Genomic DNA, 144,179 nt, shown 5'->3' with positions numbered 1-144,179 from the left:
TCTAGTTTTAGTTTTTTAAGGAACCTCCATACTGTTCTCCATAGTGGCTGTATCAATTTACATTCCCACCAACAGTGCAAGAGTGTTCCCTTTTCTCCACACCCTCTCCAGCATTTATTGTTTGTAGATTTTTTGATGATGGCCATTCTGACCGGTGTGAGATGATACCTCATTGTAGTTTTGATTTGCATTTCTCTAATGATTAAGGATGTTGAGCATTCTTTCATGTGTCTCTTGGCCATCTTTATATCTTCTTTGGAGAAATGTCTATTTAGGTCTTCTGCCCATTTTTGGATTGGGTTGTTTGTTTTTTTGTTATTGAGCTGCATGAGCTGCTTGTAAATCTTGGAGATTAATCCTTTGTCAGTTGCTTCATTTGCAAATATTTTCTCCCATTCTGAGGGTTGTCTTTTGGTCTTGTTTATGGTTTCCTTTGATATGCAAAACCTTTTAAGTTTCATTAGGTCCCATTTGTTTATTTGTATTTTTATTTCCATTTCTCTAGGAGCTGGGTCAAAAAGGATCTTGCTGCGATTTATGTCATAGAGTGTTCTGCCTATGTTTTCCTCTAAGAGTTTGATAGCGTCTGGCTTTACACTTAGGTCTTTAATCCATTTTGAGTTTATTTTTGTGTATGGTGTCAGGGAGTGTTCTAATTTCATACTTTTACATGTACCTGTCCAATTTTCCCAGCACCACTTATTGAAGAGACTGTCTTTTCTCCACTGTATATGCTTGCCTCCTTTATCAAAGGTAAGGTGACCATATGTGCGTGGGTTTATCTCTGGGCTTTCTATCCTGTTCCATTGATCTATATTTCTGTTTTTGTGCCAGTGCCAAACTGTCTTGATTACTGTAGTTTTGTAATATACTCTGAAGTCAGGGAGCCTGATTCTCCCAGCTCCATTTTTCGTTCTCAAGATTGCTTTGGCTATTCGGGGTCTGCTGTGTCTCCATACAAATTGTGAAATTTTTTGTTCTAGTTCTGTGAAAAATGCCTGTGGTAGTTTGATAGGGATTGCATTGAATCTGTAGATTGCTTTGGGTAGTAGAGTCATTTTCACAATGTTGATTCTTCCAATCCAAGAACATGGTATATCTCTCCATCTATTTGTATCATCTTTAATTTCTTTCATCAGTGTCCTATAATTTTCTGCATACAGTTCTTTTGTCTCCTTAGGTAGGTTTATTCCTAGATATTTTATTCTTTTGTTGCAATGGTAAACGGGAGTGTTTTCTTAATTTCACTTTCAGATTTTTCATCATTGGTGTATAGGAATGCAAGAGATTTCTGTGCATTAATTTTGTATCCTGCTACTTTACCAAATTCATTGATTAGCTCTAGTAGTTTTCTGGTGGCAGTTTTAGGATTCTCCATGTATAGTAGCATGTCATCTGCAAACAGTGACAGCTTTACTTCTTCTTTTCCGATTTGGATTCCTTTTACTTCTTTTTCTTCTCTGATTGCTGTGGCTAACACTTCCAAAACTATGTTGAATAATAGTGGGAGAGTGGGCAACTTTGTCTTGTTCCTGATCTTAGTGGAAATGGTTTCAGTTTTTCACCATTGAGGACGATGTTGGCTCTGGGTTTGTCATATATGGCCTTTATTATGTTGAGGACAGTTCCCTCTATGCCTACTTTCTGCAGGGCTTTTATCATAAATGGGTGTTGAATTTTGTCGAAAGCTTTCTCTGCATCTATTGAGATGATCATATGGTTTTTCTCCTTCAATTTGTTAATATGGTGTATCACGTTGATTGATTTGCGTATACTGAAGAATCCTTGCATTCCTGGAATAAACCCCACTTGATCATGGCGTATAATCCTTTTAATGTGCTGTTGGATTCTGTTTGCTAGTATTTTGTTGAGGATTTTTGCATCTATGTTCATCAGTGATATTGGCCTGTAGTTTTCTTTCTTTGTGACATCTTTGTCTGGTTTTGGTATCAGGGTGATGGTGGCCTCGTAGAATGAGTTAGGGAGTGTTCCTCCCTCTGCAATATTTTGGAAGAGTTTGAGAAGGATAGGTGTTAGCTCTTCTCTAAATGTTTGATAGAATTCGCCTGTGAAGCCATCTGGTCCTCGGCCTTTGTTTGTTGGAAGATTTTTAATCACAGTTTCAATTTCAGTGCTTGTGATTGGTCTGTTCATATTTTCTATTTCTTCCTGGTTCAGTCTCGGCAGGTTGTGCATTTCTAAGAATCTGTCCATTTCTTCCAAATTGTCCATTTTATTGGCAAAGAGTTGCTTGTAGTAATCTCTCATGATCGTTTGTATTTCTGCAGTGTCAGTGGTTACTTCTCCTTTTTCATTTGTAATTCTATTGATTTGAGTCTTCTACCTTTTTCTCTTGATGAGTCTGGCTAATGGCTTATCAATTTTGTTTATCTTCTCGAAGAACCAGCTTTTAGTTTCATTGATTTTTGCTATTGTTTCCTTCATTTCTTTTTCATTTATTTCTGATCTGATCTTTATGATTTCTTTCCTTCTGCTAGCTTTGGGTTTTTTTTGCTCTTCTTTTTCTATTTGCTTTAGGTGCAAGGTTAGGTTGTTTATTCGAGATGTTTCTTGTTTCTTGATGTAGGCTTGTATTGCTATAAACTTCCCTCTTAGAACTGCTTTTGCTGCATCCCATAGGTTTTGGGTCATCGTGTCTCCATTGTCATTTGTTTCTAGGTATTTTCTGATTTCCCCTTTGATTTCTTCAGTGGTCACTTCGTTATTAAGTAGTGTATTGTGTAGCCTCCATGTGTTTGTATTTTTTACAGATCTTTTCCTGTAATTGATATCTAGTCTCATAGCGTTGTGGTCGGAAAAGATACTTGATACGATTTCAATTTTCTTAAATTTACCAAGGCTTGATTTGTGACCCAAGATATGATCTATCCTGGAGAATGTTCCATGAGCACTTGAGAAAAATGTGTATTCTGTTGTTTTTGGGTGGAATGTCCTATAAATATCAATTAAGTCCATCTTGTTTAATGTATCATTTAAAGCTTGTGTTTCCTTATTTATTTTCATTTTGGATGATCTGTCCATTGGTGAAAGTGGGGTGTTAAATTCCCCTACTATGATTGTGTTGCTGTCGATTTCCCCTTTTATGGCTGTTAGCATTTGCCTTATGTATTGAGGTGCTCCTATGTTGGGTGCATAAATATTTACAATTGTTATACCTTCCTCTTGAATCGATCCCTTGATGATTATACAGTGTCCTTCTTTGTTTCTTGTAATAGTCTTTATTTTAAAGTCGATTTTGTCTGATATGAGAATTGCTACTCCAGCTTTCTTTTGATTTCCATTTGCATGGAATATCTTTTTCCATCCCCTCACTTTCAGTCTGTATGTGTCTCTAGGTCTGAAGTGGGTCTCTTGTAGACAGCATATATATGGGTCTTGTTTTTTATCCATTCAGCCAGTCTGTGTCTTTTGGTAGAAGCATTTAATCCATTTACATTTAAGGTAATTATTGATATGTATGTTCCTATTCCCATTTTCTTAAATGTTTTGGGTTTGTTATTGTAGGTGTTTTCCTTCTCTTATGTTTCCTACCTAGAAATGTTCCTTTAACGTTTGTTGTAAAGCTAGATTGGTGGTGCTGAATTCTCTTAACTTTTCCTTGTCTATAAAGCTTTTGATTTCTCCATCAAATCTGAATGAGATCCTTGTTGGGTAGAGTAATCTTGGTTGTAGGATTTTCCCTTTCATCACTTTAAATATGTCCTGCCACTCCCTTCTGGCTTGCAGTGTTTCTGCTGAAAAATCAGCTGTTAACCTTATGGGGATTCCCTTGTATGCTATTTGTTGCTTTTCCCTTGCTGCTCTTAATATTTTTTCTTTGTATTTAATTTTTGATAGTTTGATTAATATGTCTTGCCATGTTTCTCCTTGGATTTATCTGTATGGGACTCTCTGTGCTTCCTGGACTTGATTAACTATTTCCTTTCCCGTATTAGGGAAGTTTTCAACTATAATCTCTTCAAATATATTCTCAGTCCCTTTCTTTTTCTCGTCTTCTTCTGGTTCCCCTATAGTTCGAATGTTGGTGTGTTTAATGTTGTCCCAGAGGTCTCTGAGACTGTCCACAGTTCTTTTCATTCTTTTTTCTTTATTCTGCTCTGCAGTAGTTATTTGCACTATTTTATCTTCCAGGTCACTTATCCGTTCTTCTGCCTCAGTTATTCTGCTATTGATCCCATCTAGAGTATTTTTAATTTCATTTATTGTGTTTTTCATCATTGCTTGGTTCCTCTTTAGTTCTTCTACATCCTTGTTAATTGTTTCTTGCATTTTGTCTATTCTATTTCCAAGATTTTGGATCATCTTTACTACCATTATTCTGAATTCTTTTTCAGGTAGACTGCCTATTTCCTCTTCATTTGTTAGGTCTGGTGTGTTTTGATCCTGCTCCTTCACCTGCTGAGTGTTTTTTTGTCTTCTCCTTTTGCTTATCTTACTGTGTTTGGGGTCTCCTTTTCACAGGCTGCAGGTTCGTAGTTCCCGTTGTTTTTGGTATCTGTCCCCAGTGGCTAAGGTTGGTTCAGTGGGTTGTGTAGGCTTCCTGGTGGAGGGGACTAGTGCCTGTGTTCTGGTGGATGAGTTTGGACCTTGTCTTTCTGGTGGGCACGTCCACATCTGGTGGTGTGTTTTGGGGTGTCTGTGGCCTTATTATGATTTTAGGTAGCCTCTCTGCTAATGGATGGGGCTGTGTTCCTGTCTTGCTAGTTGTTTGGCATAGGGTGTCCAGCACTGTAGCTTGCTGGTCATTGAGTGAAGCTAGCTCTTGATGTTGAGATGGAGATCTCTGAGAGATTTTCGCCATTTGGTATTACGTGGAGCTGGGAGGTGTCTTGTGGACCAGTGTCCTGAAGTTGGCTCTCCCACCTCAGAGGCACAGCCCTGATGCCTGGCTGGAGCACCAAGAGCCTTTCATCCACACAGCTCAGAATATAAGGGAGAAAAAAATAGAAAGAAAGAAAGAAAGAGGATAAAATAAAATAAAATAAAGCTATTATAATAAAAAATAAGAAAAAAATTATTAAGAGTAAATGTATTCAGAAAATTTTTTTTAATTTTTAAAAAGAGATTTATTAATTTTTTATAATAAAAAATAAGAAAAAAATTTATTAAGAAAAAAATTTTTAATTTTTTAAAATAAGAAATATGGAAAAACTTATTAAAAATTTTTTAAAAATTCTAAGTATAGAAAATAAGGAAAAATTATTAAGAAAACATATATTAGGAAAAAAAAAATTTTTAAGTAAAAAAAAAAAAAAAAAGAAAATGGACATACCTAACCCTAGGACTAATGGTGAAAGCAAAGCTATACAGACAAAATCTCACCCAGAAGCATACACATATACACTCACAAAAAAAGGAAAAGGGGAAAAATTAATATATCTTGCTCCCAAAGTCCACCTCTTGAATTTGGGATGATTCGTTGTCTATTCAGGTATTCAACAGATGCAGGCACATCAAGTTGTTTGTGGAGCTTTAATCCGCTGCTTCTGAGGCTGCTGGGAGAGCTTTCCCTTTCTCTTCTTTGTTCGTACAGCTCCCAGGGTTCAGCTTTGGATTTGGACCCGCCTCTGCATGTAGGTCGCCTGAGGGCGTCCGTTCCCCGCCCAGATAGAACGGGGTTAAAGGAGCAGCTGCTTCGGGGGCTCTGGCTCACTCAGCCCGCGGGGAGGGAGGGGTACGGATGCGGGGCGAGCCTGCGGCGGCAGAGGCCGGCATGACGTTGCAGCAGCCTGAGGCGCGCCATGCGTCCTCCCGGCGAAGTTGTCCCCGGATCACGGGACCCTGGCAGTGGCGAGCTGCACGGGCTCCTGGGAGGGGCGGTGTGGAGAGTGACCTGTGCTCGCACACAGGCCTCTTGGTGGCAGCAGCAGCAGCCTTAGTGTCTCCTGTCCGTGTCTGGGGTCCGCGCTGATAACCGCGGCTCGAGCCTGTCTTTGTGGTCCGCGCTATTAGCCGCGGCTCGCGCCCGCCTCTGGGGTCCGCGCTGATAGCCGTGGCTCACGCGTGTCTCTGGAGTTTGTTTAGGCGGTGGTCTGAATCCCCTCTCCTTGCGCGCCGCGAATCAAAGAGGCAAGAAAAAGTCTCTTGCCTCTTCGGCGGCTGCAGACTTTTTCTCGGGCTCCCTCCCGGCTAGCTGTGGTGCGCCAACCCCTTCAGGCTGTGTTCACACCGCCAACCCCAGTCCTCTCCCTGCGATCCGACCGAAGCCCGAGCCTCGGCTCCCAGCCCCTGCCCGCCCCGGCGGGTGAGCAGACAAGCCTCTCGGGCTGGTGAGTGCTGCTCGGCACCGAGCCTCTGTGCGGGAATCTCTCCGTTTTTCCCTCTGCACCCCTGTTGCTGTGGGATCCGCGCTGATAGCTGCGGCTCGCGCCCGTCTCTGGAGTTTGTTTAGGCGGCGCTCTGAATCCCCTCTCCTTGTGCGCCGCGAATCAAAGAGGCAAGAAAAAGTCTCTTGCCTCTTCGGCAGCTGCAGACTTTTCCTGGACTCCCTCCCGGCTAGCACCGAAGCCCGAGCCTCAGCTCCCAGCCCCCGCCCGCCCCAGCGGCTGAGCAGACAAGCCTCTCGGGCTGGTGAGTGCTACTCAGCACCGATCCTCCATGCGGGAATCTCTCTGCTTTGCCCTCCGCACCCCTGTTGCTGCGCTCTCCTCTGTGGCTCCAAAGCTCCCCCCTCTGCCACCCTCAGTCTCTGCCCACGAAGGGGCTCCTAGTGTGTGGACACCTTTCCTCCTTCATGGCTCCCTCCCACTGGTGCAGGTCCCATCCCTATTCTTTTGTCTCTGTTATTTCTTTTTTCTTTTACCCTACCCAAGTACGTGGGGATTTTCTTGCCTTTTGGGAGGTCTGACGTCTTCTGCCAGCATTCAGTGGGTGTTCTGTAGGAGCAGTTCCACGTGTAGATATATTTCTACTGTATCTGTGGGAAGGAAGGTGATCTCCGCGTCTTACTCTTCCGCCATCTTGCCCCTCCACTATGTTATTTATGTTACTAAAAGACTGAAAACAAAGTAGGTGTCAATCACAGAGAATATAAATTATAGTGGGTTATTTTTTTCTCCACTTCTTCCTTGATAATGGAAACCTTAGTTTTCTGTTGGGTCTCAGTTGCCTGAATTGAAGGCTGCTTTGCTCAGATTCTCTTGTAAGTAGACATGGACATGTAACAAAGTTCTATGCTTTGGATATAAATAAGAATAGTAATGTGCAACATATGGGAAAGTTCTTCCCTTTGCTTAACTTTACTCCATCCTCCTGAAACTTGAGAAACAGATAGGGTCTGGGATTCTACATTATGTGGCTTCATCCCAGCTCAGAAGTTCTTTCATGCATGTAAGAAAAAAATTCTGCCATGTTTAATCTACTCTTAGGCATGGTTTTCTCTCATTTGCAGCCAAATCTAAAACTAACAAATACAGATTTTTACTTTGAGGAACTGGCTAAAAAAACTATTCAGACATTAAAATGATGCAAAAGAATAGAAAGTTGATCACAATATATTGAGTGATAAAATCAGATTACAAAATAGCATTTACAGTATTGTCTGAAAGCATAGCAAAGAATGTATTAACTATTGACAGCATTAAATGGAGGGGATAAAAAATTGTGACCAATAATTTAATCCTCTACAATTGCAAAATTACTTTTGACTGACTGGCTTATAGGTAGTTTTATTCCCTTCTATTTGAAATGAATTTTTTCTAATTTATATGAAATAAACAGTTTCAATATAGAATAAATTCATAAAGTTTATTTTAAAACATGATGTTCATGCATTAAGGCTCAACTTAAGGCCACATTCTCTTTGAAGACTTCTTGGAGACACCAACAAACACTTGTACTTTCCTCCTCTGAAGTACAAATTATTTATTTATATCTCTCATATCGACTTTCTCCTATATCTTTTTATTTTAATTATTGTTGTCTGTACTCATTTCCCATTAGACTGCAGAGCAGAGATTATACCTTGTTCATAAATGCATCTACTTAGCCCAAGTTTTGCACATAATAGGTGTTCAAGAAATATTTAACAAATGAGTTGGTGAAGTACAATTGAATAAAAAATATAAGATATCTTTTATAGGAAAATATTTACAAATATTCACAAAACAGATGTTAACAGGTCACACACAAAATATATGAAACAAACAAAAAAATAATATTCATTAGGACAGACTCCCATGAGAGATGCTGTTTACTGGTTTGCACACTCTAATGACCTGCATCTTGACTCTTGTGGAGAGATAGGGTGCATCCATTTTAGATAGCCAATTTGTTAACTTAGGACCTTACACACATCACAAAAAGATTCAGTGAAAATGACTGAGAAGAATGTGAGCTACCCTCTGGGACCACTCTAGGAACTCCCGGGAATAACTTAGAGAGACTTAAAAGGTGGAATTGAGACCCTGCTCTCACATAGCTGGAGGCTACACTATTTTGAAAGTAATATTAATGGGCCCTTGTTCATTTCCACTAGTTGGTAAGGAGAAGCTTATACACATATAGTAAATTCTACTGAATAAAGAATGGTTACATTTTCAATCTCTAGTGCTTCCTTATAGTAAAGCTTAAGAAAAGTCTCACCTAAAGTAATAGCCACATCCAACACAATTCCCTTTTCCAGACGTCTCATGTAATTCTTGTTCTATGCCACTTGGGCCTTTCAAGGTATGTCACCTCTGTCTTTTCAGACCTTTATGTCTAAATTATAAAACAGACTTAGTCAAAGTATTAGTGCTCATTAGCAGGTTTCTTCAGAAGTCTTTCCATCTCTCCAAAATCTGACACAGGCTGTGTGTTACTGCAGCTCTCCGTATCTCTGAGAAGAGGGCTCTTGAGTTGTATTCCACAATGTAGGATAAGGAGGATACAACACAAAAGAAACCCTAATCTCCCTTTGGCTGGGTGATTCACTTCCTGGTAGAGGTGTAATGGAGCAACCTTCCCATGAGACACCCCCATGCCCCATGTCCGCCACCTTCCTCTTGTATGTAGAAAAACTTTACCCAAAGAATAAATTTAATCAGAGAAGTGAGAAAGTTCAGAAACAGAGGAAAGTAGTCAAACAACACCAAATAATAATAGTTTAGTCATTAAGAAAAGTCAAGGACCTTTAGTTCCTCCTCAAGGGCTACAGCTAGTATTTTGAGCCATGTCTTTTGAGCCGTTTTGTAGACACTGAAGCCTCCACCAGGTGGAAGACGTTAACTACATGATGACCAGACTGTAGCCTTGACATAAGCTGCCACAATTCCAAGAACTGGCCTCAAAGAAATGGTAACAAACCAACCATGGAACTGAAGATTAACTGTACTTAAAACAATCAAGATGACAGTGGTCAGGCCACTGCATAACTAATTTCAAGATGATTGTCAGAACTGACTGTACTGTTTCTGCAAGTAGCCCTCTCCCTTCGCCTATACACCCCTGAACTCCCCTTTAAAAGTTCTTGCCCCTTGATTGGCAATGGGGAGTTTGTTCTTTGGGGCATGAGTCCACCTTCACCCCAGGATTGCTAGTTTTCTCAATAAACCTATTTTTCTTTTTATCCAACACTTGTCTCTCAGCATTGGATTCTTGAGCAATGAGCCTGCAAACCTGAGTTTGGTAACAGAAGTGGCACCTGAAAACAGGTGTGTCACTATGCGAGACCAGGACTCCACAGACACTGTATAAGACTATTAGAGCATGGTGATTCATTGTAGATTTAACATAGCAAGTTCATGTAATGAACCATTGAAAAATTAGCTTGGTTTTACTTTTCATTGCTATGTGCCCTTCAAGAAGGAATGACAGTTATTCTCCTTTACCTTCTCAAGAGGACAGACAGATCTTATTTGTAAAGTATAGATTCTCCTCCTTCACATGAAGATGTCAGGGAAAAAGAGACTTTTGTGTTTCATGACTGTGACGAAATTGCAAATGGGGATTGAAACCCTGATGGCAACTCTTTATGACCTTTGGAGCAGGTAGGCATCCCAGAAGGAGAAAGTTATGGTAGCTTTGCATTTAGAGATGAGGTGTGTATGTGGGAAAGATCATAAGAAGAGGGGATACCCATGCAGGGACAGGGGAGAGTGTCAGGACTGAAAGTTTTGTGAGAGGTACAGGGGCCTGAGAAATCTTATTTGAAGTCTCTTTCTTAGGAATCAAGACCTGAAAAAAAAACAAAAAAAACCCAAAAGCACAGCTTTCTGGGTAGCTGTGAGCACCAAGGATGTGGTGGAGAGGGGAGGAGGGGGACACTAAGTAAGCAGCACAGCCTGAGAGCCCAAGCAAGGGGCCCCCATGATAGAACTTGGACCTGAGGGAAAAGAGTCACAAGTGGAGCTGTCCAGCTGAACGGGTTCCTCTGTTTTGGAAAGGAAGCTGGGAAAGACCCCACATTGGATGATACTTCAGCATCAGACAGAGACAGCAGACCAGAGCCCACCAAGATATTCTACTTCCATTAGGAACTGAGGTTGCTGTGGAAACCGTGGAATTTTTTTCTGAACCAAATAAGCATATGAGCTTGCATAGGTGTTTGTATAAACTTAGGGATGGAGAAGGAGCTCCTGGAAAAATGTTGATAGAGGTAGTTGAAGCTGTATTAAACTTGATTTGGGCAATCCAAAAACTTGTGAACACCACTTTCATTATTATTATTATTATTATTATTATTATTATTATTATTATTATTATTATTATTATTAAGAGCACTTAACATGAGATCTACCTTCTTAAATTTTTAAGTGTCCAATGTAGTATTATTAACTGTAGACAACAAAGCAAAAGGTAATAGGAGCAGCATTTATGCAACAGCCAAAATTCTCTTAAATTAATTACATTACTTAAAAGGAGTTTCAATTGCTGTATATAATCCATGCATTGCCTGTTGTGAGAGCCCTCCACAATTTTAGCAAAGCTAATCTGACTGATGACACAAATATTAAAATCTCCTTTCTCTTTATGATACACTTAGGTCTGACAGCAATAATCCTGGAAATGTTACACAGATGAGTAGCCTTTCCACAGACTGTTAAACACAGGCTAGGCTCTCTTGAGCATTTTCTATATGTTTTAGGACTTGGGATAGTATTGATTCTATTAGTAATATATTATATATTACATTCATAAATAATATTATAATTTATTGATTATGTATCTATTGCCTAGTGGTATCAAATAGAGGTTAAAATGCTGGTTAGCAGATAGAAGTATAGCAAGTACAGCCCCTGAGGGTCTCCCATCATTGGGTAATTTATGGCTTTCTCTAGTTTAGTTCATCCCTTCTGCCTTTTTTCCCCTTGTAAATTTGAGATAATAATATTCATTAATGTCTATAGACTGTGCTTTGGGATCCTCAGTTGAAAGATGTTATTAGATGTATATTTTACAGACATAATTTAATTAACCATCACTTCACTTCTTGGGTTAAGTGTCTCTAATTATTTCTTTGTGAATGTGGAATCTAAGATATGATGAGGGCAAGTGATGTGCTGAAAGTAATATTGTAAATTAGGGACAGTGTTAGAAATATAGACTAATGATTATAAAACTAACTAGTATAAATCTGAATAGAATCAAATTCAAATCAGGGAAGTTCCCCAACTATATGTTTTATGTAGAATTTAATGACAGGTTTGGTAAATTTTAAAAAGAATGCCACTCATGTGTTAAAGAAGAGTATTATGAAACTTTTTTTAATCTAAAGTTTTTGTATTTGATGTTCACTACTATAGGTGTGCCAAAATCTGTGAAAATTCTATAGATAGAATCAGACAGTGATCAGAGAATAAAGTTAAAATGAAAATGCTATAGATGCTAAATTGAGACTTGAGTATAAAATCTAACTTTACTTCCTTTGGTGAAAGATATTATGAGTTTTATAAATCCTGAATTAAAACATTTGTCTCCATTATTCTCATCTCCTGAACTTCCTGAAAGTCCAAAACTTTTTCTCAAACTTTATTCTGTACACATTTTGCAATATCTCTTTTAGGTGTTACATTAGTTTTCTATTGCTATTGTAACAAATTACCACAAGCTCAGTGGTTTAAAATAACACAGCTTTACTGTCTTGCAGTTCTGGAGCTCAGGAGTCCAAAATGGGTCTCTTTGGCCTAAAATCAAGATGTCAACAGGCCTGTGTTCGCTCTGGAGTTTCGAGGCAGAGAATCCTGTTTTCTTGCCTTTTCCAGCTTCTAGAAACTACCCACTTTCCTTGGTCCATGGTCTACTCCCATCTTCCAGTCCAGCAATGGCCGGTCTAGTCTTTCTCACATTGCCATCTCTCTGTTTCTCCCTCTTTTCTCTCCCCCTTACATCTATCATAACCCTTGTGATTACATCCCCACTCACACACACAATAATCTAGGATAATCTCCCCATCTCAAGGGGAGATTATCACCCTCGATCACATCTGCTACCTTAATACTTCTTTGTCATGTAATGTAGCATATTTTCAGGTTTGGGCGATTAGAACATGGACATCTTTGGGAGGTCATTATTATTCTGCCTACCACAGATGCTAAGAATTAAAGGCCCTCAAATGAGTAGTAGGTATAGGAATAGTTTTCATAAATAACCATATTAAACTCAGAAGTTCAGACCTCTTTTCAGTATGCTTAAATGTCACCTTAATTACTTAGACAACTTTTTTTTGAAAATCAAAGCTTTTGCGTCTTCAATATTTTTCTTATCATTAAAGAAGATGAAAATATTCCTGGCTGATAGGTATTTGAAAACACACAACAAATTAAAACATGTAGTCATATATGATCAGTAACAACATCACCCAGTCAACATAAACACACACAATTTGTAAATCTGCATGGTAATAGAATAGAAACTCAATCCAGGAGAAATGCATTTGACCATTTTAAAATAGAAACACAACCTTATAATAATAGTGAATAGTTCCTGTCTCATAAATTTATATTTGGAAGTGATCACACATAGTTCATTCTCCTTGAGAATTTTGTTCTTCTTTTTTCCCCTAATCAATAAATCTCTGCATTACAGCTAGAGAGAAACTTTGTGACAGGCAATTAGAGAATCATTTTTTGTTGTAAGTATAATTTGCATCATATGGTTATCCAAAAATATTGATTTAAATAAATACATTTCCAAAAGAATTTGCCAACTTCCCCTTTTGAAATATGGGTTCTTTCCTCATTACTTGTTTAGGACACCACTCTTCCCCAGTCACTCAGCGTCATCATTTACACTTTTATTTCCTTTATCGAGATATCAAATTCTGCTATTCTTCTCTTGAAATAATACTCTCAGTCTTGTCTACTGGAAATCCTAATCAATCCATACCAAGATTACTATAAGAACATATCCTAAGGATTAGTCCACATTGATTTTTTTGAAAGGTAAAGAGAAAAATCAGCTCACATTTACTGTCCAAATGCTTTAAAATGTAAGGCTCATTTGGTTCCCACCTTGACCCTCTGGTTGAGTACTATTTTAACCTTATTTCCCAATTAAGAAAACTGAGATGTGGGGAAGTTAAATAATTTGCCCAAAGTTAGGTAAATGGAAGTAGTAAAGCCAGAATGCAAAATCAGATAGTCTGGGCTGAGTTTCCGCAAACTTGCTCAGTGCACTGCCTGGAACGTTTTATGGGAGGCATGTGAACTCCCTTTGTGCCTGGGGGCTGTGTGACCCACCATACTAATTCTAACATATTCTCACTCTGACAGATTCCACTGGGAACTGGAGGGCATATCTGATAGACAGATAGACAAGGAACCACTGGGCGTGAGAGCCTCCATTCCCAAAGGGAGAAGAGAAGGAACAAGTCTTACCAGCCTCAGACAGAAACTGGCACAGTCCTGTTTCCTTAGTCCTGCCTTCGTCAGCCTAGCTAGACAATGCTGCCAGTGCTCCAACAGCACCTCTTACATCACACTGCTCTCCTTCCCAAGGTCTTAAAGCAACTTTGTAATGCTTACAGGAGCAAGCCCAGACGACTCCATCTGGCACTGAAATGTTCTTTTATCCTACTTCATTGTGTCTATCTAATCTTCCACTTGTTCCAAATATAGATTCTCCTAATTCCAAAATCTCAGACTCATCCTTGACTCCTCTCTTTCTCTAACAAGTTACAGCCAATCTATGAGCAAATCCCACTGACTCCAACTTCGAAACATACACCAAATCCAACCATTTCTCAACAACTTTCGGGCCACCACCCTAGACTGTGTAACCCTCATGCCTCATTTGGACCATTGACATAGCTGCATGACTGATCCAGCTGCTTCCGCCCTTACCTTTCTACAGAATCTTCCAAACACTGCAGTCCAACCTTGGCTTTCGTATAAACTACTCCTCTGCTAAAATCCCTCTAGTGTCTCCCTGTATCACACTGGATAAAAATCCACAGGCTTCACCAGAATGTGCAGGGCCTTACATAACCTGGCCCCAGAAATCTCTCTGACTTTATCACTTTCCTCTCTCACACGTGATCACTTTGCACCAGCCACATGGGACATAGTACTGTTAGTAGGGGTGTATTTAGAGTAACTTCTAAAATTTTAGTATCACTCCCTGAGTGTTAAGTTAAAATAAGATGGAACCCTTGGATTTTATATAAAAATATTGGTTGAAATTCCTGGGGGAAAACAATCATCATTATAGTGGAAGTTGTAGTCTTTGAAGAAATACAGTTTATTTATTTGAAAAAAATAAGCATTAAAGGTCACCCTTAAATTCTCATATGAGTTTTGAAAAAAATTCATTTTAACTAGATGTTAATGTACCACTAATAAAACCATAACACCAGAGATGTTATTAAATTGACATTTTCTAAAGGGGGAGAACTTATGAAGATAAAAATCTGACCCTGACTTATCTTTTAGTATGATTATCCAATTTTAATTTTTGATAATACCTAGCAAAAAAATGAGCCTGCAAAGTAGCCCCTCCTTTTCCTTTCTTGAAGTAGAGCTAATAAAAGCAAGTTTTACTTTATCTTCTATTTAAGTATACATTTCAGGAAAGTCTCCATAATGTGGTTTTTATGAGCATTTAAAAAATAAATTCCATTTTAATAATAAACAAACTAGTATAAAACTGAATAAGTAAATGGCTTCCTATAAACTTTTCTTATTTAAAATTGACCTGGTTCTTGCAACCGGCGTCCAACATGAAGTGAAACTACAAAAGTATTGAATAACATAATGGGATAATTTTTTTTAAATTATGGTACAATATACATAACAAAAATTTTACCATTTTAACCATTTTTAAGTGTACAATTTAGTGGAATTAAGTGCATTCACATTATTGTGAAGTCAACGTCACTATCCATGTCCAGAATTTTTTTTATCATCCCAAACTGAAAATCTGTATCCACTAAACAATAACTCCCTATTCCTCCCATCCCCAGACACTAGTAACCACTATTGTACTTTCTGTCTCTATGAATTTGGCTAATCTAGGTACCACAAACAAGTAGAATCATATAATATTTGTCCTTTTGTGCTTGGCTTATTTAACTTAGCACAATGTTTTCAAGTTTCATCCATGTTGTAACATGTATCAGAATTTCACTCAATTTTTATGCTGGATAATATTCCATTGTATGTATATACCACATTTTGTTTACTCATTCTTCTGTTGAAAGACATTTGAGTTTTCTCCACTTTTTGACTCTTGTGACTAATACTACTTGAATTTTGTTCAAATCCCTGCTTTCAGTTCCTTTGTGTATACACCTAGAAGTGAGATTGCTGGATCTTATGGTAATTCTCTGTTTAATTTTTTGAGGAACTGCCATACTGTTTTCTATAGCAGCTGCATCATTTTGTATTCTTATCAGCTATGCACTGTAGTTTCAGTTTCTTCACATCCTAACAGTTGTTATTTTCTGTTTTTTTTTTTTTTTTTTTAATAGTCCTTTTAGTTGATGTGGGGACAATTCTTTTTTAATCTCAGAATGAGGAAGGCTTTTTCCAAATATGATACAAAAACACAACAAAACAGAAAGAGAAACCATGAAATAATATATTGACAAATCTGACTACTCAGAAGTGAAAATTTTTAAAGTTTCTGCATGGCTGAAATCCCCTTAAGAAAAATCAGTATAAAGACAAACTAGAACGTAATTGTAACTTTCAGACAAAGATTTAATTTCCCTAGCTTAGAAAAAAGCTCCTTCAAATAGTTAAGAAAATAGTCATCAACCAATGAAAAGTGGACAAAATGTATAATTAAAAATTATCAGAATAAGAAAAGGCAAATAGATCTTAAGTATATGAAAAGATAGTATGAATCTTAGGTTATCCATCTTCAAAATAGGCTAATTATGTCTACTTCATTAAACTGGTATAAAGATTCAATAGTAAGTACTCAATGAATAAATTTCATATATTTTCATTAACTATCCAAAAGCTCTAGGAAGGAGAGCAACACAATCCACATACAACTAAGACAAAAGGAAAAATTGTTCTTAAATTTGAATTCAGCTTAAAAAAACTAATTTCTTTAAGACCAACCAGGCTAAGGCATTAAAGTATAAATGAAGTTATTGAATTAGATTGTCAGGTTAGTTCAGTACAATAGTAACTTACAGAATGGAGACTCGAAAAAATATAGGGAAAATTTTTAACCAAACATCTGTTTCTAAGGAGAAACCTTGGAATATTTTGGATACTAACAATAGAAAATTATCAGAGGATCTCTTTCAACACCCTCATCATCAGAGGTTGAAATAGCTAATCACTTTATTCATGCACATGAAAATCTCTAGAACTCTTCACTTACTGTGAAAAATTTGGCTTCAATGAGTCTTGTAACTATTTAAGTGTAATTCTAAGATGCCTCATTAACTTTGATTCTTCCTTGAGCAAAACTCCTTGGTAAGGAAAGTCTATTTAAATTTCATGAACATTTTATATGGGACGTATTTAATTGTCATGTTTCACACCAGGGGATCAGAATGATCAAGAGCATTTATGTAGCAGCACTTCTAATGTTCCCTATGAAGCTGTCAGGGAGAAAGACATTTTCCTCTCCCCTTCTAAGTTCTCCTGGCTGGTCTAAGAATTAAATTGCCATGAGACAGATTAGCTACAGAAAATCAAATAAAAGTTTAATAACATATATATATATATATATATATATATATATATATATATATATATATATATATATATACACACATATATATATGAGAGAGACTCAGGAAAACTGAGTTACTCTCCAAAATGAACTAAAACCTTTACCTGAAAATATCACCTTCAGCTAAAGACAAACGAGGATGTTGTGGCAAATTGTTGGGATTTCAAAGGGGAGGAAGGCAATTCACATGGAGATGGAAAGGCAAACGTTTGCTGGGCTAGGCAGGGCTCACAGGGTGCAAAGTGAACTCTGATTTCTAGGCTTTGCCAAGTTCCCCCACCAAACCCAGCCCATATTCTTTCCAGATATCTCTGGTAATAGCTCTATCCTAGGAACAGGTCCTTTGTCTAAATCCTTTTAGGCAGTTAAGGGTGAGGTAATGAGAAGAACTTCCTGAGTCTTGTTTTTAAAAACAGCCTAAATTAATTCTCATGCCAAAGAGACATATTTTGGGGTGGCAAAACTGCTCCCTTATAAAACCATTATTAAATGAATATTCATATAAAGGGATACAGAAAGCTAAAGTTAATGAACTCAAAAAGTTATTTTCTACTCTAGATATTAACTTTTTCCCAACTCGTATTAATAAATATAATTTACTCCTTATTATGTATTGAATGCCTTCTGTGTGCCAAATGCTATTCTTGATGCTTTTAGATACAGTTGTGAACAAATATGATGAAATCTCCACCCTTGAAAAGACTACATGGTGATAGGAAGAGACCACAAAAATCATAAAAACAAACAAACAAAAATGTATAGAGTAAGTGTTGCAGGAAGGGGGACACCTTCCAAGGTCCAAGACTGGGCTCTTGTCTAACACTTGGAAATGAGTTGTCTGAGAAGTCACACCTGCTGGCAAAGCAAAAGACTTTATTGGGAAGGGGCGCCCAGGTGGAGAACGGCAGGGTAAGGGAAACCAGGAGAACTGCTCTGCCACGTGGCTCACAGTCTCAAGTTTTATGATAATGGAGTTAGTTTCTGGGTTGTCTCTGGCCAATCATCTTGCTTGGCTCATATTTGGTCTGAAGCAGGGTCCTTCCTGGTGGTGCATGTATCTCTCAGCCAAGATGGATTCCAGCGAAAGGATTCTGGGAGGCTGGTAGGACATATTACAGGCTGGCATCTCCTCCTTCCTTTCAGCCCCTCCTGAATTCTCCTGGTTAGTTTTCCATGCCAGCACCATGTTCCTTATCAGGACCTCCTGTTGTGAGACAACTCATGCAAGTGGTTATCATCGTGCCTGGCCAAGGCAGGTGGTTTCAGTAGATGAATAAAAATTAAAAGGGTAAAAGGGGCTAGACAATGACTGGGGGAGTTTCTCTTGTGTAGAGCAGTTGGGGAAGGTCATGTCTGATAAACCATAAGAAAGCTGAGGAAAGGATATCTTGGAGCCAGAAGGAATAGTGAGTGAAAAGACACTGCAGCAGGACTATGTGTGAAATACATAAGTAACAGCAGCAAGGACCACATGTTCAGAACAGTGAGCATGAGGGAAATTCAAAGTCAATGAAATCAGAGATGTAGCCAGAGCGAAATTTGTACAGGACTTTGTAGGCTATTGTAAGGATGTTGGATGAGTGGGATGATATGCCATTGGACAGTTTTATAATGAAGAATGATAATGTTAGATATATTTTTAAAATTTCACTCTGGCTGCTCTGTAAGAATAGACATTATGGGGCAAAGGTAAAGAAAACAGCTAAGATGCTCTTCCAAGAACTAAGATAAGAGTCTCTTTCTAGTCACACAGCAACTAGGGGCCTGGATGGTTCTTCTTGTTGAAAATAACTGCAGGTGCTGAAGAATACACAATGGTAAAGTGTGGCAGAAACTGCTGGATCCTTCCCAGTATTTACTTTCTTCTTATTCTCTGGTAACAGAACACTGATGATTAACTCAACACATTGATGAGAACATCTCCATACTTCCCCACTTCTCGTGGTTAGGCATGGCCAAGTGACAAAGCTCTGGCTAATAATAAGTAGAAATTTTATGTGAAGACTCCCACTGAGACTCCTTAAAGGATGAAAGAGACCTCTTCCTTGTGTTTTTCTCTCCCTTCACTTCTCAGAATGCAGACAGATGCCCGAGCTGGAGCAGACCTCTTAGATTAGTGCAGTGGGACAGTTAGATAGAAGGATGCCAGGTCCCTAATGACAGTGGATCCTCCTGGAAATTTCTATCTTGTTCATCCTACTGCTTGTGTACTCCTATTAAATAAAGAAGAATCTAAGCTTAGCAAATGTGGGAGCAAAGGTGAAAGCAGGTTAACAAGTTTAGAGGTTTCTGCAATAGTCCAAGGAAGAAATGACCAGGATTAAGCAGGGGTGGAATAATAATAAATGGTGAGATTTGGGATGTATTTTGAAGGACAATTTAATAGAATTTGTTGGTAGGTTGAATGCAGATTATGTTATAAAAAGAGAAATCAAGCATGCATCCATATTTTTTGCTGAAATAAAAAGGAATAGAATTACTATTTACTGATTTGGGGAAGATTGCAGGTGGTGCAGAATTGTTTTGTTTTGTTTCATTTTTGAAGGGCAAGCCTCACCAAGACTTAACTTTGGATATGTTAGTTTTAGATGTTATTATACTTCCAAGTTAAAATATGGTGGGAGCATCTGATGAATGTTTCTGCAGATCAAGAGAGAGGACTGGGTTGGAGACTCATCAGGGATCACCTAAGGAATACATATGGATAAAGAAGAGGTAAAAGGACAAGCTAAGGGACACCAGTGTTTATAATCCAAGAGATGACAGTGAATAAGCAAAGAAAACTCAGAAGGAGCAGTCAGTGAGGTGTCTTGGAGGCCAAAGGGCATGGAGTAGGGAGTTGTATTTCAAGAAGACCAGAGTGATCAACTGTGACATACGCTGCCCATAGATCCTGTTAAGTTCAAATCAAGAACTGACCATTGGATTTGGTGATATGAATGACACACATATTTTTGAAAAAAGCTGTTCATATCAAGTGGGTGGGGGGATGGGAAGACCTCATTGGAATGGACTCAAAGAAGAATGAGAGCACAAGTATTAGAGATTCCTGAAACAAACAATTCTTCTTTAGAAACTTTGTTGTAAAGAGGAACAGATAATTGAGGAACTAGATTTTATATTTTTTTCATTTTCTTTTAGATGAGAAATACTATAACATGTTCGTATGTTCATGGAAAAGATTCAATAGAGACAATTAGTATGTGAAGCAGGAGAGAGGAAGCCACGTCCTGTCTTCCAGTGGGTGACAGGGGACAGAATCTAGTGCACGTGTGGTGGGGATTGGCCTTTCCCAGGAGTTAGGATAGTTCACCCAAAGGTGGAAGCAAAATTTCATTTTTAGGTTTTAATATTTGGTGGCTGGAATGTCAGGACATTTTCTTCTGATTTCTTCAGTTTTCTCAGTAAAATAAGGGACAAAATCATCAGCTGTGAGTGGGAGGGTGGAGGAGACATTAGAGGTTTGGGGACAGAGGAGAAGCTGGGAAATAGTCATGAGGAACAGTGGGAGAGTAAAATGAACAAGGGAGGTGCCGTGGGGTGGGCTGCTGGAAGTTAGTGATCATAGATGTGAACTGGGACCAGGCAGCATGGTGGTGAGTTTTCCTCCAGTTCTAGTCTCTCCTTGGGTGTATGTGCAGAAGAGATAGAGAGTTATATTCACCCAGAACTGGGAACCTGGCTAGGAGAATACAATGGAGGGAAAGAAGGTTATGGGAATCGAGGGTATAGATAAGGGAATGATCTTAGTAATGAACCTTGAATCTAAGTCAGGTAGAAGAGGAATGAGGAATGAGGGAGGCAAAGAGGAGTAAAAAGATGTCAGAGTTGAGGAATTGAAGATCCATGGAGTTAAGGTTTCAGATATTAGAGGTCTAGTGGGAGCAATGAGAAGAATGAAGGTGGTGGTCAGAGAGGGATATTTGAAATGAACATCACAGAGAGGGTGTCATTATTGGTAATGGCCAAGTCCAGGGTATGAGCGTGGGCATGGCTCCTGAGGTAGGTTGTAGGCTAAGATTATTGAAGGAGAGATTAACAAAAGGAACAATAAAAAACTAGTAACCAGGGTATGTTGGAAAGATGACCTATGTGGATTCTGCACTCACCAGAAATCAGAGAGCTAACCAGATGTTAGAGTCTTCAAGGAATCTTGGGTGTCTAAGAAGTCTGTAGATGACACCAACAAGGAGACATACCAGATGGCCAGACTACTTGTGTACTCCTTTTGTTGAGTGCCCTGGAACCTTGGGATAATCATATGTTGGATATATTTTACCTATTTTTACTGAGTGCTCACAATGTACTAGGCACTAAAGAAACAAGGTGAATAAGGATGGCACAGTCTCTGATATTAAGAAAATCCATCTAATAGGGGAGCCAGACATGAAAACAAATGGTAACGCAGTGAAAATGCATTCCAGTAATCTGTGGAATATTAACAACAGGAAATTATGATAGTGGCAGGTTTTTGAAATGAAATCATTCTGGGTCATATACAAGTCACCCCTGGATACATTTCAAAATTGGATCCACCTCACATTGATTTTCTCAAAAATATGTAGTGAGTGCTACATAAGAGTGTACGCAGTATGGTAGAAGATACACTGATAGATTGAAACTCTGTCTTTATATTAAATTATATTATGATAGGTCATGCCATAGGCAAGATTTCCCATGGTTAATTTTTTTTCAGACATTTGATTTAGGCAGCCACGGAGTTTCTGTTTAGTTAGGGGCAAAGTTGCTCTTTCATGTTACATCAAATAGTCTGAGTCATGTAAGCATTTGTTTAAAATTTAAAACCATAGCTTCAACTGAGAAAAATATCAGGGGAAAACAAAGCCAGATCCTGAAGACACAGTGCACTATGTGTTATCTCTCTGAACATAATCACAAGATTTTCTATGAGAACTTTAAATAGGGTCAGTATCAGGGGGGTATCATTTTTGTTTGTTTGTTTTGGGGGACTTTTGGATTAAATTATAGTATCTGTCAAAATGACTCATAATGCCACCTGATGGTCGTTATTTACTTCTTAATAACTATCATAACATGCTAGTGAATAACCACTATCAAAAAAAGAACTGAAAAAAAAAAGAACTACTCTCTACCTGGGATAATTCCTCATCACCTTTTCTGTTGGAGGTTTAATATAATATCACAGTTTATTTAGAGGAACCCAATATTTATTAATTCTTTAATTTTTACTAATAACTTGCCTGAATATTTTTCAATTAAAGATGTAACAATATATGCTAACATTCATTTTATCATATTTAAATTGGGGAAAATAATAACATCTATCTCATAAGGTTATAGTGAAGATTAAATAATATGTCATATAAAGTTATGAAAAATGCTTGATTAATGTTAGTTAACATTATATTACCGTTGCCGTCAAAGTTATTGTTATAATGGCACAGCTGTTTTGTTTTGAAACATACAGTTGCAAGTGAACAGAACCCAGCTAATGGTTGGGCAAGCACACAATGAAGCTTAATTGAATTTGCAGAGATGGAGAAGCGACATAAGGGGACTAGAATGGCGTTGAGCCTCAGAAGACAATGGGATTAGGCCCAGGAGAGCCATGAAAAGTCTCTTTCCATTTCTCTTGTTTATCTCTGCACATCTGCATCGGTTTTTCCATTTCTGCATAATGGCTTTCTCTGCTTCTCATCTTTAAGAAGAAATGGCATTGCCACGGCCACCGAGTTTACATGTTGTGGTTCCAGTCACATGCCATGAGTAACTAGCTCATTCTCAAGACCATTTCTAAATAGAGAGAAAGTGGGATCGGTCCAGCTTTGTTCAGTAAGCTCTTCCTGACATTGGTAGGATCTAGGAGTTGATGCAATTTAAGGATGGCTGCCCTCTCACCCTCCTGATGCTTGGGAAGTTCCCAGAGGAAGGACGATTATTGTCAGCACTGCAATTGTGTACACTGCAAAAAAGACATGCCATGCCCTACTCTTGACTTCTCAGCTCATCTATGTCTTTCTTTCCATATATCCAAAGATATCCTATCCACGATTCAACCAACGAGTGCCTAACAACAAACACTTAACAACTCTATAATTGGAGTAATCCTGAAGTAATAGTCTTTACACAGAGCTATACCATAGGGAATAGATCAGGACTTTTAAGACAGGAACAACTCAAACTAACTTAAAACTAAAAAGGAAACTTATTAGATCATTAATTTGGAAGTTCTTGACTCTAGATTAGATTCAACTAGATTTCAGAGTTCAAAAAATTTTCCAATATGTGTACCTCTACCTCCACTGCTTCCCTCTGTATGTAACCTTAACATTCCCAACTACTGAGGGATTTTCTCCATGTGTCTGGGGAAGGTGGGTCACTATTAGATTCACGGTGTGCTATCCCAGTTTTTTCTCCAGTATCCAAATATATAATCCAGTGGAAGACTCATGAGTGATCTTGTTTTGGTCATGGGCCCACCCATGGCCAATTGGTCTATTAAAGAAAAATGCAGTTCAATCTATTTGCATCATACGTTTTGTTACCTGCAGTATTCTTTTTTAAGATACCAATTTATATGTGAGTACTCCTTGGGTTGCAAGGGACAAAATCCAACTCAAATTCTGTTTAAAACAGGAGCAGGATTGATGGTTTTGTAGTTAGCTATATCCAGCACTCGATCATCTTACTAAAATGTCCTCTCCCTCCACTTCCCACCTGTTTAAACTTTTTTTCCCCTCATAAACTGGCTTAATTTCCTTTTTCTTCATCATTCATCCATACAGTTAGGAAAGGAAGAGGCCATCCTTCCCCACCTCAGCTTAACAATCTCAGCAGAAAGACAGCTTCTAACTTCTCTAATTGCATTATGATATATGGATATCATTTTAAATTTTACAAAATAATCCTATATATCATTTAGGGGTACATACATAAGTAAAGAATCAAGTATCAGGACAGACATGGGAATGAAAACTGGAGAGACTGATTAACTTTCCAAGATCATAGAATGGCCTGTGGTGGGGTATGTAGGGGCTGTATTGGTTACATGGATCCTTGTTATATTATTCCTTATACATTTTAGTATGGCCAAGATATTTTATGATTAAAAAAATTTAAATGTTGGGATTTTGATTCTAGAGACAACCTCTGGTTGGCCCTATGTAGATGATTCGAGCAGCCTGGCTCTCTCTCTCTCTCTCTCTTTTTTTTTTTTTTTAATAGTAAACATGGAAGGCTAGGTCATTCGCTTACCACTGTGGTTGTGAGGAGAGTGAGGAGGTACTCAGGTTCTCAGACCCATTAGATCCAAAAGGAACAGGGAAAATATGGTTTTTCCCAAGAGGCGGATGTTGTTGGACAAAAATATCTGAGGGGCATTTTAATAGGTTAGTTTTCTCTAAGTGAAACTCATTCTTTCTCGAGTTCATTTTCAATTTGTTCTTATATACTGTTACCTGAAATTATAACCTTAACCATGGCCAACACACTTAAAATAGATAACTAAAAAGGACCTGCTGTGTAGCACAGGGAACTCTCCTCAATATTCTGTAATAAACTATATGGGAAAAGAGTCTGAAAAAGAATGGGTATATGTATACGTATAACTGATTCACTTTGCTGTACACCTGAAACTAACACAACATTGTAAATCAACTGTACTCCAATAAAATTTTTTTTCAAATGGTGGGGGAAAAAACGGAATGAATCTTTAATGAAACAAATCTTGATCTTTTCCTTGTGCAGTGCTCTTCAAGGCCTCCCCTGGGAGGAGTATGAGGAAGGCTCCTCTTTGTGGATGTGGGTATGCACATACACATAAGTATTCGGGCACCCCTTACTTCCTAGTGCTGTTTGATCTTGGATGTGAGGGTGACCCACGGGGATAATACTTCTTACACTATTTGTTATCATGGGTGACTGTTCCTCAGAGTTTTACACTGCCTCTGCCCTGAAACTTCCTGGGCTGTCTTTTGACTTTATCTGGGGGAACTGAGATTGCTAAAAAACATTTCCACAAGACACTGTCTATCAGGACACTCTCCAAACCCTATTTTACCATGAAAGTTCCCTTCCTGTGATTATGAGTTGTGACCAGTGCTCACCATCCTCTGCTGATTGACCTCGGCCACAGACCATGGATGGGTAACAGTAGAATGAGGAAGGAGCCTTTCTTAACCGTGACTGGGTCCTGTATCTTCCTCCTGACAATGTAGTGATGAAATGAGCCTTACAATGAAATGTAAAGATTATTACTTCTGGGAACAAATGTTAGAAGACTGCTTTAAAGACATGGAAAGGGAGGCAGGTGGCCAGGTTTAACATACATATACCTCAAATTTCAATTCTGTACTTTGAAACAATCGGATCAATCTTATCCATAGAACTTGGTGTATGCACCAACTGCAGTTCATGTGATTTATGGTAAATTGTTTTGTCTAGATCTCAAATATTTTTAATCATCGACCCAGATTTTCTTTATCTGCTTACAGACGAATGCAGGATTGAAGTATATCCTGGGCTAAAACTAAACATCTCAGAGTGCAAACAGCACACTTTCACATATATCTTTGTTTGCTACTATTTCCACTAATGTTTCATTTTTGGTAAGCACTCAGCCTAAATCTCAAGAGCCAACGCATATTACTTAATCAAATACTTCACTGTGGCATGATACAGATTATCAATTTCTCTCTCTGGGTTGAGAAATCAACCTGACCCTCTCCTGAAAGCCAGTTCCACATTCTCTGAGGGTCTGTTTTTCTCAGCCCTCCACCTGATACTAAAATAGGTGATTAGTTAGAATTCTTTAGACCGTGAGTAACAGAAACCAGCTTGTATTTACAAATGTAGGAGTGAAGATACAGTAAGAGGATCTATGCATCTCTCCCAAGCCCAAGGACAGGATTCCACTCAAGCCCACAACAGAATCTGAGCCTAGAAAGTGGAAAGCAATTAAGACTCAGTTTCATCTTCCCTCTCTACTCTGCTGTGGGCTTTTGTGTCCTCATTCTCTTTGCAGACCTGTTCTCTTTGCTTTTCTGTCTCCATGACTAAATATGGCTACTCGCGGACTGATTTTATAGCTCCAGACAGATGCTGATGCTAAATTCCAAGAAAAACTCTGATTGGCTTCCCCTAGTCTGTAGGTTGTGCTAGCTGAAAACCTAATGAGGGGGGTGGTTATTTTGAAATATCAGTTTGTCTTTTTAGAACATGATTATACAAGGTGAAGCATCAGAATGGAATTTTGCCATGCAGAGAATGAGGCTCTGTTTCTGTCCTAATTCATCTTAGAGCTTGTCTCGGCTTTGCTGTTTGAAATAGGTGTGGAATGTCTGCAGTAATGATACCCATAGTCATATTGGACTTTTGTATGGTAATTGTAGGTTTTCTAATCTACCTAACATCTCTTTGAGGTTGGTCAGTATTATTATAATTATACCAGATTTAGGGGTATGGATTTGGAGACACAGGCATAAAAGATGCCATGCTAAGGGGCATGACAAATCCAGGATTTGAATGAAAATCAGCTGGTTCTACAACTTGGGCTTATAAACTTTGGTAATGTTATTGGATTTCAATTTCTGTTCCATCCGGATTTCTATTTTCTTCTCACCATTTCTCATTCCAGATGCCCTAATGTCCCAACTGAATTTCATAATAGATTTTTTAAATTAAAAAAAAAAAGCTATGTTCTTTATATAATAACAAAGAGCAATGTAATCTGACTCTCTACAGCAGTAGTATCCTATAGGTTTTTATAAATTTTTTTTCTTTGTTAAACATTCTCTCTTAACTCTTTTTGTTCAACTAATAATCATAATGATGGTGGGGTTTATTTTGCTTATGTTTGTAAGCAGAATTGGAACCTTAGGGAACATCTGCTTAAATGAAGTCTAGTGTATTTAAAATAATCCCCACTGGGGAAATATACTTTGGGTTGGAATACTGTTGGTGGTAAAGGCAGAACATGGCACTGTTCAAAAGTGTGTCTGTTTGTGTTTATATATGAATAATTCCAGTCTCATAATTAGAGGAGAGATTAAGAGATACATTTTGATATTTGAAGTCTGATATTGAGCAATATAGGTCAGGTCTTTGAAGCTCACAATCCCTTACATTTGCTCTTTTCAACACCATATCAACTCAATTTTCAGAAGAAGAGGAAATGTCGGCTACAGAAGTTGCTAAGAGACAAAAACGTGAGTATACAGGCACCACTTGGAAGAGTTAAAGAGAAGGTGCTCTTGGGTATAATAGTTCATTCACTCTCTCATTCATTCTTCATATATTTTTAAGCCCCTGCTATGCACTAGGGGTTCAGAGGTGGACAGAAAGAGATGGATGTTTATTCCCTGTGAACTAGAGGAGCTGAGCATTTGCATAAACTTAAAATTATAATTACTATAGTTTTAAGGAAGAAAAACCACATGAAAATGTATAAACCTGGAAATGACCCAGTCTGAGAAGCCAGGAAGGCTTTCCAGTGGAAGGAAGGGTAACGTTTAACTCTGAAGGAGGAGTTCATATTAGACTCTTTTCTTAAATGCACAAGGATGTTTATTGCAACGTTGTGAATCATGGAAAAATAGAGTAATCCGGATATAAAATTGTAATCCATAGAGAAATGCCACATATATAATATAGAACATCCTTTCAAAAGGTAGCATGTCTCAGTTAAAAGAATCAATTAGAGCTTTGCCTTTTGACACAGAAGGATTTCCATGAAGTAATATTGAGCCAGAAAAACAAACTAACAAACATGCATTAAAAAAACATGGGAATAATTCTAGAGAGTGGTTTCCTCAGGGAAAAAGAAGGAAAGCCTGGGGAAGACAGTGAGCTTTCCAGGCAGAAGGAACAGCATTTGCAAATGCCCTAAGGAAGAAGAACGTCCAGGAAAACAGATGAACTGGGAGGAGGTTGATGGGGCTGGAACTCAGAAGGTGAGAGCAGCGGGTACAGCATGAAGGGAGGTGGAGATGCCAGGTGAGTAGCAAAGTAAGCAGGCCAGTGCACGCAACAGGCCATGGTAAGGACTTTGTTGTTATCATTCAGTGTATGTTTTATGCCTTTGAACTATTTGCTCTTTCATCACTTAGTGGTTGCAGCCATCACTGGGTTGGTCCTGCAGTGTTGTGTGTATATTAGAATCTAAGACACTATGCCCGATACAAAGAAATTACTCAATAAATCCTAGTTTTCTACTTTACTTTACTTTACTTTACTCCTCCTTTCCATCCTGCTTTTCCCACAAAACGGTATAATCGGTTCTGTAGGTCTCAACTCTCAGACTCAATGTCCCTCTATGTTTCTGAACCAATAAAGTTAATGTCCCCTCATTATACTGAAACAAACTGAAAATTGTTGATAAAATAACAACCTACACACATATTTTTAAAAAGGAATGTCATGCCCTCACTTGTAATATAAATACAAGCAATTTGTAAAAAAAAAAATATACTGTTTTTTTAATATATAAATATTCACACAGAATTCTACCAGAAAACACGAAGAGGCCATCAGATGCTTGACCTACAGTTGCCTAGGAAGACAGATATGTTTTATTGGTAACTGATGCAGTTCTGCTAGTGCTGTGATTTACAGAATAAAGAATAATTCTTAACAAGTTTCTAAATTAAGCAAAATATATTGTAACTAGATTCCTGGAATTCAATGTATGTTAAAACTGTTTTTACTTGTAGAAGATTACAAGTAAAAAAGAATTACTTACTTGCAAAAATTAACTTAGTTGCAAACAATTCTTGTATGTAAAAGGAAGAAATTCTAGTCTTAGGTAATAATTAATGGATTTTTCACCCTCATTATGCGGCACGACTGCAGTTACTTGCACAGTACAGGGGGGAATTTTCCATTGTGCTGGACCCATTGCAGGACATATTCCTTTCCAGTTTCTTGCCCACCAAATGCCAGGAGAGCCCTCAATCATTGTTAACACTTCCCAATGTCCTCTATGGATTCGTATTCCTTCTGCTGAGAACCACTGATCTGATTGGAAGACAGGATGCTGGGAAGGTTAAATTATACCAGAAGACTTCAGTAACAGCCCTGGAAAACAATGATAGGTATGTTATAAGGTCTCATATTTTTGACAGAGAAGTAGTAAAGGGATTAAGTCTTTTGCATTTTAAAGAGCCTACACTAGTCAAAGCTAGAATTAGACAAAGTAGGAATAGAGATGGGTCTTGAGCAATGGTTATCCTGCAGAGAGGCAGAAAGGAACAAGGAGGGCATCACAGGCTGGGGATCCACTGAGCAGACGTGGGCAAAGGCATGAAGTGCAAATAAACATGATCTGTGAGACAGTGATATAGGATTGCAGACATCCCCAAATTAGATCTTCCAGAAAAGGCAGTTGGAGTTGGCAATTAGCTGCTGCTCCTCTCTCCTCTCTCTCTCTCTGTCTCTCTCCTCTCATTGTTTTAATCACAAAAGCACAAGTTATATCCCAGACCTCAGCCGACCTCTGTGAAATCCAATCCAGGTAGTGAGTGACACTGAGGACAACTAAACTGATCGCTACTGTCGTATCTCTAAATAATTCATACAACGTAGGATAACGATGGATGTCTGTGATTATGTTAATAACATTGGTGATCATGGCTGTTGCATACTGCCACTCTAAAATGCCTTTGAAGACAGCTATTCATATTCATCCATAACAATGATAAACAGCTAATGACTTTTCAGAAGTTAGGTGAAGCCTTTTAAAAGATATTTAAACTGGACAATTTTCATATACCTTAGCAAACACTGGTAACAAAACACTAATGGAAATTTATTAAAAATTAGTAACTCTAATAATCAGTAGATTCTATCAAATATCTTCTATCAGCATCACTACATGTTCTGTCCTTCTACTTCATTGATGATTATGTGTTTTACTAGTAAATACTGGCAAGATTTTTTAAGTTATTTGTGTGTGTCATGAAAAACGTAAGCAACCTAATATTTTCCCATATTTGATCTGCCCAAGAGGAAGAGAAAATGCACTCATGAGACGGTAGGATCTAATGAGTTTAGCGATTTAAAAATAAAAGATGATGGTTTTCTGTGTTTTAATTACCATTTAATTTCTCTTTACCTCATTTACTAAAATAATTTGTTACAATTATCTAAACTTGGACTTCCCTGGTGGTACAGTGGTTAAGAATCTTCCTGTCAATGCAGGGGACATCGGTTCCATCCCTGGTCGGGGAAGATTCCCACATGCCACGGAGCAACTAAGCCCATGAGCCACAACTACTGAGCTGGCGCTCTAGAGCCCGCGTGCGGCAACTACTGAAGCCCTTGCTCCGCAACAAGAGAAGCCACCAAAATGAGAAGCCCGCGCACCTCACCACAAAGAGTAGCCCCCACTCACCTCAACTAGAGAAAGCCCGCATGCAGCAATGAAGACCCAACGCAGCCAAAAACCAAAAAAATTATCTAACCTTTTATAGATACTTCTAGATTAAAAAAAAAAATTACACAGTAATAAACATTAATTTTGAAGAATGAAGGAAGCAAAGTATAATAATGTGTTTCCCATCCTTTTGAAAGAATTTAGCAGTGGAAAAAAAACCCAGAAAAAAACTATTATTAATCTACATATGTACCTAATAATATTTAATTATATTTGTTTCGTACCTCTTTTCACAAAGAATCATACCATCTTTTTGGACTTTAAATTGTATTTAAGTTTTTCCACCTTTACACACACATGAACACACACACACAAACATACACACAAATGTCAAAGATTCAGATAAACATAGATAATTCCTAGGCATATCTACTATGCTTTATTAACTTTCCACCCTCTGCCCTAATTAGTGCCTGATATGATGCCTTTCCTACAGAAAACTCTTGATAAGTATGTGTTGAATTAATGACACTTACATAATACTTTATATAGCAATTTAAATGTGGCACATAAATAAAATGAAGTTCATTTCAATGATTTCCACAGTAGTCATACATGAAATGTGTCTTAAGACAGTTAAACTGATGTGATGATTCATCCAGCTGTAGGTTTTGTCAACACTGATAAGGAATTTTGCTTCTTAACATTCCCTAAGGTACTTAGGGAAAATGTTATTGATAAGCACAACTTGTTTTTTTATTGTTAAATGTGACATTCCTTCTGTATCAATGGCTTTATCTGCCTGGAAGCCATTGCCTTGAAGTGCACTAAAATGTTTATTTTAAAGCTCTTGAAAGGACCAGAAGCTTAGTGCTCCTTTGGTCTACAAATAATGACTGAAATCTGGTAACCCACTGAAATGGCTTCTTATCATTTTTCTAAGAAGTTTTGAAGTTACACGTGTTTGTTAAAAGCAAAATAAACAGTCAGAAAAAAAAAAATGTCACCAAGAATATAATTCTCTTTTCCAATAAACTTTATTTGCTTTTTCTCTTCTATGATTTCTATATCTTTTATTTTTATGAATGTTTTTGTGCATCTGTATATTACTCTGTGTTATTCTATTTCATATATGTATAGTTTGTCTTCTCAATTAAATTATAAATATGTTGAGGATCAGAAAAAAAACTGATACTGCTTTTGAATCTCCTTGTGCATGTGAACTCAATGTGGGAGATAGATCAAGATCTGTTGAGTGTAATTTAACATTACCACTATTTTGTTCTTGGACTTCAGTCTAAATTTTGTCAAATGGGGTAAAGAAGCAATGAAGATGGACTTGCTGTCTGATCAATAAATATTGTCTTGGGAGCCTCTTAGTCAAGCATGCCATCTTCTCACTCATCTTTTTAGTAAAAGTATTATTTGTAAAATTCTACTTTTAGTTCCTGTTTTCAATCGAACCTATCTGTTTAAAAAAATCATAGAGGTGAGAATGTATTAGGCACAGTTTTCATATGGAAAGACTGAGGGTTATGTGTGCTTTCCCACACTATCTGGCTCTTGTTCCTTACCACTATTCTTTCTATCCTTTGCTATTTCCTTTCCACAATCTTTCCCTGAGTGCCTATAGACTTAGAGAGGTCCCCAACATCTCAGAAATAAATTCCACGTGACCCTGTTCCTGCCTCTTCCTACTTTTCACATACATGGCTAGTTTATTTCTTTCCTTCCCTCCACTGATAACTTTTAGCAGCTCCAGTTATTTCTTATTTCAAACGCTTGAACTTCCACATCCACTCTGACCCCAAATTATATTGATTTTCAGTCTCATTGGCTGTCAAACTGGTCTCTCTGTTGTCACTGCTGCTACCCTTGTCACCCTTTTCACACTACAGCTGGCCTAGCCTCTCTTCCTCACACCCTAGAATTTATCCTAAAGGGCATCAACTGTTAGATTCGTCCTTATTTCACCATCAGTCAATACCAAGTTTGTGCTTTGCAGCTTTGCAATCAGGGCTCTTCACAATCTGAGCCCAAGTATAATAATAGTGGCCACTTAGTATCACATATCAGTGCTATGGTAAGGGTTTTACACGTACTATTTCTAATTCATAATTCTCACACCAATCCTAGGCAGTAAATAACACTGACATCATTCTGTGGCTGAGGAAATATCTCTAAACTTTATTCCTAAACTTACCTTCCAGTGCAGCCCTGCCACACCCATGGCCACATGTGGCTATTGTTGTGTAGGGTCCCAGAACTCGCTTTTACTTTCTCACCTCTAACCTTTCGTCTGCGATTGCAACATCTAGTTATATGTCAACTTCCATCTTCTGCCAAGTCTGCTCGTCAGTCAGGACCCAATTCAAACTCCAACATTTCTATTCTGTCAGCATTCCCCAGTAATCTAAGCAGGTAATCATTTCTTCCTCTTACCTGTAAAGCACACAGAGCCTTTCCACTTAAAGTTCTACTGCCTTGTGCTAGTAGCTCCCTTTCCTGTACATGCATCCTCTCTCCTCACCTAGCTTGCAGGATACTTAAGGTGTCAGGTCAATTTTATACATTCTCTCATCCCACTAAGGATGGAAAGCCCTTAGCATAGCGCCCTTAATGGATTCTTCCTCTCTACTGATACTTTCCTCTCTTTTGCTTTGAATAATTAACATTTTAGTAGATATAGATTGCACTTGATTTATGTACGAATGCATATGTTAATAAAATTCAACTTCCCACGGGCCCCTTTTAATTTTAGTCTAAATGTTCTTGTTGTTTTTTAAATAGGATAAGCATATATTTATGAACATAGTTTCGAAATGCTCATAAATATTGTTCTTTTAATGCAGCATTATTTTTGAACACCAGCAAATGAAGATCCACACAGAGAACATGGATTGAGTGAGTCAGAAGATTTCATGCCAAAAATGAAGACCAGAATTGCAAAAATATTAAAAGGTGAGACATGGAAATTAGCAGAAACAGAAGAAAGAAGTTAAATGTGTAAAACAAGAATATTCTGCACATGCTGTTGAAGAAACTTCAGATCGCAGATACCACAATCTGGAAATTTAGCTTTGTGATGTGCTGGAACTTACTTTTACTTTCCACCTTTGTCCTTTGCTCTGTTTCAACATCTAGAATATGTACATTTCATTCTCCTGTGTCTACTCATCAGTCAGGACTTAATTCAAATCTCAACAGTTTAGCATTTTCCTCAAGTGTTTTAGTCAGGGCAGAATAGCCATAAAAGTCATTTAAAAAGTCAATTCCAGCTTATGATAATTGACACATCATGCCAGAAGTTTAAAATACGCCTATTTTTCCGAAGTTTCATTCTTTCCCTACTAGGCTGCATTTTTAACATTTGCTGCAAATGGCTAGATCTTGAAGACGACGTGATTATACAATTATTAAAAACACTCGAGACAGATTTACTGAGATGTAGAAGAAAAAATATAAAATTAATTTCATTAATTGCTGCAGTTATTTTGTATTAAAACCAAATGATAGTGTCTCTATGTCCATAACATTGCTCCATAGCACCCGCCTAGTGACCTGCTTTTCGTGCAGGTATTCCTTTCATCCAAATCAGTAATCAAGACAATGCAAAGTCAGTCCCACATCTTTGATGACACTTAAAATTCTTTCTTACAAAAAGATAAATTCACACGCAGTGCGTCTTCCACCTTTCCACTTCCTGCTCTCCTCCAAGCCCGGACACACTCGGGCGGTGGGGTAGGGTCTGCATTGCGGGTCGCGGATGGGAATTATCTCCCTGAAGCTGAGTCCATCCGCTCCCTGGGGGTGGTACCACCCCGGCTCTCACCCAGGCGCCCTCCCGCCCCCGCGCATTCCTGAGCCCGGGACGCACGGGGGATGGGAGCTGAATGCCGCTCCGTGAGCCCACCCCCTGCCCAGGTGAGCGCTGCCGCCCTCCGGGTTCTGCTCGCCCGGCCGGGATGTCGCGACTTGTAGTTGCTGGTAGCCCCGAGGGCGGACAGGAAAGAAAGGCTTTCTATTTTGAGGGCCGAGGGTTGGAGGTCTGAGTTAGACAGGTTCCGGGGCGCTGGCTGGCTGCGCGGGCTTCGGTGCGACCCGGCTTGGGACCTGTTGCAGCCCGTCCCCACCCCGCCCTCGCTGGCTCGGCACCTGGGCCCGGGAGGCGCGGCCCGGGCAGGACCCAGCTGCCCTACGCGCCTGACGCGCAGGTGACTCCGCACCTCCGCTTCCTGGGACGCAAACCTTTGGCGCGGGCGCGGGCGCGGCTGCGCGCGGCTCGGGACGCTCCCGGCGGTAAGCGGGGTCCTGGCTCCCCTCCCCTCCCCTCCCCGGCGGGCGGGGGGCCACAGGGGCGGGGACCGCGGCCAGCCCGGGGCCGGCCAGGAGGAGGGCGCGAACCTCCCCGGGGAGCGCGCGCGGGATCGGACAGTCGCCGGCGTGCAGAGTTCAGTCTCCTGCTTTTATCTGCTTTTCTTTCGTTAGCGTGTGGGTAAGAGTGAGTTGGGAAGTTTGAAAAGTTCAGTCTTGTGGAAGTTTGAAAAGTTCAGTCTCAGGCGAGCTGGGTTCCGGTGCCCGAGGGACAGGCCCCGCTCGCGGTGTACTTTGGATCATTTTCCTCTTGGCTCTGGGGTCGGCGGTGGGGAGAGTCCTGGAGGCCTCCTTGGGAGGAAGGCGGCTGGATGGAGGAGGGGAGCTTGGGAAAAGGTGGGAACCGCGGCTGCACAGGGCGTGGGCGTCCTTTAGACCCAGCGTGGGGAACAGAACTCAAAAGGGAAAATAAAAGTTTGTACCTTGACACACTCTCCTATTTGTGTCCTATCCCACTTCTGCTCTCAGATTAATCCAGACTTGTGCTTTTCAAACTTTAGTTCCCCTGAGCCTGGGTCTGTGACCTTGATTAGCTCGCCCGGTCATTCTGGTTCCTATCAGATTTTAAGAACCACTGCTCCGGGGTGGTGGTGGCCTTAAAAGGAGAGGGGATTGCTCTTGGAAAGTCACATGGAGACTTTAGGTCTGTTCTTTGTGTCGTGTTGGGAGAATTATTACCTATATGGCCGGGGGGGGGGGCGGGTGAAGAGGAAGATAAGGTATGTATGTTAGTAGTTGGAATCACGGGTATGTGAAGAGACAGTGGTGCTTTATAGGGAAGAGACTGGAAATTTGGGAACACAGGACCGCATGGAGACTGTGCCCGGAGGGATGTGCTTATAAATTATAGCGTCTCAGCCCTAGCAGTGGAGATTAGAGCTAAGGAGGCCAGAACACTAGGAAAGAGTGGGGCTGGTAGCCAGCAGTCAAGGTCAGACGCTGATATCCAGCAGCTCCTTTCCAGATTCCCACTTGATAGACATAATGCTAGGTTACCAGCAGGCACCTCCCCTCTTTCCCTTTCTCATCCCAAACACAGGCAGGAGCCCCAGGGAAATCCATGACTGAGGCTGAATCAGTCCTGACAAGAAATACGAAAGGGAACAGGGATGAAAGGGGCTCAGAAGAGGAAGCTGGTGTTTTCGGTTTTCCAAAATAACAAAAGAACAAGAGTGGCGTGGATCCGGATGGGGTGGGGGTGAGGCGGGTCTTGGTTCTGTTTGATTTCTTCCTGTCTTCCTGCAGTTCCTAGCATGATAGAGGCCCCCACGCCATCCAGTCCAAATTTCACCCCTTGCTTTTGAGCTTACGGCACACGTGGTGTACATGCCTGTGAAGGATGCTGGCGGCACCCTGCAGAGCCTGCCTGAGGGGCTGGGTGGATCCTGCCTTTCAAGCTGGCACGTTTTAGACCCCAGACGCTCAGAATGTATTGTGGGAAGTATCACCCATTGAACAACTGCTGAAAGGGGTTGCGTACATGGAGACAAACCACACCTCTTGCTGCTGACTCAGTGATGTTTTTTGTGGTTACTCTCTGGAGATTGTTACTTTAACTGTAACTGACTAAACTTTTGGGGGATGGTTATTCTTTCTAGTACATCCCCTCCTGCTAGCAGACCCCTTACAGTTTAGGGTGGAGCTTTTCTTGACCATGACTTACTGAACAGAAACAACTCACCTTCTTGCTTCCGGTTCCATTACATTATACACCTGTGAGTTTCCAGGATGTAACAGGGCCCTGTGAATCTTGCAGTGAAAATGTGATTCCAGTAAATCAGGCCTCTTCTGTAATGTAAATCTGGTTGGAGGAGACCTTTTGAACAGGCCCCACACTTAGCTTAATTTAACTAATTATTTGTAAAGTTACAAGTTGCCCTTGTTTAGCTAGTTAGGTAAGTTCATGTGTCTCCTGTAACTTGCCGAGTATGTGTGTCCCAGGGATGTTTCACAATTTCACAGCGTCTGTTAAACACAGTGTTAAAAATGTCCTTTTGATTACTTAATTATATCTAATTTGAAAGTGAAGTGTATTTTAGAACTTTGTTGGTGAATTTATCATTTGAAAATCAGAATACACTCCGCAACCCCCAACACCATGGAAACAGAATTCTAAATGATGGATTTTAGGGGTTCCATGGGTTAACTTTTATACAAATAGCACCTAAGCTCCATCAAGAATTAAATCCACTGACCACCAATTTCTCTGAGAAAATTTTCTGGAGCCTTCAGATGACTCTTCCTTCCTCCTGAGGTGGGCCAGTGGGCTTTGGCACTGTTTGCGGTACCTATCCCAGCCCACAAGGTAGAGTCGGGAACCCATGGGGATTGGCATTGCCAATCATGGGAGATGAGTACTGTGGGCAGCTGACACAGGATGGGGTTGGGGGGGGTATGGTGGGCTCCAGTAGAAAGGGTATGTGTGGAGGTGAACTTGAATGGGAGCAAGTTGGCTTCCATTTGGGAAGGAGGGTTTTTAAGGAGTCAGGATGCTAGCATGCGTAGGAGGTAGGGGCGGGGGATCAGGGAGGTAAAAGATGTTTTGAGTAGCTGTGATGCTTTGAGGAAGATGAGCCTGGGTTGGAGAGATGATACCAATATAAGGGATATTCACCCATTGGACACATCTACATTGCAAAGTGCTTGAGTCACATGATCATGGCTTAATATGCAGAACTTTTCCTCAGGGGACATCTAATTACTACCCAGTTTGTATTTTGTTTTATTTTTACACTGTCCTTTGGAGTGAGCCAGATGTTCCCCAAAAGGCACGTGCCATTTATCTTTTGAGCTATGTGTCAAATAATTTGTAGACTCTGCCCATCCTTGGGGAAGGTAAGGTGGTGGTAGTGGTCAGCCTCTGGCATAGGTACTGGCATAGGATCTGGTGTAACCTCCATGTGCATGTATATAAATGACAGCCAGTAGGCAGTGGCCTATTTTAAAGAGTTTATACAGAAGCTGTGCAGTCATGTTGTGTAAAGGTTATAACTTTGTGCTGTTGTGCCCTATCCATTCATTCAACATATATATATTGACAATTATGCACCAAGCAGTGTGTTCTACTCCGGGAATGTAAGGGTAACAAGATCCTGTTCTTGGATCTCAGGAAGCTCACAGTTAGGAACCTAATAAGTACAAACAGATATTAATGGATCAGGCCCCTTTACTTAGTATTTCCTTCATACTGTGAAGATCTCAGCAGATATTGTATATGTTCATTAATCATTTGTGAAATTGAACATTAGCAGACCTGAGTTACTGGTGATTTTGGACGGAGTATTTAAATTCTCTCAACCTCTCAAGTTTTTCACTGGTGTGAAAGGGCTTGGATACATGATCACTGGTGTATCCCATTGTGCTCTGAAATTCTCTGTGATTGCTTTTAATTGAGGGTACCATAAAATAGTGTTAACTAAGGTCTCCCCAAGGTATCACTGGAATCTTGTTATTTCCACTTCTATTGTCCAACTTTCATTTCAAAGGGTTTTAGTTCTCTATTTATTATCACGTTGCTTCTCAGATTGTATAAGCATTACTCACTTGGGGAAGAATAGGCAGTTTTCAGAGCACTAAAAAGCGGCATCTTCCACCTCAATGGCTGTAATAGAGTCGCTCACCATGGGATGTCTGTCTGGGCTGTCTTTTATATACATGCACAAACAATGATGGCTTCACTTCAAAACAGCGCGTTGCTCCAAATACTCAGTATCATCTGACTCATTCAATAGCTGTTTCCTGATGTTTTTTAAAAAATGTATTTTTCTCAAATAAACGTAACTCCTGAATTATTGGTTTGAGAAAAGTGAAAAAAAGGTAAGATGTTTTTAGAGTAAGGAACTGTTGACGGTGTTTCCCAATGATTTCAGGGTTTTTTTTCAGTCTCAACCGTTCCTTTGCTTTCCAGTCTTACTGTCCATTTAACCTGTTTGGCCTCTCTTTGTCCCTTCTCATTCCTTCTCTTCCTTTTCTTTCTTTTCCTCAATCTTCTCTTTCTTTCTTTGCTCCTCCATCTCATCCTTTCTCTTGTCTTCTTTTGCTACCTCATCTTTCATCTTTTCTCTGTCCAGCCCTCCCATTCCCTACTTCTGTTTGTCTGTTTCTCCATTTGTTCACCTATTTATTTATTTATCTTTCTTCATGTCCATCTGTCATCTCCATCAGTACAGGTCTCTACTTTGGTACATTATATGTTTCTAAAAATCTGTAAAATCAAATTATATCAAAAAAACACATTACAAGGGAAATTTTATTCTCTGACAACCAAAATATAAATAAAATTGCCAGTTACATTTTAATGTTAAATACAATATTTAACAATACATTTCTAGCATTTTATGCATTTAAAAATTTGTTCTTTTCCTTCCTAATGGAACAGGTGTATAATGATCCTCTGTTTAAAACTAAAGATTTGTCTCCTTTGACATATCCAATCATTTCAGTCTTTGCCTTGATTATATTCCATTTAGTAGATAAGCATTTTATCACTACCATGGAGACTTTCATTTATCTATTTTTCAAAAACTTATAAGTTCAAGTTGGAATAAAATATTCAAATAAGAGTGCAAATAAGACAGTAAAAAGAGGGTAACGATGTTTTGAAACTGCATATTGACATGCTGACAGCCTTACTGGGCAGTAAATTGAAATATTTCTTAGTTGATGGATTAAAGACTGGATTTATCACAGAAGAGTTACTTTGAGTGTCAGTGTCTAATGCAGAAAAAGTCACAGGTCAAAAGAACTAAGGGACCACTTATACATATAATTGAATCTTTCTTTTTAAAATCTTAATAGAAAAATGATACTAAAGAAAATTGAAATGATAGCCTGTGTCTACAATTTCCATGTCTATTAATGTGAGGCAAAAAACATCAGCCTCTAAACATTGAAAGTAACATGAAAAGTGCTTTATTACAAAAGCATTTGTTTATGCAATTGGCCAGTTCTTGTACACTCACATCTAAAGGTATTCCCTGAGAAATCAGTCACATCTGGTACATCCTCAAAGCCTTAATTCAGAGCCCTGTTATTAAGACAGTGTCTTCAAACTATATAAAATCCCGTGTTTTGTTTACAGAGTAGACTTACTCCCAGTTAGCAGGTTGCATCTTGTATGTAGAAGAGTTAGGACAAGAAACCTAAAGGGAAAAGAGCATAAAATCTATTCAAGGCCATTGGATCCCAAGTATGATTCCCCAGAAATTTGGGACAGGAGCCATAGATCATCTTAAGTAGGTGTGTGCACAAATCACATGTGGAGTAAGTGACTTGATAAAATCATTAATGATTTGAGTTGAAACAAATTGTTACTTTTGATTTTAATATCACAGCATAGTAATACCATTATCTGGGGGACACCCTCAATAGTTGTTTATTTTGTATACTTTCCATGTGAATGACTTTCTTGATTTGTACAGAGGATGTTTACAACTGAAGCACAGAGAAGATAGCTTTTGATAATGTAACCAGTGATAACACACCTTCAGAACAGTGCCAGGGTCTTTCCACTTGAAAATGTACATTGTTGTAGGGATTGCTTGTCATTACAGTTTCCCAGGTTAGAACCACGGTCAGAGAGATTAAAGCACAGTTACAAAGAGAGATCACAGGGAACTCAGGTTACTGTTTCCCTGAAATCCACAAGACCTAGAATCCATTATACAAATCCAGCAGCATTTTACACATTTAAAAAATGTGTTTCTTTATTTAGACCTAATTAATTTCTATGTGTGCAGTTGTTTTATAAACAAGTTAGAGGAGCCAATGAAGAAGCTTAGTGAGAAATCAGTAAAAGGGCTGAACTAGCATGGGCTAGTTTTCCAATCACATTTTTTTGGGGGGAATTTCTGGGAGAAAATAAAAGAGGATCACTTTATTTCAACTGTGATATAGCTAGCTAAGCACATCCGGTGATGTGTTTTGGGGTGTCTGTGAGCTTATTATGATTTTAGGCAGCCTCTCTGCTATTGGGTGGGGTTGTGTTCCTGTCTTACTAGTTGTTTGGCATAGGGTGTCTAGCACTGTAGCTTGCTGGTCTTTGAGTGGAGCTGGGTCTTAGTGTTGAGATGGAGATCTCTGAGAGAGCTTTCACCATTTGATATTATGTGGGGCTGGGAGGTCTCTGCTGGACCAATGTCCTGAACTCGGCTCTCCCACCTCAGAGGCTCAGGCCTGACACCCAGCCGGAGCACCAAGACCCTGTCAGCCACATGGCTCTAGCTTCTTCCTAAAGTAGACACATTCTCATAAATATTTCAAGGTATCTAGAAGAAAGTGCTAGTCTTGTACTGACTAAGCCCATGGATCTCAGCAACCTCAGCACATACCTTTTTTTCTTTCATGATGAAAAGTACAGAGCTTTCGCCTTTTCACTCAAAGGAAGCATTTTACATCCTCTCTCTGGCGTTTCCGAATTGCCATCTTCACTCCTCTTGCTTTGGGGTCGTTATTAAGTAAAATAAGGGTCACTTGAGCACAAGCCCTGTGACACCCCAGTCGGTCTGATAACCCAGACGGCCACCAAGTGACTCACGTGCAAGTTTTACGTACCTTTAGAATGGAGAGATTTACATAATCCTTGAAACCATAATCTGGCTTTGTAACAGGGTAATTTATTGGATAATCCGAAGCCTCACACTGCTGTGTTTTTTCACGTTGTTAAAAAAAAAATGTCGATTTTTAAACTTCTCCGGGCTGCTCTGGAATATATAGTCCATGCCAGTTTCACCTTAATGATATACCAAACGTCTGTAATCATAATTAATTTAAACACAGAATGAATCCTTTCTTCCTGCTGAAATAAATCAATTTAATAATAGAACTGACATTAATAACAGAGGTGAAATGAGTCATGCTTTACAGCTAATTTGTATCACTATTTCCGTTGAAAAACACAAGACTTTAAACTTTGAAATTAAAGATGATATAAACGGATGGAGAGATATACCATGTTCTTGGATTGGAAGAATCAACATTGTGAAAATGACTCTACTACACAAAGCAATCTACAGACTCAATGCAATCCCTATCAAACTACCAATGGCATTTTTTCACAGAACTAGAACAAAAAATTGCACAATTTGTATGGAAACACAAAAGATCCTGAATAGCCAAAGCAGTCTTGAGAAAGAAAAATGGAGCTGGAGGAATCAGGCTCCCTGACTTCAGACCATACTACAAAGCTACAGTAATCAAGAGAGTAGGGTACTGGCACAAAAACAGAAATATAGATCAATGGAACAAGATAGAAAGCCCAGAGATAAACCCACACACATATGGTCACCTTACCTTTGATAAAGGAGGCAAGAATATACAATGGAGAAAAGACAGCCTCTTCAATAAGTGGTGCTGGGAAATCAGGACAGCTACATGTAAAAGAATGAAATTAGAACACTCCCTAACACCATATGCAAAAATAAACTCAAAATGGATTAAAGCCCTAAATGTAAGGCCAGACACTATCAAACTCTTAGAGGAAAACATAGGCAGAGCACTCTATGACATAAATCACAGCAAGATCTTTTTTGACCCACCTCCTAGAGTAATGGAAATAAAAACAAAAATAAGCAAATGGGACCTAATGAAACTTAAAAGCTTTTGCACAGCAAAGGAAACCATAAACAAGACCAAAAGACAACACTCAGAATGGGAGAAAATATTTGCAAACAAAGCAACTGACAAAGGATTAATCTCCAAAATATACAAGCAGCTCATGAAGCTCAATATCAAGAAAACAAAAACCCAATCCAAAAATGGGCAGAAGACCTAAATAGACATTTCTCCAAAGAAGAGATACAGATTGCCAATAAACACATGAAAGGATGCTCAACATCACTAATCGTCAGAGAAATGCAAATCAAAACTACAATGAGGTATCACCTCACACCTGTCAGAATGGCCATCATCAAAAAATCTACAAAGAATAAATGCTGGAGAGGGTGTGGAGAAAAGGGAACCCTCTTGCACTGTTGGTGGGAATGTAAATTGATACAGCCACTATGGAGAACAGTATGGAGGTTCCTTAAAAAACTAAAACTAGAACTACCATATGACCCAGCAATCCCACTACTGGGCATATACCCTGAGAAAACCATAGTTCAAAAAGAGACATGTACCACAGTGTTCACTGCAGCACTATTTACAATAGCCAGGACATGGAAGCAACCTAAGTGTCCATCGACTGATGAATGGATCAAGAAGATGTGGCACATATATACAATGGAATATTAGTCAGCCATAAAAAGAAACAAAATTGAGTTATTTGTAGTGAGGTGGATGGACCTAGAGTCTGTCATATAAAGTGAAGTAAGTCAGAAAAATTTTTGTTAGAATCTCCAAGTGACACTTGATAACATCTCCATTCTCCTGACAAAGTGCTCATTTGAAATAAGTGTTTGTGTGTTTTTTTTTTTTTTAAATTTATTTATTTATTTATTTTTGGCTGTGTTGGGTCTTCGTTTCTGTGCGAGGGCTTTCTCCAGTTGTGGCAAGTGGGGGCCACTCTTCATCGCGGTGTGTGGGCCTCTCACTGTCGCGGCCTCTCCTGTTGCGGAGCACAGGCTCCAGACGCACAGGCTCAGTAATTGTGGCTCACGGGGCTAGTTGCTCCGCGGCACGTTGGATCTTCTCAGACCAGGGCTCGAACCCATGTCCCCTGCATCGGCAGGCAGATTCTCAACCACTGAGCCACTAGGGAAGCCCGTGTTTGTGTTTTTTGATAGAGATCTCTAGATTTATCTAATGACTTACAGCAGTCACTGGGTTTCTAATTATTTTCTTAAAAGTGCTTTACAAATGGGTAATATTTTGTATTATAAAAAAATTAACCTCTAGTTAATATAAACAAGTAGTTGCTTCAATCTTTAAGAGTTCTGCATGGATATTATCGTTTTATTAAAAAATTTATACTTTGGCATTTTTTGGCCTATCATACTTTAATCAACTCTCATTCTCTTACTTTGAGTTATTAACGCAGTATGTGATTAGCTTATTATTTAACAATTATGTCCATCCTGAGCATTAATGAGTGTGCTAAACAGAGAGTCTCCCCTATCCCAGCGCTCCTAGTCTAGTGAAGGAGGTATAGAAAATAAGGCCTTTAATTGATGCATCAGATGTGATAACAGGTGCCATGAGTGCTGTGGCACTCCTTGCCCTGGTTCTGGTCCTGACCCCTGAGAGTTGGGGATGACACTGTGCATCTCTGAGCTACTTACTAAGACCTCGTTAACCACATGTAGTTATTTTAATTTTATTTTTTTCTTTGTGGTCCCTGTGACCATACCTTTATTTTCTGGACATTTTGTACTTTTTCATGTGTTGCTTTGTAATAATTATTAGACTTCAGAGTCTAATAATTATTATATGCAGAGTTTTAACTTACCTATTACAGTCAACTTAGCACATGACTGAAAAAAAGAGGAGGGCATTCTAAAGTCAAAAATAACTGTTGGGATACTTCTTTTATCAACTTTCTTTTTCCCCAGTGCCAACAATACATATTCATTGATACACATCTGGTAAATACAGAAACGTGTAAAGAAGTTTTAAAACATCGCCCATAGAACCACCACTCTAAGACAAGCACTCTCATTTTTATGTGTGTGTTTCCTTTTGGTTTTGGGTGAATTTTCTTTAGTTATAATTTTGCTCTTATGTAGTTTGGTAACCTGCTTGTTGTCCATATAGCATCATAACAGAAGCATTTTTGCCTGCTATTAAAACTACTAGAGACACCCTCTGACTTTCTTGGGTTTTTTGTTCATTTGTTTTGCATTTGTGTATAATGCTGTTTATTTAACTTCAAAAAAATGTGAAGGCTGACTCTGGAGAATCCAGGACAGGGCATAGTAGGCAGGTCTTTGTTACACCTGACTAAGAAACGCTTTCCTAACCACTTCCTTGCTTCCAAACAAAGTTCGCGGGTTTGTGGGTATCCCAGGTCTCTTCAGAAGGCAAAATAAATATCATCTTAAAATTTTAAAGCAAAGGGTCCCCCGGGAAGCCAATTTGTGACACATTATAGGACTCTATCCAAAAATATGTCCTCTGTGTGATTACATACAGAAAGAGGGTGTTCAGTAAGAAAGAGAAAAATAGAGCCTTATTACTAAATAAAACTCCTTCCTATATGACTACCTCACCATTTTTAGCAGTTTTTATGGCTGATATAGAGTAAGGCTTTTATCTCATTTAGTCTTTATAGAAACCTTTTGCTATCAGTACTGTTATTTTACCCGTTTTCCTGGTGAGGAACACGAGGTTTGGAACCCTGAAATAATGAAGACCTAGGTCTTACAACCAGTATGTGGCAGAGCAGAAGTCAAATCCTGGGCCGTCTTTCCCACTCTGGGTCACTGAGCCAACTTGTGATTTGTCATTTGCCTTTAAAATAATTCTGCTTCACCATTTCTTGTAATTAAAGACTACCCTAATATGCCTATCTTTGTGTTCTCTTTGGACTAAACATTCCAATTATTCAACTATTCTTTATGACATAATCTGCTCCCAAACCCTCCTCCATCCTATACTTTTATAGCTAGTTTTAAATGTAAATTCAAACTTTAAAATTTATTTTATTGAGTTTAATCCTATCCAGTTGATTTATTAAATTTAAATAAATTTATATTTCACTACTTAAGATCATTTTGAATTCATTTTGAATATTGATTCTGGCATCTAATATATATGCTATTGTTCAATTCCGTAAACTGTATCAATGTTTTTCTATTTATTGGTCCAAATGGTTGTTACACACATTGATCAGGACCAGGCAGAGATGGAGCATTTTGGCACAAGTTACAACCCATCAGGATGACCTTGTTCCATCCATTGGAGCTTCTGGCGTACTAATATCATAATAAAACACAGTTCAGGAACAAGTTAGATATTGGTCAAAGAGTAGTTTTAGTCTAATTTCTCTTGCATTTTAAGCCATGCATAGAGTAATCCTCTGCAGTTTGACTATTAAGTATATGTTCTCTCAGTAAAGTGTTTATTCTTTTTCCTACAAATTTCTTTACAGGAATTACTCAATAAATCCTTCCAAATGGTAGTGAATGATTATGTTTTAATGTCATTAACATAAATTGGTGGCCTTTATTTTCTTACATTTGAACTATAGTTTAGACTGGGGGTGCAAATATATTGAAGAGCAGCCAATATAAACAAACCCTGCAATTATTTTGATGTGAAAGTGATCATCATTCTATCCCCAGTTAAAAGAGATTAAGAAAACTAATAAATGATTAGATATTGAGCAAATGGAGTTTTCATTTGGGATTGATAAAATGAGTTGGAGCTGCTTAGTTTTGTGCTTTTCATGAGTTTGATAAGATGGGTGATTCTGTTGGTGACCCACATATGGAGACATCTACACCCACACTCTGATTGCGTGTGCCACGCAGGCATGTATTCCTTGGCCTGCTCTGTGGAAGCCTGTGACCTGTGCTCTTGGATACTGGACCATTTTTTTGTAAGTGTTATTATGAAGCCAGTTTAGAAACTCCTAATACATTTGGATGCCAAAATTAGATATCAGATTGTCCTTGGCAGCTTCAGTATTATAGTGAATTTTTAATTTAACAGTAACTTCTTGAATGTTTTAATTGTCATCTTAAATTTCTGATAATCAAAGTCAAACTTATCTTGGCAGGTACAAATTTGAACAAAGAAGAGATATATGATTTTGAACAGTGGTCCATCATAGATTATGATTTTATAAGACAGGGATGTTCTGAAACAGTCCTTTATAAAACATTTTCTCATCTTCTGTACATAGACATTTTGATACACATCATAGAGTCAGTTCTCACCCCCCCAAAAAAAAAGAGTGATATGAGGCATTTTTTCCTCAATATTTGAAAGACTATAAAATGTCCCTTAGTGAAATTTGCCTAACGTTGAAGTTATGTCAGAGAACTGGTTTTATAATACCACATAAACTAGAAAAACACTTGAAATTACTTGTGGAGGGTAAATTAATTTTTTATTAAGTTCCTTTATTTTACATTCTTTAAGGTTTACAAATAAAGACAATCAATCCTATGTGTGTTTATATTAGCTTCCTTGTGTTGCTATAACAAGCTACCACAAATTTTGTCCTGAAACAATAGAGTTTATTCTCTCACAGTTCTAGAGGCTAATAGTCTGAAATCAAGGTTTCCTCAGAACCTCATTTTCTTAGAAGGCTCTAGGGGTTAGTCTGTCCATGGCTTTCTCTTAGCTCTGGTGTTGCCAGAAATCCTTAGCATTCCAATCTCTAACTCTGTCCTCGTTTGGAGTTCTCCCTGTGTATTTGTCTATGACCTGTCTCTTAGAAAGAAGACCCTATTTCCAAATAAGATCACATTCACTGGTACTGAGGGTTAGGACTTAAACATATTTTGTTGGAGGATACAATTGAATTCATAACAGCATTCAATAGCTGAACAGAAACAGCCTAAGATGGAAGTTGGGAAAAGGACCTCAAAGACACTGGCAACTCTGATCTGTTTGGTATTTTTCGGTCAAAGTCCTGATTTGGAGCCAGCTGTTTGCACATGAAATAATCATAACCTCAGACTATCTGTCATTTAAGAAGCTTGTAATTTCTCCTTGGAGCATTTTTTCACTGACCTCTTATTTCAGAAGTCTTTTCAATGAATTTTCTTAGATCAGAAACCATAAACAAATGGAGACTATTTTTGACTGTTTGCTTAATACTGCAGTTGACAAAACAGTGCATAACATTGTTAATGGGATGACAGAAAACACTACCTGTTTTTGAATCCTAAAAGACTCTTTTGAACAAATTATTTTTGTATCTTTATAGTGTTCATACTGTAACAGATTGTTAAAACGTAAAATAGGAATAGTAGTATAATAATAATTATGGTAAAAGCTAAATATTTTAAGGGTATTACCTCATTTATTCCTTAGAATGACCTAATGCCACTAACATGTAACTGAGCAGGACCCTATGGGGCCTTCCTGGGACAGACCACTCCCCCATTATCTTCTGCTTTAGCTCCTCTCTGAAGTACCCCCCCATAATAGCATCTCATATTTCCTGAGTTTTTCAGATGTTAAAAACCACCACCAGATAGAAGAAATTAACTACTTGATGACCATGACCACATAGTCCCTACACCTATTGGAGCCTAAGGATTGATACCGTTATCCCTTGTGACACCACCCTGGTACCTCACCATCAACCAATCAGAGAACTGTGCATCAGATGGTCACATTCCCTGAGATGTCCCTCCCTCACCTGGTCTTTACAAATGCTTTGCTGGAACCCGGTGGGGAGCTCGGGGATTTTGAGTGTGAGCCACCCAAGCCGCCAGTTCTCCTTGCTGGGCCCTGCAATAAGCCTTTCTCTGTTCCAAACTCTGATGCTTCAGTTTGATTGGCCTCACTGGGGGTCAGGAACATGAACTAGCATTCGGTAACACACACAGACTGAGGCTTGTGGACATAGGTCACTTGTCCAAGAGCTTCACAATACAGTAAGTCCTCTACATATGAATGAGTTCTGTTCCGAGAGTGCATTCCTCAGTCCAATTTGTTCGTAAGTCCAACAAAGTTAGCCTAGGTACTCACCTAACACAATCAGAGGGCAAGCTGCAATTTCACTCACGCCTGACATTGATGGAACCCACGTTTGCATCTCGACACAACTTGAAGGTTCGTTATGTAGGGGACTTACTGTAATTTGGGAATCAGGCTTTGAACATGGTGGTGTGAGCCTGCACACAAGCTCTCACCCTCCCAGCTATGCGTTGTTTTTTTTTTTTTTTTTTTTTTTTAATTTTATTTATTTATTTATTTTTGGCTGTGTTGGGTCTTCGTTTCTGTGCGAGGGCTTTCTCTAGTTGCGGCAAGTGGGGGCCACTCTTCATCGCGGTGCGCGGGCCTCTCATTATCACGGCCTCTCTTGTTGCGGAGCACAGGCTCCACACGCGCAGGCTCAGCAATTGTGGCTCACGGGCCTAGTCGCTCCGCGGCATGTGGGATCTTCCCAGACCAGGGCTCGAACCCGTGTCCCCTGCATTGGCAGGCAGACTCTCAACCACTGTGCCACCAGGGAAGCCCTGTTTTTGTTTTTGTTTTCTATTCAAGGCAGATGAAATTGCTCATCAGTATAATTTGTTTTGAGGTAATTGTAGATTCACATGAAGTTGAGAGAAATAATACAGAGGAATTCGTTGTTATCTTTTACCCAGTTTCCCTCAGTGGTTACATCTTGCAAAAACTGTTATTCTGTGTCACACCCAGTATAATGACGTGGATATTGTCAAGATCCAGAAAGTTTCCATCACCATGAAAATGCCCCTTGTTGCCCTTTTACATCCACCCCTTCTTTATGCCCTGGCATTCGCTAATCTGATCATTTTTATAACTTTGTCATTTCAAGACTGTTTTATAAATGAAATCATGCAGCGTGGAATCTTTGGGAGTTGGCTTTTTTCACCCAGCATAATTCTCGTGAGGTTCATCCAGGTTGCTGCAGGCATAAGAAGTTAGTTCATTGTATAGCTGACTAATGTTCTGTGGTCTGAGGGTACCACAGTTTGTATAATTTCACCTGCAAAGGACATTTGAGCTGTTTCCAGTTTAGAGCTATTATGAATAAAGCTGCTATGAACATTCATGTACAAGTTTTTGTGTGAAGATAAGTTTTCATTTCTCTGGGATCAACCCCAGGAGTGCAATTTTTATCTCATGTGTTAGTTGCGTATTTATATGCAGTTTTATAAATGAACCTGCCCAACTGTTTTTCAGAGTGGCCCATGCACTGAAATCTATTCTTTTATACCTTGTTTATAGCTTTTGTATTTACAGATTTAACATTTGGAATTTATACTTCCCGCAAGTTAAACTAAAGATTTGATATCAAATGCAGTGTGTAGTGGTTTGGGGGCCTGGATTTGAATCATGTATTTTCCAAGGCTCTTTTTCTGGAGTTAGTCACTTAAATAGCAGCCGAGCCTAGCACTCTGCTCAGCTTTTATATCGTGGTGAGATTTTATTTTTCTCTACTTATTAACTCTATCCTGTATGTTGAAAGAATATACTTTCTAGGAGTTTTTAATGGTTATGAATTAAATAATGCTTTTTGTATGTTTAAAGGTACACCCAATTCATTTTATCCTCAATTATAGCCCTTCCAATATTTAATAATTGAACTCTCGAAAGTATTATATTAAGTCTATAACTAAATACTGGTGCTATTTTATTGCAGTAGCTGTTTATGTAGGTACCATTACCTTGCTCTCCTCCATTAAAATTTGTCCGTAGATGGCTCCTTTACAAGTATCCCTTGTAAACACCTCTTGCAATAAATGGATATCTCTAGGCATTGAAAGATAGCCTCTCTCCAGCAGGACAAATCAAGTGTATTTATTTCTTAACCCTTATAAATCATATCTCAACTTCAGTGCTTATGGCTGTTGCATTTTTCCTTTGGTGTGTTTTTCTGCATCATTTCTGGCTTTGCTATTTGATTAGTCCTGTTGTGTTTTGCTTTTTTCTCATTTTCAATTGTTTTTTCCTTCATAATTAACTTTTCACTTTATCCTCCTAGTTTTATTTTACTTTCCAAATCCCTCTGATCTTTATGATTTCTCAGCTTACACATAGTTCAAGAATAAATTTTTTATAGTTGCAGAGTACATATTTGCGTAGGTAAAGCGCAGAAATGAATATAGTTTTTTAAAGCACTTTATGCATTTTAATTTCCAGATAAGTCATAGGCAGTTAACATCACAAGTTATAGGAATTCAAAAGTTAAATTTTAAAAGTTTAAAAATGAGTGCTCAGAAAACTTGGGATTGTTATGAACAATCAGCAGTTACCTACTGTTTTCAACAATTACAAATAATCTGTGTGATTTTCATGTGATCACTGGATATTTGTCCCTTCATGGACTGGAATTATCAAATGAGAACCACACCTCACTAAACCTTAGGGAACTATACTTTCATCAAATGGATTGATCCTCTCAAGCAAATAAAAACCTTATTTCTTTGTTAAAAATGAGTGTTATGTGCCAAAGAAAACTGTAATGAACACCAAAAAGTCATCAATTAGTAGTATGATATCATGCATAGGAAGTGAGCAACTTGATGAAGAGTTCTCAGCCTTGGCACTATTGACATTTTGGACCAAAGAATTCCTTACTGTGGGTGGCTGTCCTGTGCATCCCTGGCCCCTACACACTGAATGCCAGTAGCACCCTCCCCACAAATCCTTATAATTAAAAACATCTCCAGACATTGTTCTTGTTTGGGATGGGGGTGGGGTCAAATCTCCCCTGTTGAGAACCACTGGACTCAAATAAAATGTCATTTGAAAGAAGATGGCACCTTATACAAGATTGAGACATTTATGAAAGTTTCCTCATTGGCTTCCTGGTGCATGTCAATAGATTAAGTTAAATGTAATTAGGTAATAAAAGAAACAAATTTTACTTCTTCATACCATATCTCTCACACTAGCAGACAGCTTGGTATTTATTCCTCCTTCTGCCCACGGAGGAGTGAGAGTGTGTTACCCAAAGCTCCACCATAATACCATGTGGGGCAGGAAGATGGTATTGCCCAGAACTCAGATGCCACATTGCACAGCCTGATGGTCTTGGGACCCAGGGACAGGTCCAGTCGCCTTGGCCTGGATCAAGTTATGGCTCAAGCTGAGGACCCTCCAGGAGACCGAAAGGAACATGTTCTGTTTTTATTTTTGTATCAGATTTACTCTTTAGGCTTTCATTACTGCTAGATTTTCTCTGTAAAAACTCTGAGCCTAGGGATGGACATAGGCTTATCTGCACTAAAATAGTAACGTAAGGTACTGTGTATCTTCCTCACTCCTCATCTCTGCCTTCCTATATGCTGGATCTTTTTCTGATCTTTTCTCCCCCAGCAAAACTTATGGCCCTATTTATTGTCCATTCCTTCATGACTTCTGTCTATGAGTAGTGACTCTTGTTACATATTTTCAGGTAAGGAGTTGATAAATGATAATGGCTTCCTGGGTTACCCTCCCAAATCAGATTTGATTTTTGGTAAACCTGAGACCAAAAAGTCTGAGTGAAGTGGAAAATTGTAAACTAGGGCAGGGCCACTGACAAAGATGTTTTTGGTCAAATAAGCCCTTTTGTGCTTGTAGCACATCATAGGGTTGTACTTTGTTTGAATCCACAGGATGAAGATCCTGACTTCAGAAGCCTGGAAAATCCCTTATTTGATTGAGATAAGGTCCAGTCCAGTATCTCATGCAGGGAATTATGGAACAGATAACATTTTGTGGGCATGAGGGATGGGGCGTGAGCTCAGATAGGCAGATTTTAATTCCTAAGAGGAATCTGAATTGTCTTTGATGTCCTGAATTTCTTTATCACCTATATGTTGTCAAGCCATCAAATTTCAGGAGTTCATTCTTTGAACCATCACTTGAATATTCTTGTCACGTCCTCACTGAGAGTTTGAACTCTGAAAGACTCTCCTAGCTACTTGTCTCTCCTCCACTCCCCTGATACTGCCAGACTAATTGTTTTAAACACAAGTTTTGCTAAATCACAACAGTCTCCAGTGGCCCTCCACACCTGGCTCCATTTTGTCTATTCAACTTTATCTCCTACCCCTAATACAAGGATCCTCATTTCCAGCAGACCAAGATTTTTTTTTTTTTTAATTAACTCCTGAATGTACCAAGCACATACTTGTTCTGTGCTTTTGCTTATGTTTTACATTTTTATGTGGGATGAAAATATTCCTTCTTTCCACCTGATCATATTCTTACTCATTACCCCAGGTTCAGCTGAAGCCCACCTCCTGTGCAAGGCTATCCGTAACTCTTTTATTCCATATTGATCTCTACTTGCTTTTATTCTGAAAGCATTGACTACAGACAGTACTCATTTTGGCCCTTAGCAATATATGTCTTTGTTCAAAGTGGTAACAAACAGTTTTGTGTATACATTTTGCCTCTTCATCTAATTAATAAGTTCCTGGAAGACAAGTGTTCTGTGCTTTTTATATTTCATCAGGATATATGTATAACAAGTACTCAGTAAGATTTATATAAATGGCTGGTCAGGCATTGGTTTTCTTCTAATTTTATTTTAAAATATTTTAAAACCAAAAAGAAACTGATCACACCATGTGTAATCACAGATTAAAGTTAAGAAGGATGGACTTTCTGGATATCAGAGAGGGAAGGTGTATTTCCTTAGATGAGAAACTAAAGTTAGAGGTAACTTGGAAAAGGAATATCAGCTAGCAGTCTGTGAATGGGATTCTGTTTAGCTCATTTGTGATAGATATGTGAATTATGGTATTATTATTGCCACTTTGGATATGAAATGTATGTCATATTGAGCTACTGGTACTCATTTTTATGAGTAAATGTAAAAATAACAGTTGAACATGGATTATGAAACATTTGATTACAGAATTCTAACTGTTCTTGATTTCCTTCTTTTTAAATACCCAGATACCTCTCATCACTGCACGAATGGGCATTTGAAAGTGCCACTGTCAAAGGTTTGCAAGTATGGAGAACTCATCAATTCTTTCCTCCTTGAATGATGAGTGTAAATTAGACAATTACATTGAACCTCACTACAAGGAATGGTATCGAGTAGCTGTGGACACGCTGATTGAACAGGGGTTAGATGCTTACCAAGAATTTCTTGCCAAGGAACGAGTGCCAGACTTTCTAGCCGAGGAAGAAATTAATTATATTTTGAAAAATGTTCAAAAAGTGGCACAAAGCACAGCACATGGTACTGATAATTTCTGCGATGATACCTCATCTTCAGGGACTTACTGGCCTGTTGAGTCTGATGTGGAAGCTCCCAATCTTGACTTGGGCTGGCCGTATGTGATGCCTGGACTCTTAAGGGGGACCCACATTGACCTCCTCTTTCATCCACCAAGAGCACAACTACTTACAATTAAGGAAACCATTCGGAAGATGATAAAAGAAGCAAGAAAGGTAATATTTCTATTTCTAAATGAAAAATTCGAAATGTGGAAAATCACCATAGTATAACAGACATATGTTAATAAAAGAGTCTCTATATGTATAGACCATGCCTGTTTCAGGAAATATATGTATGGATACGTAGGAAGGTTGTACTTCCCATATCTTGTAAATATCTGAGAGAGTGGTGTTGGGTTCCTGCTACAGGTGGAGATTTCCTTCTCTTCGTCACGTACATGAGAGAGCTTCACCCATGAAGGCTGAGGTGTATGGACCGGAAAAGAGATGATTTGTTGTATTCATAGCCTAAATCACTTACATTTTCCTTAATCTCTGAAAGGAAATATGTGGTTGGCAAATCTGGTGAATTTTTCTTTGTTCTTAACAGGACTGAGCCCTAATTCTTGCTCTGGATATAGTTTATCCTATAAAATAAAGCATAGATTTTCTTATTTATTTCCTAAGTTGTGTGAAAACAGTAAAAAAATCAGGCTTGATAATGTAAAATTCTGCAGTAAAGTCCTGAGGTGCTTAGCATTTTAGGGCCTCTGTACTCTCTCTTAAATATTTTTATTGGTTTATAAATCTCAGAAATTCTATTTTAGAACTCAGGTAAAACTGTAAAAATGTTCTTTTAATCAATCTAATAAAGCTTCTTGCGAGTTTTCTATGTACTCACCACCATGATGGGTGTTTTGGAAACTACAACAAAATTTCCCAGGCTGTTTATTGAGTTTTAAAATGTATGAACAAAAAGTTATGATTGTTAACTACGAAGTGTCTATTTCTTAGTTACAGATACTATACAGTATAGAAATTTAGATCTAAAAGGGGCCTTGGGATGCACACATACACAGCATTGCTTTCTTTCATGTCAACAAGACACAGAGATGCTTGGGAAAGCATGCTTTTATGAAGTACAGACATATTAGACCCTTGAAACCCACAGGGACATGGTAGTTTGGAAGACAGGCAACTAAGAGCCTCCCTTTCACATTAGGAAGACACAGTGTTCCAAGGCTACTGTCAAACTCAGGCTTTGCAAAAGTAAAGTGATTTTTTTTCCCTGGACCTTTTAAGCTCAAATAACCTGACCTTGTAACCATATTAACTCCTTTAGCAGGGTTACATCAAGGAAGCACGAATCTATTCCAGTTGTTAAACATTAGCTATAGAATCAGGTACACGGTAGGTGTCCAAACTTTCATTGAATGAATTGAACTGTCAGTTCAATTCTATGAATTGAACCATGAGGATTTTTACAACTGGACTATCCTATGCTCTGAGAACAAAGTATACAATTGTATTTTGTGAAACAACAGAAGTCAAGAAAATATATGAGTCCTTGTAAAGGTAAAACAACAAATATCAAGTACGAACATTTGTGAATTTCTGTTTGGGGAGACAATACGTTTTTGAACTACAGTGTTAACTGAAAATTGAAAAATACATCAGTGAAGCTTAATATTTGTTATTATGGTAAACAGTAGTTATGAGTTCATCAGCCTGCACCACAGCTAATCTCCTATGGGGCATTGCATTTCTATGGCACAAAATGAAATTCAGGAGCTAGCGTGAGTTCTTGGGCTAGCACTCACTGGAAACTGAACATTAGTCATGACCTTCTGATGTATTTTTCTTTCTAATGTGGCAGCTATTTATTTAGTGAGCCTCTAAAAGTAATATCCTCTGCCTGGTCATCGTCTGCTTAGAATTCCTACTTGAATTAGCAAGCTGAGGAACTCAAAGTCCAAACTGTAAAACAATAATGTAATGCTTTGCTTCTCTTTCACCAAATCTAAGTGGCATAAAATAAGAAAGAATTCTACCTTTATACACACCCAAGGTATGTATATTACCTTGTATATACATATCCAAGCTGAATTCAAAGAAAGAATTATTTGAACTTTATAAGTTGAGTATATTGAAACTGAATATAAATCATAATAGATTACTTAGTGGTTTTCTTTCCCTTTTTTTTTCCAAAAGCATTGGAGAATGTGTTTGTTTCTAACCAGATGCAATAAATATTGAGGTTAAATGGGCTATAAATGCATGGGATGTATATTTTGCGAATATTTTGGAAATTTCTTCATATGTCACTATGTTAATTTAAAGATTTTTGAAGGATCCAGTACTCCAGAGAAGACAAAGTTATTGACCACATTTTTACAAAATTTTAGACTATTTAGCCCATAACTGAACTAGGTCCTGTGAAAAAATAAGAAGAGGAAATATTATTATGAAATACCAGCTTGTTGGAACACGTTGCCTTTTAAATATTCTGCCTGCTTTTCATGACTATCATTTATTCAGCTGGTCAGTTAGGCTCTTGTAAACCTTCAGAATCAAGCCTCTTAGTTATTATGATAAACTTCTTGTTTCTGAACTATTTTCAGAGGACAAATTCTCTTTATTGGTAACTCTCAATGAATTGTCATGACAGGATGAAATGTATGAAGAGGATGATCTTTCTTTTTTCATAAAGTACTTGAATAATGTTTATTTTAGTGAATAGAATAAAGGTTTTTGTCTCTGTGAAATTCTTTTGTTAATCAACATTATGAAACTCTATAGAGCTATGAGGCCGTAACAAGTAGAGCTAGGAACCAGCAAAGCAGAATCCAGGAAACGATCTCAGAGAAGAACTTAAATTCGTTTTCACTGCTCTGTTGCAATTAAGATAAGGTGCTTATGAAAATAAATGTCATAAAATGGAAAAAAAAAATCTTAAAATAATAAGAAGCCAAAAGCAGTTTTCTTAGAGGTCTAAACATTTGAAGTCTGATCATAACCACTGAAAATATTTTGTTTTTGCATTCATTAATTTATATGCATTTGTTTTATTATCTCTGAATCATTCTGCTTTTATAAGCAGAATATAATCTTTATAGTATTTCAAAAATCCATAGATTTGTTTGTATTTGTTCATTTCGTTTTTGCCAATTGTCACTTACAGGTTATTCAGAGAAATGTTTTTTCTTCTTCTTTTGTTTCCTTTTTCTTTTTCTTTTTCTTTTTTTTTTTTTTTCTTTTGTATATTTGCTTATTTGGCTATTTGAGAATTTTCCTTTGGGAAAATCAAATTACAGGTAATACCTTGTGCCCTAAAATGGTCTTATTTTTATTTACTGGCTCTTTCCTAACCTCCTTCTATTTTTCACTATGTGGTTGACATAATTAAATTTGGTTCAACTTTATAAAGTCTGATAGCGTCTAGCAAGACTTTTCCCAGGTAATTATCTGTCTCTCAAGAGGTGTTCCCAAGATGATATATGAATTTATTCCTAATTACTGCGACTACCTCTTATGAAAATGTCCCCTCTAATTACTTTAAAAAGTCATCTTTCATTAAAGTCATTTTTCTTCTGTCCACTCAGTGATAAATATCCCTAAAGCAATCATTTCTGATAATCTTGAATATGTAAATGTTTAACCAGAATGCTGTTGGCCTCTCTGTTTCCTAATTCTAGGCTAGCATCTTCCATGAGATGTGACTCTTGTGAAATATGGAGTTGAGAAGATACATAAGCAAAAGTCTAGTGAGAATTAGGGCAGAAGTGATTCCTTAGGTGCTCTGTCCTGCATCTCCTGAGTTCAGGTCTTGGTTGCTCCCCGAGTCACTGTTCCTAGGCGTGTCTGTTATGGCCTCAGAATTCTTAGTAATACAGAGAAACATTCACTACCAGGTGGCCCATTGCCACAAAAGGGAAGTTGGACTAATGATGGGGGCTTCTCCTGGGATTTGATGGGTGTTATAAAAGTAGCACTGGGCTAGAGGCTTGAGAGCTAACTAGTTATGGATTGAACAAGTCATTGTACACCACAGGTATTGTCACTTGTTTAATGAAAGACATGAAGCAAAGCATTTTAGGGTTTTTTAAATCGAATGTTCTTATCCAAATCTCTAATAGCGCTTACCACCTCAAGATTATTTCAATATGTTATACTGAATTAGTTCATTATATGAATAATATTTATTGTGTCATAGTATGTCACTTTCATCACTATTACTTTGCAGCCATATCCTGCCCAGCTAAGCAATATTTATGTGTTTGTCAGTGCCCTTATTAGACTAGGGTTATCTCTCTCCTGATATTCCCAATTTTTATTAAGAATTTCCTCTCTGCACCCTCCCTATTCCAACACTCACTGTGAATATTTCTTTGTTTAAATTTGAGTCAAAATTAGTTTCTTCCAAAAAATAGCTTTTGCTTAGTAAGATTTAATGACATTAGTATCCTGTGACATTAATTTGAACAGCTTTTCTTTGAATAAAATGCATTATATGTGTGTGTGAGTGTGTGTGTGAGAGAGAGAGAGAAAGAGACAGAGAAAGAGAGTGAGAGATCTTGTTAAAAATCTTTTAAAAATTGTACTGACTTTACCATGTTAACTCTCACTGTGTCTGCATGGGAATACTCTCTCTATGCCAAACTCCTGGGTCTCTACTCCTATCCTCCACTACTAACAATAACCCTGATGATTTTAACACAGTTAACTTAAGGGAGAGGAAAGAGGAAATAAGATGCTCTTTACCCTTATTGCAAAATAGAGTTTTGAGTTTCCTTGATTGACTTGATGACTTTCACAGGCAGGAAGCTGCAGCCTCTTCTAATTGCCAATTTCAAATAATGCTCTTTTTCAAAGAGACTTCATGGAATGACATGAAGGCTCTGAATCTCAGGGTCAGTTAGGGCTGGGTTGAATCCCAACTCAAACAGCTGTTTGCACTAGACATTATACTACAAACTCTCTGAGCTTTAGTTTTCTCATCTGTAAAACGGAGGTGCTAATACTCCATAGGATCTTTGCGAGAGTGGAATGAATCGGCTGACATATCTACCATGACACCGCCACATGTTTAATACCCTGCATGTGGTGTTGAGATGATGGCGACCCCTTCTTCTCCTCCTTCTACTTTTCCTCTTACTACATTACTCCAGACCTTTATTTTGTCAAAAAATCCATCAGCCTGTATTTTTAAAATTAATTTTTATTGGAGTGTAGTTGCTTTACAATGTTGTGTTAGTTTCTACTGTACAGCAAAATAAATCAGCTATACATATACATATATCCACTCTTTTTTGGATTTCCATCCGATTTAGGTCACTACAGTGTATTAAGTAGAGTTCCCTGTGCTATGCAGTATGTTCTCATTAGTTGTCTATTTTATCCATAGTATCAATAGCACATATGTGTCAATCCCAATCTCCCAATTCCCCCCACACCCCCCCCCCTTCCCCCTTGGTATCCATACATGTGTTCTCTGTGTGTGTCTCTATTTCTGCTTTACAAATAAGATCATCTGTACCATTTTTCTAGATTCCACATACATACATTAATATACGGTATTTGTTTTATCAGCCTGTACTTTTGCATCACTGTGATTTGGCATTTCTTCTTTAAAGTGAGAGCAACAAATGACCAAGTCCAGTATCTAACAAGACAGCATCTTACCAGGAATGCCAGCCATAGTTATTAGCTGTTGGTGAAATGACTCAAACCCATTTCTGAAGTATTGTGGTGATTATGTACACTACATTAGCGATCTACATAGCATTTTCCCAGTATTATTGCTTAGAAAGTTCAAAATGGGAAAATTTTGATTCAACATAAGTATGTATATTTGAAAATAAGACCCACTGTGAAGACAACTTAGATGTATGAATTTTATACTCAGGATGTGCAAAAAAGGCATCTCTTTTTTTTTTTTAAACATCTTTATTGGAGTATAATTGCTTTACAATGGTGCGCCAGTTTCTGCTTCATAACAAAGTGAATCAGTCATACATATACATACGTTCCCACATCTCCTCCCTCCCTGCGTCTCCCCCCCTCCCACCCTCCCCATCCCACCCCTCCAGGCGGTCACAAAGCACCGAGCTGATCTCCCTGTGCTATGCGGCTGCTTCCCACTAGCTATCTATTTTACGTTTGGTAGTGTATATATGTCCATACCACTCTCTCACCCTGTCACATCTTACTGCTCCCCCTCCCCATATCTTCAAGTCCATTCTCTAGTAGGTCTGTGTCTTTATTCCCGTCTTGCCACTAGGTTCTTCATGACCTTTTTTTTTTTTTTTTCCCTTAGATTCCATATATATGTGTTAGCATACTGTATTTGTTTTTCTCTTTCTGACTTACTTCACTCTGTATACAATGGAATATTACTCAGCCATAAAAGAGAAATGAAATGGAGGTATTTGTAGTGAGGTGGATGGAGTTAGAGTCTGTCATACAGAGTGAGGCATCTCTTTTATGGACAGCTATTCAGAGTTGAAGAAAAAATTCTAAACCATGCTTTCTTACATAAAGATCCAAAGATCTGAAAAGGTACAGAGTTCTGGTGAAAAGCTAAGGTGGAGGTAGGGGAACATTCTGTAGACCAAGAGGAAAAAAGGTAGTCATTCCATTTTCATCTTGAATTTTAAAAGTGATAATTTTATTAGATTTTTAAATAAAGACATTATACAAGGGTTCCATATTTATAAAAAAGAAGAGCAAGTTTTTGTAAGTTTTTAAAGTTCATATTTATTAAAGACCTGCCATTTAGGGTCAAAAGTTGGTTTAAGTAACTCTGAGTTTATGAACTATTATTACTTACTAAATATTCTGATGTAATTCAAGAAGTAATATTAGGTATATTATTTAAGGTCTACCATAATTAGTCTTAGATTTAAAAACTTTGCTTTAGAGGGGCTGTTTTTCTGCTCTGTGGAAGCAAAAAATCTGGTGTATGAAAAAATAAAAAAAATTGTTATATAAGACCTCCAGCTTGGTTTGTATACTAAAGTCATGTGTGATTTATGAGTTTCAGATGTTTTACCAGGCTATGTCTTATCAGGTAAAGTCTAAAATCACCCATGATTTTCATTTTTAACCGATTTTTGTTTGAAAGTGGCAATTTGGGAAAGAGTTTACTTTTTAAAAGAAAACTTAGAATTATTTAGAGGGGCCAATAAACTTACCAGAAACTCTGCCTTGGTGATATTAACCTATACCTCTGTTAATAGTTGGAAAGAAACAATTTAAAATTTGAATTATTTCAGAGTGTGCATGATTTATCTGATTAAGGGAAATGTTTTTAAGACCATTTTCTGTTCTCAGTTTTTACCCTTTGGTACTCTTTAATTCTTTTTCTTTTCTTTTCCCAAAATAAGCCGTGAGAAGCAATTCCTATAGGGACTGCATGTGGTGTGTACAATCTTTCTCTTGAACTTTGAGAGAGCCTGTTATTGACCATGGGACAAAATTTAGTTCCTTGTATTCTGGGGTCTCTGAAGTAGACAGTTTATTTTTTATGATAATTTGTTTACTCATTTTCCTTCCTGTGATAGGATTAAAATTTTTAAAAAAACACTTATTTATTTACTGAAGTGTGTAATATTTTTCTGATAATATACCTTTAGTAGTTTGTTGGAATGGCAAAGCTAATCATAAAACATGATCGTAAAACATTCAGTTTTCCTAATGTCTAAATAATACTTAAAGTTCATAGGGATAGAATTTAGCAATTTTGCAAACTCAGATGCCTTTAGGGGTAAGCCAGAAAAATAACCCTGCACAGGAGAACGAGGCAAGTAGTATTCCAATAGGAAGCCGAAGGAACGTGGATGAAGAGAACTCTGTAGGCATCTTTGTTTAAAATGTTATACATAAAATGTAGTTTGCAGCTGAATGGGATGATAAGCTTAGGACCTCAGGTACACATTGAAGCATCTTATCAAATGTTAACTTCCATGAGAATAAAGGGATATAACTTCCTTTAGCTTATCTGTCCTCCTAATGAGATATGAAATGTAATGGGGGGTTGTTATGGGGACCCTTTTGAGATGAGGGTGGCTCTCACACCAGACTGACGTTTGTATTTCAAGGATTCTGCCTATTCTCCTGTAGTTGCCACAGATTCATCATGTGACATATACTTGTATATCAATTATTCATGTCTTTTAACTAGTCGCTCTTCAAATTATCTTGAAAAACGTTGCTTTTATTATCAGGACTGGAACTAGCATCTGATTTTGAGTAAAAGATTTATCTTATGTAATCTAGTAACAGGAACACATAATTTATTGAGCACTTATGTGTCATGTACTGGTCAGCATTTTACATGCAGTACTTTAAACTGACCTTCATACCCCCCTGTAAAATAGGTACTTTTATTATCCATATTTTACTGATAAATAATCTGCTTTCTTGTGATAGGTATGACTAAGTCAGTGGTAATGATCTAAAAGGGTCATAACTGGAAACTATTAATGGCTGCATATTCCCAAGTGGAGGTTTTAGAAGACCTGGTTGAGAGGGTCTGGGATGGAGACCAGTTGGTGGGGATGTGGAAGCACTGGTTTCTAAATGGGCCAAGTACAAAGCCATTGTGGGGTTACTATTAGAGATCAGAAGTGACCTACTGGAAATGACAGAAGGTTATGATATATAGATGAGGTGTAGCACCTAGAATGCAGACTAAATCAGGATGCACTGAAAAGAAACGGGTTCTCTGAGTTTCAAATAAAGGAGACATTCAAAGAAGTAAGAGAAGGGCAGTCAATGAGGTTGTCCTCTGGCCTCTTCTGGGTTCAACTATGACTGGGTCAGCCAACCTTTGGCCAGTCTTAACAGGTGACAAGTATGGCAAGCTACTTACTCATTCATTCAGCAAATATTTATTTAATGTCTGCTGCATGTCAAGTAGAGTTCTAAATTCTGAGGATACATAAGAGAATAAAGTACCAAAGAAACCCTATCTTTGAATGGAGCTTACTGACAAATAGGGAGATTTAGATTTTAATAAGCATAATAAATGAGGAGTGCTATGGAGAAAAACAAAACACAAATATGGCTGGGTAAGGAGGGCTGATTGAGAGCGGTGGCAGGGGTTAGTTTGCGATTTTAAATTGGGTGTTCAGAAGAGGCCTCATCAAGAAAGTGACATTGGAGTCAAGATTTGAGGAAAGAAGGAATGAGCCTTGCATCTCTTTGAGGGCAGAGCAGACTAGACATAGGGTAAGCTTTAGGGCAGGGACATGCCTTCTTGTTTGTTAGAGGAACAGTATGGATGCCAGTTCCTGGACCCAAGAAAGCAAAGGGGAGATGAGTTAGGTGAGTTCAAAGAGGTATCATGGAGGTCCTCATGGACCATTACAAAGACCTTGGCTTATGCTCCATGTAAAATGGGGAGCCACTGGAGAATTTTGGGCAAAAGAGAGACATGATCAACTTGAAATATGCTTTATTTTAAAAGGACACATCTGGCTGCAGTATTGAAAATTGACTATAGGGGCTCAAGAATAAGCATAGCAGAGGCTATTACAATAATTCAAATGTGAGATGATATTGTCTTAGATTACCAGGATGGTAGCAGTGCTGGTCAGATTTTGGATATATTTTGAAGGCAGTAAAATGTGGGGTATAAAATAAGTTGAAGAATATAAGATGACCCCCAAATTTTTGGCCTGAGCAACTGGTATTATGGCATTGTCCTTTGAGGTTGGCCTCAGAGTCATGAAAGAGTTGCAATCAGGAAGCAGGCAGAGACCAAGGCACAGAGGCTTTTAAGTTATCATTTTCACCAGAGCCCTGAGATAGTTGACTGGTGACGGCAGCCACCAAGAGCAACATATGTGTCTAAATAGAGATTAAGGTTCAGATTAGAATCTACATCCAGAGCGGCTGGACTTGGAAATAGTTCTGATCCTGAGCTCATTGGTGAGGGACGGCCTAGAAAGTACCTGAATAAGACTCAGATACAACGAAGTAGGTAAAAAAAAAGTGTGAGATAAGAAGACTGGCTGGATGATGACCCAGGACCTGATAAGGCAGGAGGTTATATAACCTGCTGAGAAGCAGAGCCTCCCAAATGCAAGTGTTAAGCAACCCCATGTGCTGATCAGGTGAGGGGAAAAACAAGAACTGGGAGGGTGCCTTTGGGACCTCACTTTCTTCAGAGGTCACCTTGGGGCATACATGTTGAGGAGTAGAAGTACCGTGGAGAGCTTGATATTTTAGACAACAGGGAATGTGGGGAGAGTAGAGTGGGGCTGGAAAAAAAGGAAGGCGGTGGGGGGTGTGTGTTGAGATCAAATTGTGAAGGTCCTTCAGTCCGGCTTTGTGGATATGGACAGTGGGAAGTCATGAAATGTTTCTGAGTAATACCATTACATCCAATCTTGGACATATTAACATTTTGTTGGTTAGTTAAAACGTAAAGGGAAATATAAAACAGTTTGTAGCATATGTTGGGATAATGCTCACCAACAGGCTGATAATGGCCTGGAGCTGACAATGTCTTCTTGAAATGAGAATATACCTTCAATTTCCTGCAGGAATAGAAAACTATAGCTACTTAATTCTGTGTCCTAAAGAAGGTGATTTGGGGGGGGGGCCCTTAAAGCTATTTTAAAATGTCTTAATATTTTAAGTCAATAAAATTTATTTCTGTATAAAAAGTTTCAACTACATACTATACTATATATAGTTTATATGTCCTTATTGAATCCCTGCTATGTTCAAGACACTCTGTTAGGTCATACAAGTAGAAAAAGAAACACTTCAAGTGGTTTAGAGTCTGATATTTGGGGGATGTGCTAAAAGATTTGTGGGAGATCTATAGATAAGAGGTTGAGGCTGTATGGACATTATGTGAGTGACCTATGTATTACAAAGTGTCTGGATTTTTTCCCCACCTTTTTACTCTATGTATCAGAGTGTTATAGAGATATTTCCTGAAGTTTCAAAGTAGAAAAGTTTTGATGTAGTTGAAATGCCCTCAAAATATTTGCTGGCAGAGACAGATTACTAGTTCAATGATTGCATAGAATAAAGGTTTATTTTTTCTTATTATCAAAGTATACCTATTCCTTATAGAAAATATGGGGGAAAATAAACTTTAGAAAATTTCTTCCTGCTAAGATATAAATAGATGGATAGAGAAGTACATGTGCACACAACTGTGTGTGTGTGTGTGTGTGTGTGTGTGATCTCTGAGCACCCAATATTTGATCGCTGAAATAGAATGTTCACATGTAATATAGTTGAGATCATATTTGAAATTATGTATAACAATTTGCCTCCTGCTTTTTCCACTTAGGATTTTTCCCATAATAAAATACTTGATTTCCTGTGCTGATAAGCAAAGGCATATAGAACAGGGGCAGTGGAGGCTGCTTGGGTACAGGTAATAAGGAAGTTCATTGTCTCTTGGGAATTTGAAAACAACAATAAGTCTGACTAAAAGGCAGTCTGCTTTTTTATGACACCGTGTGCTGGCGGTTGTAAAGATTATCAAGGATAATGTGCTGTTTCTCACCAGGGCAGCCTCTGCTGCAGGCAGGGCAGATCCATGCTACCTGGACCTGTACCTACCCTCCTCCCACCCCTCGGCACACCAGTGCTGATATGGTGAGCACCTCCCAGTAATATTCCTTTAGAAAGCCTTTAGAATTTAGAAATGAAGAAAGCCTCATAACTATTTTTGCATAATTATTAGCTACTCAATAATTAATCTCGAAGCTTTAAAAGCAGAAAAATCAGTAAGTGTACATTTTCTTTCCTTTGGTCTGTATTAATGTCTTATTAATCATCACCTATCAATTTTCCCCCTAAGAAGTCAAACAAATATTTTAAACAAGTAAATAAATGTGAAAATGCAAAAACATTGCCATTTGGCTAAATATCAATCCAATATGTGCTACTGGAAAATCCATAATCATGGGAAAAAATCAGTGTCTGAGTCACAGTACATAGTCATACTCAAGCCTGCTGAAATTTGGGAGCAATTACTTAAAAAAAGAAAAGGATCTCGGGTTAGTGACCATGTGGTCTTTTTACTAATGAGCAGTTGGAAATTGAGAAAGTCCAAAAGTGCAAAGTCACCCAACTGATGAGTAACTCTCAGTACAGATCATATTCAGGGGTCTTCCATTCCCAGACTCATATCACGTTGCTTCTCTACTGGGAAGGAGAACTAAATTTGTTCATGACATTAATACTATCTAGCATTTATTGGCTGGTATGTGCCAGGCAGTGTGCTAAGCTCTTTATATGTATTAATATTTATTTTCACAACAGCTCTCTCATGTAGGCACCTCTGTTGCCTCCTTTCATTGGTGAAGAACAAAGAGGTTAAATAATTTATACTAGGATGTGAAGTAGGCATTGCTGGTACTTGAGCCCAAACAGAGCACCTGATAGACTTTCCATGCTGGTACCAGGCAAACCACTGAATTCTCAGGACACTTTTGTACAGGTCCTATTACATTCGGGTCCTGATGATGTACCAGATAGAGTCCAGGTCGACAAGCATGGCGTATATGAGGCTTCTCCTGTTAAAGGTGGCTCCTGCTGCATCCTCACCTTTGTGCTTTATCTCCTTCCACCTCCCTCCTGTCACTTGACCCTGCAGTGTTACTTACTGCCATTCTGTGGGCCTTCCATGGCAGCTTATTGCTTCCTAATTTTCTACATGATTATTCCCCTCCTTGGAACATCCTTTTCCATATTCTTTGCCTCCCATTCATCTTTTAAAATCCATGTTCAATTTTACTTGCTACATTGAGCCCTGATCAATTTTCTTGCCAGATGTTGATTAGTTGCTCTTATGATATTGTCACCTTTATACTTGTCCTTTGGATTTTAGATGAGATATGTTTTGCATTCTGTCATAGGGCTCAGGGTTCTCTACCCATTCTTTTCTTATTTTTTAAACTAGATTATTTGTTTAAGATTGATTTCTAAGAATCTTTTATGCTGTGTATTAATTATTTGTCAAATACATGTCTTGCAAATCTCTTCTGTGGCTTACTTTTTCACCCTGATATGGTATGTTTGTTTGATAAACAGAGGTTCTTAATTTTAATGTAGCTCAATTTTTTATTTTTTATTTTAGGATTAGCTATTTTGGAGTTTCATGGAAGAAATATTTTTCTACCTATGATCAAGAAGATGTTCTCCTTTGTTAGCTTTTAGAAGTTTTATTTTGTCTTTCATATTTGGGTTTACAAATCCTTCTGGTATTGATTCATGTGTTTCATATGAGGTCAGGGTCCATTTTAATTTTTGTAGAAATACTATCTAGTTGACCTAACACCATTTATTGAAAAGATCATCCCTTCTATGCTGTACTGCAGTGACACTATTGTCATAACTTAAGTGACCACTTTGATATTAGTATATTTCTCACTGTATTCTGTTCCTTTGATCTATTTCTTAACCCTGTTCCAAGACCACAGTGTTTTAGTTTTTATAGCTTTACAGTAAGTCTCTCTATTTGGTAGCATAAGTATTCTAGTTTTAGTTTTTATAGCTTTATAGTAAGCCTCTCTATTTGGTAGCATAAGTATTCTAGTTTTGTTCTTCTTCAGTATTGCCTTGGCTATTCTAAATCCTTGGCTTTTCTGTAGGAATTTTAGAATCATCTTGTCAATTAAAAAAATATATATATATGAGCTTTTGATTGGTATTATATTGCATCTGTAGACTATTTGAACAGAATTAAATGTTACAATATTGAATCTTCCAATCCATGAATATGTTCCTACATTTATAGTTATAAATACTTTATTTCAGTGAGATTTTGTAGTTTTCTGTATATAGGTCTTACATATCACTTGTTGGATTTATTAATGGTTATTTGTTTTTTTCTGATATTAGAAATAATATTTGAATATTTTTGTTCTAATTTTTTCTTCTTTGCTAGTGTGTAGAAATACAATATATTTTTCATATTTTGACCTTGGATTCAATGACTTGATAAATTCACTTATTAATTCCAATAGTTTATGTATAGATTATTTGGAATTTTCTAGATATATCATCATATCTGTAACTAATGCTAGTTTTATTTTCCCTTTTTCAATCCATGTAACTTTTTATATTTTTGATTTACCTTACTACATTGCTAGGTCTTCCATTACAGTGTTGAATATAACATGAAGTACAAACAGTACTTGCTGTGAATTTTTTTTAAACTATCATTGCAGTTGTAAAGACTTTTATTGTTGCTTATTTAGAGATAATATATCTTTTTTCTACATCTGCTTTTAAGACTTCCTTTTCATGTCTCATTTTCAAGAGCTTTAATATGATGTACCTGGATGAGTACTTATTTTTTAATTTTTTTTTTCCTTGACATAATAGAGCTTCTTGAATCTGTCTTGTCTTTCTGTTGCTTTAGAAATATCTCAGCTAGCATCTCTTCAAATGTTGATCCTCCTGTTCTATTTCTACTCCTGTCCTAAGAATTCTAATTGCTCGTGTATACATCTTTGTTTATTTTTACTTAAATACATCCCATATATTTCATATTCATTTTTGTAACTTCCATAATTTTCTCTCTGTATATTTCATTCTGGATATTTTCTACATAAGTATCTTTAAGTCTTAACCAATCCTTTCTTTGAGTATTATTTATTATTAAACTCAATTGTTGAATTCTTAATTCTGATGTTGGTATTTTTCAGCCATTTAATTTTCTTTTTTTTTTAGGTTTGGGATATTTATTTATTTATTTATTTATTTTTAACACCTTTATTGGAGTATAATTGCTTTACAATGGTGTGTTAGTTTCTGCTGTATAACAAAGTGAATCAGCTATACATATATATACATCCCCATATCTCCTCCCTCTTATGTCTCCCTCCCACCCTCCCTATCCCACCCCTCTAGGTGGACACAAAGCACCGAGCTGATCTCCCTGTGCTATGAAGCTGCTTTCCATTAGCTATCTATTTTACATTTGGTAGTGTATATATGTCCATGACACTCTCTCACTTCGTCCCAGCTTTCCCTTCCCCTTCCCCGTGCCCTCAAGTCCATTCTCTATGTCCGCGTCTTTATTCCTGTCCTGCCTCTAGGTTCTTCAGAACTATTATTATTATTTTTCTTTTTAGATTCCATATATATGTATTAGCATACGGTATTTGCTTTTCTCTTTCTGACTTAACTTCACTCTGTATGACAGTCTCTAGGTCCATCCACCTCAGTACAAGTAACTCAATTTCATTTCTTTTTATGGCTGAGTAATATTCCATTGTATATATGTGCCACATCTTTTTTATCCATTCATCTGTCGAAGGACACTTAGGTTGCTTCCATGTCCTGGCTACTGTAAATAGAGCTGCAATGAACATTGTGGTACATGACTCATTTTGAATTATGGTTTTCTCAGGGTATAACAGCCATATAATTCTTGAATGCCTTAATAATAGTTATTTTAAAGTCTGTTTCTGATGACACCAGTATCTGGATCACCTATAAATCTATTTATATTATCTGTGTTTTGTTTTTTCCTCTTGGTGTTTGGTCATTTGGTCCTGTCCTCTTACATGCTTGGAATTTTTGATTGAATGCTGAATATTTAGTATGAAAAGTTGCAGTTGTAATCTCCACTAAAGAGGGTTTCGTTTTCTTTAAGTTGACAGTTAAAGTAAGGGTAAATCAACCTATTCCATACAGGGATTGAGGTATGAGGATGACATTTAGTCTTACAGAATAGTGGGCTATCTCCAGTTTTCATCTACTTCTAGGGTAACTCTTCTGGGATTTCACTGGAGGTATTTAGAGGAGCCTCTTTTTCTTGGAAGAATCTCAACTCCAATTTTTATCTTCCTAATGTGATTTTCAAAAGCTTTCTTAAACTCTTTACCCTCTTATCAACTTTCTTCTCGTTTGTTTCTCATCCTTTTACTCAGTGAGCAATTTAAGATTTGCCAAATGTCTTTAGGGCAATAACTGCATGGAATCCTGAGTTCAGTTTATCATGATTCCCCTTTCTCTGTGATCAGGTGTCTGTAAGTCCTTTTTGCATTGATGGTACTAGAATCCAGTTTCTGTTTTCTTCATCCCTTTGAAATTGCTAAAAACTCTTCACCACAGCTTACTGCTTTGGCCTCAGTGCCTTGCTGTGTGAATTGGCAAATGTGAAAAAATATTAGGTGAAAAAGTGGCAGGAAACACTTGGCTTTCCTCATTGTTTCTCCTTTATCTATGATCTTGGCTCCACAAATTCTGGCTGCCTTTATTTTTGTTTTTTAGCCTTTATTGTTTTCAGTAAGAATGTTGGTCTAATATAAGCTATCATAGTCTTGTATTAGAGGACTCCCTTTCATTTAATTTAGAATGAATGAGTATGATTAAATATCACAAAATCTGCATGTGAGAAAAAAATTACACATATCTTAGATATATATTAATGGAATTGAAGATAAAAATAAAGGGTAAGCTATCACTATTTTAAAGTTTAGAAAAAATGTTTAAAATTTATGTCTAGTACTGAAATATAAATATTACTCATTCAGTGAATCAGTTAAAGACTTTTTATTTTACTCTTATTTTAAGAATTTCTAACATGTTTATAATGGAGACCTTCCTATATTTTATTTTTCCTCCTCATGCCTTACTTTTCCAACATTTTTCCATGCAGTACACATCATCAGACTCATTATTACAACCATTATCTTCATGAAGTTTTGTCTATCTGAGCTGCAAATGGTAGTCTTGTGTTTAAAATACTACTTAAAAATAGTATACACGTGAGAATACATTTATGTATAAATGTTCTATCTGTGTAAGGATAGATGTTCATATTTACATATGTTTTACATGTACATACTTTTTATCATGTTTAAAATCTTAGAGACTTCTTAAAGCACACTTATAAATGTTTAACTCCATGGGAAATTTAATAGGGTTTAAGTGCTCCTAGGTTTAAAGCCTTAAAAAAAATAACTGTGTGTATCTTTTAAAAATGGCTTTATAAATATTATAAGTATCATGTATAGCAATATATTATTTAGGTATATTAAGTAGCGAAGTTTACATATAAATTTTATACATATAACTTTTATATTTTAACAATTTCTGTTAAACTTAATTTTTTAGTGATATTCTCTCTTTCCCTCTTTTTTATGGCTGTGCCGCGTGGCTTGCGGGATCTCAGTTCCCCGACCAGGGATTGAACCTGGTGCCACAGCAGTGAAAGCACCAAGTCTTAACCACCACCAGGGAACTCCCTAAACCTAATTTTTTAAACAGAAGTATATAATGCCAGATTCTATTCAAAACATCAAGAGGGAAATGAATGGCCCTGAGTGAAACCAAATACAAGAATTTTATAGCATTATATTTGTCAAAGTTATATTCTAGAAAGCATAAAGTTTGGGAACATGTAGTGTTAATTTTTTCAGATGTATGTTCATTTCACCTGTTTTCAAAAAACATCTGCCACATTCAAAAAATAAGTGTATTAATTGAGCCAAGTACACCAGTCTTTTTCTCTTTCTAAGTTACATTTCAAATAATTTATTTCCGTTAACAATCCAATTTGGAAAACCATGAAGCTCACTTCTAAAATAAAAGGTTATCGTGTCAGCTGCCTTTTTATGTGTTTGTAGAAGTAGACCCATTCTGATTCAGTCATCAGGGCTTTTAGGATTTATTTGCATAGTTTCACAGTAGCAAAATCCCTGGAGCTCAGAGTCACAGATTTCCCAGAGCTTATTTTCACGTTTAACGTGTGTCCACACAGTTTTATTTTTAAGGGTAAGATCAAAGGAATTGAGAGCCCAATTATTTAAAAATACCACTTCAGGAAATGTGACCCAAAGAGTGCACTCACTGATTACACATGTGAAATTCTCCCTTCAGCCTGGAAGTAGAAAAAGTCCTTTTTTTCTTTTCTTTTTTTTTTTTTTTTTTTGTTTCCCGGTTACTGCTGAAGAAACTGCTTCAGATTGCTGTAACGTATGTCACAGTATATTCAACTCATGTAATCTCATATTAAGAAGAAACAGTGACAAGAGAATTTTTTTAATTACACATGTTTATTATGGGGCTTAGCCTTTTTTTTTTTTTTTTTAGCTGTGTTGGGTCTTCGTTTCTGTGTGAGGGCTTTCTCTAGTTGCGGCAAGTGGGGGCCACTCTTCATCGCGGTGCGCGGGCCTCTCACTATCACGGCCTCTCGTTGCGGAGCACAGGCTCCAGACACGCAGACTCAGTAGTTGTGGCACATGGGCTTAGTTGCTCTGCAGCATGTGGGATCTTTCCAGACCAGGGCTCTAACCCGTGTCCCTTGCATTGGCAGGCAGATTCTCAACCACTGCGCCACCAGGGAAGCCCCGGGGCTTAGCATTCAAAACTGTGTTGAACATCTTTACTACTCAGAGGCCAAGGGCTGCTTCCCTGGATAAATATCCCTGATGTGAAGACTTTCTAAGTGAATCACTTTCCACCTCCAGCTTTTCCCCCTCAAAAGCCTAATATCAGCTGTCCTCTCTCCTAACCTCCTGTTTTCTTCAGACAAAAAAAAAAAAAAAAAAAAAATCTGTGATCTTAACTGTCCCCTGCAGTTCTATTACTTTGATTTCTATATCTTTATTTTGTGTTTATAGTTATTTCCCTCTGCTTTCCACTACAACACACTGAGTGGTTGCTTGCCTCCATCCTGTTACCATCTTGTTACCATTCTCTCTCTTACTTTTTAATCATTTTACTTTCTTAGGGAGTATTTTCCATCAAGGGTCTCTGTTTCTTTATTGCTCTTTCCTCTAATCTCTGCAGTCTGGGTCTGTCTTCCATTCCTCTCTAACCCGGTGCCTCAGAGGCCACTGTTGTCCACATGGTCAAGACATGCCAGCCACTTTTTAACAGTCCTCAGCCTCCTCCACTTCTCTGTAGGCACTGGTCACCTTTCATCTCTTACCATTGGTTTCTATGATATTTCTCTCTTCATTCTTTTCCTGTACTTCTAGTGTTTCTTTCTTTCTTTTTATTTATTTATTTATTTATTTATTTATTTATTTATTTATTTATTTATTTATTTGTGTGAGGGCTCTCTATTTGCGGCAAGCGAGGGCCACTCTTCATTGCGATGTGCGGGCCTCTCAGTATCGTGGTCTCTCTTGTTGCGGAGCACAGGCTCCAGACGCGCAGGCTCAGTAGTTGTGGCACACGGGTTTAGTTGCTCCGTGGCATGTGGGATCCTCCCAGACCAGGGCTTGAACCCGTGTCCCCTGCATTGGCAGGCAGATTCTCAACCACTGAGCCACCAGGGAAGCCCTAGTGTTTCTTTATGTCCTTTGGTAGCTCTCTTCCCATCTCCTGAAAGTGAACGTTTTAAAGGTTTTAGTCCTTGGGTCTGTTCTCTGCATTTTACTCCTTGGTGTCCCTTTCCACTTCCACACCTCCTGCTCTTTACAACTCTGGTGTGGACTGTCTTCTGAACATTGCCCTTTAATTCTAGTCGACTGTCCGACATCTTTACCTACACGGCTCACTGGACTTTCAAATGCAATTATGTCCAAAAGAGTAGCTAGAAGTTTATGAAGCTCCTTAAATGTGTTCTCTTGTCTTCTCTCTCTGTGAAAGGCATCATCGCTTTCTTAGATACCAAGGCCACAGTACCTTGGAATCACATATGATTCATCCCTCTCTCATGTTACGCTTCCAGTTTTGTCATCGGGCACTGAGGTTTGGACCTCGGCCACGTCTCCCTCCTCCTAATTCTCTCCATTGCTACCGCCCAAGTTCTGCTCCCAACTTTTCATGGTTAATTGCAACAGTCCCTTTAACTTATCTTGCTACCTAACAATTCTGCTTTCTCCAGTATCCCTACGGTTTCTTGCCAGAAGGATCAATGTCATCCTTTTCTGATTACAAACCTTTGTGTCTTTGCTTTCTTCAAGTGCCACAGAAGCAATGACCACATCCAGAATCTGCCTTCTAGATTTGACATCTGCCATTTTCTGCCTTTAAATATTTGCTTTTGTCCTTCCCTTTTCCAGAACTACTGTTCTCCATCTCTACCTACTAATACTGTGTACATTTTGGGCAACACATCTTATTGTTACATGTGCTAATTTTAAAATATGTCCACAACTCTTCAGCAGTCCTCCCTCCAAAAGTGGAGCTTGAATTCCCTTCTCCTTGAGTGTGTACTAGATTTAGTGACTCCCTCTAATGAATAGAACATGGCAGAAGTAATACCAGGTTTTAAAAGACATCTTGCTTGCCTCTCACTCTCTTTTGATTTCTTGCTCTGGGGTAAGCTCTGTCATGAGGTCCCCCAGCAGTTTATACAGAAGCCCGTGGGGTCAGGAACCAAGAACCCCCTTGGGAGCAGATACTCCTTCTCAGCCAGGCTCAGATGACTACAACCTTAGCTCTGAGTCAGAACCACCCAGCTAAGCTGCTCTCAAATTCTTCACCCATGTAAACTGTGAGATAATAGACATTTGTTGTGTGAAGCCACTACATTTTAGGGATAATTTGCTAAGCAGCGATAGATAACTATTATAGGAAACCTGATCTGAACTAACAAGATGAGATTACTCCTGAGAATTCTTTTGATTTATACCACTGAGATGTTCCTTGACACACACTGTTCGTATCATGGTTATTTGTTAATAATATTTTATAGTTGGTGTATTAGGGCAAATTTTTACAAGTCTAAACTGTTTAATAAACTGTGTAAAATACATCAGCACTTATAAAATGAACCAAATTTCTGATATCAGTTCAGCCACTTAACACTTTATATCTTGGTTCTAGAAATGATGTTTGCCATCAACTGGTGGTTCTTAAAAGACATCCTAGGCATCACAAGTTTCACATTTCCAGCTTTGATATATGCCCAACATCTATGGACCAATTAAAATATTCTGCTTCTACTAAATCAAGTTACATACAGAACCAATTTCTAAATTAAATCAAAGGTCAAATATCTGAACAAAGTGATGTAGATGGAATGTGACTTTTTATAAACACCTTCTAAAGTTTAGCACCTAAGATTCTCCTTTGATAATATTTATATGAAGAGAACTATAAAAGGAACCTCCAAGCAGTCTTTTCTCATGCACATGTGAATATATGTGAGGCCTCAATGTTTATTCCTGTAGCCATTCTACTCCTGTCCATTCTGGAAGTGATTTGACATTCTAATTACTTTAAGTGTTTCAAGTGCTAAAAGATAATTGGTTTCTTGTCACCTTACTCAAATCTGAATCACTGTGTTTTATGGTGGTCAGAGAACAGTAGTCTTTAATTATTCCATGAAGAAAATTGTTCTTTTCCATTTGGACATTTATATTTGTCTGTTAATTTAGGGGGTTAATTTAAGGGTGAGAGAGAAGAGTTCTTTCCAGGCTCATATTTAATTGCGTGTCTTTTGCACTTGAATCCCGTAAGTGTTGTGGCGTATGTAGCCAATGGTTTTCGGTGACTGGTGTCCAGTGATTTAAACGGCTCTCCCAGTGTTCCATATCTAAATTCAGGAAGCAATGGATCTGCCCAGAATTTACAAACTCCAAGTCCTAGAAGCACTTTTTTTTTCTGATAGATGGTGTATGTAGTCTGTTTGGATACTGATGCGTCTCTTGATTTTGTTTAGGATGTTAGTTATAGGTAAATTAGGGAAATATAATCTACTTTTTGTAACTTAACATATGCGTGTGATGTCTGCCAATAAAAAAACACACATATGCCAAAAATGGTACAAATACAATATAGTTTATGCAAGTGTCATGTCTTATATTTGAGAGAACATACTTGAAGAGATTTTAATTAAAAATATGTGTCATCTTACGGAAGCTAAGAAACAGAACTCTACAGGGGTGTGCCTCAGCCATCTGGTGTTTCAATTAACGTTTTTGTTTTTTACTGGAATAGAATACAAAACCTGTTTCTTCAGTTTTCAGTAGACATATTAGAAATGGTAGTAGACCCTTGGAATTTAGGCTGCTCATGAAGAATGGCTTTGTTTGGCCAGAAAACTATTAGAAATAAGCAGGGACAAATCTGATGTGATACCTTTCAGAAAGAAACTTCAGAATATGCAAATATATCTGGCAGCTTAGGGCAGGGATGATGAACATGGACGTGAACCCTGGATCCCGACTGCCTGGCTTTGAACCTCAGCTCGACCACGTAGCCTTTCCTATGTGTTAGGTATGATGCTACATGCCTAAAAGACTATTTTATTTCATCCTTGAAAAGACTGGGGGGTATGCTTTATTTTCACATTTTTCAGATAAAGAAACTGAGATTTCAAGAAGTGAAGTACTTTGACCACGGCTAGCAAGGTAGTTCCAAGCCTGGAACCTAATTATTGCCAGGGCATTTACAAATACTTTATTGCCATGGACTCTGTAACTGAGAAGGGGTGTGGGAAAACAACAACAGTAACATCCAAAATGTGGGTGAGTGAGAATGCGCATTGCAAAGGCATATTGAAGAGATGATCATAATGGAGCCTGGACAGGACAAGCTTTGCTTTGCCTGGGGCAGGTGTGTTTTCTTGGGAACGGACCTGGGAATGGAGAGATGCGATACCACATCAGGATCCCTTCAGTTTTTATCATTTTAGCCTTGCATAAAATGCTATTATACTTTGTTGTACTTCCTTGAGATTTGTACATATCTTTTTATAATACACAGGTGTTTTTTTCCTATCCTCAGGTAGATGTACCAGTTTGTGGTTCTGGCTTTTACCTTCTCAGGCAGTTTGTGTTCAAACACGATTGTTGCATCAGAGAATTTTAACACACTCTCACATATCAAGGCATCATATATTCTGAAAATAAACGTGACGTTCACGTTCATAGTTTTTACTTGTGTGTGTTGTAAATGTAGTGTATAATGGTTGTTTCTGTTGAGAGAGGCTTCATCAAAATTAGGGAAAAATGGGTTCTGAAACCAATAACCAATTGCAAAGACTAAAAAAAATCACTGGTTAAAATACTTTATACTTTATCAAGTGCTTAAACCTAAAGTATACACCAACATGTTACCTTTCCAGATGTGGCCGCCTGTTTATACCACCATCTAGACTGACGCAGAGAACCAAGAAATAAACAAATCAGCCCTAGAACAGCCAAAATAGACATGGCAAAAATGGTAGCTTTTTGGTTGAACAGGCCTCCTAGTCCCTTATAGTATACAAAATTCAAATTAGCTCTTAGATCTTCTTTCCAAACCGAGATCAAATTACAAATATCAAGTTAGAATACAAGGAGCCACACTGACAAGAAAAGAAAGTGTTAGCTTGACATCCTGATAGCAAGAGAGAAACAGTAAGAAGCATACAAACGAATACCATAAGCATAGCCTCATAAGGCCTTAGAATATAGCAAGTGTCTCTGCCAACAACCTTTAAAATTGTCATTGTCTTAGGGTACATTTAAATAATATCAGATTTAAATTATATTCAGTATACTATGCTTGAGAAGTCAGGGAGGATTTATTCTTTTAACCATTTTTAAAATTGAAGTAGAGTTAATTTACAATGTTGTGTTAGTTTCAGGTGTACAGCAAAGTGATTCAGTTATATATATATATATATATTATATATATATATATATATATATATATATATATATATATATATATATATATATTCTTTTTCAGATTCTTTTCCATTATATATATATAATGTTATATATATATTCTTCTCCATTATAGATTATTATAAGATATTGAATAGAGTTCTCTGTGCTATACAGTAGGTCCTTATTGTTTATCTATTTTATATATAGTAGTGTGTATATCAGGGAAGATTATTCTGTATTTAAGAATGCTGTCAATTTAAAATTGATAGGATAAAAACAACAAAACATTTTGGTATTTAATCACATTTCAACAACTATCAGGAAAATTTACCTGGTTTGAATTTATACATGTTATCCAAAATCCTTGGAAGGATCTTCTTTAATAAAAATCAACTGCATTTGTTAAGAATTAAACTTAATTTAATATTGTAGTCAAGTCTAGATTCTAAGAGGTTGTATGGAAACAGTACAAATGCAAAATAGTATAAAATTACATTTGACATCATCCTGTTAGTATTTAGTTAGATGTTGTCTCTATGTTTCCTTCACTTGAGTCTTTGTTGTTTTTGTTTTTATTGTTATTATTTTCCTAGTCACCACTGCTACATTCTTTCCCAGGTCCTCTCTTTGAGACCCTTTAGGCTACTTAGTACCTTCAGCAGACCTGGGACAGCTTTACCAGCCAATACTGCTGCTGCACTGGTGTGGAGTAACCCATCACATGACCTGATAATAGAAAATTATCAACACCACCACTATTATCAATAGAAAATAAACAACACCACCTGGAAAGTAGGGAAACCACAGATGGGAAACAGCTTTGGGTACCATGATTAATCTGAAATAATATTTGTAATCTTCTTGCTGATAATGAAAGCCTTGATTGCATAGCTGTGTATTCTGAGTAGTTTAAATGCTATAAATAGGGAAGCCATTAGATGAGATTAAAATTTATGACATGTACTTATGTATTATTGTGTTCTCTACAAATAGAATATAGGGACAGAAGACTCAGAAAATTTTCTTACAGCTTTTGACAGAAATTCTAATAAGAATTTTCACGTTAAAAAATTCTACAGATGTCTGGAAAAAGACAAAAGAACATGAAAACCTAACTGTTAAGTTAGCTGTCAAATTCAGGTCAAAGTGTTTAAGCTTTCGATTGGTGAATATTCTGGAACTTCTAGTCACTGTCTTTTTGTCTGAACTAGTAGGATAATGTGACAGGAAAAAAAAAAAATAAAAAAGACATGCAAGTAACACTAAGGCATCTTCCAGAAGAAGAATTAAGCAGGTCACATGCCTACCAGTTCACAGCCAGCAATGATTTTGGCTAGCAGGTAAGGATTAGACCTGCATAAAATAGAAATAGTACCTGTACTATTTTCCTAATTAGCAACCTTTAAATTTAAGGAATTTTGGTGTTGTAATTACAACATACTCAAGGAAAATAATCAATTATTTGGGCCCGAGAGAAGACCAGAATAAAGAAAACATCTTTCCTTCCTCTACTCAGGGTGGCCTTTCTTAGAGAGGCTAATGTTATTTTCTTCCTCCCCCTTTGGATATTTAGCGAAATGTTTTTGTCTTAAAAAGGGTTTCCAAGGATCCAATATGGCATTCGCTGTATATCCCCTGGTAATTAAACCTGAAATGAATCAGAAGCTTCTGACATAGTTAAACCTGCCTATTGCTTCTGTCTGGTGCTCTTTCCTCCCAGGCTGTCTCTAGCTCAGAGAAGAATTCTCTGCCAGCCCCGCAGCAGTGCAGGAAGAACAGGAGTCCTTGGGAGGCTCATCGCTAGCTCTGTTCAGGTGTGAAGCAGGCTCGGAGATGCTCTACACTTGGCAGAGACTCAGACGCAGAGATGGCTGGTCTTGGTAGGTCATTTGTTACCTGTGGAGAATTGGGAAAAAGGCCAGAAAGAATGACATGCTGCCCATCACCAGTTCACACCAGCGTCTCCAGACATTGCCACCTGAGTGTCCCATGCACCCCAAACTTAGTACTTCCCTAGCTGAACTCCTATCTCTACCCCACTTCCAGATCAGATGTTACATTTATATTTTCTGACTGTATCACCATCTTAACATGCATTCAAAACAGTAACTCAACTATACTCCAATATAAAATAAAAATTTAAAAAACCCCAAAGTACCCAAAATAGTAACCTTGAAATCGTTTTAACTCCTTCTCTCATGTATCTTTCCCTACCCCCATCCAAATTTTTATCAAGACCTGTTGGTTCTTTCACCAAGATGTGCAAGTGCCCAGTGTCATCTGCTCAACTCCAGGTTTGCATGGTCTCTTATCTGGACTGATTTGGGAACCTCTCTTCTGTTCTTTTACAGTCGGCTCTCCTATCAATTTCTTCTTTACCTTCATGTTTTAGTTAACCCATCTCTGCTAAACATTTCCTGAACTTCCCAGGTTCTCTTAGTATTACTTTCCATGCTCCCATGCACATCTTTTTAGCCCTTAATCCTGCTGTGATTCAAATCTTTGTTTATGCCTCTGTTTCTCCAACTAAACTTTAAAGTCCTTGAGAAAGGAACTTTACCTTGTATACTTTAAAATACCTAGCACATAGTGAATGTGCAGCATATTTCTTAAACAAAAATGAGAAATAGAAAGGTGAGTTCTGATTTGCCATGAAATCCGAAATCAGCGGTATAAATTGATAAAGTACAAATTAGGAAAGCCTTATTATTATATTTTAAATAGACATTACATACAGCATTTGTGTGAATGGGAGAATAGGTTCAAGGTTTTACCAAACATTTCTTTTTTTCAACATTTTAGAAATTGCATGCAAGGATAACTTGCACTGAGATTTTAGGATGTAGTAGTAAATGCAGCAACTGGAAGCCTGATTCAAAAAACACATTTTATCCTTTGTCATACCCAATAATTCCAGTGCTGTCTTTACTTGGGTCTGTCAGTGTTCTGTTCAAAAGCTCAGGGAAATTGCCAAACTGAATGCTGTTCAAATGTTCATGCTCAGATTTTGGTGACTGAAGACAAATTGAGCTCCAGGGCCCAAATGACCCAGAGCACACTTGTTAATCATAATGAAATGAAACGATTTGGGTTAAAACAAACAAAAATCAAACCTGATATATAAAACAGGTTAAAAGAGTTTATCCCATGATAGTTTATAAATGTTTACAAAATGCAGTATCACATTTAAAATCAACTAAGATTTTGTGAAAATGCACATTTGATGTGTACAATGCAATTATGTACACAAAGTTATTCATGTAATTAATGTTGTAACATACTTCACCTTAATGGTGGGGCTTACAGCTTTTAGCATCTTCATGTAAATACAAGGCACAACTTGAAAGCAGGAGCAAAGAACTTACCTCTCTTTAGATCGTTGCCTTTCGGTGGATGGAGAGATGGGAAGAGAGTGAGGCATCCCCAGCCTTATCCCACCCCTGTGGCAGCAGAGCAGAATCTGTGGGGGGCCTTTTCAAAGTGCTCATTCACAGCCTGGGGAGGGAGGAATCTCCATGTGTAAAGCAAGTTTTCACTTGTTGGGAGTGTGGTATTCTTGAAGAATATTGAGGCAGAAAAAGTGAGAGTGCTATTGAAGAACGAAGTCAGCAATTGGTATGATTTCTGTTTCATACTTCAAAAGCAGCAAAAATAAAACAGTTTTTGTATTTTTACATACTCAAGTGAAGCATTCATAAAAATAATAGTTTTGGTGCCACAGATTCTGTCTTTGCTGTCAATCAAGTAAATGTTGATGACTCAGGGGAGAAAAAGCACATGTCACTGACAACGTATGTATATATTTATACATGTGTATAACAAATATACATAGCAAATAAAATGCTTGATTGTGGAGGCTGAATTGACTCTGTGCTTGCAGCTAAATGGCAGCATGCATCAAATAAGTTCTTTTAAAAAGCAAGAAACTGAGAGATGCCAAAACTGATGAGCATGATGGGCCATCCCATTGACCTGGTAAGAATGGCTGGGAAATGTGTGTGCAGGACCACACGTGTAACCGCACTGGCATACTCAACACTCAAAGCATCTCTAATTGTGTATTAGGATATTAAAGGGCAATCATAGGTCAAAATTTAAATTTTTCAATAGATCATGACACTTCTTTGGCACTTGTCAACTTTACTGATTTACTGAGTTGCTCGCAACAAAAGCTATCGTTGACACGTGTGAAAAGAATTGGGAATCTGCCTATATATCTCACCAAATCAGTATTCTTGAATAGTCTACAAAGAAGAAGCCTGAAGGTTAAAGATGACATGTCTCAGAACTCAATTTGTATTGATCCTGCTTTTTAGGCTATCCTCCTCGTGTTCTGTTGCTCTCCTCTTAATACATTTACCACGTTTTCCTAGACTGGAAATACCACCGGGACTGGGGAATTGGGTAACTATGTAGCTCAATATAGGATCTCAGTCAGTAATACTGTATCAGGTTTACAAGGTTGCTCACCGTTATAAAAAAATGTGTATTGTTATCCTCTTGAAACAAATATGGTGAAAGTCTGTTACAATAAAGCAAGTAGATGATCAATCGTCTTATCCCCTGTAACCGTTATGTTAAAAAATTTCCTGTCATAGGAAAGAATATATAATACATCATATACTCAACTGAAGAAGTTTTTAAAAATGTTGTGGTGACACAGCATTGCCATGATATAGAAAGTTAATAAAATGACTTATGTAGGTTCTCATAAAAATAGCATTGCTTTCTTTATTCAGTCCTTTAATATTGAACATAAAGGAAAGAAACAACAGTTGCTGCTGAAGTTAGGCTGTTGAGGCACTAAGTTCTACCTTGGAATGACTTTTAAGAGAAGTCAGCATTTTACATTCAGCTCATTTTTATTAGCCAGATTTATAAAGAAATTATTTAAGGTAATTAAGCACTTTAGCTCTGACAGGCTGATGCTGTTTAGTGACAGGTGTGTCATTGGTGAGGCAAGTCACCTGATTTGACAGACTATATTTCAGTCCAAGAGTCATCCCTCCTCGGCCTCCTTTTCAAGTCTTAGAAGCCAGCTGTCTTCCCAGCCCTGGGTCTTTCTTATTTAAGGAGGTTAAGACTGACTTAATTTTCATTCATGATTTGTGAATTTGCCACCATTTGCTTGAATCACTTTCAGCACAGTTTTTGGTTTTGGTTTTGGTTTTGGTTTTGGTTTTTTTTTTGGTGTAAAATGTTTCTCTTTTTTTTGTGCAAAAAATTCTCTTCATAGTTTATTAGCATTATTTTTTCTTATATCTTTTTTTTAAAATATTGGAGTATGGTTGATTTACAATGTTGTGTTAGTTTCAGGTGTACAGCAAAGTGATTCAGTTATACATATACCTATATCCATTCTTTTTCAGATTCTTTTCCCATGTAGGTTATTACAGAGTATTGAATAGAGTTCCCTGTGCTATACAGTAGGTCCTTGTTGATTATCTATTTTATATATAGTAGTATGTATCTGTTAATCCCAGTCTCCCAATTTATCCCTCTCCCTACGTTTCCCCTTTGGTAACCATACGTTTGCTTTTGTGTTTCTTCTTTCATCCACCTCCTAGCAAAGGGGTTGCCTTATTGGGTCAAACATTGTGTCCTGTGTCTGTGTCTTGTCCCTGACATTGACATCCAAGTGCATGATGTGACATAAAATAATCCTGTTCCCCAAAATGGAAGACAATGTCTCCAAGTGCCTCCCACCTTCTATTTCAGAGCTCTGAATCTACAAATCATGAATTCACTTTTAGGAATCCTGGATCATATTTCCACTGTTTTGACTCTGCCAACTTCCAGAGGTAGACATTTCCTAAGTCCAATATCTATCATACGGGATTTCTTCTTATCTGGGGATTCATTAGTAGGAATTGACTGCCATGATTTAGTCTTCAGCTCTACTATGATCTTAGTCTCTCTGAGAATTCTGTCAGTTTGTCATTATTATTGGGGAGGCTACATGCCCTTCTTAATCATTATAGTTATCTTGTTTTTGACAATTTCCAAAACTTGTGTATGGGTTCTAAGATATAAGAACTGTAGAATTCTGGGCAAACCTCCTTTACTTTGTGCAAGAGTCAAATTGTCCTTTCATTTTATTTCTAGTTGTCTACTAGTGATGTCCAAAATCTTATCTATGTATAACCTGTAGCTCACACACTCAGGCAGAAATAAGTCTCATTAGGACAGAATTTTTCAAGGAGTGCTGGTTACTATATTTGTTCTCTCTGTACACAAGCATCTTGAGGGGCTCTTTAACTTCAGCCTTTAGGATAAAACAAGACGATTTGTTCAGAATGACTGAACTCCCACTATGTATGGTGAAAATTATATAGTTTGATTTCATAAATATTTAAAACAAATACATTTTGATAATCAAAAAATAGAACTGGTCTCACTTATAATAATACAGTACCAGAATAAGAGGAAGATAGAAGACAATAAAAATAACCTGAAATAAATTTGGTGATTATAATTGTAGATTTTTTTCTATGTATATATTTCTCTATATTTCAGTCAATGGGTTTATATCCTACAAACTGCTTTGAACCTGGCTTATTTTCACCACTGTTTTCCATTATATGGATGTACTATAATGCCATATTATTTATTGGGCATGTAGGCTGCTTACAGATGTGTGTAGTCATAGTGAGTGCAGGGTTTAACATGAAGGTGTACATCTCTACCTTTGAGTACCGTCTCTCTTAGGATGAGTCCAGGGAATTGCCCTGGTGGGAAAAAGGATGTGGTTTGGTACCCATTCACTGTTAAGAACGTTACCAGATTGTCACCTAGGAAAATTGTCTCAATTTACACTACTGCTGAGATTTTCTCTCACCACCTGCCGACATGGAGTGCTGTCAATCACTTCAGTTTTTTTGACAGGCTGACAGGTAAAACATGACAGTTTAATTTGTAATACTGTCTGATACTGAGATTTTGTGCTACATTTCATATGTTTATTGGCCACATGTCTTGGTTTCAGTCATTTTTCTATTGGGATATTAGTCTTTATTTTCTTATTTTCTAACCCTATTAATGTAATAACATTGTTCTTTCTTAACTGTTTGAAAATCATCTTTAACAGAATCTTGATTACAGTATATTTTTAAACTCAGTCTTCTTTATTTTTCCTCCGTTTCTTTCTACTGGTCTAGTTTTTATATGCCAGTAGCATACTATTTATTCTAGCATAAGAGTACACTTTCAATTACCCTTTTCTTTGAATTTTTCTATGTACTCACATTTTATTTTCCAGGTGACTATTAGAATCATTGCTCTATATGCTTATGGATCGTGCATGCATAACATAGGTTCTAATGTCACTTCCCAGCTCCTCCTCACTGAGGAATTAGTGTCAACCCTTATCCTGTGTGACAGGGGAAGAGTTCTTTGTTAGGCTGAAACTGTCCTGGGCACCCTAGGTGGTTATTGTCTCACTCCATTTGGCAAAGATATTTGCTTCTTATTTTAAGGCTCCTATGACTAATCACAAAGTTTAAAGTCTTTGTTTACATATTGTTCAATGTCCAATTGTTAAGTAATAAGTCAGTGTTCTTAAAAAATTGTAAGTAAAAGGCTATTTCTCTCTCTTCTAAAATGTCTATGATTAGCTGGTCTTCTCAGATATTTAATGGTGTTAGGGAGTGATGGTCAGTACATATGCTGATATGCAGACAGTTATCAACAAGTCCAGCTGAGCAAACAAAACTTGTCCAAAGGCAGTGAGTAGCATTATCTTCCAAAAGTCCTAAGGGACCCTGTTGAGTGAATTTACAGATATTACCATTTCTACCTAGAAGTACTGTTGTCCAAAGATTACATCTTGTTCTAACCTTGATTATTGCCTCCTCACTCCTTTCTAAGATAAGATAAACACTCCTCCACTGGACCCTGCCCCCTTCCTCCAGCCTGGATTTAATGCCTCTTGGAGTCTGTCAAAGAATGAGAGCTCAATGCACCTTTTTTAAATTAAAAATAAGCAGATGGATGAGACCCCACCTCTGCTCATTTCAGACTTCAGTGTTTGTTCCATGGGTGGGCCAAAGAGATTCTGGCTGTTAAGACATTAGACTGAGGTTCAGAGACAGAGTCAGTAGACACCTTTAGCACTAGAGCCGTGGTGCCAGGAAAGAGTGAGAACCAGAGTGTAGCTCTGGCTCCAGGAGCCTCACGCAAGCCAATGTTGGCAGAGTGGCTGTGGGAGGCAAAAACTGACTTTTGGGGAAGCCAAGCAGTAAAAAGAAGCAAAGAAAATGTATATCCAAGGAAACAGAGAAAGAGGGAAAAAGAGACCAAGAGAAAATGAGAGGTTCCACATATAAGCAATGTCATATGATATTTGTCTTTCTCTTTCTGACTTTAATAATTCACCTAGTATGGTAATCTCTAGGTCCATCCATGTTGCTGCAAATGGCATTATTTTATTCCTTTTTATGGCTGAGCAATATTCCATTGTATACATGTACCACATCTTCTTTATCCATTAATCTGTTGATGGACACTTAGGTTGCTTGGCTTTTGTAAACAGTGCTGCAATGAACATTGGGGTGCATGTCTCTTTTTGAATTATAGTTTTCTCTGGATACATGCCCCAGAGAGGGATTGCAGGATACAAATGAACTTATATACAAAACAGAAATAGACCCATAGACATAGAAAACAAACTTATGATTACCAAAAGGGAAAGCCAAAAGGGAAAGGGAAGAAGTAATAAATTAGGAGTTTGGGATTAACATATGCACACTACTATATATAAAATAGATAAACAACAAGAACCTACTGTATAGCACAGGGAACTATATTCAATATCTTATAATAACCTAAAATGGAAAAGAATCTGAAAAAAAAAAAAATATATATATATGAATCACTTTGCTGTACACCTGAAACTAACACAACACTGTAAATCAACTATACTTCAATTGAATAAAAGAAAATGAGAGGGAGGAAGAGAAAAGAGGAGGGGGACGGTGGAGGAGGGGACACTAGTGACCTGTAAGGAGAATGAAGGACATCCTGGGGAAGCCTGGAAAAGACCCCCAGAGGCAGCAGCCACATGGGAAGCAGCAGTGGCAGAGCTGGGGAGTGACTGCCAGCCATGCTCCAAGGTCACCTGCTTCGGAGTAAAGTTCTGTGCTTCCACCCAAAGTGAGAGTGAGAGGTGGAGAAAAGGGCAGGTTATTGGCCACAGACAAAATGGAAGGCTGTGAGGCAGATTGAAATCACTGTGGGCTCCAGCTGTGCCTCTCCCAGCTTGTGCCACGATGACCAGGTGCCTGGGATTCTCGCCTCAGAAAACAGCTTCCCTCCCTTGTTCTAAGATGAAGATCTCCGTGGGTGTGTCTTTGTGCTGAAAGGATTAAACTGAAAATCTGAGACTTGTTTCAACTGACGTTCCTGTTTTATCTCTATGGAGAACTGAAATTCCATTTAAATGGAATTTTCAAAAGATCACAAAGTACAGAATGTCTGGTTCAGTTTAGAAATAAGCTAGGTCATTTATTCTATTAAGAGCAGAAAAAAGTACCAGAACCTGTGACAATGATCCCATATAGGTAACGTACATGGGCTGAATTAAGCTGGTGATTTTGTTACCGAATCAGGTTCAGCTGCTCACTGCTCAAAAATCAATGGGGGTGTGGGGGGGAGAGAGAGAGGGAGAGAGAGAGAGAGAGATGTTGGTAGAAAGGAAAGTTTCTTTTAATCAGAATGCCGTCAGTCTGGGGAGAAGGTGGACTCGTGTTCCCCAAAAACCAACTCCAAAGATTCTGCTCAACCTTGAAAGTTTTAAAGGGAAACAGGAAGTAATCTCAGTTAATCACTGGGATAGGGTATCATATTGGTCACCATACCCCACTGTGTATAGGCATGTATGCAGGCTTATTGCCTTCTTGTGATTTTTCTTTAGATGCTATCTTGTTCACACTGTTCGTTCTCGAGATTACCAAAGGGGAAGCTAGGGAAGAGATCTGGGCATCTGTTAATTACTTATTCTTCATTTCTACTTCTTTGATCTATGGAAAGAACCAACAGATTGGACAAGGTATTGTGTGATTAAGGTTTGAAAGGTGTGCTAGGGCCAGAGATGAGTAGAGCATGGGGGTGCCTGGTGTAAGGTTAGTGACAAGACAAAAGGGGCCCCTGTAGAGAGCTCTTTCCTGCCAGAAGCTGCTTATACTTCCTTATCTGTTTTACCTGATTGTATCATCTAAATTTAAATTAAGAAAAAAATCAACTTTTTTCTAGACTTAGAATTCAATCTAGTATAGAGTCAAAGCAAAACAAGTTATTGATTATTCCCACAGTTAATAGGTGATTTTATATATATGGTGATTTGGTATACTGTTGCTAAGAATTATCTCTAAGACCTGGTAAAATATTATAACTAAATAACCACATACTGAAATATCCATTCACAGGTATGGCAAGTATTATGCAATCTCTTTCATTCAATGTATATGTATGAACCTTTTTGATTAGGCATTCTTTTCTGGTTATATTAAAATTCATCCTGTTTTATGAAGTGACCATTTCCATTATATTCTATTATTGTAATGTGTTTAGGGTAAACAGGAGCATCAAATATAAAGCTCATTACAGTTATGAGCTTTACTCATAACTGTAGAGTAAAGCTTACTTTTTAATATGTGCTATGCATCTCTTTTCAGGCAGTGCCTTTTCTTGAATGCTGGTTAATGGTTAAAAAATCCACAAATGTTAGAAACATATTCCAGCCTTTTTTTGTTGTTTCTTCTGAGTAGTAAAGCCATTATCTAGATTAGTCTTATTATATTTTTAATTAAACTGAAGATTATTCCCATCATTGTTTTATTCAATCAAGTGCTATTTAAGAATGTGTTATTCTTCTTAGATAGCGTAATTTTATTTACTGATCTCAATCGTTTGGAAACATTACCATGGAAGACAACCAAATGACTCCAAAGCATTGTTCAATGTTACTGAAATATACAAGTAGAAGACGCCAGTGTGGCTGACATTTCTGAGTGATGTCATAGCCCAGTGAAGTTCTCTTCAGTTCCTTATTCTCTTTACTCCCATTTGATCTTTTTTTTTTTTTTTTAGTTGTTTTGTTTGTTTTTTTATACTGCAGGTTCTTATTAGGCATCAATTTTATACACATCAGTGTATACATGTCAATCCCAATCGCCCAATTCAGCACACCACCATCCCCACCCCACTGCAGTTTTCCCCCCTTGGTGTCCATATGTCCATTCTCTACATCTGTGTCTCAACTTCTGCCCTGCAAACTGGCTCATCTGTACCATTTTTCTAGGTTCCACATACATGCATTAATATACGATATTTGTTTTTCTCTTTCTGACTTACTTCACTCTGTATGACAGTCTCTAGATCCATCCACGTCTCAACAAATGACTCAATTTCGTTCCTTTTTATGGCTGAGTAATATTCCATTGTATATATGTACCACAACTTCTTTATCCATTCGTCTGTTGATGGGCATTTAGGTTGCTTCCATGACCTGGCTATTGTAAATAGGGCTGCAATGAACATTCGGGTGCATGTGTCTTTTTGAATTACGGTTTTCTCTGGGTATATGCCCAGTAGTGGGATTGCTGGGTCATATGGTAATTCTATTTTTAGTTTTTTAAGGAACCTCCATACTGTTCTCCATAGTGGCTGTATCAATTTACATTCCCACCAACAGTGCAACAGGTTTCCCTTTTCTCCACACCCTCTCCAGCATTTGTTGTTTGTAGATTTTCTGATGATGCCCATTCTAACAGGAGTGAGGTGATACCTCATTGTAGTTTTGATTTGCATTTCTCTAATAATTAGTGATGTTGAGCATCTTTTCATGTGCTTCGTGGCCGTCTGTATGTCTTCTTTGGAGAAATGTCTATTTAGGTCTTCTGCCCATTTTTGGATTGGGGTGTTTGTTTCTTTAATATTGAGCTGAATGAGCTGTTTATATATTTTGGAGATTAATCCTTTGTCCGTTGATTCATTTGCAAATATTTTCTCCCATTCTGAGGGTTGTCTTTTCGTCTTGTTTATGGTTTCCTTTGCTGTGTAAAAGCTTTGAAGTTTCATTAGGTCCCACTTGTTTATCTTTGTTTTTATTTCCATTACTCTAGGAGGTGGATCAAAAAAGATCTTGCTGTGATTTATGTCAAAGAGTGTTCTTCCTATGTTTTCCTCTAAGAGTTTTATAGTGTCCAGTCTTATATTTAGGTCTCTAATCCATTTTGAGTTTATTTTTGTGTATGGTGTTAGGGAGTATTCTAATTTCATTCTTTTACATGTAGCTGTCCAGTTTTCCCAGCACCACTTATTGAAGAGACTGTCTTTTCTCCATTGTATATCTTTGCCTCCTTTGTCATAGATTAGTTGACCATAGGTGCGTGGGTTAATCTCTGGGCTTTCTATCTTGTTCCATTGATCTATGTTTCTGTTTTTGTTTCAGTACCATATTGTCTTGATTACTGTCGCTTTGTAGTATAGTCTGAAGTCAGGGAGTCTGATTCCTCCAGCTCCGTTCTTTTCCCTCAAGACTGCTTTGGCTATTAGGGGTCTTTTGTGTCTCCATACAAATTTTAAGATGATTTGTTCTAGCTCCGTAAAAAATGCCATTGGTAATTTGATAGGGATTGCATTGAATCTGTAGATTGCTTTGGGTAGTATACTCATTTTCACAATGTTGATTCTTCCAATCCAAGAACATGGTATATCTCTCCATCTGTTGGTATCATCTTTAATTTCTTTCATCAGTGTCTTATAGTTTTCTGCATACAGGTCTTTTGTCTCCCTAGGTAGGTTTATTCCTAGGTATTTTATTCTTTTTGTTGCAATGGTAAATGGGAGTGTTTCCATAATTTCTCTTTCAGATTTTTCATCATTAGTGTATAGGAATGCAAGAGATTTCTGTGCATTAATTTTGTATCCTGCAACTTTACCATATTCATTAATTAGCTCTAGCAGTTTTCTGGTGGCAGTTTTAGGATTCTCTATGTATAGTATCATGTCATCCACAAACAGTGACAGTTTTACTTCTTCTTTTCCAATTTGTATTCCTTTTATTTCTTTTTCTTCTCTGATTGCCGTGGCTAGGACTTCCAGAACGATGTTGAATAATAGTGGTGAGAGTGGACATACTTGTCTCGTTCCTGATCTTAGAGGAAATGATTTCAGATTTTCACCATTGAGAATGATGTTTGCTGTGGGTTTGTCATATACGGCCTTTATTATGTTGAGGTAGGTTCCCTCTATGCCCACTTTCTGGAGAGTTTTTATCATAAATGGGTGTTGAATTTTGTCAAAAGCTTTTTCTGCATCTATTGAGATGATCATATGGTTTTTATCCTTCAATTTGTTAATATGGTGTATCACATTGATTGATTTGCGTATATTGAAGAATCCTTGCATCCCTGGGATAAATCGCACTTGATCGTGGTGTATGATCCTTTTAATGTGTTGTTGGATTCTGTTTGCTAGTATTTTGTTGAGGATTTTTGCATCTATATTCATCAGTGATATTGGTCTGTAATTTTCTTTTTTTGTAGTGTCTTTGTCTGGTTTTGGTATCAGGGTGATTGTGGCCTCATAGAATGAGTTTGGGAGTGTTCCTTCCTCTGCAATTTTTTGGAAGAGTTTGAGAAGGATGGGTGTTAGCTCTTCTCTAAATGTTTGATAGAATTCACCTGTGAAGCCATCTGGTCCTGGACTTTTGTTTGTTGGAAGATTTTTAATCACAGTTTCAATTTCATTACTTGTGATTGGTCTGTTCATATTTTCTGTTCCTTCCTGGTTTAGTCTTGGAAGGTTATACCTTTCTAAAAATTTGTCCATTTCTTCCAGGTTGTCCATTTTATTGGCATAAAGTTGCTTGTAGTAGTCTCTTAGGATGCTTTGTATTTCTGCGGTGTCTGTTGTAACTTCTCCTTTTTCATTTCTGATTTTATTGATTTGAGTCCTCTCCCTCTTTTTCTTGATGAGTCTGGCTAATGGCTTATCAATTTTGTTTATCTTCTCAAAGAACCAACTTTTAGTTTTATTGATCTTTGCTATTGTTTTCTTTGTTTCTATTTCATTTATTTCTGCTCTGATCTTTATGATTTCTTTCCTTCTGCTAACTTTGGGTTTTGTTTGTTCTTCTTTCTCTAGTTTCTTTAGGTGTAAGGTTAGATTGTTTACTTGAGATTTTTCTTGTTTCTTTAGGTAGGCTTGTATAGCTATAAACTTCCCTCTTAGAACTGCTTTCGCTGCATCCCATAGGTTTTGGGTCGTCATGTTTTCATTGTCATTTGTCTCTAGGTATTTTTTTATTTCCTCTTTGATTTCTTCAGTGATCTCTTGGTTATTTAGTAACGTATTGTTTAGCCTCCATGTGTTTGTCTTTTTTACGTTTTTTTCCCTGTAATTCATTTCTAATCTCATAGCGTTGTGGTCAGAAAAGATGCTTGATATGATTTCAATTTTCTTAAATTTACTGAGGCTTGATTTGTGACCCAAGATGTGATCTATCCTGGAGAATGTTCCGTGCTCACTTGAGAAGAACGTGTAATCTGCTGTTTTTGGATGGAATGTCCTATATATATCAATTAAATCTATCTGGTCTATTGTGTCATTTAAAGCTTCTGTTTCCTTATTTATTTTCATTTTGGATGATCTGTCCATTGGTGTAAGTGAGGTGTTAAAGTCCCCCACTATTATTGTGTTACTGTCGATTTCCTCTTTTATAGCTGTTAGCAGTTGCCTTATGTATTGAGGTGCTCCTATGTTGGGTGCATATATATTTATAATTGTTATATCTTCTTCTTGGATTGATCCCTGGATCATTATGTAGTGTCCTTCCTTGTCTCTTGTAACATTCTTTATTTTAAAGTCTATTTTATCTGATATGAGTATAGCTACTCCAGCTTTCTTTTGATTTCCATTTGCATGGAATATCTTTTTCCATCCCCTCACTTTCAGTCTGTATGTGTCCCTAGGTCTAAAGTGGGTCTCTTGTAGACAGCATATATCTGGGTCTTGTTTTTGTATCCATTCAGCCAGTCTATGTCTTTTGGTTGGGGCATTTAATCCATTCACGTTTAAGGTAATTATCGATATGTATGTTCCTATGACCATTTTCTTAATTGTTTTGGGTTTGTTTTTGTAGGTCCTTTTCTTCTCTTGTGTTTCCCACTTAGAGAAGTTCCTTTAGCATTTGTTGTAGAGCTGGTTTGGTGGTGCTGAATTCTCTTAGCTTTTGCTTGTCTGTAAAGCTTTTGATTTCTCCATCAAATCTAAATGAGATCCTTGCCGGGTAGAGTAATCTTGGTTGTAGGTTCTTCCCTTTCATCACTTTAAGTATATCATGCCACTCCCTTCTGGCTTGCAGAATTTCTGCTGAGAAATCAGCTGTTAACCTTATGGGAGTTCCCTTGTATGTTATTTGTCGTTTTTCCCTTGCTGCTTTCAATAATTTTTCTTTGTCTTTAATTTTTGCCACTTTGATTACTATGTGTCTCGGCGTGTTTCTCCTTGGGTTTATTCTGTATGGGACTCTCTGCGCTTCCTGGACTTGGGTGGCTATTTCCTTTCCCATGTTAGGGAAATTTTCGACTATAATCTCTTCAAATATTTTCTCTGGTCCTTTGTCTCTCTCTTCTCCTTCTAGGACCCCTATAATGCGAATGTTGTTGCGTTTAATGTTGTCCCAGAGGTCTCTTAGGCTGTCTTCATTTCTTTTCATTTTTTTTTTTTCTTTAGTCTGTTCTGCAGCAGTGAATTCCACCATTCTGTCTTCCAGGTCACTTATCCGTTCTCCTGCCTCAGTTATTCTGCTATTGATTCCTTCTAGTGTAGTTTTCATTTCAGTTATTGTATTGGTCATCTCTGTTTGTTTGTTCTTTAATTCTTCTAGGTCTTTGTTAATCATTTCTTGCATCTTCTCAATCTTTGCCTCCGTTCTTATTCCGAGGTCCTGGATCATCTTCACTATCATTATTCTGAATTCTTTTTCTGGAAGGTTGCCTATCTCCACTTCATTTAGTTGTTTTTCTGGGGTTTTTTCTTGTTCCTTCATCTGGTACATAGCCCTCTGCCTTTTCATCTTCTCTATCTTTCTGTAACTGTGGTTTTTGGTCCACAGGCTGCAGGATTGTAGTTTTTCTTGCTTCTCTCCCATTTGATCTTGATTTTCAACTTCTGTGTCTAACGTCTCATTAGCTTGCAGCATGAGGAACCGATGGCATGAGACGGAAGAAGTAGAGGAGAATTCTCAGTGATATTTTCAAAGGGAATCTTTTATGAAGTTTTTTGTTGTTGTTGTTGTTTTTTAAGAAGCATAGTATCTCAGAGTTTGAAAGCACTTCAGAGGTCAGAGTTGATTTAATTCATGCCTTTGCTCAACAAATTTTTTTTTTTTTTTTTTAATTCTATGCAAGGTTCCAGTTAAACACAGGACCAAACTTCAGAGAATGTATTAAGATTTGAAGGAATCTCAGAAAAGAGACCTAATGACATAAATGTTATGATGACATATTTAGCTTGAGTCACCATATGATTTTTATCAAAGGAATGACATTGAACAGATGTGACATAAAACCTGTCATGAAAGAAAATCCACTTGAGGGATAAAAAAAATTACCATTACTTATTTAAGGCTCTCCTTTACCAAAATTTGGAGGAAGAAAAAATTAATGGACTTTGACACTTGTGAAATATGAGGCAGCTGTTGCTACCTCATTTATTGACCAAATGGAAATCTCTGCCTTCTTGGCATTTCATGAGAAAAATAAAAAAAAAAAAAAGCCTGGCAAATGCTGGCAAAGATTCTGATAAAAGATAATCTACTAATAGAATTGTAGTCAGTGATTTCATTGACCTTCAAGTCCCTTATACCCTCATCCCACTTTATTTTTTCTTCCATTTCTTTAGTAGAAACTAAGCAATTTCTTTCATGAGCCATTCTACTTTTACTTTTGCAATATGGTTCCTTACCTGGCGAGATTCTTCCATTTTGAGAAATATCCCTAGAGCACAGTTCTGCCACCAAGAAGAACTCCTTTAAGCGCTCTGAAACCTGTCTTATTTAAAATATTCTATATATTTTATTATGTATGAACATATGATTTATTTTGAATACTTGATTTTTAATTTTTAATTTAATTAATGAGATGGATTTTTCAAATAACCACTTTTTGGCTATACTTTTTAAGAAAAAAAATCTAACCATAATTTTCATATCTCATATAATTTATGCATGTATTGAAATCATCCATAGTGGCTTATATACATTTTCCTTTCAGTTTTACTGAGATAGAATTGATGTACAGCACTGGATAAGTTTAAGGTATACAGCATAATGATTTGAGTTTACATACATCATGCAATGATGACAATAGGTTTAGTGAACCCATCATCTCATATAGATACAAAATTAAATAGAAAAAAAGTTTTTCCTTGTAATGAGAACTCTGAGGATTTACTCTCAACAACTTTCATATACAACGGACAGCAGTCTTAATTATATTTATCATGTTGTACATTGAATCCCTTATATTTTTTATCTTATAACTAGAAGTTTGTATCTTTTGACTACCTTCATCCAATTCCTCCTCCCCTCTTCACACCCCATCTCCCACCTCTGATAACCACAAATCTCATCTCTTTTTCTATGAGTTTTTTTTTTTTTTTAAACATCTTTATTGGAGTATAATTGCTTTACAACGGTGTGTTAGTTTCTGCTTTATAACAAAGTGAATCAGTTATACATATACATATGTTCCCATATCTCTTCCCTCTTGCATCTTCCTCCCTCCCACCCTCCCTATCCCACCCCTCTAGGTGGTCACAAAGCACCGAGCTGATCTCCCTGTGATATGCGGATGCTTCCCACTAGCTATTTTACATTTGGTAGTGTATATATGTCCATGCCACTCTCTCACCCTGTCACATCTTACCCCTCCCCCTCCCCATATCCTCAAGTCCATTCTCTAGTAGGTCTGTGTCTTTATTCCCGTCTTGCCACTAGGTTTTTCTTGACCTTCTTTTTTTTTTTTTTTAGATTCCATATATATGTGTTAGCATACTGTATTTGTTTTTCTCTTTCTGACTTACTTCACTCTATATGACAGACTCTAACTCCATCCACCTCACTACAAATACCTCCATTTCATTTCTTTTTATGGCTGAGTAATATTCCATTGTATATATGTGCCACATCTTCTTTATCCATTCATCCAATGATGGACACTTAGGTTGCATCCATGTCCTGGCTATTGTAAATAGAGCTGCAATGAACATTTTGGTACATGACTCTTGTTGAATTATGGTTTTCTCAGGGTATATGCCCAGTAGTGGGATTGCTGGGTCGTATGGTAGTTCTACTTTTAGTTTTTTAAGGAACGTCCATACTGTTCTCCATAGTGGCTGTATCAATTTACACTCCCACCAACACTGCAAGAGGGTTCCCTTTTCTCCACACCCTCTCCAGCATTTATTGTTTGTAGATTTTTTGATGATGGCCATTCTGACTGGTGTGAGATGATATCTCATTGTAGTTTTGATTTGCATTTCTCTAATGATTAATGATGTTGAGCATTCTTTCATGTGTCTGTTGGCAATCTGTATATCTTCTTTGAAGAAATGTCTATTTAGGTGTTCCACCCATTTTTGGATTGGGTTGTTTGTTTTTTTGTTATTGAGCTGCATGAGCTGCTTGTAAATCTTGGAGATTAATCCTTTGTCAGTTGCTTCATTTGCAAATATTTTCTCCCATTCTGAGGGTTGTCTTTTGGTCTTGTTTATGGTTTCCTTTGCTGTGCAAAAGCTTTTAAGTTTCATTAGGTCCCATTTGTTTATTTCTGTTTTTATTTCCATTTCTCTAGGAGCTGGGTCAAAAAGGATCTTGCTGTGATTTATGTCATAGAGTGTTCTGCCTATGTTTTCCTCTAAGAGTTTGATAGTGTCTGGCCTTACACTTAGGTCTTTAATCTATTTTGAGTTTATTTTTGTGTATGGTGTCAGGGAGTGTTCTAATTTCATACTTTTACATGTACCTGTCCAGTTTTCCCATCACCACTTATTGAAGAGGCTGTCTTTTCTCCGCTCTATATGCTTGCCTCCTTTATCAAAGATAAGGTGACCATATGTGCGTGGGTTTATCTCTGGGCTTTCTATCCTGTTCCATTGATGTATATTTCTGTTTTTGTGCCAGTACCAAACTGTCTTGATTACTGTAGTTTTGTAATATACTCTGAAGTCAGGGAGCCTGATTCCTCCAGCTCCATTTTTCAATCCCAAGATTCCTTTGGCTATTTGGGGTCCTTTGTGTTTCCATACAAATTGTGAAATTTTTTGTTCTAGTTCTGTGAAAAATGCCAGTAGTAGTTTGATAGGGATTGCATTGAATCTGTAGATTGCTTTGGGTAGTAGAGTCATTTTCACAATATTGATTCTTCCAATCCAAGAACATGGTATATCTCTCCATCTATTTGTATCATCTTTAATTTCTTTCATCAGTGTCTTATAATTTTCTGCATACAGATCTTTTGTCTCCTTAGGTAGGTTTATTCCTAGATATTTTATTCTTTTTGTTGCAATGGTAAACAGGAGTGTTTTCTTAATTTCACTTTCAGATTTTTCATCATTAGTGTATAGGAATGCAAGAGATTTCTGTGCATTAATTTTGTATCCTGCTACTTTCCCAAAATCATTGATTAGCTCTAGTAGTTTTCTGGTGGCAGTTTTAGGATACTCTATGTATAGTATCATGTCATCTGCAAACAGTGACAGCTTTACTTCTTCTTTTCCGATTTGGATTCCTTTTATTTCTTTTTCTTCTCTGATTGCTGTGGCTAACACTGCCAAAACTATGTTGAATAATAGTGGTGAGAGTGGGCAACCTTGTCTTTTTCCTGATCTTAGTGGAAATGGTTTCACTTTTTCACCATTGAGGACAATGTTGGCTGTGGGTTTGTCATATATGGCATTTATTATGTTGAGGAAAGTTCCCTCTATGCCTACTTTCTACAGGACTTTTATTATAAATGGGTGTTGAATTTTGTCAAAAGCTTTCTCTGAATCTATTGAGATGATCATATGTTTTTTCTCCTTCAATTTATTAATATGATGTATCACGTTGATTGATTTGCGTATATTGAAGAATCCTTGCATTCCTGGAATAAACCCCACTTGATCATGGTGTATGATCCTTTTAATGTGCTGTTGGATTCTGTTTGCTAGTATTTTGTTGAGGATTTTTGCATCTATGTTCATCAGTGATATTGGCCTGTAGTTTTCTTTCTTTGTGACATCTTTGTGTGGTTTTGGTATCAGGGTGATGGTGGCCTCATAGAATGAGTTTGGGAGTGTTCGTCCCTCTGCTATATTTTGGAAGATTTTTGAGAAGGATAGGTGTTAGCTTTTCTCTAAATGTTTGATAGAATTCGCCTGTGAAGCCATCTGGTCCTGGGCTTTTGTTTGTTGGAAGATTTTTAATCACAGTTTCAATTTCAGTGCTTGTGATTGGTCTGTTCATATTTTCTATTTCTTCCTGCTTCAGTCTCGGCAGGTTTTGCATTTCTAAGAATCTGTCCATTTCTTCCAGGTTGTCCATTTTATTGGCCTAGAGTTGCTTGTAGTAATCTCTCATGATCGTTTGTATTTCTGCAGTGTCAGTGGTTACTTCTCCTTTTTCATTTCTAATTCTATTGATTTGAGTCTTCTCCCTTTTTCTCTTGATGAGTCTGGCTAATGGTTTATCAATTTTGTTTATCTTCTCGAAGAACCAGCTTTTAGTTTCATTGATTTTTGCTATTGTTTCCTTCAATTCTTTTTCATTTGTTTCTGATCTGATCTTTATGATTTCTTTCCTTCTGCTAGCTTTGGGGTTTTTTTGTTCTTCTTTCTCTAATTGCTTTAGGTGCAAGGTTAGGTTGTTTATTCGAGATGTTTCCTGTTTCTTGATGTAGGCTTGTATTGCTATGAAGTTCCCTCTTAGTACTGCTTTTGCTGCATCCCATAGGTTTTGGGTCATCGTGTCTCGATTGTCGTTTGTTTCTAGATATTTTTTGATTTCCCCTTTGATTTCTTCAGTGATCACTTCGTTATTAAGTAGTGTATTGTGTAGCCTCCATGTGTTTGTATTTTTTACAGATCTTTTCCTGTAATTGATATCTAGTCTCATAGCGTTGTGCTCGGAAAAGGTACTTGATACGATTTCAATTTTCTTAAAGTTACCAAGGCTTGATTTGTGACCCAAGATATGATCTATCCTGGAGAATGTTCCATGAGCACTTGAGAAAAATGTGTATTCTGTTGTTTTTGGGTGGAATGTCCTATAAATATCAATTAAGTCCATCTTGTTTAATGTATCATTTAAAGCTTGTGTTTCCTTATTTATTTTCATTTTGGGTGATCTGTCCATTGGTGAAAGTGGGGTGTTAAAGTCCCCTACTATGATTGTGTTGCTGTCGATTTCCCCTTTTATGGCTGTTAGTATTTGCCTTATGTATTGAGGTGCTCCTATGTTGGGTGCATAAATATTTACAATTGTTATAGCTTCCTCTTGGATCGATCCCTTGATCATTATATAGTGTCCTTCTTTGTCTCTTGTAATAGTCTTTATTTTAAAGTCTATTTTGTCTGATATGAGAATTGCTACTCCAGCTTTCTTTTGTATTCCATTTGCATGGAATGTCTTTTTCCATCCCCTCACTTTCAGTCTGTATGTGTCTCTAGGTCTGAAGTGGGTCTCTTGTAGACAGCATATATATGGGTCTTGTTTTTGTATCCATTCAGCCAGTCTGTGTCTTTTGGTGGGAGCATTTAATCCATTTACATTTAAGGTAATTATTGATATGTATGTTCCTATTCCCATTTTCTTAAATGTTTTGGGTTTGTTATTGTAGGTGTTTTCCTTATCTTGTGTTTCTTGCCTAGAGAAGTTCCTTTAGCATTTGTTGTAAAGCTGGTTTGGTGGTGCTGAACTCTCTCAGCTTTTGCTTGTCTGTAAAGGTTTTAAATTCTCCATCAAATCTGAATGAGATCCTTGCTGGGTAGAGTAATCTTGGTTGTAGGTTTTTCTCCTTCATGACTTTAAGTATATCCTGCCACTCCCTTCTGGCTTGCAGAGTTTCTGCTGAAAGATCAGATGTTATCCTTATGGGGATTCCCTTGTGTGTTATTTGTTTTTCCCTTGCTGCTTTTAATATGTTTTCTTTATATTTAATTTTCGATAGTTTGAATAATATGTGTCTTGGCATGTTTCTTCTTGGATTTATCCTGTATGGGACTCTCTGTGCTTCCAGGACTTGATTAAGTATTTCCTTTCCCATATTAGGGAAGTTTTCAACTATAATGTCTTTAAATATTTTCTCAGTCCCTTTCTTTTTCTCTTCTTCTTCTGGGACCCCTGTAATTCGAATGTTGGTGCATTTAATGTTGTCCGAGAGGTCTCTGAGACTGTCCTCAGTTCTTTTCATTCTTTTTTCTTTATTCTGCTCTGCAGTAGTTATTTCCACTATTTTATCTTCCAGGTCACTTATCCATTCTTCTGCCTCAGTTATTCTGCTATGCTATTGATCCCGTCTAGAGTACTTTTAATTTCATTTATTGTGTTTTTCATCGTTGCTTGGTTCCTCTTTAGTTCTTCTACATCCTTGTTAAATGTTTCTTGCATTTTGTCTATTCTATTTCCAAGATTTTGGATCATCTTTACTATCATTATTCTGAATTCTTTTTCAGGTAGACTGCCTATTTCCTCTTCATTTGTTAGGTCTGGTGTGTTTTGACCCTGCTCCTTCATCTGCTGTGTGTTTTTCTGTCTTCTCACTTTGCTTATCTTACTGTGTTTGGGGTCTCCTTTTCACAGGCTGCAGGTTCGTTGTTCCCGTTGTTTTTTGTATCTGTCCCCAGTATCTAAGGTTGATTCAGTGGGTTGTGTAGGCTTCCTGGTGGAGGGGACTAGTGTCTGTGTTCTGGTGGATGAGGCTGGATCTTGTCTTTCTGGTGGGCAGGTCCACATCTGGTGGTGTGTTTTGGGGTGTCTGTGGCCTTATTATGATTTTAGGCAGCCTCTCTGCTAATGGATTGGGTTGTTTTCCTGTCTTGCTAGTTGTTTGGCATAGGGTGTACAGCACTGTAGCTTGCTGGTCGTTGAGTGAAGCTGGATCTTGATCTTGATGTTGAGATGGAGATCTCTGAGAGATTTTCGCCGTTTGGTATTACGTGGAGCTGGGAGGTCTCTTGTGGACCAGTGTCTCTCCCACCTCAGAGGCACAGCCCTGATGCCTGGCTGGAGCACCAAGAGCCTTTCATCCACATGGCTCAGAATAAAAGGGAGAAAAAATAGAAAGAAGAAAGAAAGAAAGAAAGAGGATAAAATAAAATAAAATAAAACAAAATAAAGCTATTATAATAAAAATAAGAAAAAAATTATTAAGAAAAAATTTATTAAGAAAATTTTTTTTTAACTTTTTAAAATAATTTTATTAATTTTTATAATAAAAAATAAAAGAGTATTAAGAAAAAAATTTATTAAGAAAAAAATTTTTAATTTTTTAAAATAAAAAATATGAAAAAACTTAATAAGAAAAAATGTTTTTAATTTTTAAAAATAGAAACTAAGGAAAAAATTATTAAGAAAACATTTATTAAAAAAAAAAATTTTTTAAGTAAAAAAAAAAAAAAAAGACAGACAGACCAAACCCTAGGACAAATGGTGAAAGCAAAGCTATACAGACAAAATCTCACCCAGAAGCATACACATATACGGTCACAAAAAAAGGAAAAGTTGAAAAAGTAATATATCCTGCTCCCAAAGTCCACCTCCTGAATTTGGGATGATTCGTTGTCTAGTCAGGTATTCAACAGATGCAGGTACATCAAGTTGTTTGTGGAGCTTTAATCCACTGCTTCTGAGGCTGCTGGGAGAGATTTCCCTTTCTCTTCTTTGTTCGCACAGCTCCTGGGGTTCAGCTTTGCATTTGGACCCGCCTCTGCGTGTAGGTCACCTGAGGGTGTCTGTTCTTTGCTCACACAGGATGGGGTTAAAGGAGCAGCTGCTTCGGGTGCTGTGGCTCACTCAGGCCGGGGGGAGGGAGGGGTACGGATGCGGGGCGAGCCTGCGGCGGCAGAGGCCGGCGTGACGTTGCACCAGCCCGAGGCACGCCATGCGTTCTCCAGGGGAAGTTGTCCCTGGATCACGGGCCCCTGGCAGTGGCGGGCTGCACAGGCTTCCGGGAGGGGCGGTGTGGATAGTGACCTGTGCTCGCACACAGGCTTCTTGGTGGTGGCAGCAGCAGCCTTAGCCTCGTCTCATGCCCGTCTCTGGGGTCCGCGCTCATAGCCGTGGCTCGCGCCTGTCTTTGGAGCTCATTTAGGCGGTGCTCTGAATCCCCTCTCCTTGCGCACCACGAAACAAAGAGGCAAGAAAAAGTCTCTTGCCTCTTCGGCAGCTGCAGACCTTTTCCCGGACTCCCTCCTGGCTAGCTGTGGTGTGCTAACCCCTTCAGGCTTTGTTCATGCAGCCAACCCCAGTCCTCTCCCTGGGATCCGACAGAAGCCAGAGCCTCAGCTCCCAACCCCCGCCCCCCCCCCCCCACTGCACCGGCGGGTAAGCAGACAAGCCTCTCGGGCTGGTGAGTGCTGCTCGGTGCCGAGCCTCTGTGTGGGAATCTCTCTGCTTTGCCCTCCGCACCCCTGTGCCTGCGCTCTCCTCCATAGTCCCGAAGCTTCCCCCCTATGCCACCTGCAGTCTCCGCCAGCGAAGGGGCCTCCTAGTGTGTGGAAACCTTTCCTCCTTCACAGCTCCCTCCCTCTGGTGCAGGTCCCGTTCCTATTTTTTGTCTCTGTTATTTCTTTTTTCTTTTGCCCTACCCAAGTACGTGGGGAGTTTCTTGCCTTTTGGGAGGTCTGATGTCTTCTGCCAGCGTTCAGTGGGTATTCTATAGGAGCAGTTCCACGTGTAGATGTATTTCTAATGTATCTGTGGGAAGGAAGGTGATCTCCGCGTCTTACTCTTCCACCATCTTGCCCAGCTCGAAAATCTATGAGTTTGTTTTTGAAGTATAATTGACCTACACTACTATGTTAGTTCCTGGTACACAGCATAGTGATTTGATATTTCTATACATTTCAAAATGATCACCATGATAAGTCTAGTTACCATCTGTCACCATACATAGATGTTACATAGTTATTGGCTGTATTCCCCACACTGTACATTTCATATCTGTGACTCATTTATTTTTTAATTTAAAGTTTGTACCTCTTAATCCCCCTCATCTATGTCCCTCCCCTCAACCCTCTCCTCTCTGGCAACCACGTGTTTGTTCTCTGTATCTATGACTCTGTTTCTGTTTGGTTATGTTTGTTCATTTATTTTGTTTTTTGGAGTCCACATGTAAGTGATATCATATGGTATTTATCTTTATCTCTCTGACTTATTTCACTTAGCCTAATACCCTCTAGGTCCATCTATGTTATCATAAATGGCAAGATTTAATCCTTTTTTTATGGCTGAGTAATATTCCATTGCACATGTATATCACACCTTCTGTTGATGGACATTTAGGTTGTTTCCATGTCTTGGCTATTGTAAATAGTGCTGCAAGGAACATAGGGATGCATATATCCTTCTGAGTTATTCTTTCTGTATTCTTCGGATACATAACCAGGCGTGGATTTGTTAGATCATATGGTAGTTCTATTTTTAATTTTTTGAGGAGGCATTTGTCTAGAATGACAAATATATGGCATACACATTACATAAATAATATCAGTTTTGTAAAAATATGTATATACCAAGAAGAAAAGAAAATGTCATTGTCCCTGGCATAATTGTGAAATTGTTGCAATTTTTCCTTTCTTAGTCTGTTCTTTGTAATTTTTCCGCTGGAGGTAGAGAGAACGAGACAGATAATCAACCAATCTCTCTCTCTCTCTCTCTCCATCTCCCTTCCCCGTGTGTGTGTCTAATTATGAAAAATATTTTATACATTCTTTTCATGTCATAAGAATGTTGCTAACCACTTGTTTGTTTACTTTCTGATCCAGATACTAGAATTGAAAGAAATGCTCCTAAATTTTACTTAGGAAGTTTGATTTCAAAGTAAAAGAGTAATCTAACATAATGTCTAAAAAAACTATGAGATGATCTTTTACCTGAATAATTAGCCTATCTGAGAAAGTGTGGTTGGGAATCTTTTCTAGATGCTCATGAAACTTTAATTTCTTTAATTTAATTTAATTTAATTTGAAACTAAATATGTCATTGACAGTGTTCTCTCCTATCATTTCATTAAATTCACGAGAGCGTTCTGCATACCCCTTTTCTACAATCCTCTCAGAGGACAGATTCCTTTGGTCTCCTTATCAATCGGCAGCCTTTCTGTTGCCTTTGATCAGCTCAATAATAAAAGCTTAAGTTTAGATTTCTTATTGAACTGCTTCACATTTTAATGATTTGGATAATTTTTTTCTTTATCTGAATGTTTTAATACTTATCCAGTGTACTTTTCTTTTGCCATTTGATCTATTTTCAAAAATTAAGTCTCAAGAAACCTAAATTGCAGGCATATTTAAGTTGTTTCAAAAATATTTCACTGGCCCAGGGCTTCCCTGGTGGCGCAGTGGTTGAGAATCTGCCTGCCAATGCAGGGGACATGGGTTCGAGCCCTGATCTGGGAAGATCCCACATGCCGTGGAGCAACTAGGCCCGTGAGCCACAACTACTGAGCCTGCGCGTCTGGAGCCTGTGCTCTGCAACAAGAGAGGCCGCGATAGTGAGAGGCCCGAGCATCGCGATGAAGAGTGGCCCCCACTTGCCGCAACTAGAGAAAGCCCTCACACAGAAACGAAGACCCAACACAGCCATAAATAAATAATAAATAAATAATAAGTAAATTTAAAAATATATATATTTCACTGGCCCAGATTGAAACTCCAACTTGAATTTTGTTAGAATGGAAGTACCTTTTTAATATTATTTGTGTCCTTATATGTAAAAGATGAAATTATTTGGCCTTTGGAAATACTTAGAGTTTAAATGACTTTTCAAATGTCATTTTACAAATTTGGTATAATAACCAAATTTAATGTATTACTCCAAGAGAATTTTTGTATAGTTCTTCTCCTCTTTTGTCCTCATCTCATTCTATTCCTCTTCTTTAATCATTAATTTCCATTTTGCCAAAATCTATAGCTTTACCAGCTGCTTGAGGATATAGTTATATGAAACATATTTTATTTTTCAATAACATCTTTATGTAGAATATTAATCAAGGGTGATATGTAAAGACATGGATCTTCCTTAATTTTACAGGTAAACCAATTTGGTTTAAGTTAATAAAAATGTTTGGAATAAATGTGGCTATTTCAACTTTTGATAAAGACAGCTGCCTTTTGATAAAACCTCAAATTTCAGATATAAAATATGTAATAAAGTGAAACAGACTTTCAACCTAGAATTCTGACAAGTTCCTTCTTCTGAGCCTATATAAGAAAAATAAATAAATTATACTTTAGAATTTTCTCAGCAGAGAAAAGGAAGATTCTCACAATGAGATTTTTTTTTAAATAGTAATCTTTATTTATTTTTATATTTATTTTTGGCTGTGTTGGGTCTTCGTTTCTGTGCGAGGGCTTTCTCTAGTTGCGGCAAGCGAGGGCCACTCTTCATCGCAGTGCACGGGCCTCTTCACTATCGCAGCCTCTCTTGTTGCGGAGTACAGGCTCCAGACGCGCAGGCTCAGCAGTTGTGGCTCACGAGCCTAGTTGCTCCACGGCATGTGAGATCCTCCCAGACCAGGGCTCGAACCCGTGTCCCCTGCGTTAGCAGGCAGATTCTCACCCACTGTGCCACCAGGGAAGCCCTCACAATGGGATTTTAATCATATTAATGAAAACTTGAAAATGACATAGTTGCTAGTAAAATAGGAAATCTGTGTCTTGTTTCCGTAGCCCAACTGAAAAACATTTGCTGTTTTGTGTCTGTATATTGTTTATCTGAATAGAATGAGTACTATTAGGTGTTCAAAATACTTAAGAAACCTGGAGTGTGTTGGAGAGGGATTATTCAGCAAATATTCTAGGTAATGTGGTTAACGTTTTTCAATTTAGCTTGATGAGCCCCTGAAAATTAAATTATTTCCCCTGTCTCTTAGCTTTTAGAATGATTCTTCTCTACCACCAAAGGTATGTGGGCTTTCAACTTTCAGGCGTCAAAGTGAAAAATAATACACAATTCTCAGAAGCTAGCGGTGAAAAAAATTATCTAAGAGAGAAAAGAGAGTAGTAGAGTTAAATAAACAGAGGGTTAGGTGCATATAACTTGACTATAAAGACATAGGAAAGACTTATACTAAATACAAAAATGCTACTGCAATATTTCATAACTTCTGTGTAACTCCTTGATACCTTGATATTCAAGTTTCTTATCCAGATAGAAATTACTATTGAATAAATAGGACCTGTGGTATTTTTGCCATGTGGTATGTTTGATTTTTTATGTCAGGTTAATTAATTGTTGACATTAAAGTAACACAGTTATTGCTCAATTAAAGAATGCAGCCTCTTAAAACATGAATAAAAAGTTTTGTTCTGTTTTGTTGTAATTGTTGTTTTAATTATTGGGGAATATTTGGTTAAGGCCAATGCTATAAATTAAGAAAATAATGGTTTGAAACATGTGAAACACTTTACTCATCTCTTTAAATTAGGGACTATAAAATTTTGCTCAAATATAACAGAATGTCTATTCTTCAAGCTCTGTTATCACCCACGTTTTTATTAATAGTAGCAACTATTCAGTGATCCTTTGCCATGTTCTTATACTGTGTAACATCCTATGCCATGGGCCACTTATCACAGACTTGATATACAGCATCTCAATTTTCCCAACATTCCTACAGAATAGGAGTTATTCACTTGATTTTATAGATGAGAAATTTGAGGCTCAAAAAGGTTATATTCTTCTCTTAGTCCACCTCGCTAGAAAAATGACAGAATCAGAGAGATATGTAGGGACAGATATTTGTGGAAGTAAAGGAAACACTGAAGAGTGACTTAGGAAGAAGGAGTACAAAAATAAAGGGGAAATTTAGCAAGGATGATATCTGACCTAAAAAGATAAAAATAGGAAAGAGTGAGAAGAAGGAATACGATGGGTGGAGTGAAAGTTTAGATAGTTTCTTGATTACTTATCATCTTGCTTTGGAAACTTTCAAACGTACATAAAAGAAGAGAGAATATGATAATGATTCCTCATGTACCCACCACCCTGTTTCATTAATTATCAACTTGTGTTCAATTTTGTTTCCTCCGTATCCCCCACTGCTGCTGAATTAAGTTGAAGAAAATCACATGTAACAGATTATTTCATTTCATCTGTAATTGCTTCAATATAATTCTCTAAAAAATAAGGGCTTTTAAAAAAAAATTATCAAACCTAAAAAAAGCATTACTATTAAATACCTAGTCAGTATTGAAATTTCTCTGTTACCTAAATGTCTTTTGACATTTGTTGAATGTTGATGGAAAATTTCTCAAAAACTTGCTAAAAAGTCAATTTCAAGTTTACATTAAAAAAAAAAAAGTTCAGTTGGCCTCTCACTGTTATACTGCATAACTTTTATTTTCCTGTTAATTCTGTACTGTATTCCTCAGAGCAACTGTTCTGGACCTTCTTCATTCCCATGCAAGCCCACAGTCTGAGCGTTCACTAACCACAGCCCCAGAGGAAGGCTTTACCCCCAGCCATGAAGTGTATGCTGAGGGCATCCAGTGACAGTCACCTAATCTGTTTCCCTTTCCTCCTCTCACAATACCCTATACACCATCAAAATGTTTCTTGCAGTTAGTACTCATTCTCTTCTTCCCTGTAGTCTTAGCACATCCGTAGAACCTAATTCTAAGGCAAACTCTTCCTCCTCTGCTCATGCCATCCCATTCTGACTCCACCGAGATTGTATGCCATCAACTGTATTACCTCTTTCCTATTTTATTCCTTTGAGGTCCACCCAACTTTTCCTGTATGCCTAAAAACACTTAAGTTTCAATGGTTAATTTTAAAAAAGCATTGATGAAAGGATGGATGAATAGATAAATAGGTAGGTAGGAAAAACATAGTACAACTTTTTAGCGTGGTGTTTATCACGTTGTTTTGAATTTCCTTATATACAAAATACTCCTTTCAAATTTTAAATTTTCTTATAATGGTACAATAATTTTCCATGTAATTTAGGTCTCTAATACCTGATGAGCCCTGACTAGCCTCTCTCTTGTTTTTCTCAAGCACTCAGCCACTGAGTCTTGTCAAGTCATCCTTTGCAGCTTTACCTCCCTTCCTTCTATTCCTGCTGCCTTCATTCACATTGGGATCTTACACATTTATGCTGCATTACGATTGAAACCTCCTAACTCCTCTACTTGCTGGTAGGTGTTCCAGTTTCTCACTCATCCCATGTATACTAACATATTAATCTTCTTAAGTATTTTTCCAATTACATAATTCTTTGGTGAAAAGCTTTACATGCTTCCCCATTGTGCCTTGTGGAATCTGTAGTTAGCCTGGCGTGCAAGGGCTGCCCTCTACAATCTTGGCCAAATTGACCTTTCTAATCTTTCTAGCCTTATGGCTAACTCCTCCTCAGCAGATTTCCATATCCCAACAAAATGGGTTCTAATGCTGTTCCTGGTGAGTATTCTTAATGCTTCAGATCCTGTTACCCAAACGTTTCCTCCCCTTTAAGTGCTACTCTACAATTTTCCCAACAAAACTAGTAATAGATTCTTATTCCTTTCTTCCCTCTTTGTCTTTCCACCTGCAGTGCCCTTCACTCCTTTCTTCCTGACAGACATCCCTTTATATTGGAAAAATTTAAATAAGATAATAGTTATTCCAAGCCAATGGATAGTTATGCTACAGATTAAAGGAGATCTCCTAAGAGTCTCAGGAAAACAAGTGACTTTGGTCAGTTTGCCAAGATCTAGATTCTGACACCTTGGCTTGGGGGCCCATGCTCAGGACCCTTGTCAGGCCAAGTTTCAGGAGAAGTCACTTTTTGGAAGTGCTGGGGAAATGAGAACTTGTAAGAGGGCTGAACTGTGAAATCAGTAAAAGGACTATGGCTCTTCTTGCTGTTTCTTTTAAGCCTGATCAGGATTTCAAAATATGCATTTTTGGAAGATGCAAACATTCAGTCCATAATACTGGTGTATAAGTACTTTCAATCATGTAACACAATGCAGAAAGGGAGGGAAATATCCATAATTATGCAACTCTTCTGAGTTGACAAACATATGTACTACTTCTACAGATTTATGTTGTAGCCATAACACAGCCCAAACATTCCCCCTTACATCTTCTATTGAATTTTAGTACAATACCCAGGATTTTTGTTTGTTTGTTTTTCACTTTCACCAGGTCGTGGTAGGTGAGATTTTTACAAGCTAAGTACAATGCATGTTTTAATCCAATTGTTGGGTAATTGGGAGTGAATGAATAGTTACTGAAACATAGAATTTTAGAACTTGGTACACACACGATCGTCTGTGATTTATTTAATATATAATAGAGGTCCGTGAGACTCAGAATCATTTCACGACTTTCCAAAGGTTACACAATTTATGGCAGACCAAACTAGTTGATATCAATTTAGCTACTAGTATAGATGCTTATATATGTGCAGAAATTATGGCATTCATAATGTAAAGCTGAAACTTACTAAACAATATTACAGTGCATACAATATATTATATATGAAATTTCACACAAAATGGATACTTTTATTTAAGCTGCAGAAGGATAAGGACCAAAAGCACTTATTCTTAATATCAGGCTCTCTTTTTTCTGAAATCCATTTAGCACATTGCTTTTAACAGGTATTACAGACTCAGAGATATATATTTCCTAAGTGATCATTTCCCTTGATTTCTATTACTCAATTCTTAAGGTTTTCTAGTTGTGTTGAATTTTATTATAGATACGGTTATTAAAAACCTTTGTTGATTTTTTTTTTTTAATTTGAACACCTTATTAGAGTTCCTTCTGTTGGAAAAAGGTAAATCCTCCTGTATATATGTAGGCAATTACCAAGGAAGTCCAAATCCTTTCAAATGGTGCTTAGTATTTTGAAGCATAAAAGGTATAATATTCACTTTTTCAATTTTGAGTGTCTTACTGACAGTTCTGTGACTACAGATCATTAACCCAAGGTATACTTACATTTCTTTAAATATCTAGGTCATATAAAAACATATTGCTAATAGTGTTCTATCTTAATGGATTATAGTGGAAAAAACAGTATGGGTTTCAAAATTAAAATTCTGAAGATGGTGAGGCATATTTCTAAGGAAATGCAAGTAATTCAGTGTCAACATTGTGATGAACATTTTCTATCAAATCTATCATGCTTTTCATTTTTCTTGTCATTGGTTTCTACCTCACATTCTAAAAACTATTTCACTGCACTTATAACATTATCATAAAAAGAGGGCTTCATGTTCCTCTTTAGTCAATATGATTCATTAGAGTTTAGATATTTTCAATATGAATGTTGCTATCAGATACATTTTCCCAAGATACTATTTTGTGCACATATTTTCCTCTTCAGGATTTATATTGCTCTCAAGATCAAATCTAAACATGTGTCAGATTTTCAAGATCCTTCATAGCAGTTACGCAGATAAACCCTAAGTAAATTTGTTCCATATTCATAAGTGTGATAATCTTTGTGTTTAACTTTAGGTTAATTCAATAAACATTTATTAAAATATTACTGTTACCATCATTCTAATTTTTGCCTCTATTTCTATAATGCTAGTCTTCCAGCTTGGATGACTAAAAATAATCTTTATTCATTATTTAAGGCTTATTCATGAAGCCCTGGTAGTGTATTTCATTCTACTGGGTACCCACCCTAACAACCTTGTACAATTAGAGCTTTTTCTCCCCTTTCTCTGAATTACATAACAACTCATTATTTACTTTCCTAAATGGGCTTAAATTGTATCATGAAGTTATCATAAATTTATTGTCATTGTTTATATTATTTTAATTCAGTATGTCTAGGTCACTTCAGGAAAATTTACTACTCTGAGAAAAATAAGTGGAAACTCATATCCTTGAATCAGTTTCTCTGAAACTACTAAAAGATGCAAAGTTTCACTCAAATCTTAAAAGTCACTCAGAATATCTTCCTGAAAGTTTTCTAAGTCTCATGTTGCTGATGAATGCATTTGCGTGTTTACTTTTTCAATTTATCAAACAAGAATAAAACAGTAATTAATGAAGAAGCAAGAGAAGAAGTTTAAAATTATATAACATGGTAGTTTAATGAATACCATTTAATGCAACTGGTTTCTGTATTGACTTATGAAATCAATTAATGTACTTTTTGAAAAGCCTTGTACTAATCAGGTATATCATTTTTATTTCATTATATATAGTCATTGTGGTTATTTCTACAGCACAGTGTGATTTAGTTAACTAGCTGGGAGTGTAACACCTTCAGATCAGGTTTGGCATACCTCATTTCTAATTATCATTCCTTTCCATGAATGTAACCCACCATTACATTTAAAAAAAAAGGCTACATTTTATTTTGCCTTTCTTGGCACAGCTGAAATTTTCTGTAGACTTTATATAAGTTTTCAAGATATCTACTGGGTGCTGGGAACCAGAAATCTTGATAAGGTACCTGACTCCATTGACATCACATAAACTTGTCAAAGATGTGTAATCTGGTCTCCTGGATCCTGATGCATTGTGTTATCTGTCATGCAAGAGAGACTGTCATTTGTTCTACCTTTTATGTGCTAGAATATTCCATTGGCTGAGTGACTTCAATTACTTTTTACAAACAAAACCCTTTATTTATCTGGTCATGAGTTTTTGTTCATTTCCAAAGTCTCAAGTAATTTGTTACAGGAGACTATCAGACAAATTAAAGATAAATTCTTTAGATATACTGATTAATTTTTTACAAAGAATACCATGTAGTATAAGAATGTTTCTTTATTTTAAAATTTCCTTTCTAGTTAAAAAAAAAAAAAAAAAAATAGTGCTAGACTGCTCCAGACATATGTTTTTTAAAGTTATTTTGTAAAATAAATTTATAAAATGGACATTTTCATTTCTTTATCTCAATGTCCATACACCATCACATCACTCATTATTGTATATAAATGCATTCATTAATAATTGTGGATGTGATTGAAGGTTTTTGCATGTTTGATTTTATAGAGAATATGCACAAGACACAGGTGAGGCTGTTCTCACTAGCTTCTCCTTTCTCCTGACACCTCATACCATTTATAAATAAGGAAACGATCACATGAGGCCATTAGAGTGATTGAAATTGTTCTTCCTAAAGAAAATCTGATTGAAGTATGTTTCACTGGTAGTTTAAAGAATGTCATCATCTTGTATAATTTGAACATGGCCCAGTATTTTGTTCTAACATCTTATTGGATTAAATCATATATTATCCATGACCTTCTTCATGTTCTAACATACTTGCAATGTATCCAGTACATTATCCTAGCTATTGTTGCCGTGTGTCTATTCCCAGGACATTTCTTCCCTTCTCATTTCTTGAAAATTTTTGTTCCTTGGTGAGAGAGAATAGCTCTCAACCACATTGACTGGTCTGATTTTAAATTTATGACTTGGTGGGTCCTTAATGCCACCCTGCAGTCACACTATATTCTGTAGTCTGTTCCCTCTTCTACCCTCCTAGCTGACTACTTAACCCCCTTTCCTCATACCGCTAAAGTGGCTTCCATAATCCAAGATCTTCTCAGTTGAAGACCTTGCCTCCCATTTCACTGAGAAAGTGGCATTATTCAGAGGAGAACGTCCATAGCCCCTCCACCACATCTGTACTTCCACCAGCACCTGCACCTTGTACCTGGCCTTCTGGCTTGGTAGTACAATGATCTTTTGCAGATCTTTATTCCCTGTGCTCTAATTATTTTTTGCACTAGATCCTTTTTTGTATTGCCTGCTCAAAGGCCTTCCTCCAGAAATCCCTTGTTTCCCCATCCCACCTCCCACCATCTCTTGCATCACTGATTTTCACTCTTTACTGGAGCATTTCATTAGCACACAGACCTGCTGTTATTTCTCTCACCTTAAAACAAAACAAAAAATACAACTTCTCTTGACCCAGCTTTACCCACAGCTACTGCTCTATTTTTCTGCATCTCATTGTAGCCAGATTACTCAAAAAGAGTTACCTATACCTGCTACTTTCAGTATCTGTCCTCTCAAACCCTATTAAACCCCTCCCAAGAAAGCTTTTGCTCTCACCACTCCACTAAAACTACACTGTGAAGTCATCAATAACCTGTATATTACTAAATCCAATGAATGCTTAATCCTCATGTTACTTGGCCTTGCAGTAGGGTATGACACTCTTGAGGACACCCTTCTTCTTGATACCCTGTCTTAACTTGCCTCTCAGGATGCCCCTTCTTTTAGTCTTCCTTTGCTAGCCCCTCTTGTACTAGATCTCCTAACTATTCATCCAGTCTCCCTGGATGACTTGGATTTAATTGTCATCTCTACACTACAACAGCCAGTTGACAGCTCTGGCCTAGACCTCCCTACTCAGTATTCCACTTGAATATCCAAGTCCCTCAAACTTAACTTGCCTTTTCAGTCTTTTACCTAAAATTTAGTGTAGCTGTACCCTCCCCTATATCAGTTGATGACAACTCTGTCCTTCAGGTTGGTGAGCTGAAAAATCTTACAGTCATCCTCTTTTTCCCCCCTCTTTCTCCCACATCCTATATTCAGTCCATCTAGAAGTCCTTTTGGCTCAAAATATCCAGTGCTGACCATTTCTCCTCATCACTGATAGTGGCTGGTACCAGCACCGTCTGGTCCTGGCCACCATCACCTCCCACTGGAATTGCTCCAATAGTTCTAACTGGCCTCCCTGTTTCCACCCTGCCTTCCAGCCTTAAAGTCTGTTCTTAACACAGTAGCCTGAACAATCCTTTTCTAACATAAATGAGACCATATTATTACTTCACTAATAACCACCAACAGCTTACACTCTTATTCAGGAAAAACCACTGAAGGCTTTATAATGCCTTCAAGGCGTTGTGATTAGTTTCTCCCTTTCTTGTTTTATTTCTGACCTTTCAGTTTCTTGAACCTAATATAGGACCTTTGCATTGCTGGGTCCCCCTGCCTGGGACACGCTTCCTCAGGATATCCATCTTGAGGACTTCCTTAAAGGACATTATCTCAGAAAGGCTTACCCCGAAAGCCCCAAACCCCTACTTCTCAATTTCCAGGGAACTGTGATTCCCCCTTATCCTGCTCTAATTTTTTCCCAATAAACATCATCTTATAGTTTATCACATAATTTACCTCTTCTCTGTATTGCTTGTGGTTTCTTCCCCCACTTTGTAAGCTTCACAAAGGGCAAGGATTCTGTCCTTCTCATCTGGCATATAGTCAGTAGAATGATTTCCCTTTCTTTCAGCATCATTTCACTCCCGCTGCTTCTCGAAGGCAATAATGGTTCTGTTTCCAACAGTTAACTTGGACTCTCTCCATTTTAGGGGCCTGTTCCTTAGGATATTTCTCTCTGCATTTACCTTTTTAATCGTATCTTTTGTCCATTTTGTTTTCTTTTACTTGTTCTGTCTGCTAAGCTAATTTTAAGCATATGTATTTAATTTTCTGGTCTTCAAGTCTTCTTATACCCTTTCTTATTTTTGGTCCTTTCTTAGCTATATTTCAATTTCTAGAAGATTTTTTTCTCTGTCCTAGTTCTCCAAGACTTTTATTCTTATCAACAAGTTACAGAAATCTTGCTTTTCCCTGGAAATATTTCCCATGAAAACTGTAGCACCAATTTCTACCCTCTATCTACCTGTCCCCTCCATTCACCCTACAGGCAACCTTGATTGCCATGATTTGGATCTGCCCTTCACTCAACATTCTACTGAAATGAAGATTCCCTTTGACTTAAAGCTAGTATGAAATTACTTAGTGTTACAAATATGTATATAGTTTGTTTATTTTCAATATACTTTTCTATCTTCTATTTTAGAAAACTGCACAAATATTTGTGTATACATTTATATATATATATATATATTATGCATTGAACTATTTTCTGTTTTGTCTAATTTTTCCTGAAAGCAAGCAATTTCTAGATCTTTCTCTATTGGGTACCTAAAATTGTTTCATTTTCTTATCTTTAATAGGTCATTGCTTTAGTGATGGATATATTTACAGACGTGGACATTTTCAAAGAAATAGTGGAGGCATCAACTCGAAGGATATCTGTGTACATTCTGCTTGATGAATCAAACTTTAATCATTTCCTATGTATGACCGAGAAACAGGGCTGTCAAGTTCAACGTCTCAGAGTAAGTATTTTATGCTTTGTTTTGTTTTCTTCAACTATTTTATCTTTATCTCAGTCATTGAATGTAAGGCATGTTAAGTTATATTACTCTAAATGTACACCATATATTTAAGGTCGTGACCACAGAAGGGGTCCCTTGTACTTTTCAGACTGTGACTTCACCATCTTCGTGATGGTTTTATAGGATGCTTTTCTTGATGGTGGGACACTTAAGCTTCTGAGTTAACTTTGCTGCCAGTCATAATTAATTTACAACCTTGAAACGACTGGCTTGAGTGATTCTTTCATTCAGCAGATATTGCTTGTCACAGTCATTTAGTATAGTGTTTTCAGTGATGTTTGACTTATTAAAAGACAGGTGGATTTTAATCTTAGTTATTTTGTTATCATGCTACTATAACCTGAGAAGGGCTCTTGCAGTAGGACCCTAAGTGACTTATAGAACCATCCTGTGCAAATGATATAAGTTATGTTAAAATATATTATTTTAAGTGACCATTTTCCTTGAGTACTTCTTTTTTGGGTGGTGTTTTAAAATGTGCTTTTCACTATTTTTGTTGTTGTTGTTATGTTTTAAAAAATTATTTCATGTGTACTTTTTTGGTTACTAAGTTTTTATGATGACATATTTTACTTTTCAAAATATCCCCTTTCTAGCCATAATTTTTACTTTATATTTACATGCAATTCTAGAATATCCGAGTGCGGACAGTAAAAGGCCAAGATTATCTTTCCAAAACAGGAGCAAAATTTCATGGAAAAATGGAACAGAAATTTTTGTTAATTGACTGCCAGAAAGTTATGTATGGTTCCTACAGGTAAGATCATTGTGTTTACTTCCAGTATTATCAATCATTTATAGAATTTATGAGTTTCAAGTTTTAATGTAATCTGTTTAGTTATTTCTTAAAAATAAAAGAAGAACCCTTGCATGAAAAGCTTGGAAACTTGAATTTCAGTTCTGGCTGTGAAGTAGTTGTGCAAGTCACATAACTTCCTTGGGCTTCAAGTTCTTCCTCCCCAAAATGAGAGAGTTGACTAATATCTCAGGTTTCCTAAAGCTCTATAATGCTAAAAGTGTTTTTGTTCCTTATGAAAACAGTATGAAGCATAATAATTGTTCATAAAAATAGAAGCTGTGTATCACCTTGAAGAACCTGCCTAATGGATTGCTCTTATTTTAGTATTATTGAGACTCTGATGATTATCATGTTGTCATCATAGGACTACTGAAAAATCATTGAAGAGTCTGGCTGTTAAAATGCCATGGTAGACACTAGGCAAGGTTTATCAGCCCCAGATCTACTCTCTGGCATCTTTCTAAGGTACCACTGGTGGAATATATCTACTTCTGTTCTAGCTTGGCTCTTATGTTTCATTCCCAGTCCTTACAACTTCTCTGTAAGGCAGTTGTTTTTATCTACATTTTATAAATGATGAAACAGAAGTTCTAGAAGGTTCAGTGACTTGCCCAAAACATCACAGCTAAGGGCCAAAAGACAGTTCAGGTCTGGCAACCCAGTCTAGGTCCAGCTGACTCCAGAGTAAAAGTGCTGCCTTCAAACTCCCTTATAAATTCCAGGCGTTGGTCCTGAATGGGATACACAGTAAGGCTATATCAATAGGCAGATAAAAACACCAAAAACACATGAACTCCTAGGTCACTCAATACTAAAGACTGCAGGAAGAAACCAGGAGAGCTGTGGATGTCAACAGGACAATGTGAGGGCTAATTTTGCCTCTTCTCTTAAGAACTTAAAAAGTCCACAAGAAGGAGGCAACACATTGAATGGGGTGGCCATGGACAAGTTACTTAACTTGGTTGCCCTTTAGTCTCCTCCTCTCTAAAAGGAGGATAATAATAGAACCTACCTTGTTTCGTGAGAATTAAATGAGTTAATTCATCCAAAGCCCCTAATGTCAGCTGCTATTTTAGGCCTGTTTTAACTGTTAATACTTGCTAAATTTCTCTATGAGCTCAGAGACCCTATATTGAAAATCCTCTTTGGAATTTTAAAGGAAAATATGTTAAGAGCAGAAATTACAACTAGTGCTTGAAATTAATGAATTCTTTTAAAGACTCATTATTTGTGTTTCTATTTAGTCAGACCCACTTGTATTTAGAGGGGTTTTAATTGAAATTTTAATTAAAATGGGAGTTCACTTGACTTATAGAATGGTGTTTATTAATCTCATCATAATGAGTACTTTCTATTTTTATTATTTAACTTGACTTTGAAGATTATCTTCAACAATAAATTCACATCAACTTTGTCTTACTAGGTATTAACAGGTGATATCTGTTGAGATGACTGTAACTGAGCTACTTTAAAATTGGTGTTGGAAAAAACAAACAAACAAACAGCAACAGAAACTCTTTATCTTATCTATATCATAAGCCAGAGGCAAAATTTAAGTTACTGTTTGTGTAAGTGAATATGGAATACATAGGACCACAGATTATTAAAATTCATCAAAACAATTATCTAACAACTCTACTCTCTTTATTATTTCATGTTAATTTTAAATATACTTCTTTTAAAAAAAATTGATGGTTTTCAGCCCTTGTCATTTTTGCTTTTTTCTAATAATTATGGATTTTTCCTATTGTTACCAAATGTAAGAGGATCTGGTGGAACTGTTATGAACCAGTCTTTGTAGAAACTGGTTAAAACTGTACTCCCTTTTGGGTAAAGGAGTTTTGGCCTTCATCTCTCCTGTTCTAGTATTGCCATTGTTTTCCTTGTAGGCAAATTCAGAATGCCTTCTTCTTTAATTCAAATTTCTTAGCCACAAAACTTCTTGAAATGCTAAATGCCCATCATTTCTAGAGAGGTTTGGCATCTGTACTCACCACGTCACACAGTGTGTGACAGCTCACATGTCACAAGGACAGTTTTATCAGGAAAACACAACAGGTGTTTTGCTACATCATGATACTAACAATGAGGAGATAAAACACACATACTTTTTTTTGAATTGGATACCCTCATTTGAAATTGTCATAGGAAACCTGGAAGATACTTAGTATTGTCCACAGATTTGACTAAGAGAGAAATTTGTATGTTTTTAAAAAATCCTGTGATCTCCCTGCTTTGCTTTCAAGATTTCCCCCACTAGTTCATCAGTCTCTTATATAGCTTCTTATTTCAGCTAAATATAATTTGTTTTCTGTGTTCAACCAAAACATAGCCACTATTGCTTCCTTCCTTTTTCCATACATTTCTTCTTCGACACAAATTGTTTTCCCACACTTTTCAAGTTTGAGCTTCTAGGCTTCTAGTCTCTGTCAAAATACTGCTAAACTCTTACCGTCTCTGGGGATTTTCTTCTATTTGATAGCTGATTATTTATTCTTTACTTGCTGTTTTTAACAAACTTTATATTCATACCTTCAGTTGGATTGAAAATTCCTCGAATGATTCACTTTTGTACTATTTCTTGTAAGTCATCCTGGTGGTCCACACATCTGTACATAAAAATATTCTTCTCATACTATGCATTCAGTAAGCATACTGATAAAATTAAGCATATCAGAATAAGAAGATTTTCAAGTTATACACTGCTGCTTATGGTATTTTTTGTATCTTAGATTATTGTTCTGCACATTCTTTTAATATTTCCATCTGCCTCTGTTATTATCTTCCCTGTATAAATAGTAAGCTCCTTTATTGTGGAGAATGGCTCTGTCTCCTTTTTGTTTCGTATTAACCCCCATTATATCACGTACATTTTTTGAGACATAACATGTTAGCAATGGCCTTTTCAGCTCAGTTACTCTGTATGTTACATTATCAAGATTTTCTAAAATAAGATTTAAAATTATATATGAAACTTCAAGATAACTGTTGCCTCTAAACTCCAGGAGAGGGATTTGAAGTTCCACAAAGTACTATAAAGTAATTACAAACTTCAATCCCTTAGCAATTGCATTCTACATGGAAAGGTCTTAATTGGCATTCTGATTGGCATGGTTTGTAAGGACTGAATTTACTGTATATACTGAGTGAAGTGAAGGATGCCCTTAGTGGCTGAAGCTGCTGCCACAAATCCTGTCTGTTTCCAAACCCTGGCACCTAAATTACACTTACACTTAAGCCACAGAGATGGAATACATGCATTAGCACAGACGATCTTGCATCATGACATGCTAGGACCATAAGGAATTGTAGGGATTTTGCTGTCCTTATCCTCATTCTGTCCGGGAGGAAACTGAGGTCCAAGTTCATGTGGAATAGACAGCTTGGCAGAGACCAGGTCTCTCAACTTTTCCTCCAATACCAGCTTGCCTGCACCCTGCCAGGATGCTGTATATGGAATATAATGTCATATTTTACTCCATAAAATCTTAGTAGGCAGAGATGCAAAATGCACACCAGGCTTTTCTTTGTACTTCTTGAAATTATGGATGGATTGAAAGCCAGGACTTGTGTTGCTTTGTTATTTAACATATGAATATGGGAGTGGGGAGACATGTACTGCAAGCATGTAATGACTGAAGATGTTCTAAATTATGGTAGTTAAGGAAAATAAACAAAAATACTCTTTTGTCGACATTAAATGACACATTTTTCTTAATAGAGCTAAATATTGTCAGCACAATTAAAATTTGCCTATCTTGATTTTTTTTTTTTTTCCCAGCTACATGTGGTCATTTGAAAAAGCGCACCTCAGCATGGTTCAGATAATCACAGGACAACTTGTTGAGTCCTTTGATGAAGAATTTAGGACTCTCTATGCCAGGTCCTGTGTCCCCAGCTCATTTGCACGGGAAGAGTCAGCAAGGGTGAAGTACAACAAAGTGCTCTGGGAGAATGGCACTTTCCAGCGTTCAGTGTCTTCCTTAGCTTCCATTTCCAGCCAAAGAAACCTTTTTGGTAGACAAGACAAAATTCATAAACTAGATTCTAGCTACTTCAAAAAGAGAGGGATATATACTCTCAATGAACGTGACAAATATAGCATAAGAAATCATGCATACAGACCTCATTTTGTTCCCAACTTTAATGATCCAATCCATCAGCATCAACACAGTCAGATAAATGAAAATTGGAAGAGGCATAGTTATGCTGGGGAACAGCCAGAAACAACACCATACCTGCTGCTTAACAGGGCTCTGAATCGAACCACTAATGCTCCCTGTAATTGGAAAAGGCCTTCAGATAGTCTCAGTGTGGCATCCTCATCACGGGGAGGCTATGCAGGCCACCAGAACACACCTGCCCAGAGTTTTGCTGACCGACTTGCCCAGAGGAAGACGACAAACCTTCCAGAAAGGAATTCCAACGTGCGGAGGTCTTTTAACGGGACAGATAATCATATTCGCTTTTTGCAACAACGCATGCCAACCCTTGAACATACCACCAAGTCATTCTTGCGTAACTGGAGAATTGAATCCTACTTAAATGATCATTCAGAAGCTTCCCCTGATTCCAATGGATCGGCTCTAGGTGACCGGTTTGAGGGCTACGAAGGTCCTGAGAATTTGAAAGCCAATACCGTTTATACTCACTCTCGGCTTCGTTCTTCTTTTGTGTTTAAACCCACTTTACCTGAGCAACAGGAAGTTAACAGTTGTACAACTGACTCCTCAAATTCAACAGTCATTGGTTCCCAGGGAAATGACATGCCTAAAAAGATCCCAGACACCCCAACAGGCGCACAGCATCTGACAGACAAACCCTCGCAGGAATCAACCCCCAAGCTCCCGTTGCAGTCGGAGGCATCAAAAACGCACACCCTACAGGTTCCCGAAAGCCACCTGGCAGTTTTAACCCCAACTACAAATGGCCCTACGGACTCAAACAACTATTTATATACAACCTTGTCTGCAAATAAGCAGACAGAAAACCTAAAGAATCAACAAAATGAGAATCTGCTTAAAAGGCGAAGTTTCCCATTCGTTGACCACTCGAAAGCCAATTTAAATCATGGAAATAGTAAGCATTATGTGTGTAGTACATTTACCAGGAATCCAATTAGACAACCAGAAAAACCTAAAGAGGATTTGTTAAAAAGTTCTAAAAGCATTCATAATGTGACCCATGCCATGGAAGAGGATGAGGAAGAGGAGGTTACCAAGAGAGACCCTCCGAGTGGCACTGCTATCAAGTCAGTTTCCATTGCTGCTTTGCTTGATGTGAATAAAGAAGAACCCAACAAAGAACTCACTTCCAAGAAAGAAGTGAAGGGTTCCCCAAGTTTTTTGAAAAAGGGATCTCAGAAGTTAAGGTCATTACTTAGCCTTACCCCAGAAAAGAAAGAAAATCTATCCAAAAATAAAGCACCTGCCTTTTATAGAATGTGTAGTAGTTCTGACACTTTAGTTTCTGAGGCTGAAGAGAATCAAAAACAAAAAAAATCAGAACCCAAAATTGATTCATCTCCTAGAAGAAAACATTCCTCTTCATCCAGCTCTCCAGGCAGCATCCACAAGGGTAAGGAAGATGTAGCAGTTTGTTCATCTCAGGGGATACATTCTTCACCTGATGAAAGTAACAAAACTATACCTTCTTCAGGTCCAGTTGAAAGCAAGTTCTTGGAAAGAGCAGGAGATGCATCTGCCCCGAGGTTCAACACTGAGCAGATCCAGTACCAAGATTCGAAGGAGATTAAAGCAGTTGTTGTTCCTGAACGAAAACCAGCTTCTTCTCCAAGACCAAAGCCCAATGATGAGCTTATAAGAACTCATTCAATTGACCGGCGTGTTTACAGTCGTTTTGAGCCATTTTGTAAGATTGAAAGCTCTAGTCAGCCAACAAGCAACATGCCAAATACCAGTACACACCACCCAGAAATGAAATCCTCAACTATGGGCAATAGTTATGGCAGGTCCAGCCCAATGCTTAATTACAACACTGGTGTTTACCACTCATATCAGCCAAATGAAAACAAGTTTCGAGGATTTATACAGAAGTTTGGAAGCTTCATACACAAAAATAAATGAAATACTGTAACTACAAATAGACTTTAAAATACAAAATGAATGAATGTGGCTATAAATATTTGTCCAAAGAACATTGTAGATTTTTTTTGTAATATCCTCATAGATTTCTATGGGGGAGGAATTTTGGGTGTGAAGTATGTGTTTACCAACTTACTAATGTATAGTAAAGTTATTGTTCTGTGTGATAAATTTAGTTGTGCTTAATTACACTATAGATGGAATGTCTATAAATACATGATTTTTAAATGGTAATGGTAAGACAAATGTAATGAAATTATTTTCTTCAGACTGAAGATCTTCTTAAGTCTTAAATGGAAACTTTGGTGGAGAGATGGTATGTGGATTTTAACCATTCATTGCAAATGCTTTCCTTATTAAAACGGATCATAACGCTATCAACGGTCCTTTATAGTACGTCTTTATGGGGTATTCATATCTTCAAATTATGAGAAAATAGGACAAAGCCTTTGTGGTTTTTAATTACCTTTAAATTCTACAAGATAACTTGTATTTTATTAATGTTTTATTAATTTTTCTGTGGAACTGATTGGGCAGCAACAGTACAATTTAAACCATATAGCACAGCACATTTTTTATTTTATCTGAGGTGTTTGCAAAGTATCAGCCTCAGATAGTTCAAGTACACCATAGAAATTTATTTTCAGGATGTGCTTATTTCCACTCTGGACAAAGGGAGCCTGTACTGCACTCCAGTCATCAGCTGCTGAACTTTTATTGTCATTCTTTCCTTCAAACTTATAGCAAGCCAGCAGGAATTTGGAAAACCTGAATTATTCCTCTCTTTTTTCTAATACAAAGAATGTTTTAGGAAATGTAAACTTCTACATGAATTTTTATCTTAGATTAGTACGACAGTGCTTAGGTGTTTTGCTTGCAAAAGTCTTTGCTCTTTTTTATACTGTGTCAAATACACTCTGACTGCATAGTGTTTTCTTGAGAGAACCCTGATGAAAATGAGGAGAAGTGCTACCTGGCCTGGTTCTTCAATGACCTTGAGGCCTCATTGAAAGTTTTAAATCTTTCTATATCTTAATTTGATGATGATATGCAGTTCATAAGATACACTTTGCCTTTCTTAGAGTAATGAAATAAAAGCTCCATATCCATTACAGAGACATTAACTTGGCTTTACTTCATCCACAAAGAACAGAATTCAAGAAACAATGCATCGGGGCTTTCCTGGTGGCGCAGTGGTTGAGAGTCTGCCTGCTGATGCAGGGGACACGGGTTCGAGCCCTGGTGTGGGAAGATCCCACGTGCCGCGGAGCAACTGGGCCCGTGAGCCACAATTGCTGAGCCGGCGCGTCTGGAGCTTGTGCTCCGCAACAGGGGAGGCCGCGATAGTGAGAGGCCCGCGCACCGTGATGAAGAGTGGCCCCCACTTGCCGCAACTGGAGAAGGCCCTCACACAGAAACGAAGACCCAACACAGCCAATAATAAATAAATTAATAAATTAAAAAAAAAAAAAAAAAGAAACAATGCATCATTTGAGAAGTGGAAAGTGTTTCTATGAAACTTTTTTTTTTTCGTTCCCTGACCAGAGATTGAACCCATGCCCCCTGCAACAGAGTCTTAACCACTGGACCACCAAGGAAATCCCCTATGACACTTTAAATATATCGTTTAACATCTTCTAAGTTGCTATATGAGGCAGCATGTTGTTTTCAAAATTCAAGATTCAGTCAAATATTAATATCTATGTCATTACTAAGTAATTAAAATAATGACATTGAAATATCTATGTCATTAAAATAATTTTCCACAGCATTTTAAAACCATGATAAGAAACATGACAGGAAAATACACGACAGCAGAAGAAGAAAACCTAACATTCATAGACCAGGTCCTGAGCTAGAATCTAAAGTCCCCACGGCACTATTTTGCAGCTACCATTGTCCTCATTATTTACAGGTGATAATTGCGACACTGAGACTCATAGAGGTAATGCCCCAAACCACATCACCAGTGAGTCATGGTACTAAAGTGTCTATAACACTCTGTCACATCCTATTACCTCCCCAATGTGTTCAACACCTGCCTCACCCAAACTGTTGAGAATTAAATGAGACAACGTTTATATTTCCTGACTCAACAACAATCAACTAAGAAAGGTTTCGTTGTCTTTCTCTTTTGCTCTCTCTTTAAGAGTTGCAGAAATATACAACTAACTGTACAGCAATAACATTTTATATACACAAATCCAGAATATAGTACTCAATTTCACATCATTCATAAAAGTAGGTTTTAAAACTCCTGTTATAACATAGGGAATTTCCAATTACTACGACATGGGATTTGTTCGTTTTGGAAAGCTGAGTGTAAAAGATTGGAAAATTTGCACACTTCCTAATAATTTAACAACATAAAATAAACATTAAGAGTGAACAGTCATTTTTCACAGGAAAAGTAGCCAAATATATTTACAAAAAATTTGAATTTTTTAAGAAAACGGCCTTTGGAATGTGTAGTTCCTTATAATCAAATAAGGAATTCATTTACAATAAGAAAAGTGTTTCTAATTGTTAGCGTTTTAAATTTTAGAGTCATCTGGCAATTGTATGATCTTCACAGATTAGTATCAGATTATTAAAAAGCATTAGAATTGAGGTTTAATGAGTGAGAGAGATTTTTCATTTTGCTCTTAGAAAAATTCACTTCTGTGATTCTGGACCATAGTCATTTACTGATTTATCAAAGGAGAATCTGGAGTTAACCAAACCAGATTGATTTTAATATTACCCATTCTTTGTTATAGTGAGATAAGGCATCTTTCAGAGTGAAGGGGCTAATGGGCTCTCGTTAGGCAGCTCTGAAATTGGAAGTCCTGAAATTTACAGCAATGCAACTGAAAATGCATAAAGCTGAAATTACATAAAGACTATAGAGTTTTAATCAGTTTAATTATATGCAAAAGCCTGTTGCCTTTTTGTACAACAGCTGCCATCATTTCTGGAAACACAGATAGCTTTTAAGTAGTTCCTGAGTTCCTCCTCTCCCTGGTAGAGTTGGAAGCCTAGGGCTTCATTCCATCCACCTGTGACGGGTAGCTTGGGCTTTTTCACGGCAGATTTATTCCCCTCTACCTCTTTTCTTTTCTTATTTTCCTTCTATTTTTTTCCTCCAGAAATGTCTATATGTCAGCATCTATACACAGTAACTTTCCAAAGTTTCTGAGGCTGAGAAACTGCACAGGGTTAAGACTGAGCAAGCATACAATGCTTCAGATAATTTACTCAGGGTTTTGAATTTTCAACAGACACCCAAGCTTCATGGATGTAATCATTTCAAGCAATATATTTTCTTTTCCTCCCCATGTTAATTTTGGTGGAAAGATAATGTCACTTAGATGCAATTTTATATTAAAATTTGGTAAGGCAATTTTTACTCTCTACATAGGACATTAGTTTGTAAGCAGAAACTCAGAAAATTAGGTATGATTTCAAAGTAGTTCTTGACAGTTTCAGAATAGTTTAAGTGCCTGTATCCTGAACACACTGCTGTCCCTCTGTTTCAGGGATTGGGATTGGCCACAATTCTGATGCGATGTGTTGAGGTCTGGGTATATGGTGGCCATCTACATTTGTGGAAGCAAATATCTTATTTAATCTAGATGGCATCTAGTGTGACCCAGATGAGGTTGAACTATGGCTGCACTCAACTATAACTTTACTCAAGATTTTCCAATTATTCAACTGTTATCCCACAGATATTTGTCTTTTGTGGATATCTGTTGATTCTTAACGTGCCTATGGCTAAGAGATATAAATTAAAATCATTGTTTTACATAATGTGTGACCTATGTGTGATGCTGTTTTCTAAAAAAAAAAGTTTATCATAAGATTCATTTGGTTCTAGAATATTTAAAAAGAAAAAGATGAAATTATAAACCAAAGAGAGTCAACTTTTTATATACGTGCAATGTTAGCAAATATTCTTCCAAATTCACTTTTGTTACTAGATTTAATAAGTGAATATTAAATAATTTTGTACAAAATCTATGCATCAAGTTGTTTATTTTTTATCTTCATACCCTGGATTTCACCACTGACACTGATGTTTTTCACTTAGTTATTATATAATGAATTTAGATTTTTACACATTTTAAAATATTTCTCCATAAATTTTGAAATAATCTGTTAAATGCTTAACTTTTTTGGATTAACAATTTCATTTAATAATTTATCCACATTTGATATCCAGTGACAGTATTCTTCCCTTAACAGTATCACATACACTCATTCTCTTTCTATTTCTACTGGAATATAGTAGTTATTTTAAATAACTTGTGACTTTGAAAAACAGAGACTATTTTGTTAAAATATTGATAGCTGACTTTTTTAGAATTTTGTAATGTTTAGTTTGAGTAAAATATTCTGAAGGTGCATTTGTATTACATCAGTTAGTGACATTATACAACCTGGAATCTGAAAGTTACTTATAACTCAAAATGCATTTTCCTTAGGGAAAAAAAAAAAATGTCCCTTATATCACAGATTAAGATGCCATTGAATTAAATACTGGCCTTTTAAAGGCAAATGTGATTTTTAAGTAGGTAACAAAAATTTTAAATAGTTAAGTAAAAACAAACTTTGACCTTTTTCACATTCACCATAAGTGTCGCTGTTTAAGAAAATTCTGGTTCAATGGGATAGTATGAGACATAGATGAGGTTTTACTTTTGTGGCAATCCTAAAGGAAACTTATGAATAGGCTCAGTTGATTTGAGGAGCCAAAGACCATCCTGAGGTATTGAACTAGAAAAAAACAGAACGACCTTAAAAGAATTAAGTTTGTATCCTGCCTGAGGAAAAGAATTACCTGAGGTAGGATTACCTGAGCTGAAAACATTAAAAACAGAAAAGAGAAATATACAGAGGAATACTCTTGAGCTAACAAAGAAAAGTATAACACGTCTGATTGGACATTTCTCCCATAACTGTTTCAATAATCTAGCTCATTTATTTATTCACCACTCATACTGGGAACCTACTTTGTTCCAGGTATGCAGGTTACAGTAGACTTTATGTAAGAAGAAAGAATGTCTGGATCATCAGGAGGTGCAGCAAGTTTTCATGAGTGTTTTAAGAAACACTGTTTGTGCTTGATTTCTTTCATATTAAATGAAAATGGTAATATTTTGTACTTCATAGGAGTATGTAAATATCAAACACATCTACTTTGTAATTTGGTCCCCTCGAAAGAAGAGCACAGGTAAATATTAGCATAATACGATTATCATTCCACTAACATTGCTTTGAATACTTTTTACTTGGATAAAGTCAGTAATAACTTTTAATTTCTTAGTAGTTCTCTCCAGTGAACCCCAAATTTGACAAAGTTCAATAAAATGAGTTATGCCTGTCTACAATCACAAGCACTGAAATTGAAACTGTGATTAAAAATCTTCCAACAAACAAAAGCCCAGGACCAGATGGCTTCACAGGAGAATTCTATCCAACATTTAGAGAAGAGTTAACACCTATCCTTCTCAAACTCTTCCAAAATACAGCAGAAGGAGGAACACTCCCAAACTCATTCTATGAGGCCACCATCACCCTGATACCAAAACCAGACAAAGATGTCACAAAAAAAGAAAACTACAGGCCAATATCACTGATGAACATAGATGTAAAAATCCTCAACAAAATACTAGCAAACAGAATCTAACAGCACATTAAAAGGATCATACACAATGATCAACTGGGATTTATCCCGGGGATGCAAGGATACTTCAATATATGCAAATTAATCATTTTGATACACCACATTAACAAATTAAAGAATAAAAGTCATATGATCATCTCAATAGATGCAGAAAAAGCTTTAGACAAAATTCAACACCCATTTATGATAAAAACTCGCCAGAAAGTAGGCATAGAAGAATCTTACCTCAACATAGTAAAGGCCATATATCACAAAAAAAAAAAAAGAAATACCTGTTCTGAGTCAGGAAAACGATTTTATGATGTCATGAATTGTCTTTCCTAGGTTGCCTTAGCTTTATCCATGGCCTGCCTTAATCTTCATCTGTTTAGACCAATTCTAGAAAAATTTTCTACAGCAGACTTCGTGACAAGAACCATGTGTCAGAATTAGAGCAACATCAAGAAGATACGATTTTTAAGATGCTGGGCGATTTATGAGGTGGTTACTAATTAATGTGGAATATAGAAAACTCTTAGAGGGAGCGTTGGACAGGGGGAGACTAACATATGAAAAATTATTCCACTGTGTAACAGAGTGTTTGCCATTACCCACTATCAAAACAAATAAATTTAGTGGTCCATAATTATATTTTTAAAAATAGAATAGGAGAGACTAGAATAGAAAATATCAGAGTGCCTCACAAATAGCAAGAACAAATATTTGATGTCACTTTAATTGTTCACAATTGTGGAGGCATTGGTCACGATGGAAAATGTATTTTTTTTAACTTATTGAGAAAATTTCAAACATATACACACCTGGACAAATATTTTAGTGAATACCCATCACCCATCAACTCATGGATATATGTATCATCCACACTCTTAACTGTTTCACCATTTCATATTATTTTGAAGCAATATCAGATGTCACTTCTGTGTTTTCATTATGTATCACTAAAAGTTAAGGATGTTTTCTAAATATCCTTAATATTTAAGGATATTTTCTATAATATCCTTAATATTTAAGGATATTTTCTATAATACCTTTATCAATTATTCCTTAATATCATCAAAGATCCGAAATGTGTTTCTTTGTGTCATTCATGATCACCATCTGCATTTCCTTTAGAAGACGTAATGTCCCTAACACTACACGTGGGGAATTGACTCAGTATTAGGTGTGGGAAATTTATGACATCATTTCTGAATTAGTTTTTGATAGGGATGTAAAGTAGAATTCACCGGGCTGCTTTTAAATGTAGAGTCAAATTTCCCTTCATTCTGCAAGTAAAAAGAGAAGAGAAAATGGTATCTTTCCAGATTTTTCATCCTCCCTAAAATGTGTATCTCCTGAACAATTTACTACTCACTGATTTGTTGACCTTATCCTAACATCATTAAGATCATTATTTATGGATGTAATTACTATGGATGTTGCCTTGGATTTATTTAAGTAGTCATTCACTGAAATTAAATGTCTATTATTTGCTGGATATCTATGGTGTACGCACAGTCTTCTCCTTCCAGAAGCATAATTTAGTGATCGAGTCACAAATAAACAATTAATATCCCATGTGAAAAGCCACAGTGGACCCTCTTTATGCTAGTAAGATAAAGTGGAGGATCTACTCTAGGCAGAGGAAAAGCATATACAAAGATAGAAATGTATAAAAGGTGTGGTGTTTTTCTAAAACAATGGAGAGGTTTGTGTGGTTTGATTTTAGCGTTTATGGGGGTGCAAAGAAGAAACGGTAAGTGTCAGAAAAGAAGCTTTAGAGCCAAATTATAAGGCATCCTATGTGCCAAGCTAAAGTCTAGACTGTATCTTGGAAGCAGTGAGAAATCTTTGAAGGCTCTTGAGCTTGGAATGACCTTTAAAATTGTTTTTGTAAAAATTAATCTTAGGAAGCGCTACTAAAAATGGATGAGGAGGAAACGTGGAGATCCAGAGTCCAACTAGGAAGCTACTGTGGAAATCTAAGAAATTTTTAATGGGTGACGAACAAATGCAGTGGCCTTAGGGGATGAAGAAGAGGGAACAAAATTGAAAAGGTTTTGGAATTAGAATAAAATAGTTGATAACTAAAAATATGATTTTTCTTAAAGGAAAGAGATGAGTTTTTATCATTTGAGTCTTTTAGCTTGGAAGGCTGCAGAGTTTCCTTACCTGAGGTAAGGTATATAGAAGAAGGGGCAGGCGTGGTGTGTGGTGGTGTGTGGAGGGAAGGATGCTGAGTCATTTGTAGTTGTTATGTTTCAGACACTAAGTTGTAGGCAGCCATTAATGGTGTATATCTGGGGCTCAGGGGAGAAGAGTCAGATAGTTGTGGAAGTAATCTGCATTGAAGTGGATAATCGAAGTGGATAATTACACTGAGTAAGATTGTCCAGGGACAGGTAGAAAAGAGAAGAGAAAAGAAATCAAGAGAAGAGAGAGAGGAAAGAAGAGCAAATGGCAGTGATTTTAGCCTTATTTTTTTTCACCAGTGACCACAAAACAAATGAATCTCCCCTGCTGAAAATATGTTTATCTTGCTGTTTATTGCATGTTTTAAATAGTCGACGAGAGTTTTCCTGAGCACTTTCCTGGAAACCCCTTATTTAAATCCAAGATTCTGTCTGTGTATCTTAAATACTTCCTCCACATTTATGATGAGGATATAAATGTGTATAATACACACCAAAATTTCTCAAGATGGTAGCAACCAGAAAACTGCCTTAGGCTAAATGTAACAACAAAGGAAGGCTTTGATGACTTCCTAAGTATGTCATCTCTTGAATTTCTCTTTATCCAGATGGTTTTTCATGATAGAAACACAAACTCAGTGGTGAAGCATTTTCACAAAGGATCTCTTCTGTCCTGATATTATTTGCCAAGTAAAGTCATTATATTTCAAAATATAAACAGACATGGACTGAGTAACTATAGCAGAATTGTAAAAGAAAGATCTGCCTAGAGCTATAAACTAGGATCGCTTCTAATGAGGCATGGGGAGAGTGTAGCTACTCCAGCTGGAAAGAGGAGAGGAAGGTAGAACTTAGAATATTGGAGGTGTAACAAGGGACCACAACAGATAATCCAACACAGAACTCAGTGTTTTGTGGTACTAACAAGGAGTATGATGAGGCCCCCATAGGTTGGTATGTGAACCATATAAAGCATATAAACTGCTGATTTAACTGGGAGTAGTTGGCATAGAGAGTTATGGCTAGCTAAGGGGGCTCCTCCATAGAAATTTCCAGCAACTTTGGGACTTATTAAAACAACTAAGTTCCTCTAAAACTGGAGATATTTGGTGGGTATCCAAGCAAAACTCTGGATTCAGAGAACAAAATAGGAAAACAGTGGCTGGGTCTGAGAAATTAGGATTTAGGGGAGTGAAATTTTAGTGTTTGAATTTTGTGTTTTATTCCTTGTGCCTTCTAGGGTTCTTTGATAAGGAAGTATCTGACATGCTGGCCTTGGTTTTGTACCACACTCAGGGCTCGGCTAAGAAGTAGGGCTAAGGCTTACATCCAGGGGGATGTTGTTTGCTTCCCACAGTCCTCCTGCCTCTCTTTGCCCCCCTTTCCTGCCCCACCATGTTTCATCCTCATACAAGCACACAGTTTTTTGCATGCTGGTGAAAAGTGGCCTGTTTATTGGCTTCATCTCTGATTAGTCTTCTTACTAATCAATGCAGCCTTGAAGAGCAGCTAATAAGAAGGGGGGTCAGAAGAACATGCTAGGGTGGACATTCTGTCCTCTGGGATAAGAGGTGGAAATATAAGAAGAGGTGCATAAATATTAAACTGTTTTCCAGAAATAGGGAAATGATTTGATAACCAGATACAGTAGAACTAGCCAGTAGGGTGAGTCAGATTGGCAATGAGCATCATGACACTGACCCTCAAAGGGAGGGTCTGGAGTTATCTGAATATCACTGACCAGAATCAAGATCCATCTTAAAGACCAAAATGAAGCTGAGCTTGAGCTTGTTAAAGAGAGAATGGGGAGGAGGCATGGCGGCGTACAAAATGTTCCCTAATTGAGTCAAAGGAGTAACATAACTAGACAGGACTTGAAAGGCTCTAGAAAAGGCATCAATGGCAAACATTCTACTTAAACTAATGATTTTTGTTTGCTCCAGACTTCTTGGCACATATGTCAAATTGCTCCCGTTAGTGAGGAATTGATTTAGACAAAAGATGCTCAAATGTTCATGTGCATCTAAATCTCTTAGAGAGTTCATGGAAACATAGATGTCTGGATTTTACCCCTAGAGTTTCTACATTAGTAGGTCTGGAGGGGGGCCTAAAATGTGCATTTCTGAGTCCCCATATGATGTTCGTGCTGCTAGCCTAGGGATAGAAATATGAGAACCACTGAAGCTAAATTTCTGTGCTTCTAAGAAGATTCTTAAGCCTCAGTAATTTCAGGGACGTTTACACTGCCAGAATTTAATGTTGAAATCACAACATTTAACTATAGCATATTCTACCAAAATAAAATATTAAAACTTGTTTCTTTAGGATTGGTTTGCCTCCTTCACCTCGGTGCACACACATGCTCACAAGCTTTCTAGGACCTATGTTTGATGAATGACATTATGTTAGAGAGAAATCATGCTTGCTCCATCTTTAAGCTTAAATAGTTTTCCACTAAAATGGTTCTCTCTTCAACCTGTTGAAAATTAGTTAATATCCACCTAAGCCAAATTTGTAGGTTTGCTTGCTCAGCTGTTAAGAGATATTTTTATCTGTATATATTAGAAGGGGAGAGGAATCGGATCTACACTACTTTGCCTTATTGGGACAAATGTTATTTGTATATTATTTTTATTAAAAAATTTGGAATTATGTAATCTATATCATTTATAGGTCATCAACATATAATTTATTTTGCCATTTGAGAAAGAAAACTTTTTCTATTTTACTATATTCAATAACAAGGAAGCTCATTTGCTATTGCTATGGAGTTCTGTGACTGTGATCATTTTGATCTGACTACCTTACAGAAAGAAAGACATCATTAAATAGCCTGGTTGTCTATAGAAATAAATAAATAAATAAATAAATAAATGAATAAATATTATATATAATGGTGTGTTGATGCCATTATAAGACATTATAAGACTTAACACTAGATAAGAACTAGATTTTAAAAATGTACTGTTGGTTTATATATTCCATTCAGGTTAAATTTAAATAAGGAATGAATTATTGATATAAAATACACTTGAATACATCTTGCTATTTAGAGCTAGATAAAAAATTAAAATAAAAGTAGAAAAGCCATAAAATTGGTGATTTTGTGCTTTGTTAAGTATGGAGAGAGAGTACTGAAGACTCATGAGCTTGGCAGAGTGCGCTTTATTTAATGCATCCTGAATGGACAAATATTAGCTTACTGAAGTCCAGTTAATTCAAACCTTATCAACATTAATTATTCATTCAAAAATGTCTGCCCCAGAGGTCAAGAGATCCATAATAGGGACAGCTGCACAATAGATCAACACTAATTCTAATAGTATTAATAGCTAATATTTATTGAGTGCTTGTAATGTGTGGGGATTTTAAATGCATTATTTCAACTGATTCTCACAGAAATTTTTGTGCTAAATTCTACTATCATCCCTCTTTACCCAATGTGGAAACTGAAGCTTACAGGACTTTCTTAATGATCTCAAAGGACAAGAAGCTAGTAAACGGTAGAATCAGAATTTGAACTGAAACAATTAGCTTTCAAAGCCTATGAAAGAAAAATATACTATGTTTCAGAACTGACTCATCTGTCACTAGATGAATTGATTATGGTTCAAAACTCATTGCATGTCCATTAGTGTCTGAACCACAAAGTCTGTTCAGGCCAGATTTAGGATCATCAATTAGAATAATCATGCTTATCTATCAGCTTCAGCAAAATTAATTCAGGGCACTTAGAATACAAAATATTATGGTTTCTAGAATAATGCTCTACCTATACTAAATGTTTAGTAAGTATTAGAGACAAAGAAGAAAGAGATGAACAGGCTTGGATGCTGTGACTGGACCTAGAAGGAAGATAATACTAAAAACTCTACTCAGATTGGGCACTCTCTCCAACTCTCCTAATATGGTATCTTGTACCTTCCTTGCATGGGAATTGCAAGTCCTTTTCAGGTCTAATCTTCCTTCTCTCTGGAGTTCACCCTTCTTCTTATTTACCCTCTCATTAAAATAAATTCTCCTCTCCACTTCATATTTATCTAATATTTGTCTTTGCAAATGATGAAAGCAAATCAGACATTAAAAGTAGGCAGGTTTTCATTAGTTTAACACAAGAAACTGTGTAGCACATAAAAATCTCTCTGTGCCTGTCAAACAAAAGCACACATCTTTCCTCATAATGTACTTTTCCACAAGTACATATTTTATTCAATTTAAGTCAATGATTTTTCATTAATCCCCTATAGCAGTAAATGCAAATACCTTTTTAAGATTCAGTACCTGACTTCAAAGAGTTTACAATATATGGAACCAGCAGAATGACTCAAGTAAATAGAGTGATAATAAAAGCACAAAAGAGGCATGCAGAAAAGTATTAAGAAGACTCAGAAGAGAGGGGAAGTATAATGAGGCAAAGACTCACATGCTTTACTTACTATATAAAGATAGCTTAATTTTGAAACATTTTGTCCAGAAAATGAGATAAAGATACTAAAAGTAAGCACAGTTTAGGAATATGTATTTATTTTATTTTTTCTTATTTAAAAAACTTTAGTTTTTTAGAGTAGTTTTAGGTTTATAACATTAAAAGTTACAGAGATTTCTTTTTTAATTTTTATTTTATATTGCAGTATAGTTGATTAACAATGTGGTGTTAGTTTCAGGTGTACAGCAAAGTGATTCAGTTATACATATATATGTATCTATTCTTTTTCAAATTATTTTCCCATTTAGGTTATTACAGAGTATTGAGCAGAGTTCCTGTGCTATACAGTAGGTATATCTAGTTGGTTATCTATTTTATAGTAGTATATACAAAAGTTACAGAGATTTCTCACATACTCCCTGCCCTCACACGTGCATATCCTCCCCCATTATCAACATCACTCACCAGTTTTTTTTTTTTACCAGGGATGAACCTACATTGACATCCACCCGAATTCCATCCCATTAGGGTTCACTCTTGGTGTTGCACACTCTATGGGATTGGATAAAAGAATAATGATATATATCAAACATTATAATATCATCAGAGTATGTTACTGACCTAAATATCCTTTGTCCTTTACCTATTCATCTCTACTGTCTCACCACCATCACTGCAAACACTAGTCTTTTTTACTGTCTCCATAGTTTTGCCTTTCCCAGAATGCCATTTTGTTGGAATTATACAGTATGTAGCATTTTCAGATTGGCTTCTTTCACTTGATAATAAGCATTTAAGCTTCTCTGTGTCTTTTCATGGCTTTGATAGTTCATTTCATTTTAGCACTAAATAAAATTCAATTTCCTGGATGTACTGTAGTTTATTTAACTTAACCATTCACAAACTGAAGGATATCTTGGTAGCCTCCAAGTTTTGGCAACGATGAATAAAGCTTCTATAAACATTCATGTGCAAGTTTTTGTGTGGACATAAGTTTTCAACTCCTCTGGGTAAACACCAAGGGGTGCAAAGCCTGGATTATATGGAAAAAGTAAGTTTAATTTTGTAAGAAAATGCCAAACTGTCTTCCAAAGTGACTGTACCATTTTGCATCCTCATCAGCATTTGGTTTTGCCAGTGTTCTGGATTTTGCCCTTTCTAATAGGAGTGTAGCGGTACAGCATTTTGTTTTAATTTGAATATCAGTTTTATTGATCTTTTCAAAGAACCAGCTTTGGTTTTGTTGATTTTTCTCTATTGATTTCCTGTTGTCAATTTCATTGATTTTCTGTATTCAATTTCATTGATTTCTGCTCTCATTCTTATGATTTCTTATCTTCTTATGATTTCTTGTCTTCAGCTTACTTTGCATTTAATTTGTTCTTCTTTCTCTAGTTTCCAATGATGGAAACTAGATGATTGATTTTTGATCTTTTTTCTTCTCTAATAATATATGCATTTAATGTTATAAATTTCCCTCTAAGCACTGTTTTTGCTGTATCCCACAAATTTTGATAAGTTCTGTTTTCATTTTATTTTAGTTTAAATATTTTAAAATTTCTCTTAGGATTTCTTCTCTGATGCATGTGTTATTTAGAAGTGTATTGTTTAATCTTGAAATGTTTGGGGATTTTCCAATTATCTTTCTGTTATTGATTTCTAGTTTAGTTCATTGTGGTCTGAGAGCAGACATTGTACAATTTCTCTTTTAAATTTGTTAAGGTGTGGTTTACAGCCCAGAATGTGGTCTATCTTGGTGAATGTTTCATGTGAGCTTGATAAAAATGTGTATTCTGCTGTTGTTGGATAAAGTAATCTATAAATGTCAATTATATTCAGTCAATCTATGATGTCGTTGTTTACCTATGTCCTTACTGATTTTCTGCCTGCTGAATCTGCCTGTTTCTGATCTGTGTTGAAGTCTCAAGTTATGATAGTGGATTCATCTGTTTATCCTTGCAATTCTACCAGTTTTTTAAAATATTTACTTATTTATTTATTTTACTTTTGGTTGTGTAGGGTCCCAGCTCTGGCACGTGGGATCTTCATTGGGATCTTTGTTATGGTATGTGGGATCCTCCACTGAGGTGCACAGGCTTCTCTCTAGTTGTGGCACACGGGCTCTCTAGTTGTGGCCCACGTTCTCAGTAGTTGCAGCATGTGGACTTAGTAGCCCTGCGGCATGTGGGATCTTAGTTCTCCTACCAGGGATCTAACCCACGTCCCCTGCATTGGAAGGTGGATTCTCATCCCCAGGACCACCAGGGAAGTCCCCTATCAGTTTTTGTCTGGTGTAGTTTGATTCTCCGTTGTTAGGTGCATACACATTAAGAATTTGTTTTCTTGGATAACTGACTTCTTTAACATCATGTAATGCCTTTCTTTATCCCTGAAAACTTTCCTTACTTTCAAGTCTGTTCTGTCTTAAAATTAATATAGCTACTTCTACTTTCTTTTGATTAGTGTTAACATGGTGTATTTCTCTCCATGCATTTATTTCTAATCTATATGTTTCTTTGTATTTTAAAGGGAGTTTCTAGTAGATAACGTATAGTTGGGTTATTTTTTTTTGATTCACTCTGACAATCTCTGTCTTTTAATTGATCCACTTAGAGCATTTATATTCAAAGTGGTTATTGATACAGTTGGACTAATATCTACCATATTTACCACTATTTTCTCTTTGTTGCCCTTATTCTTTGTTCCTATTTTTGTCTTTCACTCTTTTTTCTTTTTTTTTTGGCTGTGCCACACAGCTTGCAGGATCTTAGTTCCCTGACCAGGGATTGAACCTGGGCCTGGCAGTAAAAGCACCGAGTCCTAACCACTGTACTTCCAGGGAATTCCCCTCCCTTTTGTGGTTTTAATATAGCATTTTATATTATTGCATTTTCTCTCATTTCTTAGCATATCAATTATACTTCTTTTCTTCTTTTTTTTTTGGTGGTTGCCCTGGAGTTTACAAAATTCCTTTACAACTAACTAGTTCAAATCCACTTTCAAACAACATTATATCACTTCACATGTAGTGTGAATACCTTATAATAACAAAATAATTCTAATTCCTTCCTCTTGTCCTTTGTACAATTGCTGTCATTCATTTCACATATATATCGACATATATGTGCATCTGTAATTGAATACATTATTGCTATTATTTTGAACAAACTGCTATCTGTTAGATCAATTAAGAATAAGAAAAATATTTGTATTATACTTTTACTTATTCTTTCTTTGATACTCTTCCTTTTTTATGTAGACCGAAGTTTCTGACTTATTATTTTTTCTTCTCTCTGAAGAACTTCTTTTAAGGTTTGCAAGGCAAGGCAGGCCTACTGGCAACAGATTCCGTCAAGGTTTTTTTTTTGTTTGTTTGTTTGAGGAAATCTTTATTCTCTTCACTTTTAAAGGATAATTTCACAGGGAACAGAATTCTAGTCTCCTGAGGTTTCTCCTCTCAACACTTTAATTATTTCAGTCCACTCTCTTCTTGTTTGCATAGTTTCTGAGGTAAAATTGGATGTAATTCTTATCTTTATTCCTCTGTAGATAAGGTGGTTTTTTTTTTTTTTTCTGGCTTTTTATCAGAATTTTTTCTTTAACTTTGATTTTCTCTAGTTTGAAAATGATATACTGAGGTGTAGTTTTATTGGCATTTCTCCTGCTTGGTGTTTTTTCTGAGCTTCCTGGATCTATGGTTGGGTTTCTGACATTAATTTTGGCAAATTCCCAATAATCATTGTTTCAAATATTTCTTCTGTTTCTTCCTCTCATTATTCTCCTTCTGGTAATCTCATTATGCATACGTTATACTTTTTGTAGTTGTTCCACAGTCCTTGGATATTTTGCTTTCTTTTTTATAATCTTTATTTTCTTTGCTTTTCAGCTTTCTAGGATTCTATTGATAGATCCTCTAGCTGCGAGATACCTTCCTCAGCTTTTTCCTGTCTGCTAATAAGCCCCTCAGAGGCATTCTTGTCTTCTGTTAGTGTTTTTTTTTTTTATTTCCAGCATTTCTTTTTGATTCTTTTATAGGATTTACATCTCCCTGTTTACATTGCCCGTCTGTTCTTGCATGTTGTGCACTTTATCCATTACAGCCCTGAGCATATTAATCATGGTTATTTTAAATGCTCAGTCTGATAGTTCCAACAACCCTGTCATGTCTGGTTAAGATGCTTGCTCAGTTTCTTCAAACTGTGTTTTTTGCCTTTTGTACACCTTGCAATTTTTTATTTTCTTGATAAGGGACATAATGCACTGGGTAAAAGGAAGTGCTGTAAATAGACCTTTAGTAACATGGTGTTAAGTTGTAGGGAAGGGAAATATTCTATAGTCCTGTGATCAGGTCTGAGTGTTTTAGTTAGACTGTACCTCGGGACTGTAAACTTCATAAGTGTTTCTCAGTTTTTCTCTCCCCCGAAGGTGAGACAGGATGGCTAGAGTGGGCTGGCTTTGGGTAAATCCCTTACACAAGTTTTTTAGGCTCTCATAATACCCCAGGAGGTTGGGCTCCTGACCTCATTTGCCCTGAGGGCAACCTTGTTAAGAAGAACAGAGTGCTCTGGAGTATTTCTAAATGGTTCATTTTCCACTCTCCCTGTGGGAATCTGGCTGAGCTCCTCTAGGAAAATCTTCCAATATTGTCAGGTCTCCCCTGTGACTGGGTGCCCCTGGAATTTTTAACTCTCACAGGTGTCCACACTGAGGCTTCAGCAAGTCTTCAATTCCAGTTCAGGTTTTCCTACTCGGGCACTAGTTGCCATGGTGATCTCTGCTCCCCTGAGGCATGGCTTCTTCACATGGTGTGCACCTGTGTGTGTCTCTAACCTTAGGGGCAGTGGTTTTTCCAGCATCTTCCCCTTATTGTTCAAGAGAGTTTGTGACTTTATCCTTTTTTAAAAGTTATTTATTTTTTTAAATTTTTTATTGGAGTAGAGTTGATTTACAAGGTTGTGTTAGTTTCTGCTATACAACAAAGTGAATCAGTTATCCATATACATATATCCACTCTTTTTTAGATTCTTTTCCCATATAGGTCATTACAGAGTATTGAGTAGTATTCCCTGTGTTATACAGTAGGTCCATGCTGGTTATCTATTTTATATATAGTATTGTGTATATGTCAGTCTTAATCTCCCAATTTAATCCCTCCCCATCTCACCCCCATCAATCGATGAAGATTTTTAACTGTTTTTAGGATGGAGTGGCAACTTCTAAGCTTCTTGCAAATGAAATTGGAAGTAGGACGCACAGCTTTAATTTTTAGAATATAACTTTACCCGTTATAATTTTCTAATACATATGTCTTTTCTTCTTACCTAGAAAAAAAAAGGCCTTGTCTTTTTTACTTCCCCACTTAAGGTAGACACTAGCCTATTAAAATCAGTGCTCTTCCGAGATGTGCCATTTACCTTTACAGCCAAGTCACAAAAATAGATATCTTAAGATCCAACATAATAATTGGAAGATGAAGCCTTCCAGAATGGGCAGCTGTGGTACAAATGCAGATTAAGTGTTTCTGTCCAAAGATCCTAATACCATTGACAATGATAATAGCCTGTGTTAATTCATAAGTCAATGTATCATCACAATACTAATTATCAGTGTGCCACTGTGTCCCAGTATATGGACAGACGCAGTCTATGCATCTCTGCAAAGACCTAAAAACAGTATCCCTTAATCCTTGATGCCCTTCCTTGTGCACTCTAACATGTACAAAATAGCAGCCTTGAAAATTAGCATTATATATCTAAAATTTAGTGGTTGTCAAGGTGCAAATAAAATAAAATTATAAATATATTTCAAAGTTGACCTTAAAATGAATATTGGATATCAAAATGTTGCTCTGAGATAATGATTATGATGATGTAATTTTTTTTCATTTATTTAATGGATTGAATCTTTTGCCACTATTTCTGTCTTCTGAAACCAGGAAGGGAGTATTTTTTCTCTTTACTGGCAATTAACTGAATGTATAATTTTGAATAATCATTTGTAATTACTTCTTGGGCATTGTCCCATAATTTTCATCCAATTCCAAAAGCCTAGCATATGTGCTGTGCTTTTCAAGTTAGGTTAGAAGTAGAAGTGTTTATAATATGGGGACTGGCAATTATTCCACTTGAAATAGGACCAGAACTTCATTGTGCCATGCAGATGTCAGCAAAGCGAAATGCTCTCCTTATAAATTCGGCAGCATACCATTTTATAGAAGTGGTAGCAGTCATCTTCTGCCAAACCTATCTGCAGTGGTCAAGATAGAAAGTATGACTATAGAGTCATTAAAACGTAATTTCCTTTCTGTGTGTGAGATTCAGTAAATTCCATAACAACGAAACTTATAACAACATTGTAGAGTTGTTAAGATATGATCTCTTGGATCAATCAGACCCAGTTTTTATCTTATCATCACTACTTTCTTTTAGAGTAAGCTTGGGTAAGTTACTGAATGCTCTGATCTTTAGCTTCATTACCTGTAAATGGGGTCAGCAAAGTTTCTTTATAAGGAGTCAGATAGTAAATATTTCAGGCTTTGCTGGCCATAAGGTCTCTGTTGCAACTACTCAACTTTGCATTGTAGAGCAAAATTACTCATAGACAGAATGCAAACAAACGGATGTTGCTCTGTTCCAATGAAATTTCATTTATGGGTATGCAATTTGAATTTCATATAATTTTCACATGTCACAAAATATTATTCTTACTTTTATTATGTTTCAACCACTTAAAAATTTAAAAGCCATCCTTAGTTCATGGGCCACACAAAAACAGATGGCAGGCCAGACCCATGGGCCATAGTTTGCCAAATCCTGATCTATAAAATGGGAATAATTTTACTAGTTCCCTTATGGAATTCTGATGAAGAATAAGAGAGATAATGAAGGTAAAGTTCTTTGTACTATTTTGGCCTTTACAATTTTTATTCAAGTAAGTATGATTTGTAGAAACTAGTCATCCTGAGAGTTAATGTATATTTTTCAACCCTGTTGTTACTCATAATGGTTTTGTGTACCTCTTTGAGAAGTGGCTTAAGAGCCTGCATTAGACCCTCCTACTTGCTGAGAACTTGGCAGCAGGAGCCAGCAGGAAGGAGAGCACAAATGCATCAGATGAAATCAAGTGGCTTAGCTTGGTAGCCAGCCGCTTGATGCTATAGTGCTTGGCTAATTCCAGGTTTCAGACAGGCCAGCAACAATGCTGAGGAAATCCAGTTTAGTGGGTTGAACAAGGTAGCAGGGGTCACACACATCAAGAAGTGTCCAAGTCAGTAAGTCATCAATACAAAGTTTCCTCATTATGAATACATTCAGAATTAGTCTAGTGAGCAGAGATTTACAGCAAGGATGCAAATCCAGTGGGAATCTACATGCTTAAGCTCAAAAATGAAGTATTAGACAAAGAGGACAGAGATTAATGTTGGCTATGACGATACATATTTGAGTTTCCAGTGCTCAACAACGTACCCTGCTTGCCAAGTTTACAGCAGTAAAACTTATTCCACTGGTGGAGAATATTGGTCCTGATGGGTCAAGGTGAAGCATTATTGGTATTGATTGGTTCAGGAGAGATTGTAGGGATTTAACATTAAAAATGTATAGGCCAAGCAGTGCACTGTCATTGCACATATAATATCTCAGTAAATCTCTACTCAACTGTTCACAGTATGTACTACTCCCATTTTATAGAAAGTTAAGTGGTAGAGCCAGATATGGTCTATTTGAATCCAAATCCCATTCTCTGTTATAACATTAAGGAGAGATTTTTTTTTGTTTTCCTCCTAAGTGTCCCTGATAACTCTCTCTCTTAAAGTTTTGATAACCTAGCAAAAAGTCGGCTAGCAGAACTGAGCTTGTTCAGTGGAAGAACCCAAGTTCTCTAGGATGAAGGCAGTGTTGTATTCAGACTCATATGGATTTTCTTGTTTTCTAACAAGCCATTCCCCTGCTTAGGAAACTTCTATTGTTGCAAAAACCATGGGATGTTACTTGCCAACTCCTACTTCTCTATAAATACGTAAAGTATTACAGTCAGTGGTAGCTTTCTCAGGAAGCTATTGAATCACGGCTTGGAGCCCTCTCCACAGTGGATGTGAAGAGGTGTTGAGAGCATGGCATACTGCCCAGCTTGGATAACACCCTCTGTCCCATGACGGTGTCCCTGGGGCTGAGGCCAGTTCAATAGGCTGCCAAATTTACCTCCAATAATTAGATCTCTGCATGGTAAACCTCATCATGCATCTGGACGCCATATTTGACTTAAAGAAGAAGGAATCTGTTTAGAGTCTGTTCCACTGCTCCCTGCTCAGAAGTTACTGTGACGAGGCTTCATGGCTACATCACGTCCTATACACCAATGGCCTGGTGAGGGATGGCATGAGGAGGAATCATGGTTCAGGGAGGATGTGGCCAAGCTGAACTAGCAGCTGTTGCAGTTTTCTGATGCCTTGCCTCCAGGCAAGAAGCACTTTTGGAGCAGATGTGACATTACCAATAAAGAAATGGAGCACAGAGGAGACACTTTTGAATCAATAATTTTGAAAAACACACTCGACTTTCCATCAACCATGCCAGAGGAGCAATTAAATATTACCTTTCTATTCTCTTTTTAGAAAATTATATTATAAAATTGTTGTCATGGGAGGAGTCAGTCAAAGAAAATGCACTAAAAATTGTAGGATATAAAATATTAGGTGTATCAGGTTGTTCATTAATAATACTGATGTGTTATTTTTCTGCATCTTGTGATATTTGTGGTACTTGGTAGTTTAACTTTTTTTTTAATTTGTTGAGATTTCCTTTCTAATTCATAATAAATACGTACTTTTATCCCATATTTTTATTTATACTCATATAATCTTTTCCTTAAAGTGGGGGTCCCAAAATTGAATATGCTTCAGGTACCACAAAACCTGAATCAGCCAAGGGTGAGGTCCCTCTTTTGGCATGCAAGGTGCCCAGTCCAAGACTGCTTCTCTGATACATAGACATCATGTCTATTCTCTTTAATTTTTTCATCATGAATATTTTGTTTCTCACTCTGTGCATTGAGAGTGGTGTTTGTGTCAATTGCCCATGTATTCTTTTCCTTGGTCATAAATGACTCGGAAATGGGCAATGTTGAACTTGCATATGGAAAGCATTTTACTGCCTATGGCCATGAGCAAGCTGTGTGATCTCTCAATATCTACTTTTTAAGAATCTATAATATGAGTTGTATTGAGCATTAAATGAATTTATGATGGAATAGTTTCTGGTTTACAGGAGAATTTCAGTGTTAGCTAATCTAGTGTTTATCAAACTTATTTTTATTGAACAGATCTATGAAAGGCATGGACTAGTTTGCTGTCTCATTCTTTGCAAATTTACATTGGTGACAAAATCTTCCTACTGGGGGTAACTTAACAGATGAAAACAATAAGACAATAAAAATAAGATGGAATTGTGTTTGATGAAAGTGAAATGTGTTCCTTGAGTCTCGTGTGGCACTAAAGTGGTCCATCCACTGGTTCTGAAGGCAACCCGACCGTTTACCCAGGAGAGTACTAAATATATAGGATTCAGACTCAACTTCATGGAATGTTTATCCTTCCATGGTGTCTACTTTGACAGGGTTCCCACAAAACAAAATTCCATATATGGATGTATGAGCTTCACTGTGTCTAAAACTAAATCAGACTCAACCCATAGACATCTACTTGGTTCTGCTCAGTGCCTTTGATTAGAAGGCAGGAGGAGTTGGTGTTCATTCTGCCAGGCACATCTTAGTCATAAGATGACACAGTAAAACTATCAGCCTGACAAACATCTCCTAAGAATGAATGCAAGTAATTTTGAGTTCCTGGGAAGAAAACTATTTTATAAATTCAAGAAATCCTTAAATTTAACTTTCTTCCTATGCTTTGTTAAAGTAGAGCTTGAAATATAAAAGAACAAAGAAGCTCAGCCCTGCATTATATACAGAAGAAGGAATATTCAATTTTATTTTGTTTAAAATTGTATGCCTGAATTAATACTTAATGATTAGAAAACCACATTCTTTTCGAGTGGTTGAATAAAACTCTCACACTTGCATTTGTACAAAATAAACAAATATCTCAGAACTAGTGTTATATCACTAGTGCATATCGCATGTTTGAATGATTTTTTTCTGTAGTGCATAACTAATTGTTAAAAATATATTTCAGTATATTGAATTAACATATCAATTTCTTTTAGAAGTTGCATATCTTCCAGTAGTTACATAATTTGCCACACAATTTTTCCAGTAAATTGAAAAATATAAAGAGACAGTTTTCTTTTTTTTTTTTTTTTAATTTATTTGGCTGCGTTGGGTCTCAGTTACGGCATGCAGGATCTTTTCATTGTGGTGCACAGGTTTCTCTAGTTGTGGCGTGCAGGCACCAGAGTGTGCGGGCTCAGTAGTTGTGGCGCACAGG

General features: G+C 37.2%; 1 protein-coding gene across 1 annotated transcript; it reads left to right on the top strand.

Annotated features, from left to right (window-relative positions):
- Positions 1-53,395: 53,395 nt before the first annotated feature.
- FAM83B (family with sequence similarity 83 member B) lies at positions 53,396-121,458 on the top strand. Its single transcript, XM_068558990.1, has 4 exons — positions 53,396-53,839; positions 114,349-114,513; positions 115,206-115,330; positions 119,154-121,458. Exons 1-4 carry the CDS (start codon positions 53,396-53,398, stop codon positions 121,456-121,458), a joined length of 3,039 nt encoding a protein of 1,012 aa, XP_068415091.1.
- Positions 121,459-144,179: the final 22,721 nt, after the last annotated feature.

Source organism: Eschrichtius robustus, chromosome 12 (assembly GCF_028021215.1).
Source record: "Eschrichtius robustus isolate mEscRob2 chromosome 12, mEscRob2.pri, whole genome shotgun sequence".
Taxonomy (NCBI): domain Eukaryota; kingdom Metazoa; phylum Chordata; class Mammalia; order Artiodactyla; family Eschrichtiidae; genus Eschrichtius; species Eschrichtius robustus.
This window is presented reverse-complemented; position numbering and strand designations above follow the sequence as displayed.

What these genes read in the sequence shown, in the direction of transcription:
- FAM83B (XM_068558990.1), top strand. Translation starts at nt 53,396, where the DNA reads ATGGAGAACTCATCAATTCTTTCCTCCTTGAATGATGAGTGTAAATTA. An exon ending in GTCAAGTTCAACGTCTCAGA is followed by an intron (nt 114,514 to 115,205) that starts GTAAGTATTTTA and finishes ATGCAATTCTAG; the next exon opens with AATATCCGAGTGCGGACAGT. An exon ending in GTTATGTATGGTTCCTACAG is followed by an intron (nt 115,331 to 119,153) that starts GTAAGATCATTG and finishes TTTTTTTCCCAG; the next exon opens with CTACATGTGGTCATTTGAAA.